This window comes from Aulonocara stuartgranti, assembly GCF_965226115.1.
Source record: "Aulonocara stuartgranti genome assembly, chromosome: 18".
Taxonomy (NCBI): domain Eukaryota; kingdom Metazoa; phylum Chordata; class Actinopteri; order Cichliformes; family Cichlidae; genus Aulonocara; species Aulonocara stuartgranti.
The window spans coordinates 2,871,755-3,015,933 of NC_138954.1; the positions used below are offsets into that span (position 1 = coordinate 2,871,755).

General features: G+C 42.9%; 2 protein-coding genes and 1 long non-coding RNA gene across 3 annotated transcripts; 2 read left to right on the forward strand and 1 right to left on the reverse strand.

The window, feature by feature from the left end:
• Positions 1 to 6,131: 6,131 nt before the first annotated feature.
• On the forward strand, positions 6,132 to 119,470 carry tmeff1a (transmembrane protein with EGF-like and two follistatin-like domains 1a). The gene is made up of 10 exons (XM_082513683.1): positions 6,132 to 9,044; positions 56,150 to 56,259; positions 66,538 to 66,667; positions 85,226 to 85,255; positions 97,535 to 97,631; positions 98,475 to 98,623; positions 111,142 to 111,201; positions 114,758 to 114,884; positions 115,100 to 115,261; positions 116,425 to 119,470. The coding sequence occupies exons 1-10, from the start codon at positions 8,897 to 8,899 to the stop codon at positions 116,507 to 116,509; spliced, it is 1,098 nt and encodes a 365-aa protein (XP_082369809.1). The 5' UTR covers positions 6,132 to 8,896; the 3' UTR covers positions 116,510 to 119,470.
• On the reverse strand, positions 106,479 to 114,792 carry LOC309693994. The gene is made up of 3 exons (XR_014272768.1): positions 114,724 to 114,792; positions 110,810 to 110,882; positions 106,479 to 106,932 (listed from the first exon to the last, which is right to left on the reverse strand). It is a non-coding gene; the product is annotated as an uncharacterized lncRNA (long non-coding RNA).
• Positions 119,471 to 124,444: 4,974 nt separating the features above from the next.
• cavin4a (caveolae associated protein 4a) lies at positions 124,445 to 136,074 on the forward strand. The gene is made up of 2 exons (XM_082512651.1): positions 124,445 to 125,171; positions 133,581 to 136,074. The coding sequence occupies exons 1-2, from the start codon at positions 124,764 to 124,766 to the stop codon at positions 134,175 to 134,177; spliced, it is 1,005 nt and encodes a 334-aa protein (XP_082368777.1). The 5' UTR covers positions 124,445 to 124,763; the 3' UTR covers positions 134,178 to 136,074.
• Positions 136,075 to 144,179: the final 8,105 nt, after the last annotated feature.

Here is a 144,179-nt window from a genome sequence, read left to right on the forward strand (position 1 = left end):
TGACGTCAACACAATCGTTGGAACAACTCAGTCATCCTTTTAATGCCTCTTTTGCAATAATTTCACAAATCAGTGCACTAATGAGATTGTCATTATACTTACAGCTGAGTGTAATTGTTTGTACTTTATTCAATTACTGGGTATGTAAGGTAAAAAAAACACTGGCATCTCTGTCTCTGCTCTTCTGATGCTCTAAAATCAGAAGTAATAAACTATTTTGTTTCCTGCTTATCTAATCCAGGAGCAGAAACAGCGCGTCAGACGGTGGCTGAGATTAAATGGCTCGTTGAGACTCCTGCACTCGAAGGGTTGTGTGGTGATTAGCAAAGGGTTAAACTCTATACCCCGACCCCACCCTCCCCTCTCCGGCCCTGCAGGATGGTTTGGATTATCTCCCCCTCCCCGTTATCGGCAGCAGAGGGGGTCGCGCCTCCCCTGTAGCCGAGCTGGAGCTACAGATGGCGGAGGAAATTAGAGTCTGCACGCTATGATCAGGATCAGAGCTAAAAACCCCAAAACAGCCGGGTTCCCCTCAGGTGCAGGTTTCTAATCATCCAGGGGGGGTCGGCTCTCTGTAAACTTTTCATTCTTCCACAGGTTGATGTTTCTCGCAGTGAAATTTTTAATTGCAGAACTTGTTGCATTGCTAATTTTCCCAGATCCGAGCGTTTTCTGCTTTAATGTTATCTTACAAGCAGGCATCGATTACAGCGAGACAACAGACTCCGAGTGTCTGCCAATCCACAACAAACGCAGTAAGCCAATTAGAGATAACTATCGTGGAACTTAATCGAATTAGCATTGCTCATTTGCCATCCTTCTCTTTCCATTCCACAATCCACATGACCCATCCCATCCGCCCCTCCCGTTTACACTCTGTTACAGCAGGCAGGCGGCAGGCAGGCGGCAGGCAGGCGGCCCACCAACCGAGCCAAGAAATTAAAGTTTAAAAATGTGCAGAAGAGACTTTTTATCAGCAGAAATACTTCAGGATATTTCAGCAAAGATTGTGCCCATATTTCAGCCGTGACGTCCTTCAAATGCATGAAAAATGTGCTTAACTTGGCATCAAATTCAGCAAAATGTCAGTTTGTTAAATGTCTGTTTGCATATGTAAGATGACACAAATCACACAAATCCACCTCTTTCTCCTCAGAGTCTTTGTTTCCCCACTTCCTGCACTTATTGGTGTTTTTTGTCTTCGTTCTGAAGCTGAAAATCTCGCAGACTGTGACTTCAGCAAACAGCACATGTTTCTGAAGGGGTGCTGTGAGGATTTTGTCTGTTACCACAGCAAGAACAGTCGAACGGGAACAGTGGGAGAGGAGCCGAGTTGGAAACGATGGCAGAGGCTGGAAAACGTCCACATGAAACTGGCAGAAACGGCTTCTTCTTCTTCTTCTCGGGATTTTGACCTTTTTGCACACAAAAGGTCAACATGATGTAAAGCTTCCACATCAGTGCGGTGACAGAGTTATTCACTGCACTGAATTCACGTCCCAAGTATGATTTTTCTCTTTTTAATGTTCTGAATTTGTTTATTGAGCATCAGGTTGGAACAGAAGAAATAAAAGCCTTTCATCACTTTGCTCACGTTTTCTCTGGAACCACTTTCAGCCGTGTTTGTGGTAACAGTTCAATTTTATATATGCACCACAGTGAACACGATTTTATGCATTTTTATTTTACAGAAGTTGTCTTTTGGCAGCAGATTCGGAGTGTTTATCCAAAGTCAGCATTTTTCAGAGTAAGTTTAATCGTTATGAAGCAGCAGAGCCCAAAGAAAGTTGTTTTAGTGCCTAAAATGTAACGTTTAAGTCCTTTAAAATGTGATTTTTGAAATCACTACTTTATTTTTTATCAGCAAATATTCTTTGAGCGCGTAATTAAGGACCAGCGTGGATACATCTTAACTACAGATGTGTTTTACTGATGCTGGAATACCCCTGACTCGTCTCCTCAGCCTGAATGTCTGTTTCAAGACTTCCTCGGTCACTGTTTATGAATGGACCTCGATTTTTTTAGCTAAATCTCTGTCGGGGGATAACAGAGTCCTCTGCCAATGCATTTTTGTTGAAGAAATCTTTTGTTTGCTTGTTGCATGAGCTTTGTTCTGGTATCAACCTGCCCAAAGTGACCGTCCACTTGTGCAAGCAGCGCTCGACCGTGTTTCCAGGTGTTTCCTTTGCTGGTTGAGTTTCTCGTGTTTTAAAGGTGAGACGGAGCTTTTTTTTAATCACTGCAGCACACGGACGCTAAACACTTCAGGAGAATCACTTTCTGCGTGGACGTTAAGCTCAGGATCAGGACGTTTTCACATCATCTAATGAATGCAGCAACATGTTAGTGACCAACCTCAGACTGAAGTTTGGTACGTTTACGGCATCGTCTTCCTCGCTGTTTGTCTCCCCATCAGCACCAGCTTCCCTGCTGGTGTGTTTAGATAAACCCAGTCACACATTATTATAAGTCAGCTAACTCGACTTCAGTAACTCTCTAAACTTGGCTGCTGTTTAGTTTTCTTTCTCCGTTAATGTGCAGGGTTAATTGTAACAGCTGGATGGACAGACACTGATCGTTTTATTAGAGCTGAAGGAGTTTGGACCATCTTTAAGTCTCAGCTGTTTGATTTCAGGGACTGGAGGAACATTTGGATCCTGAAGTGAGAAACGATGGCAGACAAAACTTCACCACAAATGGAAACCAAGATTTTGTCTCTAGATTAAGAAATTCTCTACTTACATGTAAATATCTGTTTTTAGTTATTTAAAATTGTTTCTCTTCATTTTATATTCAAAACGTTATTTCTGCTTGAGTATGTTTACTTGGCGAGTTACTGTTTTTCTCTGCAGTTTCCAAGCTGTAAAATCAGCCAAATATGTCGTCAGCACCAGGTAGGCTGTAAATCTCTGCGGTGGGATGGGAGCATATGGTGGGAGGAATAATCTGACGACGGCCAAGCTTCAGTTTAAACCCCAAACAGGCGACCAAAGCTGAAGAAGCTTAGAGAGAAATTAAGACAAAACCTTCAGAGAGCGAGTCACAAAACAGCACTTCCATTAGTTTTTCACCTACTGTCTCTAGAATACAGAGCAGAGCATCTTTCTAATTACCGAGCCACCTGTTTGTTTTACATAGTCTGTTAGCTGAAGTTTTATTTTTAACACATGGCAGATGTCTTCAAACCATCAGCCTGAATAAAGTCGAAATCCAACAATGGAAAGCAGAAGCAGGAATCTGTTTTTTAGGAACAAACGCACAAACCACACTAAGGAAGCTCACAAGCTTGTGAACGTTTCCCTCTGAAGCTGTTTGTGAAGCTCCTGTTAAACGAGCAGATTTGTGCAACGCCTCCTCTGCAGCGTGTGCAGCCGTGAGTGAAACTGTGCAGACGTTTGAACGTGTCGTCAGGGTTTTGTTCTGTTTGTCCTCTTTATTTATTTCTTATAAAGGAACAGCAGGAACAAGGATGGGCTCGTACATGTTATCATCAGGATGAAAGTCTTGATATTTTGGTTTCCATGTCAACTGGAGATAAAACACATCCTAAAAGTATCAAATAAGTTCAAGGTCAGAGGTCACATTTTCTGAAAATCTTGTAAATGCAATAACTCAAGAAGGCACCTGAGCTTTTCAAATTGATGCCACAGGTGCGTTTAGTGGGAGACTGAGGGCTTTAAAAACGTTGGGGGTCATGCATCTGTTAAAAGCGCTGTGACTCATCTAAAGCCACAAACACTTGGACCCGAGGCTGAGCATCATCACTTAATGAGCTGATACAAAACACCAGGAGACAGATGCTGCTGTGAAGTGGCCCCTGAAACATGGAAGTGTTAAGACAACAGTGTAAACCACACACACACACACACACAAACACACACACGTTAGTAATTGATATGTTGTGGGGACACCTAATCGACATAATGCTTTTAACTACAGCTGGGTATCGTCACTGATTTCTAGAATCGATTCAATTCCGATTCACAAGGTCCCGAATCGATTCGATCCACGATTCGATTTAATTCGATTCGATTTGAATCTGGGAAATTTTGACAGTCAGAAATATTATAATTCAGATCAGTACATTTACATATTTTTGTATCTATGAAAAGGAAGCTGACACACGCAAGACTTTATCAAAGGTGTGAGCGTCACAGCAGAGGCCTTTGTGTCAAAGTAGCTGAAGATAAAACACAGAAAAACATGAAGGAGATTTTCCTGTTCTGGGATTTTATAAAAATATTCTGCAGTACATCGAAAACGAAAGAAAACCATTAATCAACATATGATTGTAATCTGAAGTTACAGCGGTTTTATTAGAGACACGGCTGAGCATTTTGCATTTTGCATAATTTTAAAAAGTTTAAATTTGTTCAGTATTGAACGGCAGAAATTAGGTTTTCTTTTCAGATGTAAAACAAACAAAAACAGCGGCTGACAGCCTGTAAACAACGGTAGACTTGTGCGTAACAAGCAAGCGAATAATGCAGAAAACAGACAGACAGGGAGAGACAGAGAGAGAGCTGTGCATCGTGGTGGAAGCAAAACAGCAAAAGTCAGAGTGAGTTCATGACGATGTTGATGTGAAGCGTAGTTTGGATCTTCTTTTGCTGCTGGTTCGGTCAATGTTGTTTGGAGAGACATCAAACTAACAGCTTTAGAATCAGCGCAAAAAGGGCGTAAACACACCTGCCGACAGATCAGAATCAGCGAGCTGTCAGCTTTCAGCTGTGACATGTGAGAAAGTCACATGTCACTGATTCTGATCCGCGGTCAGAGCTTTGTGTTTACGTCTTTGTGCAGAAGCCGTGTTCCTGCTCTCATTCACTGGTTGTTGAAGTTTTGAGGTTTCACCTGAGATTCTGGCATTTCGGGCAAAATAAATTTATATAAAAAAATCGATTCAGGATTTTAAAGAATCGATTTCACGTTATCCAAGCCAGAATCGATTTTAATCGATAAATCGATTATAAAAACCCACCCCGACTAAAACCACATTTTGAGTCTGAAGAATGTCTTCAAACTTGTAGGGACCTGGATTTTGGTCCCTACAAAGAGATGCAACAACAATTTTCCTTGTTTTTCTCTAAACCTCGGAGCAGCTCTGGCAGTAAACCTTCACTGCTCTACATTCACCTGCTGGGCCACCGAGGTTAAGTGCCTTGCTCAGGAGTCATTAATATGAGTCGAGGTCTGTATGGGACTTTGAGCAGGCGGACATTAGTCCGGGTGTCAGCTTCTGCCAGCGTTGGCTCAGTGTCAGCGTGACGTGAAATAAATCAGGGAAGACTTCTTTATCTCAGCTCTGGTCTCTCCTTCCACATCTTCTGAAAAGTCTTTAACCTCGTCCGGGAAGCTAATCAGCAGAGCTGTGAGTGATTTAGAACAGGCTCGTTCCACTCTGCCATCTGGCAGGCGGTGATAGCACCCGGGAGAGCTGTTACAGCTGCTGGCGTGGAACCAACCATGTCCAACGGCGCTGCTGAAGACTCCTCTGCTGCTGCTGCTGCCTCCACGTCAGAAAAATGTGCACGTGATGGAGAGACGACAAACCGACAGCAGCAGGATGAAAGGCAGCGTGCCAAATAGGTCCACCTTGGTGGAGCGCCAGCGGAGGCCAAAATGAAGCCGTGGGCCAATATGTGCAGTGTAAATATTAATCCAGTCAGCGAGGAGGGTTTAATGACTCGTGTTTGGGCCCGTTTATACAACCAGCTCAGGTTTCGCTCACGTGGTGACACAGAGGTGATGAAATGTGTGAGCGGGGCTGGAACCTTGCTACACAACGCCATTAAGAGGAAGTATCAGTCAGATGTTGTTTAGATGCTTTAAAGATGGACACAAAAATCTGTCATTCAGTTTGGAGTGACCGCACAGCTCCGATCAGGAGGAAAGTCGGTCATCAGAACAACAGGACAGATCTGGTTCAAAATGTCACATCTGCTGTTTGCTACACTGACATTCAAGCCTAACATCAGACGCCGCATCATCATCATCATCATCACGTGTGCAGAGGACAGGGACTCGTGATGCTGGCTCACGTCTCCTGAGAGAACGTGTGGTTTCTGCTGCGCACACTTCAGGAAGCATTCAGATCCTTTCTGAAATACTGACGCCACACCGTAAAAACAAAACGCAGCTGCAGAAAACTGAAAGCACTGAACACAGTCAGACAACCTCGTGCTGATGTTTACCTTTGTTAACTGAAACAGGGAAGCCTGGATCTCCTGAGTCACAGGAAACAATCAAAACCCTTCTCTTTTCAGCTGCTTCCTTTAGGGGTCGCCACAGCAGATCCTCTGCCTCCACCTCACCCCGTCCTTTACATCCACCTCTGTCACACCAGCACCAATCCATGAATCTCCTCTGTGAGCTTCCTCCCGCCTGGCAGCTCCATTTTCAACATCCGTCATCCAGTATATCCACGATCCCTCCTCTGCTCAAACCATGTCACCTGCCTCTCTAACTCTGTCTCCAAACAGCTCCACCTGAGCTCCACCTCTGATGTTTCATTTATTCTGATCGCTCCAAATGAATCTCTCAACATGTTCCACTCTGTCACCTCCAATTTGTTGTTTCCAAACAATAAAAGCGCACATACAGTATAAAATAAAACAATAAAACCATGAAAACAGATGTGAAGATGGACAGATGTCGCCTCCATCGCTCACTGCTTTGTTTTTAAGCTCAGCGTTAATGTTTTTGCTGCGTTGGTGTTTAGAGGCTGCAGTGAGACGAGAGGTGGACGGCTAAGTTAATGACCGCTGTCCTGGTTAGCATAAACAGACTTCCTGTTAATTAGAACTGAGTGACTGATAAAATATTTGAATTTCAGCTAAAGTTGTTGAGGCTACTAAAAGCATGAAACGAAGGCAGAGATACAGACTCACTGGAGGATGCCTGGTTTAACCTGATGATGCATGTTTTTATTTTCTAATCTGCTGCTGAGTCTGTTTCACTCCACTGGAAACTAGAACACAGATCACTGCACTTTGACCTGCAGACAAACTGAAGTGATCTCCGTCTGCTTCGTCAGACTGTGGGACAGAAACCTTTCAGGTGTAAAGTTTCAGAGCTCTAATGTGAAACCTGCTCAGTGTTAAACAGTTAACTCTAATGAATCATCATCATCTGATAACATTTCTGATTGGAGTCATATGAGGCATGAAACGCCCCTTTTTAATGAGCGTGCTCAGAGTCTAAAGCGGTGAGTGCTGATAACCACGGTGGTGATTCCCGACTGGGGTTTAGGCTTTGGTGACTCAGTTCAGGTGAAGGAAACCAGGCAGTGCTGTGTTCAAGTCACAGCGAAGATAGTGACCCAGTCACTGTGGGGACCGACTGGTTTTTAGAACCAGCCTGTCTGTGGAACTAAACTGTTTTCCAGTTTCAGCACCAACGTGATGATTTTTGAGTAAAACAGTCTTTGGACTTTGTGCAGTGTGAAACTGACCCTTAGTTTGAAAGCACTTTAAAAGATCCAGGAAAAGATCCTGGAAAGCCTAAAAAGCCCAAAGTCATTTGAAGTCACTTTGATGAGTGAGGGAACCTCCAGATGAACAGAATCAACGTTTGAGGAGCGTTTAAAACAAATACTTTTCAAAAATACATCATCCTGTATGAAATGATTTCTTATTGATCAGTGGGCCAGCCAGATTTGAACCTTGCCCATATTTAAACCGTTGTAAATGACTTGTTGGCCTATAATCTGTGAAACAGGTGTCAAACATTTCTCCCATCAATGACATGAAGTCATGTCGAGCCACAGAGAACGTTTTTGTCACGAGGTAGAAGCTGTGATCAGTTTCTGGCAAAGTGACCATCCTTTATTTATCCAGCTAGAAAGTCTCAGTGACATTAAAGTGATGTTTTTAAGAGATCAGAGGGAAACAGAAAGTTCAACAGTAACTCTAAAACAGTTTCAAGTGTCCACGAAGGACTGATGATCACGCAGGTGCAATAACAGAGTCACAGAGTCTTCATTTGATGCACAAACTCTTCATCAATCGATCTAATCTGATAATCAATTCATCGTGACTCGTGCTGATTATTAATCACGTGACTTTTTATTTTCAGGAGAGTTCAGCAGCGTGTTCCCGTGAGATCGTTCCCGTGAGATCGTCCCCGCCTCTCTCCCGGGACTTCTTAATAGAAAAATGTGAAAACTGTCTGAAGCGGATTCCGAGCAGCTGCTGGTGGAACAGCAGCCTCCACCGGAACGATTTCACGTCCTGAGTGGACACGCTTCCTTCTAAAGTGTCACGTGCTCCTTCTTGCATCGTTAACGATACTGAACAAAACCGTCACGTTCGGTGTCGCACGTGCTGCCGGCCGTGGATGTGGGCTGACGGGTTCAGGTCCGCGACCTGCCGGAGCTTCTTTCACTGCAGCCTTCTGCAGCTCAAGGTGTGCGTGCGCGCGCGCGTGCGTCAGGGGCGTGGAGGTGGAGGGGAGCGTTGCGTCCTCTCACGTGACCAGCCCGCCCGTCCTCCCTGCTCTCGGTCCGGATCTCTTTGTTGTGGTTGCAGCGCGTCTGTGAGCCGGAGCGCCCCGCTGAGCTCCGTGACGGATCCACGACGCGCGGGATCGTTTCGTGTGCGGCGCGAGACAGACAGCCGGATCCAGCCGGTGCAGCTCGGTCTGCCTGAAGATAGAGGCGCGGACGCAGGGGGAGGATGCTCCCTGCCCGGACGAACTGGACCGCCTCCCAGACTTCCTGAACGCGGATCCGGCGAGCGTTACCCGCACATTCCTCCACCTTCCCCCCTCTGCGCTCTCCGTTAGTGGGAGCCAGCCTCCGCCTGCTGCACCCGGGATTAAGCTGTGCTTTCCACCTGAACCGACATCCGAGCGCTGCGTCCCGCTGGCGTCTGCAGGTCTGATCGGCTTCTTCGCGATGTTGTCAGGCCCTGCGAGGCATCGCGGGCGTCCCGGCGGGGTCGTCCGGTGCCTGGTGTCCGCCTGCCTGCTGTCTCTGCTGCTGGAGGCTCGGGGGTCTTATCCTCAGAGCGGCGAGTGCAAAGGCAAAGGAAAGGACTGCACAGGTAAGACCTCCACCTCCTCCACCCCTCCTGCTGTAAATCAGCCTCTGTGCTTTGAATAATCCTAATCTGATGCCGAGATGTGCGCGCGGGTCTGTATGTGTGATATTCCCGTGGGCACGTCTTCTGTGATTCGGGGACTTGTTGGAGCCGCTGCTGCTGTGGTGACCTTTGAATCTCACTGAATCCTCATTGTCCTGCATGTCCGTGTCTGTTGGCCTGTTTGAGCTTCGAGCTAAAATATGAAGAGTCGGGTTAATGTTCCTGCTGCTGCGAGTCAGTTTAGTCTGTGAGCTGTGAATTTAATCTGCTGGAGTATCCACGCATTTATTCCTAAAGAGCTGTTTACAATATCACAGCTGATCCGAGTTGTATATCTGGTCCATGTTGTCATGATTGGATCCGTGTGGCCTGCAGTCACTTTGTGGGTTGTTGTTGTTTTGTACTTATAATTTTATTTTTCATTTAATTTAACTCAGAGTTTAGATTTAACCTTTTTATTTTAAGGCGTCTCTGTCTCAAACTTTCCTGCTGTTCTTTTGATAAATTTGGCCAAACTGTTGGCTGAAGCTCTTTCCTCCTGTTTCACAGTCCGTCTGCTTTCTGAAGCAGGAATGTTGAGTCGCTTTTATTTGCACATGTAAAGTTTCAGAGGGCTTCACAGACACGAAAACATTAAAAATGGGGAAAAAACAAAATATTCAAACATGGACAAACTAACATACACAAACCTGTAAAACAAAGAGAAAGAAATTCTGAAAGAAACCAGACTAAAGACCGACGTTAATGAAGAAACCGAGCAGCTGATCTGTTCTCCACAGAAGCAGGTTCAGTTATTGACATAAAAACAAGAATCAAATGCAAAATAAAATGTTTTAAGAGCACCTTGAAATTTTTGGTACAGTTTGCTTCTCTAATGTCTTGAAAACAGCAAAAGCTGCATTTCTATTTTTTCTCAGGGAGAAAAGCAGTAAATTGTTTGATTTTAATGAACTTCTCCAGTTTTGGATTCATGATTTTAAAGTTGCTTATTAGGTGAAAATGCAGCTTTAAAACTGCATTTACAGGAACATCAGCAGAGGCGTGCAGGTTTCAGGGGAGCAGTTGGGTGGAGGGACACTCTGAGTGGAACCCCCCACGGTGTCACACACTTCATTTCTTATATTCAGTCTTTATGTATGGGAGGAAAACACAGCGAGGCTCTCAGACGGCCTGTGTCACATTCAAATAATTAATCTCTGCTTTTCTCATTTAATACAATCCCTGCTGACTCACACATACACATGATTTACTCTTCTGTCCTCTTCTGTTTGCCTGGGACGGCAGTCGGGTACCAGCTCTGACTGATGTGAGCCCACTCAGTTCAGTTTTAATGCATCGGACACATTTAATATACAGCTTCATATTGCAAGATAAATATCAGAGATGGCTCCAAATATCTGAGTCCCTCTGCAGTGCTCGGTGACAGTGGGAAGGAAGAAACCTCCATCAGATTCAGGCCAGGGAGACGCAGCCGAGAGGAAAGAGAAGCACGAAGAAATCACGAAACACTAACAAGACGAAACTAAACTCCTCCAAAGTGATCGAAGCTCTGAGGAAGACTTCTGCTCATCTTCCAAACGTTCTGCAAATTTCAAACACGTCACACATGCATCTGTTTTATAAGTCTCGACAGTATATCTCAAAAAAGTGAATTAGGTTGTCTGAAAGCAAGAAGGACATGCAGACTTGTTTTCATCTCTAAAGAAAATTACTGAAAGCTGACACGAACATCAGTTTGCAACAACATCTATAAACTGGAAGAACAGCATCTCACACTCATGTATCCGACTCTTCCTTCTCCTCTTTCTCTTTCATCATGGCTTCTTCATTCTTGCCGAGTTGCCAGCAGGAGCACAGGGCATGTTAGCAAACGTACCTCAGCATCACACTAAACTACTAAGATGTAGAGAATCCACGCCGGTCCCTCAGACGCTGCACAGCTTACATGACTGACAGTAAACGATTAGCAGCGTTCCTGCAGGTCCTTAAAGAGTCTTGAAATGTATTAAATTAATTCATCTGAAAATCAGAATCAGAATACTTTATTGATCCCTGGGGGAAATTATTTTTTGTTACAGTGCTCCATTTTAAACCAACATTAAGACAAGACAGACAATACGCTAACTAAGAATAGTACAATATATACATATATATACATACATACATACATAAGTCACTTATAAATAAATATTTGGAAAAGAAACATGTGTAGTTGTAGCAGTAACCAGTGTGTTAAGTGGATGCGTTGTACAGGGAGATGGCCACAGGCAGGAATGATTTCCTGTGTCGTTCAGTGGTGCTTTTCGGTAATCTCAGTCTCTCACTGAACGAGCTCCTGTGACTGACCAACATGTCATGGAGTGGGTGGGAGGTGTTATCCAACATTGTCTTTATCTTGGACAGCATCCGCCTCTCCGATATGGAAATAGAGGAAAATATGGAAATAGTTGGTATTTAAAAGTCTTCGGTCAGTGTTTCAGGCGTCAAGAGAGTCGATTTTATTCATCGTTTTTTCTGAAAACAAGCACTTACAGATTTTTTTCAATAATTTACTGATGAGCATGAATATCACACGAGCTAACAGAGGAAACAACATGCATAATTTTTAAAGCCAAGTTGTCTGACTGTCAAAGACAAGCGGACATGTGAATTCTGTGAAATTACTTTGTACTATGAGGCAGCTCCCACACGTTTCCCTTTGTGGATGCAGATGAGGAAACGTTTAACGCTTTAATACACTCGGCACAGAGCACTAGAACCAGGAGGCTGATGTCTCCTGGTTTGTTGGACTTAAAGTTCATGCAGATCTTTTGAAAAACACCTTAAAAACTCTGAACTCTCTGGTGCCTGTAGGAACCCTGGACAGTCTCATTTATGTATCGCTGTTTTGGCCGGTGGTTGTTTGCACATGGAGTGTGAGAACAAGCTGTGCAAACCAGCTAACAGCAGACTAGCAGCAGAATACTGACTCGTGACTGTGTTACTGTTGGGATCGTTTTTATCCAGGTTCAAACTGTGAGGATCGGCTTTCTGGGGTCTTCTGTTGGTGTGCGGAGTATCCGTGGATGTTTTTCAAGTAAAAAGAGTCATTTATGAAAACAATACTATTGAGAACAAGTTGACTGGAAGCTTCTGTTTTTACAAGGAGCCTGAACCAGGCGTGAAATGTTTTATAGTCGAGAAAATTTAAATATTAAAGCTTTAAATGTGCTGCTAATGACTGAGCCTCTGCCTCCAGATTGTTTTCATCATGGAAATGAATTAGCTGTTATACAACTAATTAACTGTTGATTATATATAGACTAAAACTGTTTATGTAAATCTAGTTTGAATGCACTATTGGATACTATCACATTTATGAGGAAAGTGAAAATATTGGTATTTTCCCTTTAGAAGCACCACAGCTCTTTCATATAATAAAACAATGAGCTGCCGCTCACGTCCAGCATCCCTGAAACACCCTCATCGTGACCTCTGCGGTGAGCGAGCACCGAGCTTCTATAAGCCTATCACTTACTCTTAGCGTAATGCACTCTGACAGGGATTTTAGTCGATGCTATTTGCGATCGTGTTTGCATCCTGCTGCATCAATATCTAATATTCATGCATTCATTGCACCGTTACTCTGTTCTTCTTCTTTTATGAAATATTTAAAGGAAAGGAGCAGCAGCCATGTAAATGAGTGTTAGCTGTCACTCTGGAATAACCCGCCTCGCTCATGTTTTATTAATGAACCTCTGAATTGTTTCTGCTCGGGCCACTCGCGGTGTTTGCATTAAGAAATGGAGCGTTTTCCTCGCAGACGAGCGCCGCGATCCTCATCAGAACATAATGCCACGTTCTGCAGAGGCAAATGAAAATGTTCCGAGTCACTAAACAAACCAAATACCTTGATTTTTAGCACGGACAGCCTAATTCACACAGTCAGCGCTCCATGCATAACAATAAGCGCGTGGCACAGGACTGAGTCTTGATACCAGATAATAATTGACGGCGCTTCTTTCAGAACTGGTGTTCGTCTGAAAAACAGAATAAACGACGAGCTTCTGCCGTCTCGAGAGAGACGGAACAAAATGGGTTTTGGCACTTTGTTGGAAGCAGCGTGCCGCAGGGTTTGAAGGGAAAATGCAGCCCTGGAGAAACATCGAGCATTCATAGCGAACCAATATTCTCTGGTACTGAAGTGTAAAATATAAGATGTGGAAAAGCATTTGTGGCACCAGCCATCTGCTGCTGAGGGGCGACGTGAAGCTTGGAGTTTGGTTTCCATTTGCTGCCGTCGTTTCCAGTTACTTTAAGTTAGAGCAAATTTGGGCAAAGAACGTGGACGGGATGGATGCGTGAGCTGTTTACCGGGCAGCTCTTCAGCCTGTATGAAGTGTATCAGGACCTGTATCACACATCCATGCGTTTCCTGTCTGTGAGCTGAATTGGACTGCACTTGTGGCGTGCCAACGAAGACACACTCAGGTGTTCTTCTGTTAATTAATATCATTAACAACTTGTGACATCAGAAATTCATCTTCTGTGGATGAACTCTGTCTGGCTTCTGGTGACGGTCGTCCTCATTCAGCTCGATGACCTTGGTGTAGAAGCAAACAAGCAGCTCTCCACCAGCTCCGGGTGGATGTCCAGAGCTGGAGCAGGACTTCTGTTTGTAGTCCAAGATGGCAGTTAGAGCAGGACAAGACGGCACAACCGCAACCCAACAAGCCCTCAGAGGAACACGACAAGGACCTGTTTACATCGACTGAACTATCAAAATAAAAGCAAGGACGCTGTCCACTAGTAAAAGGATCGCAACTTTTACTCAGAAGGGGGAAAAACAAACCCCAAAATCAACGATGGCGGCTATCAACATGCAAGGGCAGGCCACCCAAGTCTCATCAGGAAACTTTTGCTTGTGCAATAAAAGCACAACGATGCAGCGCAGTCCGGAAACTCGACGTTGCACAGCTCGAGTCAGAACGACGGTTGAGTTCAGACACATTATATTCTCATTAGGACCGAGAATATAATAAGATCCCAGCGGCCTCGGGGTTTGCATTAGAATAGAGCATAAATTAGTAAAATTATAAAAAAGAACAAAAGCTTAAACTGATCAGCAAAAGTTTGTAACTTGATACAGTTTATTTTCAGTTTACTGCTAATGTTCACTAATTAATGGAGGTTAAGTCGTTCGTGTATGTAAAGAAGGTTATTGGGGATTCAGTGCTTCTTTCTGCTAAAGATTACGTCACTTTCTCTTCATGCTGGATGTTGGAACTCCAGCACTGCATTATTGTGTCTGCACAGAAGAGGCAGTGAGACCTGTTAGCCTGCATGTACCGAACACGACGGCCACGATAGCTGGAACTGAAACCTGAAATCAGAAAGTTTCCTTTCCTGAAGTCCTTCAGCTGACTGATGATTGTGTCCCAGCCAAAAAATGCTCTCAAGTTTACCTTTGGTTGATTAATCCCTTAAAAAGAGCCAAACTAAGAGCGGAGCTCTCAGCTGCAAGTCGACTGATTCAAACCAAGATTCGGTAAAGAAATCTGTATCTGCTGGAGAACACCACGACTCAGTGATGCATTAATCCACTCATCCAGGTTTTTACCCAAACCCAGGGGATTTCTTTTGTTAGTTTGCATTGTTGCTGTTTTTGTTGACATCGGAAGATTTCATAAATAAAAAAGTTAAATATACAAGGTCTGCAATTCCATGAATGAAAAACACACCAACCATAAATAATTACAAAGAGCTCCACAGGAAAAAATGCCAAAAACCTTAAATAGATTTATGAACCTTCACGTGTGAAAGTGGGAGCTGCTGGGGGAGAATCATCACAAACAATAGTCAAGGCTTTGTGCTGAAGCAGGGAAATACTGGCCAGCAGTTTGTCTTCATATTTCAAATATATTTATTTTCAACGGTGCTCCCAGACTGTGGTAGAGAACGTTTGCACCCTCTCTAGAGCTGATGCGGAGAACCCTGAAGTGCCCAGTTTTTCACTTTTTAGAGATGTGATTTATGCTGATGCAGCTGTGAAGGTTTGAAAAGCAGCAGGGAGCTCGAGCTGTGCAGCGATGCCGCGACTCTGTCTGAAGACAGTAAATGTAGCGTGGCCCACGGAGACGCCGACTTTTCAGGGTTCTCGTCTTGTTTGTTTGTTCAGGTGAGGTGTTTGGACATAAAGTTGTCCGCAGGTGAAACGTTCTGCCATAATCGGCAGATTACTGCAAGAACAAGTAAGATCGGCGAGTCTGAAGCTCAGACTTTGAAGTCGGCTGCTTGCACGTCAGCTCTGTCCTCCATATGTTTGTACTGTGTAATTTTGTGGCCTACCAACCATTTCATTTGGGATGCTTATTTTTCTGGAGGATACATATGTTCAGCAGACTCCCCTCGCTGTATCCGAGGATGTGGTTTAGAGCTGTTTTTCAGCCAATTAAATGCTTAAAAGGGCCTATGCTGTTTCTCCTTATTTCTCTGTTTCCTGTCATATATCTCCTGTTCCAGTCGTGGATGTTCATATTTAACACGGTCAAACTTTGGAAAACGAGGTCAGTATGAAGGTCTCTGATCGTCCTGACACTCAGTTTGAAGCAGTTTTTTTTCTGCTCCTGGATCTGAGTGATGTCATCGAGTTAATCTGATGAAGCAGATGTTAGACTTGGTGATTATCTTTGGTGGGAACCATCATTTTTTTCATCTTTCATCATTGAAAATAGATTCACTTCCTTTTCAAATAAACAAGCATCTTTACCTGAATAACTCTGAGCTTTGTATTTGCCTTTTTGAAAATTTCACAATTTTTGCATCCAGGTTCAGTAACGTGTGGAGGGAAGTGGAACCTCTGGTCATGACCGACTCTATCAGGAAAATCCTGAAACTGAATGTTGCCCCATCGTCCAGTAAACAGCCTATGACTGGATCCAAGATCGGTGGCATGAAAATGGTTAAATGCTGAAAGTCTGGAACTGGAGTTTTAATGATTGAATTTTAAATAATTTTAAATAAATGGAATCGAAAACCTTTGTAAAAATTCAGCTCTTCTGAGTTCAGGTAGAATTTGTACCCATTAGAAATCTTTGTCATGTTGCCTATTTTATTCTCTACTTTATTAATATTTGCTCGTTCGCCTTTTCTTCATCTGCATTGGTTTAATGGAAGCAGGTGGAGATTTAGCTCCACCTATAGATTAAGATTTTGATCAAACTCAGAGGAAATGAGACGTCAGTTGTAAATCTGTCCTTCTTGTGTCGGCTGTTTGTAGTCTCGCTGTGACTGTGGTCGTTCAAGCTTTAAGTTTGAAACCCGTGGCACACAACAAGTATTTTATTTCTTGGTCAAAACAAGTTAATTCCTGTGGCTTTCTCCAGCTCCCTGCTCTACTTCTTACTTACACAGCTGCAGTATGAGTAATAAATCTCATACAGTAAAATGGCAGGACTTGGACGAGTGCCTGGACGGGCAGGTGGAGCAAAGAAGTGAAAGAAATCAAACTCTACAGTTATTTTCGCCCAAATGTCACCTGAAAACTGGGGAAATGTCAGCAGAGATGGGCTGTAATTAATAGCAGTCGGCTGTTTCCCGACAGGACGAGGAGCACTTAGTCACGATCTGCTTTTATTTTGTCGGGCGCTTCGCTCGGGCTGAGTCGGGTTATGTTCCCTGACAGCCGGGACGGAGCTCACTCACCCTCGCCAAGATAAATGAAATGATATTGTATAATTTGGCCCTGCGCGAGCCTTTTAAACGCTCGCCTCCTGGGAGATCCTTTCAAAGTCCTCCGCCTCGCCCCACGGAGCACGCTCAGAGGCTCGTACGTGTGTGCCAGGAAGCGCAAACACGACAAATTTACTTGGGGAAAGTGTAACGGGCGCGATTAAATTTTCAGCAGCGGCTCCGACATGAACAGAGCTGCGGATGAATATTGATGTTCTGTCGATGCTGTTTACTGTTTACACTCGGAGGCCGTTTAGCCGAGCAGCTGATGATGAGAAGGACATACACCCCTCAGTAATCTTCCTGCCAAGCTGGAGGGGTGGAGGAGAATAGTGACGAGCAGGTAGAGGGCCGTGGTTCAGGTGTCGCTGTGGTAATGTCATCAGCGATGAGGCAGATTAATCTTTGGTGACCTGTTTTTCAACATGATAATGAGACGACATGAATAATTTGCATTTGAAATCAAGAACTGACAGGACAGCGTTTCTCGCACACACACACTATAATGAATACATGTAAATATGTTTGGGTTGTCAGCTTTTAGTTTTTAATTCATCTGAAATAACAATGCCATCCACAGCTGATTTAAACAATCCCCTCGCTCTTATTTTGAAAGAGCAGCTGCTGGTAACATGATATCCAGCGCACTTCCTGTCGGTTTAACCACAGATAAAAATAAAAAAATGCAAAAGTGAGTCGCAGTATATGGCTGCGCAGCTCATGGAAGTAAAGTCTGTGTGCTTTGCATCTCTTTAGGTTTCTTTGCCAAACACACGTCAGTGTCTGTGTGCAGCCTCCACTCTGGCTCAATATAAATAAGGAGGGAGGCGCTATCCTGTGATCTTATTCAGAAATTTGCAAAATAAAATAAGAATTCTCCCAAAAATAGTCAGTGATGGATTTACCTGCTCTCAGCAGTTGTAACATTTTCACCTCACCGTGCAGGCAGGTCCGACTTACTGCTCCACAAAGCTGTAGTTACTTCAAATACTCGTAGGCTAATATTCTATACAACAAATCTATAACAGCTTAAATGATTAATGCACAATAAATCGATATCTGTATATACGGCACCTAAAACTATAATATAAAAGTAGTGGAGGACATGCTTTCCCCTCTTTAGACTCTGCCAGCATGCTGCAGGTGTCCCAGCTAGAAAGAGGGAGGACGGCTGCTGACAGCCTGCGGCCAAGTTTACCAGAAATCTGATTAAATTTAAAGATGGAGGCAAACAAAACAAGCCTGTCTGTCGAGTCTGCACACACAGCTCCCCTTTTAGCGTCTTCTTTATTCAGCATCCCGTCGCTGTGTGAAACGAGTCGGGGCGGACGGGAGCCACTAAAAACTTTTGTCTAAATTTAAAATCACAACGATTTTAAACTTTGAACAGTGACAGCAAGAAAAACAACGGTTTGCATCTCGGGTGAATCAGTTGGTAGAAACACCATGACTCCTTCAAATGGGCCAACAGCCAACCAATCAGCTTGCACAGCTGACTCACTGTTCCCAGGCCACCAGGCCTTTGATTATAGGCCCGCCTCTAACTGAATCCTGCCTCCCTCGAACTAACATCAGTCACATGAAGGTGGTTCTGCAGCTCGATCATCTCAGGTTTATCAATGTGAGGTATGAGTGAGTTTCCAGAAAAGAGGCAGAGCAGCACGTTTCTGAAATAAAGCTTAAACTACAAACACAAAGCAGCAGAGTGAGACTCTGAAAGCTTTACAGCGCGCGTGGTTTTATAAAGAGCTGTATGAACATGTGTGTTTTAAGTGCTTTGAGTGGTCAGAGCAGCGCTGTAGCACACTTATCAGCATCACTGTCCCGTCGTTAAGCTTCAGGAAGATCTGATGATAACTGCGTTTTCAGGGACATTGATTTGCTGCTTAAATCAGGTTATTCCTGCAGCAAGAGTTACGTCCTTTCAGCTGGAACTCCGGCAGCCTTTCAGAGTCTGAGAGGAAGTGAAGAACCCATAAACAGGATTTAATCCAGTGAGTAGTCTCAATTTAATGCAAGTTCAACAAGAAAACCGGTCTTAGGTTCCCTGTTTTAGGATCATATCACTTTTTAAAGGCTGATAGGATAATAAAATCACTGTAAACTTGCAGCCATAATAAAAAAAGCCCCTAAGAATCTGGATTTCTTAATGATGCTCGACTGGGAAAGACTTCAGTCTTTAAAAGCAAAAGACTTTCTCTTACTATCTGCAGCCTGAGCTCTGAGGGAGCTTCCAGGAATGGTGACGCTGTTTTCCAGAGAACTGATCAGTAGGTGGTGGTTTGTACATGTCGATGTCCCATCTGGAGCAGAATACTGCGGCGCCAGGGAAGACGAAGCGGTCGAGACTGAAGGCTGCCTTCTTACGTCCCGGGAATGATCAATACTTTGAGGCGGCCAGATCTGACTACGTCAAACACTGGACCTCCCCGACCATGATCTATGCATACAGGCCTGCACTGAATCCCTACTTGCAATTATTTCATTAAATTCCCACATTTGTAGGGAAGTTTGCATGGATCCAAATACTCACGGAATATGTATGAAACAGGGGAAAGTCAAATGTCGTCCACTTCCTGTTTGTGCTACACTTCTCTGAGTCTCAGCAAGTAGTTGGTGAGTGTTTGCAGACAGGTGGGTAGTCGGCAGAAACCAAACCAAAGCAATCACAGGAGGGTTTTGGTTTAACGAGTCTGCGCTGGAAGCTTTAGTCCTTTTTTATTCCCACAAATATTTTCTTGCAGAAATAAAAACCCTGGGATTAAAATCTGGAAATGCACAAACATCTAAGGATTCACTTTTGGCTTTAAGCACAGGGTGTCCACATTTTTTATTTCTCCTTAAAGTCTTTGCAGAAGTATCAGTTTGAAGCTGACGATGAGGAGCGACGCAAACACAAAGCTGCATTTTGGGTGATGGCGTGTGTGTGTTTTGGCTGTTTAACAAGCGTTTTATTCCTCGTAATGAAGCAGAAACAAACAGATGATAAATGACAAGATGTTCCTTCTGCTTCGGTCCCCTTGTGAGGAAAAAACAACCAAAATATCAATTTATTCACAGCACAGCAGATAGCAGCAGAAACAACATTAATCATATTTCTGGCACAGACACAATACCTCCTCCAGGATTGTACATATCAGGCAGTTTTAAGTGTTTCCATGCAGATGCTCCTGATTGATGACACGTCTGTTGTTTCATAAACACGAGCACAGGCAGCGCTGGGAGTTTCTGAGATGATTACACTCAGGACTTGTTGTTTCTGTGACTCCGTTTTTCATGTCAGAAGGTCTTTATCGTCTCCTGGACGATCGCATCCTGAATAAACTCCAGATATTTGAGTTAAACTTTGCTTTTTGTCTCCTAATTTGAATAATTAACGAGTTTAGGTACGACGAGCCCGAAAACTTCCCAGAGAATTTTCTCTTCTCCTGAGACACGGAGCAGAAAGGAGCAGGACCGGTCGCCGGAGTCAAATGGAGAAAATTGAAAATTGATTTTTCTACTCTTTGAGAAAATAATAGCTCAGGAGTTGGTGGGAACATTTCTGCACTTAATTTGACGGCAGTTTTGTCTTTTTGTACAAAATAAATGTCAGAACAGTCATTTTCTCAGCCTTTTCTGTATCACAGCCCAATTTTTAGGATCCCAAATTATCATGACAGCAGCAGTTGGAGAGCTGACAAGTTGTCATCTGAATTCATGTCTTTTGTCTTTTAAGAGCTCAAAGAGCTGAAAGCTCGAGTATTAAATATGAATTAGAAGTGAGATAACACTCTTTAGCAGGATGGGAACAAGTCTGAATGCGAAGCAACGCTGGAGAAATCACTTCAACGTTTTAATGAGCCCCTTAATACAGATTTAGTCATTTATTTGAAAACTCTTGAACTGAAATATCCTCTGTCAGAATTTTAGGCTTGTTTAGATTAAGATTTTTGTTTTTAATAATCTGCACGTAGCAGAAACAACCCCGACAGAAGTTTGAGCTTGATGGGCTCTGACTGCACCAGAGATGAAGAACATCTAAAAACCTGCAGCCGGTGGATGAATGGTATATATTGTAATATATCTATATCACTAAAGCACTTCTGGATGGATGCAAACTGCATTTCGTTGCCCTGTACCTGTGCATGTGCAATGACAATAAAGTTGAATTCTATTCTATTCTATTCTAATGTGAAGCTGACCTCGCCAAACTTCACCAAAGTCAGAGCAAGACAGCGACGGAGCGCGTCTGTTTTCAGAGCTTGTTTGTGAGCAGAACTAACTCGATTACCTCAGTATTTATACTGTTATTGCACCACTGATGATGTGCTGTTGAGCAGTTTTCTGTTCTGCATCACAGAAAACTGAAGAGCTTTTGGGACAAAACAAGAGATTCAAAAATCTCATTATGGGTTCTGGGACACTGTGACAAAATAATCTTCCTTGTAATGAATAAAATATTTGTGGTTTGGTGAAGCCTGCTGGCAGAGGAACGGACGTCACCCTCCCCTCTGTCCTCGTCACCGGAGCCTCTGAGGTGTGAGAACTGAATGTTCTGTTTGCTTTGACCGCCAACGTTAGACAACAACACAGCGAATGCTTTTTAAAGCCTCCAAAGACCTGCCACTTTCCAGAAGGTCTGCAGAAAAGTATGAAGTCCGGTTCACACTTTGATTCAGGGCTTTTACGTCTGTTACATAACGGAGTCCGGAGGGAGCCGTGAATCAGACCTTCATTTGTCGTAGATCTGCTGTCAGGTCGCATTAGCTGTGGCTGGCTGGATGTCGTCTTTGTGCTGAGCTTGTTTTCTAATTTCAGAAGCATTAAGATCCTCATTCTTCAGCTTTAAATGTCATTTTATACGACGTTTAAAGTATTCATGTCTTAACAGCCGTCTTTACAGGACTGAGAGACGGAGAGTAGAGAGATTGTCTTAGACTAGACGGTGTTACCTTTCACATGAAGTCTCGTGCATTTATTTTGACATGCTGTAAATTCACGAGCAGTCACCACAGCAGCTCTGCACGTCTCATTTGGTAGGTTTTTTTAGGTTGAAGGCCCGTCGTCAGGAATCTGTGTCTGCTGTTGAAGTTCCTGTCCCCACATCATCGCTGACCTGGTGGATGTTTTCAGGGAAAATGGTCCGAGTAACGTTAGAGGATTGTCTCCAGTGATGACTCGGACCTGTGAGCCCCTCGGTGGATTTGAACTCAGCAGGAAACGGCGCTCACCTCTGCTCCACCGTCTCCCTCGTCATCGTAGTCTTTCTACCTTAATGGTTCCCAGAAGGTGAATCCTGTGTCCTCGGTGGTTGGGCTGCTCCATTGTTGCAGGAACCACTAATTGCAATTGATTTAGTCAAAATTGAGATCTCGATTATTTGACACAGTTACTTGGGGCTGTTAACTTTACAAACACTGTGCATGTATTGATCTGAAGAGTCTCTGACAGTGAATTTCTTCACACCTAAAAAATAAGTCACCTAAAAATGAATTAACCCGTGAGAACCAACCAACACGACTGAAGGTGGACACAAGACCCTCTGTGGGGGAAAAGCAGGCGTCTGCAGACACCACCACGTTTTTATATCCTGTAGGTTGTTCTTGTTAAACAAAGGCTCTCTTTCAGTCATCTTAACTCGAGTCAAACTATAGAGGAAGTAAATCTGTGCGTTTGTGGACGAGTAAAAGTGCAGCGCTGTAAAGAAAAGAGCTGGATTCATAATGAAAGTCAAACTGAGCACTTTATCAGTAAAAGGATTGAAGATTTCAGGAACTTCAGGTTGAGCTGTTGGAGTTTGTGGGTCAGGGTGATCGGACCGCCTCAGAGGTCTGGGTTTGTTTTCTTAAAATGCCAAAAACAAGAGTTTGTGGGTTAAAGTGGGAGCGATGAATTTTGGATTGCATCACCTTCCTTTTCTTTTGGAGTTTATTCGAGTCTCACAAATAAAAATGGAGCCTGAAGTCATGCTGACCTTTTACTTGCAGAATCACGGAGACCACCTGCTTCACTCTGAGTCAGTGCAACCCAAAACTGAAATGCCAGCACAGAGTGTGCTCGACAGATTATATTTGTGAAGGACAGATCGGATCAACCCGCGTGGCGTTTTCACTGATGTCGATTCGCTTTCTCCCGGCGTCGCTCCTCTCCAGCTGAGGAGGAATTATCCGCCGATCAGGTTTGCGGGCTGAGTTTAGGGCAAACCAATTATCTGCAGCGCTACAGGGTGACAGACACTTTTAATTGTCTTCCACGAGGCAATAAAGGGTGTTTGTCAACTGGCTGGATGTGGACTTTCTAAATCTGTTGTGGCTCTTGGAATTTAATTAAGCCTGGAGGATAAATCGAGCCATAAAGTCACGGTGCTCTTTGGAGGAAGGCTCGGTTGTCTGTCAGGAGGTCTGCGGACGTCACACAGTGTCTGCAGTTGTTTTTATTAAACTCAAGATTCACAAGTTGACTCAGATTCAAATCATTTCTCTAAAACATGACAGTAACACTATGATATCTAATATTTCAGTCTCAGTAAATTCTTAAATGTAGAAGTTATCTAGCAGAGATTGGAAGTGTTATTCTAATTGAGTCGTGCTGTGAACAGAAAGAAACAAACCCCTCGTGCTGTCTCTGTTCGTGTTTACATGCATTGACCAATGCTACGAGGACTATTTTGTTCTGGAGACTCTTTATATTTTAAATGTTGCAGAAAAAGCAGGAGTTGACATTGATTTACAAGAAGCAGAAAAGGGAATTAGAGGAACGTCTGGAAAAATAAGGACCACTTTGTGCAGCTTCTCCCATTAACCTTAAGATTGGGAACCACTGTCATATGAGAGAGTTCTTGTGACGACAGTGACATAAATTTCACATTTATTACCGTCTAATCTTCAGCGAGTCATCTGGAGCCTTGCTTGCAGCTCTGTTGGAGTTAGAAACTCCAGACCAGTAGTCTCATTGTGGACACAGGAAGTGGGCTTGTGTTGGCCCACAACTGCAGCTTGTGATCAGCTTAATGATAAATTTCACATGTACTAGCCTAAGTGTCTGCAGCCTCTGTGAGGCTATGGGTTGACCTGAATGCTAACATTAGCGTGTTAGCATGCTCAAAGACATAATATCCTGCAGGGCAGCCAGGACAAAGCCCTAAAGCCCAGAAAACAAGAGTCCAGTAAACATGACTACCTAATGGGCCCTTACACGTTACATGGAGTATATTCTGGATAAAAATGGACACATGACTTGAATTTCAAATATAAATATTTAATAATTTTGGATTCCTTTAGTTAAAACGTGCTGGTAAAGATATTACCTGTACCTACTGACCTTGCCTGCTGTCATTTGTGCAGAATGCCTGTAAACCCCTCGATGTCAACAACGCAGCAGTCCATTTTCAGCGAGTGTCTTTCGAGCAGTTTGTCAGCACAGCTGCATTTTAAGTCATGTTTAACAAGCAAAGAGAAAAAGTGGCGCTCAAACGAGGACGAAGAGACGAGAGCAGGATGAGCACATCGCCTCGACTTTGGACTTTAGCAGCGTTATCAGTGACTTTGCAGAGCAAGAGCCCCGAAAGATGAAGTTCTGTTTGTGTTTTTGTAAATGTCTGAAACATTGCTGCCACTTATATGCCGAAAATCCGCACTCGTACTGTAATATGTTGTGTGACGTATGTAGAAGCTAGTCTACTGGGAATGAGTGTTGAATGAGGAATTCTATAAATGGGTGTGCTTGTTATTTGCTAATATTTTTGCACTTGTAGTTGTGTTTGCTGCAGTGTGATGTGGTGGTAAAGCGATATCTGCCCTGGGGCCTTTCACAGAGTTGTTACGCCTCTGAACAGGCTGGCGGTCACATGATCGTCTCCCAACAACAAGCGACAAGCTGTTATGACATCATATGTTTTGAAATTAAACGCCCTCTAGTGGTCAAGTTAAGCTTGTCATGCACACTAGCACAATAGTAGTAGCTAATTAATGCTGCAAATGTTTCACAAAGGGGTTTTATGTATATATGTTTTGGGCGAAAGCAGCACGCGTAGCGAACAGAAGAGCTTTGCTACATAAGCTAATTTTTCAGTTCGATTCAATTTTATTTCTATAGCGCCAAATCACAACAACAGTCGCCTCAAGGCGCTAATGACCACGCCAGTTAGCATCCCTTAACTGTTTATTATAAAGAAGAGTGCCTGCGCTCTGTTTTTAAATGCCGGCAGACATTTAACTATAAGTTAGCACAGTAATTATTTTTCATATAAAACAGCAGGAGTTACTCTTACATATCGTGCACGAGCGCGTCCCACAGCATGGTTTCCTTCCACCAATGGGTTTTGCTGAAATCAAGTGAAAAGGACACAAAACAGCAACAACACTGTGATCCGTTTTCAGTCTGATCAGCTGTTCAGCACATCCTACTTTGGAGTATCCGTCATCATGTTACTTGTGCACAGTAACAACCTTTTGCAACAACTTCTAAAACTGGGTGTCTCAAAAATGAATTTATGAACACAGTCAATTTCTTTGTGTTTTATTGCACTTTTTTTGCAATATATTTATTTACTGTGGACGTATTACATCGATATTGTTAAATTTTGGGATATAAAGGTTGTATTGATGTGTAAATAGGGGTAATGCTCCAAAAATGCAGCATTTAAAAATGTAAAGATGAGCTCTGGTGGATTTGTTCTGTGGTAGGTAATCAGGTTAATAGACATAAATTCTTCACAGTTCATGCAATCTCTCCTTCTCTCTTCAATCTGGGGGACAATAAATATATCTCTGCAAAATTTCATAGAAACCCATCAAACAGTTGCTGAGCTGCAGTCCACTGCTGTCCCTGCAGGTTCGGCAGTAATGCGGTTAAAAAGCACTTCAGCAGTCTGGGATTCTTTTGTCTGTTTTTCAGGATAAAACAGCTTTTTGAACCCATCATTTTGGCATGTGGTGGAGGATTTGAGAAGGATCTTGTTCCTTGGCGTCACCGTTGTTTGTCAGTGCTGCTGTTTCTGTGGAGAGATGTGCAAAAGTAAACAAATAAAATAAACAAATCTAGATATCTTCGTGTCAAGTGGAAATGCACAGCTTTTCTGTGGAAACCTGTGAGTACCACAAACCACAGCGCTCACATGTCTGAAACATTGAAAATGCAGGACATCCATCAGCCTCTACACGTGTTTCATGAGCTGCAGCAGCTCCCGGTAACGTGATCCTGCAGATCTGCAGGTGTGCTGTAGCCTGCAGGCCTTCAGGTGAGCTGACATCACGTCTCTCTGTATCGCTGCAGTGTGAAATACCGATGTTTGCACTTCAAACGAGGGCTGGCGTGACTCAGCTGAAGCCTCAGATGACGTTCACTCCCAAAATGTAAATCTTAACAGCGTCTGACTGCAGGTGTGGACGTTTGAAGGGGCCAGCGTTTGATCGATCCACCTCTTTGATCTCACACTCATTAGCTCAAGTTATTTTCAGGCTACAGGAACACGAGCCCTCGCTTCCTGTGGTTTTTCCTTCCTTATCGCCTCCTCCTTTATCAGGATGGAGGGCAAAGGTCGTGGGTTGGAGCATCACTTTGCTTTGATGACCACTTTATTTTATGTCATTGCAGGAAAATACCTTCAAATATAAACACTACAAACAGTCCTGGACATATTTTTGTAGATGATCTCTTTTAATTTTAAGACTCTGTTGACTTCATCATTGGAAGATTTGCAGTTCCATTGCTGAAAGTTGAGCTGAACTGAACCTGACTCAGTGTTTGTGTCTATAAAGTGATTGTAATTCGACTCAGTTAAATTCAGTTTTATTTTTAAAGCATCAAATCACAAAAACATTTGCCTGAAGCAGCTTTAATAGAAGAGTCACGGCGACGTCTGCTATCCACTTCAGTTATTTTGAGAGCCCAACATTAGCTGCTACGAGTAACCGTTTGTAAATTGTGCCGAAGCCTCACTCAGACCGAGGCTGTGCGACAGCGAATGGTGGTAGGCGAGATCCAGAGTTTGATGGTGTGGACGTGTGATTCAAAACGTGAGCCTGAAAGGGAAAAGGCCTCGAGGAAGGTCAACGAGGCGATGGCTGGATCAGATCAAGGAACGCCGGGAGGCGCTCTGGATCAGGCCAGATGGAGACAGGTGTGGAAGCACATAGACCAAAAGAAAAAGAGAAGAACACTCGCACAAAACAAAAGAAGTGTTGTTTCTGATATGTTTGGTTTTGTTTGTTGTTATGAATCCATCACAGCCATTGGCTTGCAGCAGTGTGGCCTATACGGATGGTTCCCATCAGAGAGCTCACCCATCAGAGAGCTAATCTCAGCAGCTAATTGGAGTCACTGAACTGGACCTCTGGGCTGTGTTTGTATTTCTATTGCTGTTATCAGAAGAATAATACAGCTGCTGTGTGCTTGTCTGTACTGCCACTGTCCAAGAAGTCTAAGCTAATGTTTCACTGAGTGAAACTTCAGGATTTTATTGTTAATAAGCTCTAATTAGCGGCTGTCCGTGTGATGCACCGTACAGTCTCCACCCTCTCGTCACTCCAACATGGTGCAGTCCACAAACTGATGCATGAGGTCATCCTGCAAACAGTTTTTCAAGGTTCCTTGCATGTTCACTGTGAAGAACATAGATTCAAGCTGCCTCAGTGTCTTCTGTCTCCTCCTGTGAGACCAAACTGACTCCATGATGTTGATATCAAGCCTTTGTGGGGGTTCGGACCATCTGTTGATCTTCTGCTCGATGAAGGTTTCTAATGACTCTGGCTGGAGCTTTTGGCTTTGTTGTTCTGCTCCGGGAGGATCAGGCGCCTCCTGGATGGAGCTGCTGATAAATGAGACTAAATATGTCAAATTCCTGGAAGAACTGCAGACTGAGGCGCCCGCAGCGTCTCTTAACTAAGCGTCTGACTCACACAACCTGCGAACACGTCTTGATCTTTTTTGATGTTTGGGCGTCAAACCAAAGGAACAATTAAGACTTGATGACAGCCTCCTCCGTCCTGGCTGAAAGAATGAAAATGATTTCTCGGTGACATTGGCTTAATGCGTGGGCTGCCAATTATGTGAGGTGATACAGCATGCGTCAATGGTTTGGTAGATTAGGCGTGAACGGCAGGTTTATGAAGCCAGTGGGACTGCAGAGGCCTCATTTGTCAGATTTAGAGCGGCTCGGCCTGCCCGCTGCTCTCTTACAGCAAACTCTGCCTCTCTCTGTCGGATTCGCTTCTGATTGTAGAAAAAAGGGCTCGCAAACATGATTCAAATACAAAGGTTGGGATTTAGCTTTGGTTGGAATATCAGGGTGTTTCCAAGCTGTGAGGAGCCACAAGCACTTTCTATCTCAGAGACGGTGCAGTCGTTTGTCTCGGCTGGCACTGAGGCCCAAACAGTCATCAAACAATACACCAGCAATGCACTGTGGGAAAAATGGCTAAAGTGTGACAAAGTGTGATAAAAGAAGAAGAGGACAAAACGAGACGGCTTAAGAGCCGCCACTGCGTCATCACACGGCCACATCCTTGCTGTTGCCGTGCAGGTTTTCCTGAATGAATATGTAGGTGTCCCCACGTAGACTGTGGTAAAAAGAGGCCTTTTCCTTCCCACTGTCGCCAAGTGTGTGCCGTCTGACTCGCTGGGGTTTGTCTGTATTATTGTAGGGGTTTACCTTGCAGTGGAAAGTGCCCTGAGGCAACTGTTGTTGTGATTCAGCACCTAGTAAATCATTATGAAGAGTTTTGCTACTTAGCTGCTGATGCTTGAATGCTCCTCGCTCTGTGGAGGAGAGCATCATGAAAGTTCTGTCAAATATCTGCAGAAACTAAAACAGGAAGTTTGATGAGCTAAACTGGACCAATTATGGATGATTCAGCAGCTCCAAATTTTACATTCAAACCTGTTGAGGCTTGTTTAAAATACACATTAGACAGATGTTGTACATCTGCATTAGCAAATGTTAGCTGGTCAGCTTGTACCCTACTGGAGGAGCACGAGGAGCCAGGAAATGTTTGATTAATGGATTCTAGAACTGTGAAGTTTTCATTCTGGGCAGATAGAAGCACGTGGAGGAGGAGATGATGTTTTATCATCCGACGAGCTGATGTGATGCTCTGTTTATTCTCAGGCCTCCAAATCCCCGGAGGAAGTTTACAGCTCTGAATATTTACTGCAGAAAGCAGCTGTGCCTGCTTTATTTACACACAGTTCTTCGTGTGTGGGAATTTCTCTTGTGTTTGCCTTTCACTGGTGGATGCAGTCGATAACCTGATAGCAGCTTCTGTAGCTTCGGGCTTTGGAAAGCAATACCAGGGATTTTTGCTTTATTTAAGCTGCCGGTGATGCGAGATTGGGCTTTTTCTGCCCATTTGGGTCAGCTACTGTAAAACTGTTGGGGCCAGATTTCTGATATTTATGCCAAAAATAAGTCTGTAAAATGTGAACGCACTGATATGTTTTGTTGTTTTTGTTTCAGTGTGACACTCATCCCAAAGAAACAGAAAATATGATGTTTTTATGGCAGAACTCGCTTGATAGTTTTCTTCTGCACATTGTGACACTTCATTGCATCCAGTGGCAGACGGCACACAGGAGACAATAAAGCTCTCCTATTCTGAATGTTACCAGCCCACTCAATGGGTGCCAGTTATTATCTGTCCCATGGTTTATGTTTTCATATCTTTAAACTATCACAATATTTTATGTGGGTGTTTGTTTGTTAAAAAATAAGGCTAACACAGAAGTTATTTTAGCTCTGAACCTTTAGCGCTCAACATCAGAAATGCTAGCTTATTAAACCAATTACTAATTTCATCTCTGACTGTATCCAGTAATGGGAGCTATGGCCGAGTCAGGTGGATTATAGGATGGATGACTTTAATAAAATCAGGCAGTGTTTTGATAAAGAAATGATCAGTTGTGTTAACCTACAGAGAAGGAAGGCTGCCAGTGCTAGCATTGCTAACATTACTGTTAGAATGGCTGGTAAGTCTAAGGTAGTTTTTGGTAGCCCCCCTTTGTTTTACAAGAAAATCTACGCACCCTCCACCCCCCTAGGGGCGTGCCCCCCACTTTGGGAACCCCTGGTCTAAGGTTTAATTTAGGTGTAATTGATTTTGAAATTAGGAATGGATAAGCGGTTATAAAAAAGTGTTTTTGTCAGTGTGATGAGCTTCATGACTGATTGGAGTCATTAGCAAATGAGCGTGTGCTACTTAATCCTCCTTTGCTGATTCTTAGGGGGACCATCCATCCATTTTCTTAAGCTTATCCAATTCAGAGCTGTGGTGCCGCTGAAGCCTATCTCAGCTGTCATAGAGCGAGGGGCGGGGTCCCGGACAGGTCGTCTGTCTGTCGCAGAGCTAACACAGAGAGACATTCAGGCTACAGCCACACCTTTTGTTTCGTTTTGGCCTCCCCTCCACACTGAGACGGCGCTTTCCTCAAGGACAAATGCAGCGTTTTGAAAATGCTCTCGAAAACGCATACATTTCAAAACGGAGCTGTCCTGTCCCAGTGTGGGTGCTCGAAAACGCAGACTTTCTAAAACGATGATGCATTTCAGTCATGTGATGCAGTCATGTGACCAATTAAACAAACATAGCGAAGTGCATAATACAGCAGTTGTTTTGTTTGCTCTCAATTTTGACAGCCCTAAAAAGATGAATATCAGTCTGTGCATGCTCCAGGTAGCTTTTCTTCAAACTCTCACTCGCTTTTGCGCAGGACTGGAACGGAAGCGTTTTGGGCCGTTTCAACGTGGATGCACAACTCTGTGAAAACGAATGAAAACGCTAGTGTGGACGCAGAAAACGCTGTTTTCAGATCTATCCGGGCTAGTGTGGACGTAGCCTCAGATCTGGATCTGAAGGGAATTTCCTCAAAGCTTCTTAATGACCAACAGGAAGACTTCCACTTCCAAAGAAGTCTACAGAAAATTTGTCCTCAGCTGATGCCTTATTGACTGAACAACATCATGTTCATTTTGTAATTGATGGTGTTTAATAGAGTCAAACAGGAGGGTTGCCTAGGTTACGCTCATTGGCTTACGACTTAACAATCACAACTTGGTAGCCAATGAGCAATCAGTGTTGCTCAGTTTCCCAGTCAGACCAGCTCCTCACTCATCCGGTCCAATTCCAAAACACCAACATGGCGACAGCAAAAATAATCATCGAAAATATGGTACATTGATCTGTAGACGTCACTTTCGGTGCTGTGAAATCACAGATGTTCCTTTTTCTGCTGAAGGTGCCAGAAATCCATAATAAAACCCAGCAATGATTGGCAGCAGGTCCTCGTCTACAACCTGCTTTGGAGGCTTTAACTGAGTTTGTAATGAAAGCAGTTTGGTTAGATTTGGTTTGGGATCTGAAACCCTGAATTTTCTACTTCCTGGTTTTGTAATGTAAAGCACAAATGTAGGCCTGCAATAGTAGCCTGGTCCTCTGCCTATGACAGTGGGCTATTTGCTGGGGAGACTTTATGTTCTTCCTCACTCTGATTACGGATTCATAGCTGATTACAATGGAGGTTAACAGCCTGCCAGAATATTGAGAAGGAAATGTTCTGCAAAACCAAAACGAGGACCTAAAAGAGGCTAAAAGTCTCAGCAGAGCTGCAGAAACACTGAAACTTTCTGTGGCTTTGTCACAACATTCAGCACCCTGCATGCTACGTATAAATTATTGATTAAGGCAGCTTTAAACGTACATACGGCGTTCTGTGGGGATTCATTTATTCAGGCACTCAGCCTCCGCTGACACCACGTCCCTCATTTCAAGCTCAGCATTGTGAGAAACACCATGGCAACAGAGGACTCCCGATGCTTCACCAGCCTCATTTCCACAGTGTTGTCTTCTTTGTTTTTCAGCCTCCCCACCTCTCAAAACCGTGGCTGCACATCCAGATAGCCACATTCTGCCTGCTTTAGCCACACCGTCTCCACTCCAGCTCTGCACATTTCCTTTTTCTTTTATGGAAAGTCTCTCCTCCCAAATCAAGCTGTGAAAAGGGCTTTCTGTCGCCTACAGACAAAGACTCGGGCTCTAAACTGTGCCTGAGAAATGGACCAGCATCTTAATGTCAGTTTACTGGGCCTGAAAGAGACGTCAAACATATGAAGAAAACAGCATTGTCAAGAAAAAACTGATAATAACAGCTTATTACACATGTCTAGTTGAATAATTAGATTATTTTGTATATGCTGACAGATTTTGGTTTGGCTTCGTGCCTTTTTTCAGGAGAAAATCCCATTAAATTCTGCCAAATAACATTAAAGCCAAACTCACCTCGATTCTAATTATGGCTCACATTCAGCAGCGGCTTTGTTTTTGGCCACTTTTAAATGGGATCCTCTCTTCTTCTGTCCTGACACAAAAACATCAGTGTGGTCGGAAAATCCATTAGGATTCCTTCAAATGTTCTAATCTGTTCATTTTTCTGTCTGCAACCTACGACGCCGAAGACGTGCCTCCAAAAAAACTTTGCTAGTTGTTAAAGTTTCACGAGTATCCAAAACCAAATCGACCCCACGACAAGCCGATTTAGGATACCCTGCTGTTATATAATCCATTAATTAATCTGTTCAACTAGTCCAAAAATCTCCAGAACAAAGCAGGTGGACCTCCGAGGAGTTTTGTTGTTTAATGAAGGTTCAGTTCAGCGGTGAGTCAAGCCCTGAATTTTCCTCCTAAAAACCCATAAAACACATTTGTATCTTCAAACCGATGATCATTAATTCAGGCTCAGAATCAGCAAAGGTTTAATTTAGGTCAGTTTTATTGTGTTTTTCTCCCTGAAATCCATTTAACCACAGGCGAAACCAATTAGATTACAGTATGTAATGAAATTAAAAACTTGCCTTGCCATTTTTACCTTGAAAGAGCCTTAATGGATTCTGTCGGCCAAACTGTGTTTTAATCCCCTGAAACTTCTTCAACAAGGCCGGAAAAACAACTTCATGCCTTGTGAAGCCTGTTCAGCATAAAACATTAATGAAGCTACACATTTGAGCAGTTGCGCTCTGAAAAAAAAAAAGTTCATTTTCCATAAAAAATAAACTTTTCCAACTTTCATTTTTTTTTATTTATTCTTCATTTTCAAGATCCTGAAGCCAAGAAGGGAGTAAAACATCCAGATCTCCAAAGGCATAAAAATTTTAGTACAGAAAGTTCAAATTATCTCCCTTAACTTAAATGAGTAAGACAAATGTTACACGTGTATGTGAAAGTTCATCGAGCAACCTCGTTTTTCGGTGCTTCTTTGTCGATGAATCAAACGTAAGTTTTCTGCACTTGTGCAGCTTCAGAGCTGCAGAACACAACAAAGGGTTTCCATCGGTCCACAGGAAAACTGGCACCACTGAGTCCCACTGGAGCTACCACTAGCATCTACAGTCCAAGAGCAGAGAGCTGTCCTGGACTGTCCATCCACAGAAGGAGAAACCTACGAAGTGTAAATGCTCAGCTTTTTCTTATTGTTGCATCCACCCTCTCTGACTCAGTATCTCCACAAACACAGTTTAAATCTGTGGGAAACGCTGCCGTTGGTAAACAGTCTGTAGGTGAGCTGCGAGCCTGGGAGACTGAACACTGTCTTCATGTCTCGTTATTAGCTGGAGGATACAGAGCAGCTTCTTGCTGATGGTGATAAATTCCACCATCCAAAAATCACCCGCGGAGGCCGTTCATACATTTATTTATTCTGAGGGAATTGATTGGACCAGTATTTCCATGCCAGAGGTGAGTAATAATTCAGTGAAGCCCTCGCTTTTAATTCTGCAGCCCTCGTACATCACTCTCACTGTGGTTTGTTGGTATGCGTGTGCACAGCTATGCGGCCCTTCCTTCATCCTCCTCGGCCTTTGTCACCACAAGCCTCAGGAGCTCATATTCTCTGCAGGATTTGTTGTGAAGCCATTAGCCGCTGCAGCGCTCGGGGTTAGCTCCCCCCACCCACACCATTGATCGAAGGAGCCTCCAGCTCCAGCCAGGCATCTCTAAACCCAGAGCAACGTCTGAAGGCTCCTGTTTTCCTCAGAGTCAGGCGCTGCAGAGGGGGGGGGGGGGGGGCGGAGGGGCAGAGATGTATTTCACAGCCCAAAACACACACAGCTCTGGAGCTCTTTGTGCTCCAATTAAAATGCATCAAGTGCAAATCACCTGCTGGTTTACTGTTTGAGCTCGGGGACAAGGGGTCTGGTGTCCTCCGCTGTGCCCGGAATTGGAATTGGGCCTGATTAGTCTCGCATCACCGACTCTTTGGGCAAATCCATTCTGCGAAGCGAGGGGGGGAGGAGGAGGAGGATAGGGGGAAGGGGCTGAAAAAGTGCTTCACATATAAATCTGTCAGGGCTCCGGCTCAGTGTTTGGGGCGCACATGATTGAGATGATCAGGCCTGATCTCGAAGGCTGCCGTTTTGTTTCTCTGGGAGAAACATTATAATCGTCGTGTTTTTGTGTTTGAGAGTTTTCAGTGTGTTTGTCGTTCCTCCTGGAGACCAGGCTTTTCTGTCAAATGTAAACGCATGTAAATTTAAAGACCGCTAAAAACGGCTGAAATTATGGGAAAAATGTGTACCTGTGTCATCGTCGGGTAGAGGTACAGCTTTTTACTTCCTGTTTGTTATAATAAGAGCCTTAAAAAACAAATATTCACTGACAAGGATGTTGTTGAATCTGTAAAGATGCAACAAAAATGTCACTTTTAGCTCCGTCGTAACTTTAAATTGAATTGGAGGGTGAAAAAAGAAGAAAATACACTTTTTAAAATGTAATTTAAAGGAAAATGTTTTAAAATCTCTTACATCTATATGTTTGTTAGCTTATGAGACGAGTTACTATCTGGATAGTTTAGCATATGATCCTGGCTCTGTGATGTTGGGTCGGTCTATGCTGCTCAGTTCTATGTTGTTCTGTTAGTAACCCAGCAGCTGGAAACACGGCGTGCATCAGTGATTCACAGACAAACCCCCGCAGTGCACTCGGCTCTGTGCTTCGCTGTCGGGTCAATAAACAGTATCTGTCAAGAAAATCACGATTATTTTATTCTTAATTATAATGACATAAATTAATCCGTGTAACATCCTGTAAATAAGCACAAACACGTGCTTCACTGACGCGTCACAGAACAACGCGCGCACAGTTTGGACTCAGCTGTGTGAGTGGATTGTTATTTATCGTCGTTGTGTTTGCATCGATTGATTTACTAATAAATAACATGCAGTAAATCTATATTCGTGTACGCACTTGTGTGATGTTTCTCTGCACATAAAACGATGATTGGACAGAAAATGTTCCTTCACTTTGACCTGAAACCACCATGTTTCCAAGAACTGTAACCAAAGCTGCTTTCCTTTGGTCTGGATCTGAGGCGCAGCGGTTGGACCTGTTTTACTCTGATGAATTACAAACATCAGAGTCGTCACATGAAAGCAAAGCCACGAATAAAGCATCTGCAGACTGATCTAACGTCCCTGTAATTTCTAACAGGGGCACTAACAGTAGAGCAACATCTCAGATCCTAATCTGAATCATTCAGACGTATGACTCACGTTTGTATGGCTGCTGCTGGATCTCATTTCATCAATTTGTCATTTAACACCTTCCATCATTCAGGTTTCAGTCCTGTGAGCAGGAGCTGCAGCTGCCATGTGCTGTTGAAATGGATGCACCTCTGTTGTGCTTCGTGTCGTTGGCGACCTGTAGCAGCTGAACTTTAAGAGCAGATTCAGAGTCATCAGTGTCGTGCAGTGAGCGGTGAATTCATCACATTCAGAGTTTGTGGTTGGTTGTGTGTGAACATTTTAGTTTGTGGTACCGACTCAACAGAAGAACATGCTGCAGCGCGGTTCAGCCTGAAGCAGAGCGACCTCCGTCAGCCGATGCTTACGGGAGGTGAGGATGACGATGCATGCATGATGAAGCCAAAGCTTCAAAATTGCAAAACCTAAAACAACAACTGATCTTCAGGTGACGGCTCAGAGACCTGGCAGACCCAAACGCAGACACCAGACAACAAGGTCCAAAGGCTTTAATTGACAGTTGAAATAATGCAGAGACTGTGTGATAAAGGAAGCGCTGGTGGAAGGTGGGCAGGCACATGTGGAGAACCTGGAGCACAAAGAGCTGCGACGATCACAGACTAACACCTGAGAGCAGGCTGAGTGTGTCCTGAAAAAACCATCTGTAAAGATTACAGATTATACAGATTATAGACTGAGAGGCGTTGTGCCAAAAACTGATTTCCAATGTTTCCGTGTGTTTTTTGTGTCTAATATATTTTTGTATGTTGGTGAACAGGGTTTACAAAGGGTTTTATATAACATTTAAATATTACCTGCTTTTGAAATATCTTCATAACTCTGTGTTATTGTAGTTACATTATAACCAATCCGGTTCTTTTTGTCCACTTAAAGTATGTTTGCAGAACTATTGATATATTTGTTGCCAGGTCTGCTGATTCCTCTTACAAAAGACATTTTTAATGTCAACAAGGTTTTTTTTTAACTGCATAAATAAAGGACACATAAGGATACAGCTTCTACCTTGTTACAGGAATGTTGTTTGTGGCTCAGGAGGACTTGATGACATTCATGAGGGATGCATTTGACATATGTTTCACATATTATAGACCAACAAGTTATTATTGCAGTTTAAATACGAGCAATCATGTTTTGGCGCAACACCGGTAAAGGATGCGACAGGAGCCGTGGAGCGCCCACACCCAGCCACGCGTCTGTGTTATCCTCTAGTTCTGACCGGAGTTATTAAAATGCTGTATTTTTTTAAAGTCTGGGAATGAAGCTAACAAGTGTGCTTGAGACTGAGAAATAATGAAATGCAGGATTATTTCTGGTGTTTTCTTTTAACTTGCCTGCGTTTGAGGAGGAACCTCCACGCTGAGCTGCATTCGGCTAAATTAAACGCTCTTCCTGTCTGACTCTGATTGATGGCGCTGAAAATGTCGGCCGAGCTTGATGAGCCCGCTCGCTCTGTGTGGGGCCGGCTGCTTTCGCCAGACTTCCACCTGTTTGCAGTTCGCGTCTCGCCGCTTGTTTATCTCAGTAGCTCTGCTTCTTCTTCTGAGGTTTTTGTCTCGCAGTACTCCGACTGCAGCCGGAGGCCGTTTCTGTCTCCAGCATCTCGCCGCTAAAATCTCTCTTTTGTCTTCCAGAGGAGACAAAGCGATGTCTCGAACTAAGGCGCTCATCACGTTGCTTCTGAATCAATACCAGGGTGAGAAATTTTCCATCTCCGCTGCGCCGTTAACACGCCAGATGTGAGATTTATGTGATTGGTTGGGTTAGGTGAGGGTGAGGTTAGACACCGCGAGGCAGAAAGGAAGACAGATCCTGACAGACGGTTAAGGAGGGGAAATAAAACAAAGGATAAAACCAACGTGAGAGCTTGAAATTGAAAATGCAAATGTGAGGCGAGGCAGAAAACCAAGACGGTCGTCTGTTTGCTTTGTGACAGCGGCTTTAAACAATCCAGTTTAATCATTAAGGTTTCTAAATGTGTCGTTGCTGCTGTTGTGAGGTTCGCCGGCTCTTTGTCCGCTCCTCGGGAAGCGGGGGAAGATTGTGACAGATTTTGGGTCGGTTGCGAGGTCGTGGCGAGCTGACAGGGGCGTCCACGAGGTTCATAAACAGTCCTAACATGCAGAGAGGCCGTAAACAGTCTGTGAGAACGGCCGCGAGGAGGACAAAGGGGCCTCTCAGGCTCTGCTTGGCGCTGCTCGCAGACGCTCTGAAGAGGTTTCCACAGTGAAAGCAGCACTTTTATAGCCGGGAAATCACACAGACGCAGCAGAACTGGACACCAGCAGCAGAGCTCAAAGGTCTCGCTCAAGGAAACACAATAATTAAGACACAAATACAGATTTTATTCAATTTGAACTCTTTGTAAGATCGTTTCTTGCACGCCTGGTTGTGATGTGGCAAACAAAGGGGAGAACATCGCTGGATCACAAGTTTAGTCTCATAAACGAGACTCTTCAGTCCAACATCGTCGTGCTGTGTGGGCTCCATGACCGAGACCAGTGCAGGTCAGCGCTCTCCACCCTCAGTAATACAGACTAAAAATAACACAACAGCACACTCATGAGAGCTGGTGAGACAGAAACACTCACGGGGAGTTTATAGCAGCGCGAGCCTCGATTTATAACGTTTGTCCTCATCGTTCTCAGGCAGTGTGTGAAATGCCTCACCTGTCTCACCTCCACTCTTTCTTACACACCTGCTGAAACAAAAAGTTAAGGAGGACATAAACGAGCCTCTGCAAACATGGAGAGAAACAAATCTCTCATTTAAAATGAAGCCAGTCTGTCTAGTTTTGACATCAGGGCTCAGTGAAGCAGATCCAAAGATGGCAGAGATGCACGAAGCTGTGGTCGAGTCACAAGTGTGTGTTTTTTATATGCAGAGATCCCAGTAAAGGTGAAGTAAATATGAATCTAATCTAATGCTAATATTGAATTTCATTGAATTTCTTCCTTCTCTCACCCCAACCGGTCGCAGCAGATGGCCCCGCCCCTCCCTGAGCCTGGTTCTGCTGGAGGTTTCTTCCTGTTAAAAGGGAGTTTTTCCTTCCCACTGTCGCCAAAGTGCTGCTCATAGGGGTCATATGATTGTTGGGCTTTTCTCTGTATGTATTATAGTAGAATCTACTGTACAATATAAAGCACCTTGATGTGACTGTTGCGATTTGGAGCTGTATAAATAAAACTGAATCGACTCATTAATAGGAAAAAAAGCCTTTGTTGAGCTTGCACCGATCACTGTGACCGCGATCGAGCCCCGACTTCATCGTTCATCTATAGAAGCTTATGAGGAGAAATCGTGTGATGTCACATGTTTTGTTTGACACAACAGTTACAAGCATTGTTGTTTCTTATCAGGCTGTTACCTCTTTCAGTGTTGTGCACATAAAAATGCTGCAGAACCCACAGAGAGGATGAAACCGCGTTAAACAACCAGGTGAACATCGAGACCTGCAGGTTTACCTGTTGACTCACATCATGCATGTAGAAGAAGGCACTGCTTCCACCCAGCTGCTCACTTATTTCCCAAAGGGGATGAAAGTGCATGTTTGTGTCTGCTCTCTGTCTTTAACCAGCGCTGTCACACGTGAGGCAGATGTTCTAACCGCTGCACCCCAGAACACATCTGCATGGACACCAATTCAGAACTGAAAAATAGAAGCGAAATAAAAATCCACTGTTCCTATCCTCCGTTGGTGCCACTGCAGAAATACCGAGTCCTGTTACAGAGAGTGGGCGGAGCTACATTTAACTGACGTGTGCTGAACCCCCGTCCCTGCAGTCATTAATGTCTTTGAAAGCGAGATAAGTGACATAAATGAGACCAAAAATCTGCCTTCTCACATTAGTCTGAATGTCAGATCCTCTGCAGGTGAGAGCAGATGGGACAGAATAGATCCGACATCGGCTGAGTCGAAAATATATAAAACACTTTGCTGCAGATTGGGAAGTGTAACATTTTTCTGAGAGCTGTGAGTAAGGCTCAGTTGGTTTGAGACAAAGTGGCTCTTTACATCCTTCCTGCCATAAAAAGCCACAGTCTAAGAAAAACCCACCAACATACAGTAAAGCTGAGCTCGCTGCAGTGTTAATTCACCGGCCGACATCGTATTGAGACAAATTACACTGTATGAAGTTATAGGGCGGTAATTATGCAAATTACACAGCGGTTCGCGGGGGTGGAGGAAGTTGAAGAGGCTGACACACAAGCTAATTCACAGCCGGTGGCGAGGTGATGAGGAGGATGATGGCGACTGTGAGGAAGCGGTTTGCTTCGAGGGTTTGGATGCAGCTGCACCACCGGGATGGAAACATCTGGTGGAGGAGGTGAGACAGCCGCAGGAAAGCAGTGAAAGAGAGACAGAGAAATCACCAAAGGACCGAAATTTAAAGGATAATGAGGAATACGTTTCGTTAACGCAACAATGCTCATGTGCAGAGAAGAAGCGGCCCTGACTAAATCCTGTCGTGGTACCAGGTTCTGGTCCTGAGTTTGTCCTCATTCGTTAGTGGTTCTTGTGTTTCCCATCATGCCCTTCTCTGTCTCCTGTCTTTCCTTTGTGTGAGCTCTTCCTCTTTACTTTAATGTTACAGTTTCATGAAACTGCAGCGGTCTGATGTGACGCAGAGGGACGAGCAGGTGATTTATCAGATAAAACTTTACAAAAATGCATTTTGGGTGAACTTTTGAGGGTCACATCACCATGTGGGGTTGGCTCTAAACTAATTTCTGCCCACATATTGATACGGAGCTCATATCACTAAGCTGTGATCTGTCCCATGACACTCACGCTCAATTTGGCTATCAACAAATCGTGCTGAATTTAAAAAGAAGAAAAACAGAATTTGGCTTCAGGCTGCAGCACAACAATCATTTGTTTGCAGTTTTTAACAGAGCTTAAAAGTGTTTTCCTGCCCTGATGGATTTATTTGGATCTTTTTTGCTGATGACGTTCTCCGAGCTCAACATTAAGAAAAGAAAAAGGACATTTTCCCTTTGTGGAGATCCTTTTCTCACAGCAGGAAGGTCAAAGGTTGTGTACAAAAATAGCTGATTGTGAGGGCTGGGACCTGCCTGATTTAAATTCTGTCTAATTTCAAATTCAAAATCATCTTCTTACCTGTGGAGCTTTGCAGCACAGCTCATTTTTGGATTATTTGCCAAAAAAGTGACACAAACTGAGATATCACAATAATGTCAGTGAAGTCTGCTGCAGGTTATTGAGACTCACTCCTGCTGAAACTCAGCAAAGCCGCACGTGCAGACTGTTCTGCACTCAAACAGCCCCCAACACAAACGCGCTCCCAGGACTTTTCAGCTTTCCGTTTTTCAAATGAATAGAAGCTATTTATTGTTTCCCATATGTCAACTTTAATTCAAAGAGTCGCCTCAACATAATAACAGCAGATAGTTTTATTTTCAAAGCTTCAAGCTGTGGAAAGCGGCTCCAGTGTTTCTGCTTTATTTAACCTGCCAGCAGTGCCAGATTGGGCTTTTTCTGCCCTGTTGGGTAAGCTGCTGTAAAACCGTCGTCGCCAGATTTCTGCTGTTTGTGCCAAAAGTCAGTCAGGTCTCAACACACAGGCACATATTCTGTTCCAGCATCACCGTCAGATGTCTTAGATCCACCATGAGCCCCAAAATCTGCTCCTGTCACTGGATAAGTCACCCGATGACTGTCATATTTTTACTAGCTTCTGCTGAAGGACGGCCTCTTTCACCCGTTAGACTGCGTCTCACACACTGACTGTACTTGAGCCTCTCAGGTGTATCTTTAGCTGTCCAGGTGCGTTTTCCATCTCATCGTAGTCATTTTTAAACACAGCATCATTTGTAATTAATGGACCGTCATCTGCGCTCTTATTTTGAAAGTTCAGTCACTGCTAACTAGCTTCAGCCCTTCTTGTGTTTCCCCTCCAGCCGGCTCACTCGACGGGGTCCCGTCGTAGCCATCAGGTGTCAGAGTCGAGTGTCGGTCTTTGATTGTTGTTTAGCCTTTAAAGCCTTCAGACATTTTGTGCTTGTGCGCCGTGAAACTAAGGTGAACAAAATCAGTGAAATAAAGATGTTATATTTATTAAGTCACGAAGGTTCCAACATTCAGTCAACGAAACCAAAATAATACATTTGAAAGTCTGGTTTCAGGAGCAGTCAGTGGATCGTATGACATCCTTCTGAGCGCAGTGATTGAATGGTAGTGGTGCTCTTTACGATTCAGACGCATGGACGGTTATTGCACATTTTTCTAGGACACCATCCTAAAACTGTTGCAGGGCATCCCGTAATGCCAGTGAGGCTATTAAATGTGATTAACGGGGCCTTTTAGCTCCTCGAGTATCTGACTGTTAGTCTTTTTGGAGCGCTGCTCTTTCCTAAATGTCCGTTTGGCTGCGGTGGTGGTGGAAGCAGCTGCAGGAGTTTCTGGCCTGTTTGGATTTCTGTCCTCGGTGAAACCACCTTTAAGCTTGACAAGAGAGAACAACATGGACAGACGGATAAAAGCTGCCAACAAACACGCAGAATGAAAGCGCCCGCGGTTCCTCCTCTCGACTGGCCTTGGCCTCGTCTCTTTTCGTGTGCGTTTTGTGTTGTCGACCTGAGTGCTTCGGTCTCCTGTGGCAGGCTGAGAGTTTGGGGGAGGGGAGGAGGTTTGTGTGGAGATCCTCTGCAGCGGCTCGAACAGTGAGGAGAGCAGCAGAGCAGAGGTTTCAGTGGACTGATGGACGAGTAGAAAACAGATTACTGTCAGGGTCGCAGCCAAAGGTGAACGGGAGGAGAATTACCTTGAGCTACTGCCTCGAGCTTGCACCAGGGTTACACTTCTGTTAATGCCTTAGCCAGGAACTGAAATATTTTCATATTTTTTTACCCAGAAATACTCTGTTATTGCAAATTAGTGAACCTAAAAACAATTAGATTCGTCCTTGTAATAATTAGAGAATCTCGTAGCGCCTGCAGGAAAGCATCATCAGAAAAGTGAAGGTGAATGTTGCTTTAATAAACTTGAATTCTTTCTTTCACACACCACCATTAAATGAATATGAGCGTTTAAACTAAAGGAATATTGACATGAATGATTTCTGTCCTCTGACCTTGTTTTTGGAGGCAAAAATGGCCATATTAGGGATATTCTGTCATCGTTTAGATAGGGTAGAAAAAAATGCCTGAAACTCGAGTCTGCAGAGCAGTCTGAAGCATTAGCTTTTAGCTTACAAAGATTACTTGGAAACTTTAGCCATCTTTAGCATCCACGACTATTACAGTGGTGGATGCTAAACATGGCTAAAGTTTATATGACAGAAGCTAAGACAGAGAAGGACAGATCCACTTTAATTTTCTCTTAGCAGTTATAGTTTTTGCTATATATAGCTATTATCTTTTTTTTAATGCTGACATGAACACAAAATAGCTCCCAATCTATCTGATTCTCATGATTAGCCAATAAAGAGACAAGGAAATCAGGCTTGATAGAAGCAGTTTTGTTAGCTAGGCTAACATTTTTACACTGTTTGCTGTAGCATAAACATTGAGAAGGAAAATAAGAACAAAGCCAGACTTTTATCATTCACTGTCCTCAAGGTTGTTACGTGGAAGTTGCAAAAAGAAAAGCAGCAAATCTTTTCTGAAAGTTGAAGATTTATTATATTTTATTGGGGTTTTTTTTTTAAAAATTGCAAATAATTGATTGGATCATCTGATTAACTGGTTTAAACCAGTTATATTTCCTAATTTGTCTTAGAGAGACATGTTTTTAGTCCAAAAACGAAGTCCTCACAGTATAAGGAATACAAGGATATGCACACACACACACACACACACACACACACACACACACACACACACACACACACACACACACACACACACACACAGGCTTTCTTTCTAATGATTCTCAAATGTCAGCCTGATTACAGTTTAGATAATAGGTGCCAAACGTCAAGTCATGATTCTCCCACTCTCTCTGTCACACACACACACACACACACACACACACACACACACACACACACACACTGCATATATCTTCCAGACTAAGAGCCTGAGGTGAGCCAGCCTCTGACTTCTTTCAGCACTTAAAGTCTTTCATCCTGTCGTCAGCTCTCTGTTCGTCTTCCTCCTCCTCCTCCTCCTCCGACTGTCTGCTGGATATTTAGGAGCTGTCTTTGCTTTCTGCCTCGCTCTCCTCTTTTCTTTCTCTGAAGCTCAGCTCTGACTCGGCCTTCAGGAACTAAAATCATTTTCTTGTTTCTTCATCTTCTCTGACTGTCCTTAATTTTAATTATGTAAGCAGACGAGGACCACATTAGAGCTCAGTGGGAGGAAATGCAATCCCCTCATTTATATAAATGAAGAAGCATATCGAAGCATTAGAGCTCCAGAAATGCAGTGAAATACTTTACCGACCTTTAAATCTTTTATTGTGATAATCCGGCCAGACTTCCTGGCCTGTACTTTCTTTTCATGCGTGCCTGCTCTCATAGAAATTAGTGAAGTGACCCAACCACTCATGTGCCGACTCCACAGAAAAGAACAAGCTCCTCCTTTGTTCTCCTGGTTGACGACATCACCGACCTTCACCGAAGGGTGGAGATTTTAAATGATTGACTCTAGTGGAAGAGCTAGCCTGGAAACATCAATCCTTTTAATCTCTCTTTAAAAAATGCAACCACTGTTTGAGTTTTTCTGCTGAGATCACTTGGGCGCCCCGAGGTGATCTCCTCATAAGCATAACAAAGTAGTTTGGGTTCAGAAATCAAACCAAACAGTGACTGAAGCTAAAGTAAAAATGAAATGCATGAAAAATAAGACGACTTCATCCAGAAATATTTATCCAAACACTTGACGTGAACCCATGTCTCGTCTCACATCAAAGTTTGAGCTACTCCACCGTGCACCACCCTCCTTATCTTCTAGTATGGACTTCATCCGTCTGTCACAGACTGGATATAATAGATGGACACATCCACCCATTGGTTTCTGGACTCTGCATTTGTTTTGGAGCCAGTCATGTTTCGATAAGCAGGTGTGTGCTCTGTGTCAAGCTAATGGTAACTAGTTTATAAAGCTGCATCTATAAGCACGTGCAACATGCATATATAATTAGTGCTTAGTTTCACACTTTGGCAGCAAACCCAGTAGATGTTTATTTATTGGATACGTCAAAGAGGCATCAGAGCTCCAGGTGATGACTTCATTAGAGGTAAGCCTAGCAGTCGAGTGTGTCACCTTCCAGCAGAGGCCACGCCCCTAACTTTTAACCATAACAAAATCCAAAAAATAGTCACTCGCCGTACGGTCGTTGTGAAGGAGGAGGAGTCTGTGGCGACTGACTCGAGGATGAGCTGCATCCAAACTGAGCGATGATACGTCACAGACTCTTACTGGCTCTGTGTGGGGTTGAAAGAGCATTTAGCTTTGAAGATTGTCCTTTTGGTAAATAATAATAAAGCTGATGCAGTACGAACAGAAAACTGGGATCAACACTTGGTAATCTGTGTTGATCCCAGAGATGAGCTTCCATTGAAAAATGCTGATATTTGTATATTTTTAATAACATTAGTAACAGCAGAGCTATGATATGCATGATATAAACATTTTAAATGTGCAAATATAACAAATAAATGTGAAATATCCAAATACAGCGACACACTTTTGAGCTGAGGAAATCACAATCTTACTTTGTTGTCGCTCTTGTGTGTTTCCAAAAATAATTTTCCACCTCAGCGTCAGCGTGCTGCTGCGGTACAATTGATGGTTGCCATCTCATGTAAAAGGAGCACATAATAGCTTTAAAACCTTCACTTTTCAGCCAAATGTTAGCCTGTAGGTCCTGCTGTCAGCTCTTTGTGGGGCGAAGTCAAATTGGCTGAAAAGTGCTCCCCGTCGCGCAGCTTTTACTGCACATAATGTGCGCCTGTATAATGGCACTGTAAGTCAGGCAAAACAGAAATAAAATACAGCCTGAATTATGGCTGAAAGTACTTTCCATCTGCAAATAGGTTTTCCATTAACTGTAACAACAAAAATATTGAGAGCAGTGAATCAGCGAGGAGCGTCAGCTGCAGCGTCGGGTAGCTTTAAGGACATCTCTCTTCATTTCTCTCTGCAGTTTTTCCAAGTGAGGTTTTTTAAATGAAGCTCTAAAAGTACTAAATGGATCTTTGGAGAATGTCTTGAATGAAAGTAAAGTGAAAAGCAGCCGTTTGATTCTCTCGGTGCCTCTGTGAGTGAAATATGTGCTGAAATGTGTAATTAAAGAACAGGACAGGAGCGGGTTGTTGTTGGTGTGATTAAATGAACCCTGATGTGTGGCTCAGCGTCAGCGGCTGTGATGACCGGCATCATTAGGTCCATGAATAAACCAGCCTCAGAGAAGCTTTTCATAAACACTACAAACACAATTAAAGCCTCGTCGGGCCGAGATGGCGGGAAGCCGCCGAGCGCTAAGGTGGCAGGTGAGCGCCGCTGCTGCCACCTGGAGGCGGGGCTCTGGCCCGCGGGATAAATAAATCGCACTTCAGTGAGTTTTATTTCACGGACGCACCGGGCTGGATAACGAGTCGGTCCGGCGGCTCGTTTAACGCCTCGGTCTGAAGCGTGTCACAGCTCAGCGGCTGTTTCACACCTCTGCAGCTCGCCGTGACGATACGCGGACAGGTCAGGGGACGACTTTAAAAACTTTAGTGATGGCGAGACACCTGAAGGATGGGCTGTAAAAGGCAGGAGTTTAGCTGCTGGTTTCACAGCTGAAATTAGTGCAGATCAGTCAGAGATCTGGCAGCGTGTTCACAACAGAACAGTTGCAGATTTATAGAAACGTGAATTCAAGCTGGTTAATTTGTGCCGTCGCTCTGACCTGAAGTTGCTGCTCTTGTACTGAAGCCTGTGGCAGGTGGGTCACACCTTAGCCTAAACACAGGACTGGGTAGCATTAGCTGTTTATAGCCAACAGCCTGTGAGGTTTGTGTTGAAGGAAACACTCATTTTCTGTAACTGTTGAGAGTGAAGACTCAAGATGTGGACGTGTGTGGGACATCTTCCAGTTTCTCATCATGTTCTTGTTGAGCGTGTGGCTAAAGCACAGCCTAAGCTGGTTCAGATATCAGATGCTAAACAATGCTCCCTCTGTGAGCTTTGCCAGCTAGCTGTGTAGACGGGTATCTGCTGAGCCATCAGCTGATCTTGGTTGGCGTTGAGATCAGCTGATCTGCCAGGATCACGGTGGAGCTTGACTCTGCGCCCTGTCTGAATTAACGCTTTGCTGAATTAATGAAATCCAAATATATCCAGAGTCCAAGGAAAGAACCCTGCTCTGACACTACTGCACAGAGAATTCCAGATTTTCCAGAATGCATGGAAAATCTGAGACGATGTCTCTGTGAAAACTCCTTCTCAGGCTTGATTGTTACTAACGAGCCAATCTGCTGACGGCAAACTGCGACCCGACTTGTTGGAGAGACTTCCCCGGAGGTCAATTACTTCCTGCTCTGTCTCTGCGTCAGACTCCAGAAAGAAGCTAAAAGGAGTTTTGGTGTCGTTCTGATCTGCTCGACATGAATAAAACATCAAAGCTGTTATCTCTGTGCTGCACTCGCTGCTTCCCAGGTGAAGATTAGTCTGCAGCAGCCGCGGCTGATGAAGCCAAACGAGCCGAGCGTCTGCCGGCCCTCCAGGCCTCCCGCGCTCAGACGCCCTGGAGGAAATAAAAACTCGAACCTGGACAAATTAGTTGCAGTTACAAAGAGGAGGAGGAGCTGTGATTGGACAGCAGGTCCTTCGGCAGCATCTGCTGAGATTCAGACGAGGTCGGGGGTTCAAATCCCTGAAATGTAATCGCCGCCTCATGTTTCTGTGCTGTGTGCTGCTGCTTTGGCCTCATTTGCACTTTTGTTTTCACACGTCGGATCGTTTCAGGAAAAAACACCGTTCAGAGCCCAGCAGAGCGAGGAAGAAAGGGCGAGCGCGCTCAGGAGGAATTTTATCGTAACCATGTTTTTAGACCAGATATGAAGTTCAGAGGATTTTGGGTCCATTTCAAATCCCATAATAAATATTCAGTTCTGACGCCAGTGGGAGAATCACTTCCTTCCAAAGTATAACCAACAGCTGGGATTAGGGATCAGTTTTATTTTCAGCCCAGTGACTTTCTCTGTTTGTAGGACACGATAAGTCACGTAGCTGCTCTCAGACAGCATCAGGGAGCTTTTCCTCCATCGCCGAGAATCCAGTTTATAAAACCGACGAGTGTTTGGGACTCAGCATCAAGTGGATTTTTTAATTTAAAGACTTTTAAATTGCACTGATATGTATTTGTATTTGCTTTGAATTTGCATTTTCCTACTCATGCCACGATTACCACCGCCATGTTGTTTCTTTGGAGCCAGAGGTCACTGTATTTGCTAACTAGCTTGGTTAACAAGCAGCGTGTCCAGTCTGTGAGACTGAGACATCACAGGGACGTTAACGTTAACGTTCCCAGAATATTTCAGTTCACTTCTGAGTTTCTGTTTTATTGCAGGAAGTTTTTTTTCTCTCTTCGACCCTGCAGATTGAAAACTCAGTGTCTGTAGATTGTCTTTGTTAAACGTGTCTTCTGAGACGCTAACTGAAGGCCAGGGAGGCAGCTGTAGTTTAAAAAAAATAACAAACACTTTATTTAAAAGTGTTAAAGTTAAAGACATCATGCTCGCATCGCTCGCAGCGATAAAGCTGAGGAGGAGGAGGAGGAGGAAGGGGCTGTCGGGCTTTCATGTTTTATTCAAGCAGCAGAAGAAGAACAGACAAAAGCTCTTCATCCAGCTGCTGCGGTCAGAAGGTTTCACCAAGATCGAGGAAGAAACAGGAGCCGAGCAGCTCGCAGCGTTTACTCTTCATCAGTCAGCAGAGCTCAGATCCATCATCAGCCCCACTCTGCGCTCTCCTTCACATCCACACGTCTTTTGTTTGATAGCGAAGACACATTTATGAACAACTCTCACAGCCTGTTTCCAAAAAGTGTGCAGTTATTTGTGGAGTATCAATAAATCAGAGAATAAATCCCAGACAGGAAACAGGTGCAGTGAAACCTGGCAGACGATCCCGCCTCATAAAGATGTAGCTGTTTTTAAAGCGCATTATTTTTACTACTAAAACTACGATAATATAAAACTTGAGCGAAACAGTTATTGTAGTAATTAATCAGAATTCATGATTTTCAGAGGAACATCTGCACAGAGGCAGCGTCACTCAACTTTACTGAGACAAGTCAAAGTCAAATCGAGGACTGAGTGAAGACTCGCTGCGACAGAAACGGCCTTTCTGGTTTCTTTCTCGTGCACTGAGTCATCAACATCATCGTGTCAGCTCAGGGTTCAAAATGAAGCTAAACACTAACAGCTGCAGTTTCTTCAAAGGCCACTAGAGGCTCCAGCAGTGAGTCCGTCACACAGACTCCAGTGTTTCTAATGTCCAAAGGAAATAAACATGTTTACAGCCTTAAAGGACAACTTTAAGCCTGTTACTCAGTTGAGCCATTTTAAGGCCTAACAGAGAAGTTACTACTTGAACTGAAGTGTCCCTGCTAGCTGTCTGCTTAGCTTCACCTCAGCTAACTGGAATCACTGAGCAGGACTAGTGGGCTGTACTGGAACTGCTGGTGTGTTAAAATTTCACCGTGATGGTCAGAACATCCGACAAGTTTCTGCTTCAGGTTTGGTGAGAAACTCTTTCACTGAGCGCTAATTAGCAGATACCTGGATGAGGTCATTGCACCTGTGCAGCTTATTCAGCCTTTAACTGTCTTTTTAAGTATCATCACTGATGGCTGCAGAAACACAAGGTGCTTTAGGCAGCTGTTGTTGTGATTTGGTGCTGTGTGTATATAACACTGAAAGGTGGTAGTAGCTTGAAAACTGGTAGATGTGGGTGTTGGTGAGGTGACCGTTTCATCCTCGGATGAAGATTCCCAGAAAGTCTGTTTTCGTGCCTCAGAGGAAGCCATACCGTTTTTTCCTAATTCACACAAAACACACGGCTGAGGGCATTTCAACATTTAAACATGGGACTCAAATGGTCGTTAGGGGAACTGCAGCTTTTGTCATCTGTGTTAGTTTATTGTATTTTACGTTGTTAAACTCTGGGATCATCTCCAGGTTTCGTAATGAAGTAATTGTGTAGCTGTAAATCACCGGGGACGTTAAGACTGAATGAGATTCTTCTGTTTCACAGCCATTTCCTTTGTGCTCTGACTTTATTGTGAAGGAGCTCTGACTTTATTTTGAAGGCGCTCTGACATGTTTCCTCGTGGCTTTGGTAAATCTGAATATACTGGATGTGCAGCTTCACACATCAGCATTCACGATGGGTTTTAGGCACAAAGTGAACGATCACAAACCGATAGTTTTGTTATGCAGTGGGTCCATTGTGCCTGTAACGGCACAAAGAAGTGGAACATTTGGGTTTTTGAGAGGGGGGGTGAAGTCCCATCATGCATCACTGATGTTTGTACTTTACATGAATGTCACGCCGCCTCCCTCTCCTGTTTCTCGTCTCTGCCGAGGATAAATTCTCTGCTTTTAGCAAACCAAATCAATACGCCACAGCAGTCCTTGAGAAGGTTCCACTTCTCTATGAAATGAACCTCACTCTGGAGATATCAGCCTGTGTGTGTGTGTGTGTGTGTGTGTGTGTGTGTGTGTGTGTGTGTGTGTGTGTGTGAATGGTTTTTATCAGAACTTTTCAGAGGATGTTGAACTTCCTGTGGCCTTTGAAAACGATCTTTTGTCTGGAGAAGAAAGGAGTGCGATGAAAGTTTCACTGATGACGCTGTTAAGGACGCTCTAATTTTCTCCGATGTCCTTTTCAAACTCTGAATCCTCGATGAGCCAGAACATTAGGAGGCGAATAACACGGCTTATCCTGATAGCATAGATGTCGAGGTCTGGATATGTTGGGCGTACGTGAATGGTGAGGGTGTTGGATGTGATGGAGATTGAAAGGTGTCGGGACTAAACCTCGTATCGTGAAGCTGTCGTTGGTGCTCCCCGTACCGAGGGCCATTTGGGAGGCAGCTGACTGTGAGCTATAGAGAATCTGCTGCTAATATCTTTGGCATCGCTCTAAAGCAGCCGGCCAAATTCCAGACTGTAGAGGCCCACTTCTAAATCTTCTGCAGCAAACCCAAACCTTTTAATGACTGCTGTGATCATCATAGAGCAGAAAATCACACAAAACTGCACAAAAAAAGTTTTGTGATATTATTTATTTGTTTTGATTTTGTGGTGATTTACTCTCCAGTTTAATTTCTCAGGATCAGAAATAGAGGATTATTAAAGATTATGTCTTTCGTCCTGTCTTCCTTCTCTCACCCCAACCGGTCGCAGCAGATGGCCCCGCCCCTCCCTGAGCCAGAGGTTTCTTCCTGTTAAAAGGGAGTTTTTCCTTCCCACTGTCGCCACAGTGCTTGCTCATAGGGGGTCATATGATTGTTTTTCTCTGTATGTATTATTGTAAGGTCTACCTTACAATGTAAAGCGCCTTGAGGTGACTGTGATTTGGTGCCGTATAAATAAAGTTGAGTTGAATTGAATTAATACATCCTACATGTTCTGAGTCAGGCGTGAGTCATATAAACGTTAAACCATCTGATTTTTAAGGTTGTGCATCTGTTTCTTTAAAAAAAGAAGAAGAAGAAAATAAGAAGATTTTCAGTTAAATAAAAGAAGTTGAATTTGCTGCTTACGTGCAGTACCGCCGTTGCCCACCAGGAGGCCGTGGTTTTCTGTTATGTAAAATTTTCAAATATGTTTCAGATGGCAGACACATTTGGGCCTAATTAGGGCTACTTTACTAATTTGATTTTACAAGGATTACATTATCGTTAAGTAAGGCGATGCTGAGTTTCGATGAGTAATCTGATCTGATGCAGTTTTGTCTGTGAGCAGCAGGGATGTAACCGTGTTTAGAAATGAGTCCGATATTTATTTATTTAAGGTGGAGCAGCTGTGCTCCAGTGACCAGCAGAAAAGGCTGCACCTCTGAAGAGTCCTAGAGCTGCACTGCAATCAAGGCTGAACACTGAAGGATTTCTCCACTGTGTGTGTAAATATCTACAATGATTGCTGTGTTTATAAAACGACAACTAAAACAACAAAAACAGAAATATTGTTTCAGTTAAAACGAAAACAGCACAAAGAAAAAAAATTACTCATTCCGCGGCTCTGGCGCTGCTGGGTCTCTGAGTCACTCCTCATGCATAAACCAGCCAATCATCTTTCCTCGTGAGATCATCAACAAACTAAACACAACGCACCGTAGGGCAGGCCGCTCCTTCATAGGCTGCCTGCAGAGCGTCACACATTTGTGCCAGTTTTTACTCTTGTTTTTTAGACAAAGTAAACTTTCAAAGGTCCGGACGTCGCTGACCTCAGCAGGCAGGCTAGCATTCATTAGCATTAGCTAAAGGAAAGACATCCCAGGGTCAGCGCTGACCTCCAAAACCAAACAAACATCCCTCCATGAAGCCCGGGACCTGCTGAACTCCAGAGCTACAAAGCTTAAACCAACACTACAGAGCCAGAGTCTGCAGTTCCTCTAATGTCCACTCGAGGCTGGCTTAAAGACTGAGTCTGTCCCCACAGAGTCACACGATATCTGATTCCAGCATAACAGCTGTAGCAGGAATATTTTATTATAGATCTGACTCATGAAACTGGGTGGAGGAATTCAAGGCGTGACGTCCCTGAACTGGGTCTCATGGCCGTGTTTGAGCTGGTAAAAGTGTTAAAAGCAACATCGTTGTGGCCAAAAAGATAACGTGAAGAAATGCAGTCCAGATGTGGAATAAACTGCAGGTAGGTCAGTCTTCATACAGCCTGGGTCTCATCTTAAATGAAGTAAAGGTGAAAGAAGAACACGATGGTAACATTTAGGGCTGAGGTAGCTCATCTGGGTCCTGTAGAGGGTTTAATAGGAGAAAAAAAAAGTAGTCTTTCCCAGATTTGCCTGTAAATCCAGAGAAAAGCAGTTCTAACCACCTTTCAGACGGGCTGTGTCTGCTCCGATGTGTTGGAGTCACATATCTGTGTCTCTGCAGGGAAAGGGTTAAAAGGATGTCGAAGGACTCGGAGCAGCAGACAGAAGATGAAGTATTGACGTCCATCTCCTGGAGTCAGGGCTGCAGGGGAGGGGGGGTAGGGGGGTGAGATAACGAGCCGGAGGAGAGGCGGGGTGGCCATGACGACCGGGCCGGGCTCGAGGGATTTGGGAGGTGGATGTGCCTCCGGGCGGCGGCTGCTGCCACGCTCCGTCAGCTTCTTTAGTTCTGCTCCGATCCAAAGGAGGGAATTATGTGCATTTCAAATCCCTGTTTCTGTTGTAAAATGTATGAGGCCGAGGAACCCGAACACAACACGGCCAGGGTCGACTACAAACAGAAAAACATCAGCAGCGGAGGCAGATAACACGGCGCGGACACACAAACAGCGCCAACACACAAACAGCGCCAACACTGGTTTGTGAACGAGGCGCCTTCATCTGCATGTGTGTCTGTCTCCAGCTGGAGGTTTAAAGACTTCAGCTTGTCGTTCAGCATAATCCCAAATTGTCTGGGTATTAAACCTGCAAACAGGAAGCAGCGCACACACACACACACACACACACACACACACACACACACACACACACACACACAGCTGATCAGCAGTCGGCCTCCAGGCGGATGGATGTGGCTGCTGCTTGGACTTAATTAGCCACGACTGCCCTGCAGACCTACACGAGGCTGCTGAACCGGCTCATTTGCTTTGATTCTCCTGGGTTTGTCCATTATTTCTCACAGAGACGTCAAAATCGAGAAGGTGACACCTGAGATTTGAGAAATGAGATCAATAAGTGGAGGAAACTGGAGCAGCCGGACGATCGGATGGCATTAGGACAAACGATGATGCGACTCTGGGATGTTTAACGATGGTTGGCTCTGCAGCTCTGAACGTTTACTGTCAGAATTTAAACTTCATATCTCACATTTTCTGTATTTTTTTTTTATGTCTCACGTGTTTCATTTGCTATTTCATTTTTTCCTGTATTTACTTTTTTGAATTTTTGAATAACTTCTCTCATATTTGAGATTCTGTTTCTAATGTTATTTTTGGCTCATTGTGTTATATTCATATTTTATATTGTTCTAGTTTTTTTGACATTTTTTCTTTTCCAGTAATTTTAATATGAGATTAATACTTTTAATCTCAGATTTAAGATTTTCTCATATTGAAATTTTTTTTTTGCACAATTTTTCTGACTTTATTTTTAAAAGATTTTGACTTGTTAAAAATCTTTGAAGCTCTCTGTGTTTGTTATTTGTATTGTTTCCTCTCATGTTTTTACTTCTCATTACTTTTACCACATTTTTGGATTTTTACTAACCTTTTTAACTTTTTTTTTTCTTCTTCTTTTTTGCCTGTCCCGTTTGGCTCTTTTTAACCTTTTTAACTTTAACCGCAGTTTATTTTTCTTTCTCTGTCACAAATTCACCCCTGAAAGTGAAATCTGATGTTTTGTTTGCTCGTCTCTGATGATGTGACGTTCACGTTCACTAATCAGCATCCTGATGATTAACTCTCAGATCAAACAGGTGAGACTCCTCAGCTGTTTGGCTCAGTGTGAGGTTCACGGTGAGGAAAACTGAAATTATTGATCAGTAACTGATCACATGTGTAAGCTTCACACGTTCAGCATCGGTGAATGTTTGTGATATTTCTTAAACAGCATCTGTTTGCGCGTGGGCCTTGGCTGAAACACGTAAGAGGATTTTCACATCAGACACCATAACATTCATTTTAAAACTCGGCTGTTGTTACCTTGAACGACTTCTTCCAAACTCGCCTGTTACTCTTTTGTTTTCTTGCTCGTTGAGTCTGAGTGTTATTTTCTCAGCTGGAGGCTCACATTGCCCGTCTCTGAGACGCTGCTGAGCTCCAGGGTTGGCTGTTACTGCGGCCAGCGGCGGCCATTTTTGGGACTCGGGGAGGTTTGCAAACAGTAATTACAGGCCATTACACGGCTCCTCAAAGCCACTCGGCAGCGCTCGTGCCAGCACCGAGGCGGGAATCTGCTGCAGGAATCTCAAAGGAAATGTGGATTATTCAAGTTCACAGCACATTTCTGAGCCGTGTAGGCCTGTTATTGTGTGTGTGTGTGTGTGTGTGTGTGTGTGTGTGTGTGTGTGTGTGTGTGTGTGTGTGTGTGTGTGTGTGTGTGTGTGTCGGCTCTAGAAGTCTCGCAGATAAAAATGCCCATAAATAAGTCGCCTTGTGACATTTCATGAACTGATCGTGAGTGAAAGTTTAAAGAGCCAAAATGATTCAGGATCAGCTGCGAGTTTGTCCCCACAGCATTCAGCCTGAGAGCGGCGCTCTGATGTTTCAACAAGTTTCAACACTCAGTATCATATAGGTGTGTTTTCTACTACTAAGAGGGGCGGGGCTTCTGATATTAAAACCTTTTGTGTGAGAGGGGAGGCAAATAACAAGTTGAATAGATGGAGGTAGAAGGGCTTGTTTCAGACGGATGAACCGAGAGGATAAAACGAGTCAGAGTCCGAGAATAAAAACCATGTCGTGCATTAACTTATAAAGATTTTTATTTTGAATTTCTTTTTAATGTAACTAAACATTCAATAAATAAAATAAAACTAACAAGCTTCCTGATGAGGATTTTATTGACTCATTATAATTTATGTATTTTTAGGCTCCTTGTTTATTTCATTGTAAACTATCGTACCTTTTTATTGGCTGTTAGGCCAAAGTTTGGTTCAGATATGTGCTGGTTACACCAGAATCCCCCAAATTAGCTGTTGCCTCACAGAAGTCCCTCCCACCTGCTAACAATCCTTCTGAGGCTTATTTTGACTGTGCACCATGCAAAGCTGGGGGCTTATTATTATTATTAGTATTATTATTATTATTATTGTTATTATTATTATTGTTGTTATTATTATTTTATCCTTTGAAGTCATACAGTAGCACCTCTTGGAGTTCTAACTCCATGAGCCAGTTTACCAGGTTCGGATTAGCCTAGCACCGAACTGAAAGGATCTTTATTAAAAACAGTTTGTGGTCTAAGACGAGACCGACTGTTGTCCATCCCTGTGAAACTGAGCCATAGTGTTTACATGTTTATCCATGTAAACACTGTCAGGATAGGTTGATCCCGGATTATTCCGTTTATCTTGGATCTACCGATAGTATCAGGCTGGTTTACTGGGATACAGCAGGGTTTTCATGGTTAGGTTACACCACCAATTCAGCTTGATTTATTTAGCACCAATCCACAGTAACCGATTCAACCAAGCGCGTTAGATTGAAGAGGAAAAATCACAGCGAAGAAGCCAGCGATTCCCCGGGAGAGAGCTTTTTTCCACCTGAACCGTCTCTGTGAGTCAGAGTACAGTCAGACTCCTGTAATTGTGAGCAGCTCCTCAGGCAGGTGAAGATGAGAAGTGACTTCTGCTTTGTGCATTAATGATGATACCACCCACCAGTTTTCTTCCCTCTGAGGAGAGCAGATTTCTCAGCTCTGCGAGTCCATCTGTTATTTCCCCGGTGTAAACACTCACCTGTAGTCCAGGTGTCTGCTCGGGCTGATAAACAATCATCTCTGTCGTGTCCGTATTTTTCCTGCAGCTCAGCTCGCCGTCTGCTCTCATTGTTCATAAACTCATAAACTTGTCTGGACGGAGCGTGTGATCAGAGCCGGGATGTCGGGATTTAGCAGCAGCACTCGTGGAGGTGCCGCAGGTGTGACTCACCTTATTGATCCGCCTGCCTGTTGTCTGTCTCCGTATTTAACGCGCTGCCTTTGTTTGTGTCTCTGCCGTTAGATCTGTCAGAGAAGAAGAGCGACCTGAGGGTCTGTGATGACTCCACCTGCCGATTCGGGGGCACCTGCAGAGAGGACGGTGCTCAGCTCAAGTGTGTCTGCCAGTTCCAGGTAGATGACATCATTTTGCTTTTTTTTTAATCTTATTGGATATAAAACGTTTACCTGTTCATCAATGACATGTTTAAGTTAGAGTTGTGTTCCATTAGTTGATATTAACAAGGTTCCAGAAACATTCGTTGATATTATCTATAAAGTGTATTACTGTATTTTCCGCACTATAAGGCGCACTTTAAATCCTTTCATTTTCTCAAGAATCGACCGTGCGCCTTATAATCCGGTGCGCCTTATGTATGAATTCTGATGTGCTTACTGACCTCAAACCCATTTTATGTGGTACACGGCGCTCAAAAATCTGTTAGAAAATGTTTTTGTACGACTTTGGTAAGCTACGAAGCCGCACCGCCTGATGGATTGTCGGAGCATTACAGCTATCGTCAGGAGCCTCGCGGAGTAATCTGGGTCGTAAACTCCGTCCTCTTCAGGTCCCAAAAACAAACGAACACTGCGGCATCACTGAGAGTTAGAAACTGTCTAAATTCTTTCATCTTTAATAAGATTATCAGCGTTGTAATAAGGTGCAACAATTAAGTTTAACATCCAGGCATCCATGAAAACAGAATTTATTAAGTTTAATGGAGTTTGAAGTTAGCATGGAGTTAGCTCGCTAGTTTCCACCTAAACATGATATAGCATGTTCTGACTGAGAGATTTCTGAAAAAATTAAAATGTGAAGACATGAAACTAAACAACAGTGACTTTTGTAGGGTTACTGAAGTTGGACTAGCTGGTATATAATGATGTGCTACGTGGTCGCTAGCGACACGGCTATGTTAGCATAAACAGTGAAGCTGGAGGATGAACGCTAACTTTTTTCCACTCCATAAAAGTTAACGTGAGGGTTCCCGATGGTTAGGGACAAATGCAATCGCATGGCAGGATGCTGTAAACAGACCAAACTTCAGTCAGGAGAACAACTGAGATAATCCATCCACAATACGAGATTAGTCATTAATATACTGCAACAACATGGGAAAGTTTGACTTATCTGACTGTTTTGTTTTGCTTAATGTGCCTTACGGTGCAAAAATACGGTATTCTAGTAAATATTTGGAAAGCTGTGTGCAAAAGTCTTGCCACCCCGCATGTCTTTATAGGTTGCCATGAAAACAGGAAGTGTTTGCAGCAGTTTACTGAAACATGCAAACATGCACAGAAATACAGCTTATGAGGCAAAAACAGAGTTTGTGCAATTCTAACAAGCCTGAACGTTGATGTTTGGTGTGACCACCTTTATTCCTTAACACAGGCTGAACATTTCTTGTCATTTAAGTAGTCTAACAGTAGGTGGATGGGATGAATGTCCAGATGCACGTCTCAGCTCCTGTGTCAGGGTTTTGTAAAATAAAGACCCTATGCAGTATAATACAGAGAGACCACAACGATCATATGACCCCCTATGAGCAAGCGCTTTGGGGACAACATTCATTGGCTTCCTGTTAAATCCAGAATTCAAAATCCTGCTCCTCACATACAAGGTCTTAAATAATCAGGCCCCATCTTATCTTAATGACCTTGTAGTACCATATCACCCTATTAGAGCACTTCGCTCTCGCTCTGCAGGCCTACTTGTTGTTCCTAGAGTATTTAAAAGTAGAATGGGAGGCAGAGCCTTCAGTTTTCAGGCCCCTCTTCTGTGGAACCAGCTTCCAGTTTGGATTCAGGAGACAGACACTATCTCTACTTTCAAGATTAGGCTTCAAACTTTCCTTTTTGCTAAAGCATATAGTTAGGGCTGGACCAGGTGACCCTGAATCCTCCCTTAGTTATGCTGCAATAGACATAGGCTGCCGGGGGATTCCCATGATGCATTGAGTTTTTCCTTTCCAGTCACCTTTCTCACTCACTATGTATTAATAGACCTCTCTGCATTGAATCATATCTGTTATTAACCTCTGTCTCTCTTCCACAGCATGTCTTTATCCTGTCTTCCTTCTCTCACCCCAACCGGTCGCAGCAGATGGCCCCGCCCCTCCCTGAGCCTGGTTCTGCCGGAGGTTTCTTCCTGTTAAAAGGGAGTTTTTCCTTCCCACTGTTGCCAAAGTGCTTGCTCATAGGGGGTCATATGATTGTTGGGTTTTTCTCTGTATCTATGAAGCGCCTTGAGGCGACTTATGTTGTGATTTGGCGCTATATAAATAAAATTGAATTGAATTGAAAACGGGGAGGAAAAACTCCCTTTTAATCCTCCACCAAATCCAGGCTCAGGGAGGGGCAGCTATTAGTTGGGGGTGAGGGGTGTAAACACTGTGTGACAGGAATGCACACTCCATGCTTTAGTAACACTTATGTGCGTCTATATTTTGCACCCCATTTATGAAATAAATTCGCTAACAAAGCTAGGTACACCAGAATAAACACCCCGAGGCTGCTTTTATTGTTGCTGGCGACTTCAACCACACCAACTTAAAGACAGTCCTCTCCAGATTCCACCAACATGTCTCCTGCCACACCAGAGGAGACAAGACTTTAGACCATGTGTATTCCAACCTGGCTGGAGCCTACAAAGCAACACCCCTCCCCCACATTGGACAATCGGACCATCTCTCCCTGTTCCTCACACCTCGGTATTCACCACTCATCCAACGTGTGAAACCTGCTGTGAGGACAATTAAAGTGTGGCCAGAGGGGACAGACGCAGTGCTCCAGGACAGATTTAAAAACACAGACTGGAATATGTTCACCCACACAGACCTGGACCAGTACGCCTCATCTGTACTGGATTACATCTCCAAAACCACAGACAGTGTCACCACCCAGAAACGGATCACCATGTACCCCAACCAGAAGCCTTGGATGAACCGGGATGTTCGTCTCCTCCTGAAGGCCCGCAACACTGCCTTTAGGTCAGGAGATGCACACGCCTACAGTACAGCCAGGGCTAATCTAAAGAAGGGCATCAAAAAAGCCAAACACCATTACAAAAAGAAGGTAGAAGAACACTTCTCCAACTCCAACCCCCGACGCATGTGGCAAGGACTCCAGACCATCACAGACTACAGGACCACCAAACCCTCCCCCGCATCCTCTGATGTCTCCTTCCTCAACGAGCTCAACAACTTTTATGCTCGTTTTGAGCGAGGGAACCCCACAACCACAACCAAAGCAGACATGACGCCAGACCACCAACCTATGACTCTCTCCCCCACCGATGTAGGAGCGGTGCTGAGCAGGATCAATGTCCACAAGGCTGCAGGCCCTGATGGCATCCCCGGGCGTGTTCTCAGAGCGTGTTCTGGGGAGCTTGCAGGAGTGCTCACAGACATATTCAACCTGTCCTTGGCCCACGCTGTGGTACCGGCCTGCTTCAAATCCACCTCCATCGTCCCGATACCCAAAAACTCCAACCCATCTTGCCTCAATGATTACCGCCCAGTAGCACTCACCCCCATCATCACTAAGTGCTTAGAGCAGCTGGTCCTAGCACACTTCAAATCCTGTCTCCCCCCCACCCTGGACCCCCACCAATTCGCATACCGCCAGAACAGGAGCACAAAGGATGCAGTCTCCATCGCAATGCACTCTGTCCTCTCACACCTGGACAACAACAACACCTACGCCAGAATGCTGTTTATAGACTTCAGTTCAGCATTCAATACAATCCACCCCTCACAACTCATCAGGAAACTGACAGACCTGGGTATCAGTTCCCTCATCTGCAAATGGTTACTGGACTTCCTGACCAACCGCCCCCAACATGTCCGGCTGGATAACCGCTGCTCATCTACCATCACAATGAACACCGGTGTACCACAAGGCTGTGTGATGAGCCCTTTCCTCTACTCCCTCTTCACCCACGACTGCAGACCTGCTGATGGTTCCAACACCATCATTAAGTTTGCAGATGACACCACGGTGATTGGCCTCATCAGTGACAACGATGAGGCCGCCTACAGGGAGGAGGTGGATCGTCTGGCTGAGTGGTGCGACAGAAACAACCTGCTGCTTAACACTGAGAAGACCAAGGAGCTCATTGTGGACTACAGGAGGAATGCTGACCCACATCCACCCATCCACATTAAGGGGACGGCTGTGGAGCGTGTGAGCAGCTTCAAGTTCCTGGGAGTCCACATCTCCGGGGATCTCACCTGGACGACCAACTGCTCCAAGCTGGTCAAGAAGGCTCACCAGCGCCTCTTCTTCTTGAGGACTCTGAGGAAGAACCACCTGTCCTCAGACATCCTGGTGAACTTCTATCGCTGCACCATCGAGAGCATCCTGACCAACTGTATAACAGTCTGGTACGGGAACTGCTCTGCCTCGGACCGGAAGGCGTTGCAGAGGGTCGTGAAAACTGCCCAGCGCATCGCCGGAGCACCACTTCCTGCCATAAAAGACATCTACAGGAAGCGGTGTCTGAAAAGGGCTGGGAAAATCATCAAAGACCCCAGTCACCCATCACATGGACTCTTCACCCTCCTGCCCTCTGGGAGGCGCCACAGGAGCCTCCGGACTAAGACCACCAGGTACCGGAACAGCTTCTTCCCCACAGCTGTCAGACTCCTGAACTCTGCCTCCTGACATCTGACCCACGTTAAAACATGGACTGAACATACACACACCCACAATGGACAACTGTACCCTCAAACACAATAATAACATGGACTGAACCACCACTCACAACCACTAGCACTTTATATAGCCTCTGTAGAAACTATCTACACCCTCACTTATCTTAACTGCACTACTGTATAGCTCTGTGTAAATAATCATTCTGTACATTCGATAATTTTTAATCCTACAACTGTTTACAACTTGCATAGTTCCCATTTCTGTATAGCTGTATATCCCAGATTCTGTAAAGTTATTTATTTCATATTCTGTATAGTTTTTCATATTTATATTCATATCCTGTACATAGCTTGTACTCACTACAGCCTGTACATACTTATAGTTATAGAATATTTACAACATACTTCATACCGTGTACATTATAACATACCATAATAGACCCATTTCTGTAATATACTCACATATCTATATTATTGCTAATATATATTGTAATATATCTATATCACTAAAGCACTTCTGGATGGATGCAAACTGCATTTCGTTGCCCTGTACCTGTGCATGTGCAATGACAATAAAGTTGAATTCTATTCTATTCTATTCTATTCTATTCTAGGTAGCATTAGCTGATAATTCCACCCTCTTGTCCACACGCCGGTCACTTCTAGCTCTGAAAAAGCTAACATGGTGGTAGCCAGAATGCTAACTTTGATCAGTGCACAAGGAAGCACTATCTCTCATTGGCAGCTCAGGCGCCCTACCTCTGAAAATGAGACAGGCATGTCATGTTCACCTCCCTCTTTAATATGAAAATGGAGCAGTCACAGCAGCAGTGTGTGAATAATAAAATCCTGCGAGCAGCCGGCCTGTCTGCGGTCTCTTCTCAGTTAATTCTTGTTAGTTTTAGGAGCTAAAATGAGGAAAAACACCGTGAAGTTCTTTCTGACACATAAAGAAGCATGACCCGCCTGCAGCGTGTTCAGTAAGTCACCCCAGTCAAGTCTGTCCCGTATTCAGTAAGTGAAAATAAAATAAACAATAAAAGGTGAATCAAATGGACCATTACGGCAAGGCTGGGATGGTCAGTTTGGTAAAGTAAATCCGTTGGGCATCTTTCTTTGCCTTTAGACAACAATTCTGATGCAAAAGAGCCAAACGGGACAGGCAAAAAAAAAAAAAAAGTTTTAGGAGCTAAAATGAGGAAAAACACCGTGAAGTTCTTTCTGACACATAAAGAAGCATGACCCGCCTGCAGCGTGTTCCTCTGATATGAAACAAAATATAATTACTCTCCCGTCAGCCTGTTGTATTCGCTGCATATTTAGTCGAACGGCTGCAAAATAAAAGCAGCGGCAGCGTGAAGGGCAGCTCCTGGAAGCAGAATTCACCACAGAGCCGCAGCTTCACCGCAATAACAAGACACACGGCGGCTGTTTGAAGCTGGCCGTCACGCTCCGTGAGCTGAAAGCAGAACCCACATTCATGTGCACACAAAGAGGACAGAGCGAAGCGAGCGCAGCCGTTCGACGTGATCAGAGGAGTTTCACAGCTGTCCGAGCGAGACGGTGGCTCTGAGGAGTCTTCAGCTGCACACAGAAGCACCGACAGCCTGAATTATAACTCTGATTGTAACAGGAGGAAGAGCCTGAAAGCCTTCCAGTCCACACTGACTGCATGATGAAAAGCCCGGCCCTTTGTAAACCCACCGCCCACCCTGACCACCTGCAAAGTATGATGCAGTTCATGCCCTGAAGCGCGCAATACAGTCAAGTACAACTTGCAGAATGAGACTCGTGTAAGTCCACACCGCAGCCCCGACATCACCCAGAACGCTTCTTCAGGACCTGAAGTTATTTGATCAGTGTGATGCTGTGTGAGACCACCAGTGCCGTTTCTCCATCTCACCGCCATTCGTCATGTTCACAAGTGTTAAAATATGATTATATTATAAAACTAGGAGATGAGCCTGGTGTGCAAACACAGGTACAATAAGATCCTGCATGTGCTGTAGCAGCAACTGATCCCACACGACGTTCCGATCCTTTAAAGTTTATCCAAAACGCACTTTTTGAAGTTTTTCTCTGGCGAATGATGAGAAAAAAAGATCAAACATCCGAGTACCGAAGCTTGTTTCTGTTGCTGCACATCACAGACGTGTATCCATGATAGTGACGCTCAAAGTAGAGGTATAAATAAGGCTGAACAGAGATTTGATTTTGTCTTCAGATCAGGACACAGATGGAGTCGCAGTAACATTTATTTGGTGTCTTTCAGCCCTGCGAACTTCACGTGGAAATCTCCTGCATGGATGAAGTTCCAAGGGCTCAAAACAACAGAGTTAAACAAGTTATGGTACAAGCAGGGTGATTTTTCATGGAATGACCCTTTAATTTGTTGTAAATAGTTATCATCATGTCAAGCCTTCCTTTATAAATGCAGTCATTTAAAAGGTGACTGCCCCCTAGTGTCCAAATGTGTATCGTGGCAAAACAAAAGAAGAATAAAGAGCCGTTACAGGTAGTTCAAACATGCAGAAGTCTACTACTTCCTGCTGCAGCTTTGGATCTACATTTAATATTAAACAGTGCAAGCTTATTAATAAATAAACACTAAAATCGCTTATTAGCAGAAGCAGAGCCTTTCTGGCTGCTCCACAAACCTCACACAGCTAAATCGTTCTGTTTTCATTTTTCTGCCACTAGACTTGCTAACAAGATGAACAGTAATTGTAATTGGAAGGCTTTGAAAGGTCAAGCACGCTGGATCCTTTTGAGAACGACCTGACTGTCATCTTCTGTTTTGTCTCCACAAAAGGCCTCAAGGACAGCCTGAAGGTTGCTTATTGATGGTGCAAAAAAACATCACACTGTGTTCTCGTGTCTGCAGGGAAGAGCAGATGTAGTGTAGGGGAAGAGGCGCTTCTGGGGGTTTTATAATGGGATCAAACAGCGGGGATCGAGGCCCAGTTGATTCAGATTTCTATATCTGAAAATTTATATGAAAACAAAGCACCGAAGCAAACCATGTGAAAAGTGGTTCAAGCTTCAGTGAGTTTTATTTGTGGGCAGGCGGAGGTGCCCGTCTCTGTGTTCAGTTCTCTACGTCTGCATCTTCACAAAGAATATTCATGGACGAGAACTTCCCCAAAGTCAACTGGGAGCAGGATCCAGATGTTTGCAAAGTGAGTTTTATTTGGAGGCAAGTCATTTCCTGTCATACATATCCTCTTCCAGCAGTGGATGTTCATATTAAACTTCCTCGTGTGCCTAAAGCTCAGGCTGCAGACTGCTCAAAACACTTTTGCGTCTACTTTTGGATCTTGGTGATGTCATAGATTGGAAACCCCACCCACCTGCTCTTCAAACCTTCTGTTTGTGACAGTCAGCCAGTCAGTACAAAGCTGGCCTAAAGGGGAGGGGCTTGTTTCAGACAGAGGGGGAACTGAGGCTCTGCACCGAGGACCATTGTGAGATAAAGAAAGATTATTTTTAGCTGTTAGTCATGCAAAGCTACTCTAAAAGAGTAAAAATATGGAGCTGGAGATGAGCAGAACTGGCACTATTTAAATTTTCCCTTTTCAAATATAGTTTCTGACAATGGCTGTGCTTCACCTCGCAGCATTATCGGCTCTGTGAAAGTAAAAAGTGTCTGAGAGCTGAAGTGGCCCTTTAATGCAGATAAATAAATCTAACTCTGCACTGCGAGTCAGCAGTTTTCAGCGGATTTATCTCCCGTGGAGCCTTGAAATAGCTCGAAACCATTAAAACTTTATGGTTTCTGTGCAGGTTTGCGTATGTGTGAATGTAAATCAGTCCAAGACACACATTTTTACGTGTGTTACGCTTTAGTGAGATGACAGAGATCCTCATTAAAGCTATTTCACTGTCTGATAGGAGCTGCTCCACCTGCCTGCCTGCAGGCAGGGCCATGCAGTCAAAAAAATCAAACATTCACCTCCAATGAAACTCATCACACCTGCCTTCATTTAAAGGACTAATCTGTTCTATTTTCACCGAAATAAGCCTTCTGTTCTCCTCTAACCAGCAGGGATCCGACTAATTCCCGATCATTAAAACTTCTGAGTTTGCTTCTCTGAACAGAAAAAGAGCTTCAGTCACTAAAACTGAACAAAGAAAGCCAAACATGCTGATGAGTGCTGATAATGAGCTCTAGCTGAAAGTCTGATGGAAAGAAAAAAACACGTTACAACAAATTTACTTCAGCAGAACAAAACCACAAAATGCTGACGGAGCAAACCAGGAAGACTCCTGACAGGACAGAAAAATGTTCTCCTCTCAGCTGGAGGTTGGATGCTGCTCATCGGTTGTTTTGTCTTTCATGGATTTCAGCTGCCGACTCCATCGGACTCTCTTCCTGTTGGATATGAACCTGGACTGCTTCTGCAGTGTGTTGGAGGTCACGGAGGTCAAACCTGCAGGGGATTCCTGCTAAATGATTGATGTGTGAGAGTTAATAGAATATGGATTGCTGAACACTGATATGTGTCCTTGGCAGCTGTAGCTTATAGCTGACAGTGTGAGCAGAGTGGGTTTATATAACCTCCATGGAGAGCGAATGAAACTCTGTAAGTGCCTGACAGCTTGCATCATATTTGACCCATATTGATCACACATGTACAGCACAGGCTTGATAACACCATCTTTCTCCTCTCTACCTTTAAACGTGCACTGCATGGACTCATTTCAAGTCGTGAACTCATTTCTGTGCAAACATCCAAAGGAGGTGATGCTCAGGCTCAGGACCTTCAAAGAAAACATGCTGAGAGCCGCTCAGTTAAGAAGAAAACTAGAACCACATTGCAACAGTGTTGCAGAATAATATAGCGAATTACATTTGATAACATAGTAACGTTTCTCTGACTCTGATGTAACACAAATAAATAAAATACTCTGTATCTGAAGGGTTTTATTCAGGACTGTGTGTGTTTCTGTGAAAAACTGCTTGTAGGATCTCATTTTCTTTTCTGTTTCAGCCCTCGTGTTGTAGATTTGTTGCTGTGCTTTGGGTCATTTCATGGTGCATGACCCAGTTTGGTCCAAGCTTTAGCTGTGGGACAGATGGCCTCACATTTGAGTCAAAAATCTTTCGATATGCAGAGGAGTTCAAGGTCAACTGTACGGTGCCCAAATCATCACTTCTCCACCTCCGTGCTTTGTAACATGCTGTCACAAAACTCTCGGGGGTTTTGCAGTTTCTCTGAGCATTGGACGGTGTGAGATTGGGGTGAATTCTCTGGGAAAATTGTGGTAACACACCTGAATGTTCCACACCAGCAAACTTCCACAGCTTCTGCTCTTATAATGTGCTCACACACGTGACTCCTATGAAACTCATGTGTTAAGTGTTTTTATTGTATTTCTGTTCTAAACTTTGTGACTTACAATCTGAGAAATGTCGTCCATATGACAACGAGTAAAATCTAAAGCTAACATTCAAACTGATAAACGCTGATGAAACTTAAAGCATCTAAACATGTTTTAACAATAAAAGCTTGACTCAAACGAGCAAAATAAAACCAAAATGTAAAACTAGACCTTATTGATCATCATTATTATTGTAACCAACAATAATTCCTGTAATGTATATAGCTGATGTAATCAATAGTTTTGCATAGTTGTGATAGAGTCAATCTACATGTTTTTGACTCCTCCCCCTGAGTGAAGCGACCCCCTCTCTCCATGGTTCGTCTCCGTTGTCACACTGAAGCTTAATTAACATCTGATTGTGTTTGATTTCCAGTGTCACAAAAACTACGTCCCTGTGTGCGGCTCAAACGGAGACACCTACCAGAACGAGTGCTACAGGCGACAGGCGTCCTGCAAGCAGCAGAGACTCATCTCCCGGGTGTCCGACGGGCCCTGCTCCACCGGTGAGTGTGTGCCAGGAAGTACACAGTGTTGACGCAATGGAAACGGGAATTAACGCTGTCCGGGTGACTGACCGATTGAGAGTGAGGGTTCGTCAGAAAAGTGAATTATAACGGCTCATTTACTGATATCGAGCTGCGAGGACATCAGTCAGGCTATGAGGGCTTCCGCCGTTTAAGGCGTCATCTGAGGGAATCATTCAGCTGCCGCCTCATATTAAGAGTCGTGGCGTCTTCATTTGAACATCGCCTTCATTCGTCTTCATTCTGTTCCATCACTCATGATGTAATGGCTTTTTTAAAACAGCACAGAGGGAATTACGAAGAGAAACTGTCGAGAAACAACCTCATATACAACCTCATGATATACACACCGTCTTAAAGCATCCAACTTTTAAATATATATATACTCAGCGCCTGATATAATCAATCAATGCTGCGAGTGATGCAGGTGAGTGCAAAAAGCAGTTCAAGTAACAAGTCTTCTGCTGCTCTGACACTAAAACCTAATTTCACATTTCAGTTTGCACAGATTCTTTTTCAAGAAAAAATATGAGAAATTTGCTAAGTTTCCATTTGTTGTGGGCCTGTTCTATTCTTGGACTCTACTAAAGGAGCTTTGTGTGATTTACAGTTCACAATAATCCTTATTTATCTTATCTTGGGCCTTAATGCTGTCCACCAGTAGATGCTCTCTGTTTTAGCTCCTCCCACTCCCATTATGCTAACAATCTTCTGATTGGCTGCCTCGCTCAAAAGATTTTAAACAGCAGGAGGGGCTTCTGTGCCTGTAATGACCATATTAGGGATATCCCCTCTCTGTGACATCATATAAATCCAAGAGTAGAAAAAAACTGCAGCAGTGAAGCTGAGAGGAGCCGACATAATGAAGGTAGAGAGTTTAAACATTTGGACACCAAAGCAACGGACAGTCAGGGTGGAGTGGGTGGAGGCAGGTGTCAGCGGTGATTTGTGATAGAAGCACAGCAGCAGAGTGGACGGGAAGGTTTAAAGCTGGTAGTGTGCATCATTCTGCTGTGATGTGTGATTTGGAGACAGTAGCACTGACAAAGACAGGCGGCCGAGCTAAGAGTAAGACTTTCACTGGGAGTGAGCAGGAAGGACTGGATTCACTCAAGAGACAGAGGTGGAGATGATGTGGATGTGTGCAGAGGAGGAAAGGTGGATATATTAGACGAAAGATGATGAAGATGGAGCTGCCAGGCTGGAGGAAAAGAGGAAGATCTTAGCAGCTGAAAGAAGAAGAAGCAGAAAACTGCCCGATTTTAGATTCCAGAGCAGTTTGAAACTAAACTTTGAGGCTTAAATAGAGAGAGATGTCGCTGCAGTCACGTACTCGTGACATCCTCTCCAACAGAATATTTTCATTCAAGTTTGTAGAAAAACTACTTTTAAGCTGTAATTAGTCTGCTGTGACCGTCATTACGAGAGGAAGTTTTTAAAAAGCCGACATTTTCTAACACAAAGGGATTTTTTAAAAAGTATCGAATAACTTTCAAATTTTTTATAGACCTTTTTATTAGATACAAGCTAAAACCATTAAAGGTACATTTTACTGCTTTTTACGAGAGACAAAGACACTGGTAGTGCCGCTTTGTTTATTTAGAATATTTTTGACAGCCACAGTTAGCAGCAGATAATTATACGTTTTTTTTTTATATATATACACACAATTCTCGTTTCCCGACCAGAGCGTCAGTATCCAGTAAAGGTCCTAAGCTGCCCCCCCCCCCCTGCTAACCAAGCCTACCTCAGACACGTGCGCTGCCCAGATTAACAAGGACCGCATCAGGTGTTGAGCAACCAGGACACCCTGATGAGAGCTGGGCTACTGGAACTAGACGGTGGGTGAAAACAGGGCGCTGTTGGAATGCTACTACACAAGTAACCCCAGCGGAAAAATCACCTTTGTTGCTGACAGATTTGATAGATCACATTTGAGCCTCTGCTGAGTGTAACTGCTCGGTCTCTGACCCTGGACTTTCATAACCCTCCAGGTTTGGGAGGATTTTACTGACTCGTTCAGCGACTCGTAATTAAAATTGATCTGCGGCTGATTAACTGGCTCGTTCTCTGAAATCAATGTGACTGATGATGTTGTGCAGAGTTCAGAGGAAAAGCCGAGGACGAGCTCTCAGCGTTTGATGTTCAGTCAATTAAAAACATAATGACAGTGAACTCGGAAGGCATGAAAACGCGGCAGCAAGGCCGACTGCTGGAGCGTAATTAAAAGTATAAGTGAGGCACTTATTCACATTATAAAAGCCAGAGTTTGAAATATGATGAGTTCTATGTTTGTGCAGAGAAACACCTGAAATACTTCATATTATACAGTTTCTAGTTAAAAGCTTGTCTTTTCTAACAGCTCAGGTCTGCTGTGTTATCTTATTTTCAGGGAAATGAAACGTCTCTTCATGTTGTTGACATTGAAAGGATCTATATGTGTGGTTAAAATCAGTTCATGCTGAATAAATCAAATAAAATAGCTGCAGCTCTGATGACCTTTGACGAGCTCTGTAAACCTCAGGGATGTGTTGGAGTCCGACTCACCGTCACATCCATTGATCAGTTATTAAAGTGGACCTCCTGCATCAGAACCAACACCCACACAGACGAACAGCAACAACACAACCTGGAACAGAAGATTGAATCTTGATTTTCAACGCCCAACGCGCATGTTCAAAACAAAGGGCAGCCGGTTTAATCGCTCACAGCGAGCGGGAAGAATGCAGGCGGTGAGAGCTTCTGACGTTATATCGATTTAAATCAACAGAGCCTCCGCTTTCTTTGTTTTTCTGACCGTTGGGTCGTTAAGATGCTGACATCACTTATAGTCTTCAAAGTTATTTCCGAGCACATCACAACAGTAACTACTGGAGAATAGTTCAGTCTGGACTATTGTTCCTGTTCTCGCATCGTTTTTAGGAATGTCTGAAGTTCAGTGCAAATAATCTTCCTGAGTCATGAAATAAAATCTTTCCAGTTGTTCGTCGTGTCTTTGATCTGAGCTCTGTTCGCCCCTTATTTGTGTTTAGCCATTTAAAAACGGAGGTTGGTTATTTGTTTGTTGAATTTCTCTTGTTCTCTGATGACGTATCGACTGACTTTCTAGTCCGAGGGTTTCCTGCTATGCCCGAGCCTCTCGTCTTTTTAATGTGCTGCAGTTCTGGCTCTTATTTTTGAGAAATGAAACAAGCCTCCAAAAACTATAGTCCTCGCTCTCCTCTGCCTTTTTATTGGCGTTATTCATGTGCAGCACATCTTTAACTGCTTAAAACCTCACAGTGAAACTGCAGCCCAGGGGCGCCGCCACTCCAGATATTTTAACCCTTCATTAAAGAGTCACTCTTGGTCCAAATAAGACTTCAGTGTGGACGTCCAGCTCAGCGCCGGGTGTTTTTATTGAGTAATCGTCTGAGATGTTCTCTTGGCTGAAGTTTGCCCCTCACACATTTAACCCTCATCCTCCATCGTCCCTATGCTAACGTCTTTATTTTAATATTAAATTAGATTAGCTACAGCTCCAAACACTGCTGCTGTTTAGTATTCACTTATTCCCACGCTTGTGATAATGCCGTGCAGTTTAGTTTTTTAGAATTACTTCAATCAGAACACAGTTTATCATCTTTAGAAGGAAACTAGCGAGCTAACTTCCTGCTAACGTCTAACTGCTCTAAACCTCGGTGGTCCTTGTTTTCAGTCTGATTTCTGTGTTCGTGGTCGTCTAGTAAGTCAATTATATTAATTTCTGTTTACAAACCTGAAAACCTCTCAGCTTTGGATCATTTAAAAAAAGAAGATGCCCGAAGTTTAGCCGTAGCATCTGATTTAGCGTGGGTCATTTAATGGTCGCTCCATGTTGGGCTCTGTTCTGACAGACACTTTGGTTCTGTTATATATTTTGTGGCATCTTGTCCCCTCCCAGGCCTGTTTTACTCTGAAAGCCTGTGTAGATCATTAAAACCACTCATTATCTTTAAGAAGTCAGATTACAGCACAAGGCCGACAGTATCCTGATTACTTACGAAGATCCTGACCACTTAAAGCTTAAGATCTAACAGATGGAGTTTTACTGCATCAGGACAATTAATACCACATTAGCACGTCACACCACAGCCATCCTGAAGCCATGATCATTACTGTGCTGCTGTAACCTTTAGTCAGCCTTTCCTCCAGATGCTGAACCCACTGCTCCCATTAGTGAGCTGCTGCTGGTGCTAACAGTTGGTGATCTGGCTTTCCAACGCCTCACTGGAAAAACCATTGCTTTGAGGTTCTGCCTATGTGAGCAGATGTACTGTTACACTTAAATGTGCAAAAATATTTGACTTTAATTACATAATTAAAAGTAGCAAACCATAAAAACAGGATGAGACTGTATTTACACAAACCTTTGGCCATATGCTGCGTATCTACAGAGCCGTGTGTGAGGAATGAATCAGGTTTCATTTCCCAAAGGCTGCTGGTCTTCCACAGCTGGATGCTCACCAGCCATCCATCAGAGCTACGCTAAAGCACTAACAGGTTAGCATTTTCCCCATCAAACACCCCGCAGATTCCCTGGACTCGGATGTCTCTGCAGGCCAGACAGATTTTATGTCTCCTCTCCTGAGAAATGAGTTGTGGAAACTTATAGCAACGCCACAGCGGCTACGTTGGTGGTGGTGGTCAACTCCATCTGCAGGGGCAGTGGCCTGATTTCCCAGGAGGCATCGGCTGGTGCTCTGCTCTTATTACCCACTACACCGGAGAGCTTGTGCCCTCCACTTTCCTTGCCTCCCTCCTGGCCTTCTGCAATTTCCTCTCCCTGAGATTTATGCTTCCTGTAATTGGAGCGTTCGACGGCTTTGAGCCGAGGCAACCGCACGAAAGCTCGGCTGATTTTATTTCCCCGAGCAGGACAGGAGATGGAGGAAATGCAGCGATTTGGGTCCCTTTTTTTCTTAGAGAGCAGTGTGGGAGGTTACAGGAGCTGGGACGGCTGAGACTCCTCGCTGGGATCTGATCACAGGTCAGTGGTGGGTGTAGCTGCCCAGCTGAGAGGCTGAGACTCCACATTAGCCTCAGGTCAGACTTATTACTCTTTAAAACGCTCGTTGTTGGCTTTCTGGCTCCATTGGCTGAGGAGAGCAGAGAGCAGAGCAGATTTCACAGCTGGAAGAAGATGATGTGACATTACAGACCTTTGAAGTTCAGACAGCAAACTTTTCAAGGGAACTTCTTCTGCTTTCTGCCATATATATACTGTTCCAGTGGGTGTTCATATTAAATTATACCAAAAGTATCAAATAATGATGCCAGCAAATGTGGATATTCTCTCAGGCTTCAGCCTGCTCTAAACACTCACACAGTCTTTACCCCACAGCCATAAACGGCTGATGCGGTAACGTCGTCACCGGGCGGGCGGTGTGGACAACTAAGCTTGTGATTGAGGCAATATAGGAGCCTCAAAGTTTTACCATGAGTGGATTTACTAAAAGTTTAAATCTCAGTGACCTCGACCTCAACGTTAGGTCACTGTCAACTATGGCAGCACAGGTGTGTCTGCTAGGAGGCTGACGGATGGCTGCCTGAGGTTTTTTTCTAGTCTTGGATCTGCATGATGTCATAGAGAGGGGATAGCCCTCATAAGTCATCTGAGGCACACAGCTGTAGCAGTGAACCCTTTTTTGTGCTGTGCAGCCAATCAGAGGGAAGGCTCAAAGGGGGAGGGGCTAAATCGTGTAGTTTCAGACAGAGAACAAACTGAGGGGATGGACCAAGGCCCAGGCGCTTTATATTGTAAGATAAAGACCAGTAAAGATGTTCATTAATTACAAACGACTAAATTATTGATGCACTCCTGCAGCTAAAGCAGAGTACTCTGAATAATCAGCGAGCTCATGATCCATCACAGTTCAGGTCGTTGCCAGTGAAACAACATATCTGACCTTTACCTTGATTGCAGTTTGGGTAAAAACTCATTAGTTTGTGCTAGTTTGATTAAATTTGGACCACTACTGTAGGAGTAGCAATTCTGGAATGAGCTTATTGATCCTTTAATTCAATTCAGTTTTATTTATATGGCTCTAAATCGCAACAAAGCACTTTATATTGTAAGATAAAATGCTAAAATAATACAGAGAAAACTCCAAAAATCAGACCAACCCTATGAGCGAGCACGTGGTGACAGTGGCAAAGAAAAACTCCCTTAAACAGGAAGAAACCTCCTGCAGAGCCAGGCTCAGGGAGGGGCCAGTTGGGGTGTGGGGAGGGCAAAAGTTTATAAGTTTCTAAGATAAATGAAGATAAATTGTAACCGAATCAAGCAGAGCTGCTCTAGTTTAAAGAAGTGAAAGCCTGAACACTTTTTTATTACTTGACTGTGTGTAAAATAGTAGAATTAAATTGAAAAAAATGTAAATAACTAATCAAAAACAACAATACCCATGAGCCTCCAGCACCAGTCAGGTGTGGAGGGGTATAAACATTAAGACTGTAATTTAAAGACGGCACCACTGTAGCCAAATATGTCAAAATGTGACCAAATAAGAAAAATTCTATGAAATATTAAAATTGTAATAAAATCAAGACAGTTCTCACTGTCTGCGCTCTTTTGGTTTCATGGGGGCCACTCATGAGATTGTCCTCACGAATAAGTCAGAATCTGAAAAAAAATATCAGTTATTGTCTTTATTTATTATTATTTTACAAGGACGCTGTCCATAAAAGACTGTTACACAAATACATGCAGACTGGTCTGTTCAGAGTTTACAGCAGGACCCTCGATGTTGCTGTTTCCAACCAGTAACTCCAACAGATCATGTGTAGCAGAAGCAGCTGGTTATGGGTGTTGAATCATTTCCCTGCCTGGATGGAACCTGATGTCTTTATAGTCTGATTAAGTGGAAGCAGAATGACTTTCTTAGATCGGCTCTGATTGGCCTAAAGGGAGGTTGGCCTCAAAGAAAATGAGCTAAAGCAGCTTGGTTCAGTTGAATCGAATGGCTCTACCGAGGTTCGTAAGATAAATAAGGATTATTTTGAACTGTGAGTCATGCAAAGCTGTTCTAGTGGAGTCCAATAGTAAAAACTACAGAGGTGGAAATGAGCACAAGAGGTCCACTTTAAAAGCAAAACTGGACCTGGCTATCGATAGCATGTGCTGTTTAGTATGCAGATGCAGTGAGCAGCTCTGGGACAAACATCAATGTCATCGATTTTCCTTCATGTTTATGTGAACCTGAGATACAAACAGGGCCCCGCTGGAGCCGGAATGAGCTTATCGATGGCCAGGCCAGCGTCCCCAGGAATTACGCCCAGTCCCACACCAGTCTATATCTGAAGCCAACATTTAGTGCTAATGCAGGGAGACTTGTGTCCTTTAGGCAGCGAGCGTTTCGAGGTGTGGAGGCGCTCTGGATGAGGTGGGAATCTTTATTAATCTCAGATCCTGTTCTTGGCCCAATTAGTTTGTAAATCAGTTGTTTGATCAATACAAAGACGAGCTCTTTGTGCACTTCATTATGTGTCAGAGCACTCGCCCTGCAGATGAAACATACTTCCCCTTTAATTAGGAGCTGGAGTGTGCAGGATGTTCTAACGTAAAACCCTTTTTCTGGGTGATTATTAAAACTCACTGAGGTCTGAGTTACAACATCAGATATTTCTGACCTGTCACAGTACCAGATCATTTGTAGAAATTGTCCAGTGTTCAGCTGGTTGTAGTTTTACGGACTTCATAGTTAATAAAAAGAAATCAACCTGCTTTTGGTCCTTTTTCTGTCTTTAAGTGGTTCATCTTAACATATTTGCCGGGATTGTTAGTCTCCAGAGGATGGATCCTCTTGATTTTGTAGGTTCTTCTCTTCACACCTACTGAACAGATTACAGGTGTATTTAACACTCAGCAGGTCACCGGGGAGCCAGGCTGTCGAGAAGGGTTTGGTTAACTTCCTGCTCTTTTACATGACATTTTTAAATGTAATAATATTTAAGAAGGTCCAGTTACACAACACATCCTCAAACAAAGACCCAAAATATTCCACATGCATTATAAATCAATGCACTAGCCTAATGGTTGTAGCGGTGATATTAAAATTTCTTGTTTAAAGTAAAAAATTCAAGCGAAAAAAAAAATGCATTTGAAAAAGCGCTTAATTTAAAATAACACAAAGGTTTATTAGTTTGACACCAGCAAACTGCATTTTTCTCCTTTTTCATAAACTTGTAAATCGTCTCAGATTTCTGTCTCTGACTTATTTCATTACACTACAAACATCGACAACTGTAAGGACAAAGGAAAAGACTTTGCAGACACCAATATTGAAGCGAAGTCCAGTAACAGGTCCGGCGTGACGTGACCGAGGCTCTAAATGTGTAGACCAGACCTGGGTTTGGTGACATAATCCTCTGTCATCAGATACCTTCTGCATCTCTTGTGACATTCAAGGAGTATTTTTGGCATCATGGCTCTGATGGGTGAAGCAATTGTGGCCACTGAAAGGCCAAAGACGGGTTTTTAACTTGCAATAATAACCACCTTCAGGTAACTGCTGTTGTGATTTGGTGCTATATAAATTGAATTGAACTGAACTGAATTGAGAGATAACTGCACTGTCTGAGGCAAAGAAAGTCCTTATTAGTAGGATGGAATGATGGTAGCGTCTTAAGGTTGCAGGTGTTGGTGTATCAGCTCTTTTTTAAATGATATTTTTACTGGTTTAAAGTGTAAATAAGCACTCAGTCACGATTAGACACTAGAAACTACTCGGTAAGGTTTCAGCACTGAAAAGAAGCTTAGATTAGGCAGCAGAGTCCTCTCGGTTTGGTTTTAGCTTTAAAACCTTACTGGTTTGGTTAGAAAAAGAATTTTGGGTTATAAGACGCTCATCAACGACAGTAACCCTGCTCATTAATAAACAATGCATTTGCAGCGTCATAACCGAATGCATCAGGGCGCCACAGGACAGCAGACTTACTGTCAGGATGACAGCAGGCTGGTCATGACGTGAACAGTAAAGTTCGTGTAGCTTTGGGTTAAAAACAGCAGCTTGTGTTTAAATTTAATGTGAATTAAATTATCGCACCTACATCTCTCCACATCTGTCAGGATGTTTGAGGAGGTGGGTTTCAGCTCATCATTCGTCCTGTCAGGCCTCATTTGCTTTTCATTATTTTGCACATTAGGAACACCTTTTAATGATATTTAGCGTTCGGAAGCAGATTGATTTACAGATGTGGACGGCAGCAGAGGAAGCAGCGAGCTGCGGTAAAAGCCTCGGCCTGCTTCATTAACCACAGGGTCAGCCATGTTTCATTTTATTGACTTGGTGCGGCTGCAGCGTCCGATTCTTCTGTAGGAGTTTAACTCTGTAGGAGTGAACGTGTCCACGCGGTTAATGAACAGTTACGTATCCTTATAATTATAATGATCCTCCACCGTCTGTAGGTGGCTGACAAAGGTGTTAGAAAAGCAGCGACGCAGCTGAAGGTGTTTTCACAGATTAAATGAAAGATGCTCTTTTTTCTCTTCTCAGGATGAAAGTTGTTTTTTTTTAAATCCGAGGTTCTTTGAAGTTTATTGATCAGAAAGAGTTGGTGTCTGCGATCCAGTGTCCAACGCAGTTACAGATTCTTTTTATCAGCTGGATCTAAAACCTAAAGCTTCTCAGTCTGATTCAATCTCGCATTCTTTCATCTTCTTCCGTCTTCCTGTCTGCCTGCATCCCTGCTTTTTCAGGTTTGATCAAATCACAACTGTAAACTTCAAATTTGAGCTTTTCTTCAGTTTTTGATAAAGAAACAACTTGTTTCAAAGGTTTTTTGCAGAAAACTGCCTCCATCCTGCCCTGTGTGTTCTCATCATGCAGGGTAAACAGTCATTTTCAGATGTTGGTGACATCTCACGTCTCAAACACATCACTGCTCAGACAGACATTTAATCCTGTTTTAAACTGCTGCAAGCTGGAGGGAGGGTGCTGGAGCAAGGATACCGTGGTTCTGGTCCAGTATGACCATTTTGTGCTTTACTGTTTGTTTTACTGCACTTTAGTTCAGTTTTCTGAATATCTCGAAGGAGGAAGATCCAAACTCAGGACTCTGAAGAAAAAACTGTTCAAAATCCCAGACCTCTGTCCGAGGCTGTGGTCGGACCAAGCAGGAATTTCCTGGGCTGAGAAATAAGCCAAGGATGGGACAGAGCCAAATTAAAACTATGTATACTGTCCACATGCCAGCTTATCTAAATAAGTGCTTTCTATAAATACTGTGAGTCGGTATACTGACGGCAGTCATCTTTAACAGCTGGATATCTGCATTTCATCAGAACAGTAAATTGTAAGTGGATTGATTTTTATTTAGCAGTTTTCTAGTCTTATTGACACAAAAATATCACATTCACACATTTATAAACATTCTCTTCAGTCTACGCCAACCGAGCAGTGAAACACCATAAACTGCAGTCCCTCCAATGGCCACTTGAGGTTTGTTCAAAGCTGAGAGTCCAATGTTTAAATATTCAAGTTTACAGAGAAACTACGTTTACTGTAGTTTTATGTCTCTTAAGTTAATAACAGTGCATGGCGAATCTTAATATGACCCGACCATTTCAATTTAATTGAGGAATAAAATTTACCCAAAGTCAGAAAAGGCAACAAAATCGTTTCAGGAACACCACGTGTCTGCGTCTGTGAAAATCAATGACTTTGACAAACTCAGTCAAGTATTAGATGTCCTGCACAGCAAATCCAGCATGTCCAAATTAACACTGTCAGATTTGATTTCAACAAAAAAAAAAAAGATTTCAACACTATTAAAGTGTCTATATGGGTCCACACCAGAGAGTGTTAATTTAACTCTTTTTGGAGAGTTGGTACGTTAACTCTGATTTAGTGTTAAACACCAAATCTGTCTGGAGTTGATAATTTAACACTTACTAATGCTAACTAGGTGTTAAGAGTTTATATATTAACTCTCAAAGAGTATTTTAGTTTAACTACGTAAGAGTTATCTTCTAATTCATTCTAAAAAGCAGGAATTTTACTGTTCTGAACTTCTAGAAATTTCTTTTGGAAATAAACATTTACTAAAAAGATGCAATGGTTTTTGAAAAACATTTATTCTGAACTGTGCACCACAATTTCAAAACATTTTCTGAAAGATGTAACAGTATACATGCTCTCACTTTCATTAGAATTTTGTTTATCAAAAGGTCTGACATAGGTGAGCTGGTAAATGCAAATAACAGCATTCTCATCACTTATTTCAATAAATACAAAATACAATATGCATGTCCTTCATTCATCACTTTGTGGAACTGCAACGCACTTCTGCTCTCCCCCATATTCCATCTTCACAAGCATATCCTATGTGGAGATTGAATAAAAATTAGTTGACACTAATTAATGACACAAATAATCCAGTAATCAATTGCAGCACAGTTAAAAAAAAAAAAGGAATCCTTTTTGAGCCATTACTTGTATAAAGTATTTTCCCAAAAGACAAGGACACAGGCAACAGGTAATACTGAACTAAATGTAAAACCTCAACCTTTTTCATTTTTACCTAAACCATGTGCACAAAACTCTGGAGGGATCTATGCTAACGTAGAATCCAGTCAGGACGTCTGCTACTGCTGTTTGCTCGTTTTTGTTTTTTTTTATGGGAGATCATTTTCAGGCTTCAAGTAGGCAAGGCAAGGCAAGGCAAGGCAAATTTATTTGTATAGCACAATTCAACAACAAGGTGATTCAAAGTGCTTTACAGAGACATTAGAAACAAAAACAAATAAAAAGCATGATTTAAAATTGATTAAAACAAGCAAACAAACTAACTAACTAAACACACACATTTCACACCTGTTTGCGCGATCTGAACCCTTATCGTAAGGGGAGCTACCAGTCCTTCTGTGGACGAGCTACTTTCTATTTTAAATTCCCTGAATTTAAAATACTCTCTAGACCCAGTCTAGACCCAGCTGGGGAGCTACCCAGAGCTCTAAACCCACTTAACAAACAAACAAACAAACAAACAAACAAACAAACAAACAAACAAACAAACAAACAAAACAGTATATAAAATCAAAACAGATAAAATCAGAACAGTAGATAAAATCAGTAGTTAATGTAAGTTTTGAAATTTAAGCTTAACAAACAAACAAAACAGTATATAAAATCAAAACAGATAAAATCAGAAATAGATAAGATCAGTAGTTAGTGTAAGTTTTGAAATTTAAGCTTAAAAGTGTGGATTTGGTGCTTTATTCAAATGCAGCTGAGAACAGGTGAGTCTTCAACCTGGATTTAAATAAACTGAGTGTTTCAGCTGATCTGAGGCTTTCTGGGAGTTTGTTCCAGATATAAGGAGCATAAAAGCTGAATGCAGCTTCTCCGTGTCTGGTTCTGACTCTGGGAACTGATAAAAGACCGGATCCAGATGACCTGAGGGATCTGGAAGGTTCATACTGGGTCAGGAGGTCACTGATGTATTTTGGTCCTAAACCATTCAGAGCTTTATAGACCAGCATCAGAACTTTAAAGTCTATCCTCTGACGGACAGGCAGCCAGTGTAAAGACCTCAGAGCTGGACTGATGTGGTCCACTTTTTTGGTCTTAGTGAGGACTCGAGCAGCAGAGTTCTGAATGAGCTGTAGTTGTGTGACTGATTTTTTAGGTAGACCTGTAAAGATGCTGTTACAGTAATCAAGCCTACTAAAAATGAATGCATGGACTAGTTTTTCCAGGTCCTGTTGAGACATCAGATCTTTTATCCTTGAAATATTCTTGAGGTGATAGTAAGCTGATTTTGTTATTGTCTTAATGTGTTTTTCTAAGTTTAGGTCTGCATCCATCACTACACCCAAATTTCTCGCCTGGTTTGTGGTTTTTAGATGTATAGATTGAAGTTCTCTGGTGACCTGTAATCGTTTTTCTTTGGCGCCAAAGACTATTACTTCAGTTTTGTTTTTGTTTAGCTGGAGAAAATTGTGGCACAACCGGTCATTGATTTCCTCAATGCATTTACCAAGAGCCTGTACAGGGCCTCGGTCTCCTGGTGACATTGTGATATATATTTGTGTGTCATCTGCATAGCTGTGGTGGTTTATTTTGTTGTTCTTTATAATCTGTGCCAGTGGGAGCATGTAAATGTTAAACAGAGGGGGTCCCAAGATGGAACCTTGGGGAACTCCACATGTGATACTTGTCTGCTCAGATGTGAAGTTACCTATTGATACAAAGTATTTCCTGTTTTCTAAGTATGTTTTGAACCAGTTTAGTACAGTTCCTGAAAGACCTGCCCAGTTCTCCAGTCGTTTGAGTAATATGTTGTGGTCAACTGTATCAAATGCTGCACTGAGATCCAGTAAAACTAGGACTGACATTTTTCCACTGTCTGTGTTCAGACATATGTCATTGAACACTTTGGTCAGAGCGGTTTCAGTGCTGTGGTTCTGTCTAAAACCTGACTGGAAGGCATCGTAGCAGTTATTCTGTTTTAAGAAGTAATTGAGCTGTTGAGAAACTGCTTTTTCAATGATCTTACTTAAAAATGGGAGATTTGAGATCGGCCTGTAGTTTTTCATTTGTGTCTTGTCAAGATTGTCCTTTTTCAGTATAGGTTTGATTACAGCAGTTTTTAGTGGTTCTGGAAACACACCTGACATTAAGGAAAAGTTGACGATCTGTAACAGGTCTGACTCCAAAGTCTTTGAGACCTTTTTGAAAAAACTTGTTGGCAGGACATCTAAACAGCAAGAGGAGGAGTTCAGTTGACCTAAGATGTCCTCCAGGTCTTTGCTGTTAATAGGGTGAAACTGTTTGATGGTGTTTAAACAGTTTTTCGGTGGACACAGTACATATCCTGGATCTGCTGTTGATGTACCAACTGCTTGTCTAATCTTTTTGATTTTTTCTGTGAAGAATTTGGCAAAGTCATTGCAGGCCATGGTTGAATGAAGTTCAGCTGCCACTGGCACAGGAGGGTTTGTTAGCCTGTCAACTGTAGAAAATAAGACCCGAGCATTATGGCTGTTTTTAGTGATGATGTCAGAGAAGTAGGACCTCCTTGCACTCCTCAGTTGTAAATTATAATTGTGAAGTTTCTCTTTATAGATGTCATAATGAACCTGGAGGTTTGTTTTTCTCCATCTGCGCTCAGCTTTCCTACACTCTCTTTTTTCATTTTTCACTAGTGTGGAGTTTCTCCATGGAGACTTTTTCCTTCCAGAGATAACCTTCACCTTAATGGGGGCAATAGTATCCATTACATTTAACATTTTTGCATTAAAGCTATTGACGAGCTCATTGACTTAACCTTTGGACAGGTCAGGTGTTAATGGGAAGACCTGGTTAAAGATCTCACTACTGTCTTCAGTTATACACCGTTTTGTGATCACTGCTGTTGATATATTTGTGTGGGCTGAGATTTTACTTTCAAAGAAAACACAGTAATGATCAGATAAGCCCACATCAGACACAGTAATGTTTGATGTGGGCACCATTATACCAACATTTCACTATCTAGACATTGTTTTAGGTGTATTTGACCAAAAGTTTGACTGAAAATTCACATGCAAGCTGTTTTTCAAGGCTGTGGTATTTGCCCGCAAACAATACCTTTCAGCTAGCTAAAACAGAATATTATGCTATCACCGAGCAACATGGCTAATGCCTTTCACACAGCTTTGTCTCAACTCCAAAGAGCCACAGAAGTAAAAGATAATAATAATAATTGAAACAATCTTTGAAAAAATGATTTACCAAGCATGGCAAACAACTCAAATATGTAGAGCAAAATGTTCTGAAACGGCTTCACTCCAGCTTCGTTTGGAGCCTATGGTGCTGGGGGCGGAGTCTGTGAATTTACTCTATTGGTGTCATAGCCCCTGTTGGAGTTCAAGAGTTCAAGAGTTAATGTTTCCATTGTAACACCTCCAGATTTGAAATAGAAACACTCATTTTTAACACTCGATTTTAACTACTATCATTTTACACCTCAGAGTTACATTAAAAGAATGTGACTCTACTTAGAGTAAAATAAACTCTACTTTTGCAAGAAGACTACTAACACCAAAACATTTAACACTTTTGAATTTGCTGTGTGGGAATGACAGTGGACTATGGATTATTTGTTCTTTTGTCACATCATGTATGAATTAAACAGTAAAAACAGGTTTAGAGTTCAGTATATTTCTCCCACCTGTAATTACTTTCATTCCTTGTTAGTTTGTTACCCATCGCTCTTTCATATATAGGCTAAATATGGCGGCAGGTCAGTGAGCGCAGTGGGGTCTGACTGACAGCTGATTTCCTTGCATTTCCCAGCAGGGATCATTAGCTTCTGTTTTATATTCTTATTTCAAGTTAGGCCAAATTGATTTTAGAAAAAAAAGTATGACTTTCACTCGTGTTCCTTATTATTTTCCAATCTGTACCAACTGACTCCTCTCGTTACCCACGGTGCATATATTTCCGTGATTTATCTTTCTTTGTCTCATCTAGTGCAATTCTAATCATTACTTGTTATCAGTTTCTAAAGTGTGCTCTGCGCTCATGTATAACTAAATCTCCCCCCCAGCAAATCAATACAGCGTTGTAATGTTTCGTTTATCTAATTAAATCCCTGATAGACCCGTTTCCAACAAACGTCTGTTTCAAGCTCTTGTTTTATAGGTTTTGATTAGATTGTAGGAAATCAAACTAAACCATGAAGGACACAGAAGTGTGGTTATAAATGCATTATTTCATAAAATGTATGTTGGGTAACTTGTTTTCACAAGTTCTTTTTTTTTTTCAGTGTTAGAACAGATTGTAACTGTAACATTTTGACTTCTCTGACAGGCTGTGGACTGATTTTAAGAACTCAGTTCAGTTTTGATGCTAAAATATATGATATTAGCTTACAGATGATTAAATGTCAAACAAATGTCAATAAAAGGCTGTCTCTCAGCTCACAAACCCCACATAACTACAAAAAAAACCCACTGCTGTAGCTTCAGATAGCATTTTGCTAATAACAATGTTAGCAAGTTTAGCTAAAGTTAGCTAGCTAGGTGCTACGTAAGGGATCAAGCACCTTCTGATCCTAAGATGATTTTCTGAGTCCTGTACAAGGAAGCAACTTCACCACACCCGGGATCTTTTCATTATCTGGATTCTCTCCTTGTAATATCAGCAAGTGGACACATGAAGGTGGCTATCAGCTGACACAAACATGCTTTAAGATTTCTTATTTAGCAAACTATGTTAATATAGATGTGGTTGGCTAATTCAACTCCTGGAATAGAGTATACTTTACTGTGAGTTACTTTATCAATTTAATTCTAGCTAGCTGACTAACTGTGTTTTGCTACCTATGGTTATTATTATGAAAATATATTATGTGATTAGAGATGTTATTTGGCTAGCTAGCCAAAAACTATTAGCTGACCTGAAAAACTTGGACACCAAACAGAAACTGGGAACGTTCCCTTTTTGGCCTGTGGTTGCAGATCGGTCTACAACGTCTCTTTATGCTCTCTTTACACTTAATGTCATGTCATTAGCAGTCACATGACTACAAACACTGAATACTGGTCATAAAATAGTGCATCAAAGAACAAGCCCCACTGCTCACTGATTTTGGAAAAAGATTTAAACCCTTCACCTTGAACATTAAATAATTTTCTCTTTACTAAATTAACATCTCCCTCACCCACTGATGTTTTGTTTTTTTTGTTTTTTTGCTTTTAAGAGGTTGAAGCAGAGTCCCACCTACAGTTTGCAACCAAACTCTTAACGTTTAATCAATACCATACTGACAGAACCATTAATATCTGTACCCACTCTTGGACCATTTCTTCCTGCTTTCCCATGAAAAACAATCTCATCATGACTTTGTAAAGAAGTGAAGCAGCTAAAGGTGAAATTTAATTGAACAAAGCAGCCGGTGTCCATTTCTTAATGCAGCAGCAGCTGCGTGCCAGAAACTCCAAACGCGGCGTCCATTTCTTAATTCGAGGCAGACGTGCCAAGTTTTATGCTGTCAGTCAATTTCCTGATGGAGCCGCAGGTCTGAGCCAACGAGGCGCCGCAAACATAATCCTGTTTATTTAAACCTGCTGCCAGAGAGGAATACACCCTTACATCCACATACCTGTACCTGCTGTACCATGATTGACATGTATTTGCTCTGTTAATGGATGAATGAATGAAAGTTGATCAATGAGTACAAGATCAATAGCCCTGATTTTGGGGTTCAGTACAAATGTTTGCAGCTTCATGTGTCAGCCTTTATATGTTTGTGCCGGTTTAAACATTTGAATTATGCTTGAAGTATATTTTGGTTCATTTCTGTTCAAATTTGGAAATTATAAGCTCTTGGTTTGTAGCTCTTTTTAACCCGATGGCTCACCTGATGCCTTTAGGCACAACCCATTGATAAATCTCATAGATGGAACAATATTTAAGTTTGTAGTCCCCCTGAGTGAAATAGCGTTATTTTTACTAACTATGGGGTTTGATTTAGTACTTGGTTTGAGTAAATCAAAGCAGAACCATTGAGGCTATTCACACAAAACAATAGATCATGATTTGCATGATTATCACTGAAAATATAAAAAAAAATGCTAAAATTAGTCACTTGGGTGGTCTATCCAAGTAGAGTCTATGAGCTCGGTTCTGCTGGAGGTCACTTCCTGTTGAACGGGAGTTCTTCCTTTCGACCATCTCCAGGTTTTTGCTCGTAGGTGACTGTGTACTGATGCTATATAAATGGGTCTGGTTCTTGTTTATACCAGTACCAATTAGTCCAATCCACTGAAACTGGATTGGACTAATTGGCTTTGCAGTTTTAAGACCCAGGGAAACCAGCCCGCCAGTGCTTTGTAACAGCCGCGACCTCTGGCGATAAGGAAAGGCTGCTCTTCATAGAGGACTCACGCTCGGGGAGACATTTTTTGGTTGACTCAGGCTCCCAGAAGAGCTTCGGAAACTTTTGTGTCGTCTTTGCATACCTCCACAATGGTATATTATTTAATCTTTAAAAACATTGGAGATTTCCCGCCTACCACCAGAGAGAGCCCAAGTACCACAAGTGGTACGCGTACTCCCTGGAACATCTCCAAGGTTTATTTTCACTTACTGTATGGTAGTGACAATTTTTACATGCACACCTCTTTCAATAATGTTCAAAGTCCCTGATAATCGCAGTAACAGTGGCTTTAATGCTGCAAACCTGCTCAAGCCCACACCGAAAATTCATCATCAGTCAGTAATGGAATTGATTTCTTTTTAAAAAGCCCAAAAGTCATACAGTCTTATGAATCCGTAACATGGAGGGCATTTGCATATATCTGAAATCTTCCCTTGGATGTTCAGGGCTGCAAATTCTAGTCGGGTTTACAATAAATAACAACTTTATACATGAAGTTTGTAAAAGCACATATCTTAAATAAAAGATCTTTATATAATAAACCACTAAAGGAACTAAAAAGCTGCATGGCTTCCCGTCCAGGAGACGGTTGGTTTAAGGGTTTAATAACAAGCAGAAATCTGATGGTTTGTGTCTCTTGTGTCTTCGCAGATCCCGGTTCTGGTTCAGGAGACGGAGACGGTGAGTGTCTGTCTTTCACTGGGCTATTTAAAGATTTCATTTCCTGCTTCACTTCTGCTGCGGGTGAAAGTCAAACACAAATCAATTACAGCAGAGTCGTTATCTGCCCTGCACAAACATTAACTGCTTGTATTGTGAGCCGTCTGTGATATGAAGAAACTAATCACTGAGGTCAAAACGTGGCTGAACAACCCCTCCACGCAGAACCGTTTATTCTGCCTCTGTGAGTCCTTCTGTGCCTCTGCAGCCCTGAATGTTAACTCCTCTAATAAAGGTTTCATTAAGTCCTCCCTGAAGAACACAATGGTGTTGTCTGTCCTGTGGGAGTCGAGCTTAAAGCCTCGCTGTTGCCAAATTTGGCAACAGAGACATTTTGCAACCATCTGTGAGCACGGACCACAGTGTTTGTTGTTTAATTTGGCTGCTGGAGGGGTTTTAATTGGAGGCGGCTGCTCGAGAGGCAGTACCTCCACCATCCGCTGCCATCTGCATGTGGGCGGGGCCTCTGAGCAGCAGGAGATGGAAGAGCTGATCCATGGAGGATTAGAAAAGGTTAGGAAAACTAACGGCAGCTCTTTAAACATGTTCACACCTGTTAACTTGTTTCCTAACAGTAAATCATGGCTGCATGTGACATGCAGAATAAAATTGACTAAAACACACATTTAGTTCTTTATTTCACTTTGTTAACTGTACATGTGCACAAATCTGTGTGCATTTATGATGAGAATACCTCGTTTATATTCAAACATACAATTTTATACATTACAAACTAAGCCTTTATGTAAGTCATCGACTGAGGAACCTCAACTTCATCATTTCAATCAAACGTCTGTTGTATTGATCTGGTCAGGTAAGTATCACAGGGGGTTGTTAATCACTTCCAGCTGCTTTAGTGTTAATGAAATTTATAACGGGTGCACAAGAAAGGCAACAATGAGACAACCCCAAAAACAGGAGCAGTTTTTAGACGTAGAGAGCGCTGACACGTTTTCCCTCCTCATCGTTTTTCGCTGTTTTTTCACTAGTTTGGCCGTCAGTGTCACTAATGGTATCATGAAGTGATACCTGGGCCCTACAGAGTTTGCTCCTCCAGGATGGTACATCAATATCTGTCTCTCCAGGAGACAGGCAGTTACTCTAGGAGAGCTGGGCAGGACCGTAGAAGGCCCTCAACCCATCAGCAGGACCGCTGTCTGTCCAAACTACTCCGCTTTATTAAGACTGTCATTTAATTGAAAAAAGTTAGCGTTCATCCTCCAGCTTCACTGTGTTTATGCTAGCCATAGCTGTGTAGCTAGCCACCACGCAGCACCTCATTGTATACCAGCTAGCCCGACTTCAGTAACCCTACAAGCGTCGCTGCTGTTTATTTTTCTGTCTTCATTTATGTTGGAAGTGATAGCAGAGCTGCACGTTTTAATTTTTGCTGTGGCAGCCTTCCAGGCCTTCCTGGTTTGTGCATGTCGAAGCTCAGTTTGGTCTTCGTGGCGTTTCAGCCGATGACACGAAATACCATCCTGCGGTGGCCTTGCTGGATCCGCTGTCCACCCGCCGTGTGATGATACACCGCTCTCAAGGCTCTGCTGGTGCTGCGCTATTCCCTCTCCGATGCAGAACGGCTGAGAAACTCCTCTCTCTCTCGGGCTTGGGTGATGGTACCGCTCTCGAGCCCACGGAGAGTACGCTGTCCTTGCTAGGATGACGGCGGATTCCTCTTCACTCACGTCTTCCTCTGACAGGTGCCGGTGCGAGCTGGCCTTGCCAACTCCCCGCTGCTGGCCGCGAAGGATTACCGCTCACTCGCAGAAGCGGATCAGATTCTCCTGGCAACCAGGTGCTTCGGCATCCAGGCGATAGTTCCCGACTCACCGACAGCATCTACTGCACCACCACCGATTCTCCCGGGGGCCTTCAACTCATCGATGGTGGCTGGGATCGCAGCGCGGTGGCACCGCGGAAAAGGGCAGTGTTTTAAGCATCAGCGTGACAACGCTGTGCCGCCTTTGCAGTTTTAAGACCCAGGGAAACTTTAAGACCCAGCGCTTTGTAACAGCCGCAACCTTTGGCGATAAGGAAAGGCTGCTCTTCATAGAGGACTCACGCTCGGGGAGACATTTTTGGTCGACTCAGGCTGCCAGAAGAGCTTCGGAAACTCTTGTGTCATCTTTGCATACCTCCACAATGGTACATTATTTAATCTTTAAAAACATTGGAGATTTCCCGCCTACCACCAGAGAGAGCCCAAGTACCACAAGTGGTACGCGTACCACAGTTTGAGAATCACTCCTCTAGTTGTGCCATAGAATACCAGAACTGGCACATCCACCACTGGCGCCCTGTGCTGTGAATGAGTGAGAGCAGATTCACCCTGAGCACATATGACAGATGTGAAACAGTCTGGAGAACTTTTTAATGAAATCCAAAGCAGATTCTATTCTGTTGTTTATCTTAGTCAGTGCCTAAAGCTCGTGGGCACAGAGGAGGATAGGATCATAGATCAACCAATAAACCAGCAACTCTGCCTTCACAGCTCTCTTTACCACAGTAGACAATCTGTCCACCAATATCCTGCTCCACTCCTCCCCTACGTATGAACCCTGAGATACTTGAACTCCTTAACTTGAGGCAGCAGCTCCTCTCCATCCTGAGATGGCAGTCCACCTTTTTCCATGATGGAAAACTGCTCCGGTGTGAGCTGGAGACTGATGCTTGCTGAATTCAGAAGGATGCAGTCTCTACTAAATAAATCAGAGAAAGTAGGTAAGAAAATATGCCCTTAAAGTAGGTCAACCAACTGGCAGAGTTTTCTAATGAGATCTGTTAGGTAAAAGATTTTACCCTATTCATGTGTAATGTCTGTCCTTTAAAATCTGAAAGGTTCCCTTCAGGGCTGATAAGTTCTTTATGAAGAGTGATTTGAATGATTACGTGGAGATGTGGTGATTTTCCTTCCTCACAGATCATCCGTGTGAATAATTTCGACTTGATTGGGAGACATGATGATGCCAAGTCCTTCTTCTCCACTGTAATTTGTAATTTTCTTTGGGCTTTGCTGCTTTCATGTTCATTTTTTGAGGGTCAAATTGTTACAGCTCAAGTTTAAAGGCTTGGTTTTCTCTTTGGTAAAGGCTGACTGACAAATGTGTCTGCACAAAGCTTTGGATTCAAACACAAAGAAGCAGACTTGCGTTCGAATTTAACCATTCAACATATTTTTTACTTGCACTCAGCTGTTTAAATATTTTGTTCATTGGCCGTTAAAATGTATTTTCACTGCTGTGCTGCCCTACTGACAATAGTGCAGCACAGAGTGACTCAACGAGAACAAACCCATCTGTAGATGTTAGAAAAAGCAGCAATTGTTGCTCTTGTAAACCAGCTTGAAAAGCTTTGTCCTTATAAACGATGGGCAGTTTGTAAAAATTCATCCAGAGTGGGTCAGATTGTTTAAGCAGAGACATTATTACTGTGTGTCTGACCAAGCCAGAGCGGTTTTCTCGTGGTGCGATTATTTGCAAAATCTCTGCACAAATGTAAATCAATTCCAGTCCATGCTGGGTGAATGTGGATCGTCCAGCCGCCACTGACTGTCAGGAGACGACAGCAAGTTTACCGGCAGTGTTTGAGGGCCATTGGAAACGTCATCACCCCGTATCGATGGGCCGTGGAACAAACATTCGTCTTAAAGTCGAAGAACTTGAGAAACCACACAGCTGTGATCCTGACAGTGACATGCTCCGTAGGTGAGAAACTCTAATTGTAAACAGTGACAGTAGCTGTGAAGTTGTGGCAGGAGCGTTAGTACTGCGGTGATACGACACCGTGTGTTTGACCTGCTGGCTGAAGTTGTCTGTGAGAAATCCAGGGCAGATTTACTGAGTGAGAAAGATTCAAATTACCAAAGTGGATACAGGATTACATACATTTACATTAGTGCATGAGCAAGCTCCTCTTTAGAAACGCAATCAACTAAAAATTCTGAGATTGTAAAAACAGGCATGTAGAGCTCTGCTTTAGATTGGTGTCAGGGACTAATCAAACACAACTCCAAGATTACTGGTGATGACAGCAGAGGACACGGCCTTCAGACGACTCCCAATCAAGAGGGTCATGATTTGGGGTACAGCAGTGGCACCACACAGTTTTAAATGGAGCGATGGCCGTGGTGAGACAAAATGAAAGCTGCTGATGAAAGATCACACTCGCCAAAAGACTCACTAGAACGGTGTCCAACTGCAGCCTCGATGGCCGGTGTCCTGCAGGTTTTAGATTTCACTGTGGGTCAACACACCTGAATCAAGTGATTAGTTCATTAGCAGGCCTCTGGAGAACTTCAAGACATGTTGAGGAGGTCATTTAACCATTTAAATCAGCTGTGATGAATGAAGGACACATCTAAAACCTGCAGGACTCCGGCCCTCGAGGCCTGGAGTTGGACACTCCTGCACTAGAAGATCCAAAACGTCCATAAAATTGGGCTCCAGCATTCTTCATTCTGGGAATGACTGTCCAGATGGTAAATGGCCTGTATTTATATAGCGCTTTACTAGTCCCTAAGGACCCCAAAGCGCTTTGCATATCCAGTCATCCACCCATTCACACACTGGTGATGGCAGCTACATTGTAGCCACAGCTGCCCTGGGGCGCACTGACAGAGGCAAGGCTGCCGGACACTGGCGCCACCGGGCCCTCTGACCACCACCAGTAGGCAACGGGTGAAGTGTCTTGCCCAAGGACACAACGACCGAGACTGTCCAAGCCGGGGCTCGAACCGGCAACCTTCCGATTACAAGACGAACTCCCAACTCTTGAGCCACGATCGCCCCAATAACTTAGAAACCTTAAACTGTCCACTAACCAGTCTTAACACGACGCTTCTGCATCTGCAAAGCCAGATTTAACCCTGTGTCAGGCCGTGGGTTCGTTCATATATGAGCATACGCGATGAGATTTATTTTCCCCTCCATTTTATTTCAGTATTTTCCAGGTAATCTGCAAAGGAAAGGAAAAATCTATCATTTCAGTGCATGACCTTTTTTAGCAGTAAATTGCAGCTGTAATAGCAACTAAATAGCAGCTGTGATTTAGCTCTAAATTGCAGCTAAATGGGTTTCCAAAGAAGTTTCTGCTTCTTGGTTAAGTCATTAAATATACATTTATTATATATGAGCTTTTGAGAAAATAGCTTTAACATTTAATGTTAGATAAGGAAAGAAATATAAGGTTCGTGCATTACAAACATAAACCATAAACAGCTGAGAATCACCTAATAAAGTCACATTATTTACAGGTCAGTGAGACAAATCTTTAACTAAAACAAAGCCAACTCGATCTATAGTGACTGGAAGGAAATCCATACTAACTTCATGTTTATTTAAGCTTTTAAACAGCTTAAATGCAACAAGCAAGAATATACCTGTATCCTGTAATCTACATCTAATTTGCAGCCTTAAAAAAACGTTTTAATGAAAGTTTTTAGTTAATAAGCTGGAAAATACAGAACCTGTGAGTCACCTCAGCTCACAAATACACGGCTGAATGAAAAGGCTCCGTAACAGCAGGTCACTGCAGTTTTTCACACCATTTCACAGGAGGAGCGAGTGCATCTGCTCGGGACTGATAAAACGAAGCCTGACATTCACAAACAACAACAAACAAATCAGCTGTACAAGGCGTGAATAATTCATCCAATAAATAACGTCTGCGTTAGAACAGAAATACCTCCGCCGCTCGAGTCACGCACACGGTTTCATTTCAACAAACCCATTAACTTCTCAGAGGCATTTTTGGCACTAAGCGTCAGCGCTGATCGCACAGTAGCTGGAATATAATTTATAGTTTTTAATTCTGTGTCACATTAATCATTTAAAGCTTATTGTTTCCTTCCTTTGTCTTTGACTGTCACATCTGTCCTGATCTGCAGTCATGCTAAACGTATTAGTTTCATGATAACAGACGCTGGATTAAACACATGATGCTGTGGATGATTCACGGGTGGCGACCTGCTGCTTTCGGCCTCCACCCTGAGCTGTCAGTTTGATACTTTAACCTTTTCTGTCGACGTCTAATTAGCCTTCTCCTGCCTCTGTAGTGTGTGTGTGTGTGTGTGTGTGTGTGTGTGTGTGTGTGTGTGTGTGTGTGTGTGTGTTGAACCTCGATGCCTCCTGGTCTGAAACTGAACAGATGTCAGCGATGTGATGATGAGGGGGAGGATGAAGACCTGATCTCTGTCCACTTCTGGACACAAAACCGGTTTAAGGTTTGGATGATCAGAAAATCAGATTCAGTGGATCTTTTACTATTTCATATTTTTCGTGTGTTAAATTATTTTTATTAATGCTAAAGTGTGAATCGATTGTAGCGCAGCTTAAAGAAATGGCGCCTTCCTTGACTCTCAGTTGCCTTGGAAAGCTTGAGGACTGATTTCTAAATGAAAGACTCCACAAAGATGGGTTTTCCACAGAAATCCAAACCAATGGGATGTTTAAAGCTGCTCCCATGTGTTTTACCTCAAAACCTCTTGTCAACAGCGAGCAGCATCCACACATAACTTCTCATGAGGGCAAAAAAAACCAGCTGATAACATCCTGATGATGTTAGCAACAAAGTTATGGTTAGCTATGTTGGATAGCTAGCTTTTTCTTTCTGTGTTACGGGTGTGTTTGGCTACTGTTAGCTAACATTAGCCAGAGGATAGGATGAAGCACGTGGACTGATTTCTACATGAGGATGGATCCAAAAGATGTGAGATTTAGCTGTGACGTAATTCAACCGTGGCTAACCTCGCTAACATCTATGAAATCCTCTATGAAAGGAGACATGACACATAGAGTATCCTGAACTTTATAATATCTGAATGACAAAATTCTAAAAAAAAAAAAAGCGAGACGCCCACTATGTCATAATTATGAGCTGTAACCATCTAAACTAGACTTATTTACAGTCACAACAGTGAAACGGCTGTAGATGCTCCTGTAGAAAACACAAGTCTCGAAGATATCAACGTTTTATTTGTGATGTCAGGGAAAAGAACTACTCTACCCACAATTCTAAGTTGAAACACTGACTTGTCTGATTAATGGAGGTGGCTGTTACCATGGCAATGTTTAAACCCAGTGGCAAGCATGAAATTTGAGAAACAATTAGAGCGGTGATTGAACTCGGGAACAAAACACGGTTTACACATCGGAGCATGTGTACTTTACTTCAGTATACACACACACATTCTCGTTTTGATATCTTAGTGAGGACATGTAATTTACATGATGTTTTCCCTAGCCGCTTACCCTAAATATCAAAAGTAAATCCCTAACCCTCAGCCTAAACCTAACAATAACCTAATTGTAACCTTGACACTAAAACCACATTTTGAGTCTCAAGAATGCCTTCAAACTCGTGAGGACAGACACTTTGGGCTGTGACTGTTGGTCCCCACAACTATAGTAACATTCCAACTTTTGGTCCCCACAAAGATATATAAACAGGTACAGACACACACCAGACTAAAACTATACTAAACACTATGATACTGAATCACTTTGCATAAGAATACTGGAAGTCATTTGCGTTAGAATCTTGCATTTGCAGTGCATTATGGGATGTGTAGTTCCTTCACTGTTAAGAGTGGTTCTGTACACAGCCTGGTACCTGCGCCGTGTATGAATTTGTCTTTACATAAACTATGTGCATGCATGCAGACACAAAGTCTCATACACAGAGAGAGCACCACTTCTACACCCGTTCAATGATGAAACACGAAAGCCCAGATGTGACACTGTGTGGCTATGAGGAGGCTTTAGCTGTTGGTGCAGTCGCTGTGTTTCTGGCTGTGGGTGGAGACGGCTTGGAGCAGCAGCGTCCTGCTGTCAGCAGAGTTGAACAGAAACAAAGGAGCCTCTCTGCTGCAGATCCCCGTCAATCGATCGGCAGCCTCCGAGCCCCAGCTGAGCTCTCCGTGTTCAATACATCCACACACAGCAGGCCAATCTGTCAGCCAGCAGGCCCACACACACACACACACACACACACACACACACACACACTGCAGCGTCTGTCTTCACCAGTCATTTTAATCATGCTTTTGCTGTCGAAATCTTGCAATAAGTGAGAAATAATAAGAGCGCGACCTCTCCATCCTTACTCATAATGCAGCTCTGTGTGTCTCGAGGTGGACATAATAATGTGAACATGCTACAGGCTGTCAGAGAGGCATCACCTTTTTTTAATGAGTGGCCAGCTGTTATCTGGCTGCCACACATTAATAATAAAACAGCAGCGTCTGGCTGTGTTAAAATAAACCACAGAGGATAATACTTTAAATAACACTGTAATTGTTTGTTTTTTAAACAAACAGGAATTTTAATTATACTTTTTTATTTAAAGCTTCTATAAATGTGTCTGTAACGAGCGATACGAACACTGGAACGCCCTGTTTAGAGAAATCGTGTTTCCAGCGTCGCAGCCAGACTACCGACTACTGAGTGAGTTCAAGAGAGATTTTAGGACGGACTGGTTCTTATATCATGCTCTGTACAGCATACCTTACGTCTGCATGCTTTCTATCTAACATCACTCTCAGATGGTTCAGTATCTTGCCTAAAGATACTTTGGCAGACTAGAGCAGCCTGGGATTGAACCACCAACTTTTCCTGCGCTGCCTCCTGAGCCACAATCTTTTAATCCCAGCCTCTCTTAAACACACTGCAGCTCGCAGTCTTCAATCGCAGGCTCAGAATTTGTTCATCTCTTCAGAGACTGAAGAACACGGAGGACGAAACCTTTCAGTCTGTGAATATTTCTATTCTTTTGGTTTTGATTTTATAGTTTTTACAGTTTTTTTGTACTTTGTTGTGCATGTCTGTGAAAAACACTTCATAAATAAACTAGACTTGCTTACTAAAACTCAGATATTGCCACGGTCCTCCTTCATAATAATGCCAAGATGGTGGACGTGTCAGCTGACCAGCTCCCGTTAAGTGAAACCAACATTTCACAGTAACGGTTGCAGATGTGCAACATGTGCGGACAGATGCTCGCTTCCTTGAAAGTGAACAGTGGAGCTGTTTTGTGTAACGTTTCACAGACAGACAAAGCAGATGTCTTTGCATCGTTGAACTGAACGATGATGATCTGGACTGATTCACTCACAACCTCTCATCTGCTTAGATTTAAGGGTTAAGGATAAATTTAGTCTTGTATCATCAGCGAACAGTCATTTAAAGGAAAGCAGTATGACAATATGAGCGCTGTACCGTATATGTCTCCACTGCAGTGTTTGCTGTGGTTTTAAAGTCTGTTGAGACAATAAAAGTGTTGGTGAGTGCTCGAGACACTGCTGTGTTTATGCTCCTGTTACAGTCGTGTTTTTGTTCAAAGCTGTGTTTGATTGAGACTGACTAGTTAGCGTTTTGCACCAAACTGAATGCAGTTATTTAGCATGTGGTTGGACCCACCCACCATCCATCAGGTGTGGCTCTGCGGGGCAGCATTCTAAGCAGCCGCGACCACTAAAGCACAGCTTGGCCTTTCACATCATTCAGGAACCATCAGAGTAGAAAATTGCTCAGAGGCTTTGTATGCATACGGAGATCTTCCCGCATCCTAAAAAGGCGACTTCATCATTCACCTTTCAGCCAAACCTAAAAGTCTGTGATAAGTCGAAGTCACTTTTTCAGCATCTTTTTAAACAAGTAATAAAACGTCGAGCTACATTTGGACCAAATCAAATTAACAAAATCAGTGATTCCCAAAGTGTGGCCCGCAGCCCCGCAGCGGGCCATGAAGGTACTGCAAATGGGCTGCATGAAGTCATTACAATAAACACTGACAACAATAGAAAAATCTAGTAATTCTCATAAGATTTTAAAATTAGAAGGAGAAAGGAACATGTGATCTTTCAAACTTGGATACGAGGTAATCAGTGAGGATGAATCTGATGCAGGTGCAGAATTAGATTAAACGGATTATCATCTGATGTCATCCTACATGAAAACCCTTCAAAATAAAATCCTCTGGGGTCAGTTTCAAAAGCAACTTCTAGTGCTGAAGGACTTTTTTCACTTACAATTTAAAGCTTCCTTGAAATCTTTACATGATTCTTCCTTTTCTGATTTTTTTATTTTAAATCCTGATTTTGGATCATAGTAAATTTAAATCTCCTGCTTGTGTATTAATCAGAGTAGACTGAAGGTTTAAAGACGAGTGTTGGTGATTTTGTCCAACACTGTGATTTTGGAGTAAAGGCTCTCTTGCTTATACGTGTACTCGTGTTTTATTTCCAGTGTTTTTGAGGGTGCTGCTTGTTTGCAGTGGAGCTGCAGCTCTGATCTCACCTTTCTTTGGATTTTAAGGTTGAATAGATGTTTTAATGGCTCCGGGCGCAGCTTTGAGGATGCTCATTACATTTCCTGCGGATTATTCTCCGTCCCCTTGATGGCTCTGAGCTTTTCCTCTATTACATGACAAAATTACACTTGATGAATCATGAAAACTGCTCCCTTGATGAAAGGCGGGTTGGGATAATCCCCGCGGCTCTTTGATATTTGATGCTGTGGGTTGTTACCGCCTCATCTGCTCTGAACTCGCTCCCTGCTGGAAAATAGACGCCGTCATGCGAGATGGTATTAAACGCATCCCCCTGTAATGGTAATAATAATAATATCATAAGATGATAACGCGTTGTCTCTGTTTCCATTTGGCCAATAAGCTTCGGGAGCCTCTTCACACGTTCAGCTGTGTCTGATAGAAAAGCGCGTGAGCCGTGTCGCGTGTTGATGGTGGAAAACGGCGCCTGCGGCGTTAAGGGCACGGCGGCGCTCACCGGAACAGAAGCTGATGTGAGCTGGAGGTTGTTTTTGAAATGAAATCAGGTTTCTGTTCTGGAAAGATGTGCACAAATAATAATAATAAAAGCTAAGTATGAGGGGAAAGTGATGAATAAAGAGTTTCACAGCCAGCAGAGCAAAACAGACGGCGCGCTGAAATTAAAACGAGTTTTTTGGAGAAACAACAAGCAGAGTGTCACAGGTGAATAACGGCACACTTTTCACAGTACAAGCTCTCATCTCTGCTCCTCAGTAACAGTGTACAACAACAACACCATGGCTCCTCCTTTACAACCCGTCTTTACTTTTAAGTGAAGCTGAATTTATTCAGACGTTATAACTGTGTTTAAACAGTCACAGGTTCTGGGTTCATGTGTTGGAAGAGCAAACAGGTCAAGGTCTGGTTCACCAGTACTCAGTGTGGCACAGAGGGCCTATTCTGCTTCACCTGCAGCATGAAACAAGCTGTTTTAGCTCTCTTTAAGGCACCAGATAAACAGAAGGTGGTGGGACTTCCTGTGCCTGACATGACCATATTAGGGAAATCTCCCCTCTTTGACCTCATACAGAGTTAAGAGTAGAAACAAACCCTGCATGTATCGTAGTTCAGGCCTTGAACTTTTGGATCAGAGTGAATCACTGTGACCTGAGCTTTTGTTTTACTGAAAACTTTCACCACCAGGTGTTGGATCAAGGATACACCTAAAACCTGCAGGACTCCGGCCCTCGAGGCCTGGAGTTGGACACTGCTGGCCTAAGGTTTGGTCCCACATAAAAACACTGGTCAGCAACCATCTGGTAATCACTAGTTGCAAGGGAAAATTGTGTCTTCCCCCACTAGTTGATGATTGGTTTCTATTGAGAGTGCGATTGCTTTTTTGCTGGCAGATTCCTGCAGTTGCTCATTTCCTTTCTGAGCTGCAGCGACGCTCGAGAAATGTGACCAGAAATGGGGAGTGCTCACCTTCAAAGTAAAAGCCGCATTTCTTGAAATGTGCTTTCAGTGGTAACACACACTTCCGTCAAAGGAGAAGTTGCAATCACAACAAAGTTTTTGGTGCAACAGTTGGCTTCCCATTAGCGACTGCCAGCAACCCGTAGGTTCCACCCAGTGGTTTCCAGATAGTCACCTACTGGTTGGGAAACAACATTTTCCCGTAGCGACTGTTTATTGAAAGGGGGTCCTGTCTCAAAATGACCCCTAAGGAATCTAATGTGTGCGTTCCTTTAAAAAAATGCTCCATATAGCTACATGATACCAGTGTGTGATTTTTGTAGAAAATTGAGCTAATGCCTCCGTGAATAATACTGGTACATTTTGGTATATCTCACTGCTCACTGCACCGTCTTTTGGTCCAAAGCGATTTACAAAAAGTGAAAAGACACTGATTAATAATCATTATTGTTTAAAGGCACACTCATACTTAAAGTTTTTCTTCTTTGTGTCTTTCAGACGACGAGGGCTCGGGCTCAGACGTCGGGAAGAAGTTCACCAAGTGCAGCACATGCAAATACGGAGCAGAGTGTGACGAAGACTCGGAGGACGTCTGGTGAGTGTTCGACTCGTAACATTCATACGAAGCTCACCCCCGAGGTTTGTGTAAATACAAACTGACACCAACAACACCAAAGCTTCACTTTTTGTCTCCTGTTCTGTTTGTGTGCGGCAGCCAATCATATAGAGTTAGCTTACAGCTTGTTTCAGACAGGATAAACTGAGGCCCGGTATGAGATAAAGAAGGATTATTTGGGGCTGTCAATCATGCAAAGCTGCTCTAGGAATAAAATATATGACACTGGAAAAATCCACTTAAATAAACTGAAGTGAGGCTTTTACAGACTTACACAGAGAGAGATTTACAAATAAGATCCGTCTCCAAGGCCGTTTGACTTTTGTAGTTGAGGTAAATAAAGGTCCTGATTTCTATGTGAGCAATATATTTGCTTCTCTCTGTGAGCGTTCCTCCATATTTTTACCTATAAGTTGTTTTTTAAGGGAGATATTCTGATCTGATTAAGGACAACAGGCTTTTTATACTGTATCGATTGCAATCCCCTTCCAGGCATATTGGGCTACATAAATGAACTCGACTTGACTTATTAAGCGTAGCGAAACAAGACTATAAATCGACTGAAATAAGAGTCAAAAAGTTCTTTTTTTAGGTCCCACCATTGAACTCTGGAAGTAAATTTGAAACCATTAATCACGAGTGAAGGAGTTCTTGAAAGGGATTGAAATTAGTTCTTTGTATCTGCAGCCGGTCTGTGGAGGACTAATGAGCAGCGTCTTCGTTCCTCTAAACGCACTTCAGTTAATGATTGTGTGGCAGAGACGCGTTCAGACTGAAGACACAACATTTATTCTCCTAACTCGACTCCTCTCCTCCCTTCAGGTGCATATGTAACATCGACTGCAGCGGTCACAATGAAAACCCGGTGTGCGCCACTGACGGAAACTCCTACAACAACCCCTGCCTGGTCAGAGAGGCCTCGTGCATGAAGCAGGAGCAGATCGATGTCAAACACCTGGGCAGGTGCCCCGGTAAGAAGAAAGTGTACTTTATTGGTCCTGCATTTAACCCATTCACTCAGTGAAGCAGTGGGCAGCCATTGGGCGCCCAGGGAGCAGTGTGTAGGGACGGTACCTTGCTCAGGGGTACCTCAGGGTAGCTGTTCAGGGGAATCGAACCCCCGACCTTCCGATCATGGGGCCACCACTCTACCTACTGAGCTATCCCTCCCCATAAGACCTAACGAGATTACACGATTGCATTACACGAGCTCTGTGGGCAGTTTAAAGCTGCTCAGGTTGACGCGTTGAAGCTAATCTCATCTTAAATCACAGAATGAGGCTGTAACTGTAACTCGTTTATAAATGACTGCATGCTGAAGCAGAGGTGGTGATACAGTAACACGATGCAGTTTTATCAGGCTTGTTGCAGCTTAGAGTTCAGCCCCTCTAAGGCCTGTTTAAGACTGCAGAGAACCCCGTCGTCCAACCCAGACTGTCTGCAGTCCTGTGAAGAACTACACCCGCGATGCAGTGCTTTGTAGATCCTCCTTCAGCAGCAGTAACTTCTGCATGATGTTATCAGTCTTTCACGCTCTTCTTTACGGCGTCACTTCACTTCACTGGTTTTTGCAGCATTTGTTTATGCACAGCTCTCCTGAGGTGTCACATTACAATCAGGCTGAGGTCAGGACTTTGGTGCATTTTCTTTTTCAGCCATTTTCTTGGAGATTTGCAGCTCAGCTTGGGATCATTGGACCGTTGCATGACTTACTTTTAGCCAGCGTTTAGCTGTCAGCCACACGGCCTCCTGACTCTACAATACTTTGGTGTACAGAGGGGTTCACTGCTCAAATCATCACCCCTCCCCAACCATGCTGGCAGTCTCAATAGGTATGTCCCAATTCCTTGGCCGCATCTTTCGGAGACCGCATTTGTCAGCCAATTACGTCACAGCCAGGCGACGAAGGCTGCTCCAAACGTGGCAGACAAATGCCTCCTTCATTTCCCCAGATTTAAAGGATGGGTCGGGTGTATCCTTCATGGCCCAAACTATCCCAGAATTCATAGGACAGCCAGTTCCAGTTTCCAACAATGGCGGCAGCTAATTAGTTTAAATATTACTCTTATTAATCTTTCTGGGTCACAAAATAAACTTTTAGAATGTAGCTGTGTAAACTCCAAATATCTGCTCAGTTTGTCAGGACATCACGTATTTGCAAAAGTGCTCCGACGTTTTCGTGTGTTACCCACCAGCTCGAGAGCTAGCCGGGGATTCAAGCCTCACTAGAGCCGGCGAGAACAGCGGACTCCTGGCACATCATTTTTAGACCCCTGCAGTCTTTCTCTACTCAGGTTAAGCATGATATATAAGTCACTTAGATAACTTAAAAATGTTCTTGTTTGGCTGTGTTAGTGTTTTATTTCCTCCGTCCAAAGAACATCGCTCCAGATGTTTTTGTTCCATGTTTTTTAGACGCACCTTCCTCCTGGAAACGCTTCCAAACAACTGATTCTTGTTCAATCTTCTAATTGTCTTGTCATGAACTTTGCCTTTAACATGCTGAGACCTGTAGAGGGTAAAATGAAGCTCTTTGGATTTTGTGCGCGTTCTTTGAGAACAGCATGGCGTGATCTTGAACTCCTGAGAAGATTGTGTTTTGTTAACACACACCTGAATCTCCAGACCAGCAAATCTGTCACTTTTATAGAGGCGCTCAAACCTGCTCGTGATCAGTTAATCAGGTGCATTGATTAGGAGCACCTGGCTGCTACTTACCTTCTGGCACATGTGGAGCTGACAGAGAAAGACGAAATAAAAGCTGCTCTCAGTTTCTGTCACGCTACGTTAGCTCTCCCACCAGCAAACAGAGCACTGAACTGAACCGAGCGGCTTGTTACTGATATACGATCCACTTATTTGAGCCGTGATTACACCAGTGTCCATACTGAGAATTGGGCCTCAGTTTATTGTTCAGTGTTTCGATGCTACACTGACAATAAAGATTCTGGTATTAGAGCGATATTCTCAGTGTGCTAGCTGAAGATTTTGTTTAAAAAATGTGGGTGGGTGACGTCACTTTGGCTGTGTTCCTGTTTTGCATGCAAATTTGAATCCAGTGAGGTGTTTGAACTTTTAAATGGCGCATCATACTTTGGTCATTCCACTGGTGCAGGTGCACGGTGAGTTAGAAGCTGCAGCAGAGCTGTTTTGTTCTGACTAAAAGCAAAATGGTTGCTGACTCCTAAGATGAGGAAGAAATATTGAGTTTCTTGGGTTTTTTCAGTTGCATAAACAATCCTGAATAATTGGTGTGATTATCTGCATGAGGAGAGAGTTATTTAAGTGTGTGTGTGTTTCCATGATAAGACTGCGTCAATGCCTCGTGTTTTCAGCTGTTTCTGACAGTGGTGGTGCCCTGTGACACAGAGCGATGAGATACCAAGCTGTGATTTTGGTTTTGTTTGCACGTGAAAATGTAAAACATCTCCGAGCGTCTGTTTTTTAAGCTTTTGATTTACCTCCATCATGATGGCGTACGCCTCCACCCACAGTCTGTTCAGCTCTATGAGCTCTCTGTCATCACGCTGTTTCCTGACGTGCATGAGCGACTGGATTCAAAGCTCCACGTGCAGCTTTGTGGCGGCCGGCAGGAAGCGCTGTGTGAATAAGTGACGCCAACACCTTTTTCAGCCAGTGAGGAGAGCGGATCTCTGGAGACGATCGTGACAGAAAATGGAGGGTTTTGATAAACAGACGTCCCTCCTGTGTGACAGAAATGAGGCATTCAGTGTCACACAAAGCAGTAATTATGGTTCAGTTTCCTTTTTTTTCCTAATAACCTGACCTGCAGCAAACACAGCGCTGGTTTGTGCTCCACGTGTCCACAGAGCTGATCAATGTTCAGAAAACAAACACCGACTGACCTTTTAAAGACACTCAAGTTGAATGTGAAGGCGTTTCGACGATACCCAGAGGCTTGTTTAAGCATCGAATAAGAAACAGGAGGAAGTTGAATCCATTTTTCATAATAAACCTGAGGAGGCTTAAATAGTCAGAGAAACAGATTTGCAGTTTACCGAGTCTGAAGTCACAAATTCACAGGAAACGAATCGTTCACTTTGCAAAGCTGGATTAACCTCATCAGGCACCATCACCGACTTTACAGACTGATTGATTCCTCATGTTTCGGTTTCTTTGAAGAGACATTTTAATGCTGTGTTGGTTTTTCCTGTTACTCAGAACCATTTGATGAACATAAAGTTAGCTTGTTGACGCCAATTTTCATTTCTGAGTCTGAATTCTCTCAGCTGAGTTCTGAGATCAACTGATCTGCTTACAATAATTAAGTCTGACAGTATAAATGTGCATTAAATGCAGCTGTCAGAAGGATAACTATCACAGGTTACTGTGAAGAAAAGCTAAAACCTGATAAAGTGATCTTATTCATGGTGCACACATGAGACAATCACATCATTTAAAGCATGTTTAAATAACTTCTAGTCAACAGCTGGCCTCTCGTCCTCGTGACTCCGTGGACCAAACATTTGTGGCTTTGGTACAAAAGACGTTGTGAGATGAAGTCTCGATGAGGAGCTGAAGCCTGTAGTAAACCCTCGCTGCTCGTCCCCCGTGGCTCAGCGAAGCTTCTGCTGATGCTTCCATGATGATCTGTAAACAGTCTGAGCCGCTCCGACGACCTTTGACCTCGACTGCAGCAAGTCGAGAGCAGCTCTCGGCTTCGCCGCTCTGTGTTCAGACAGAAATCCGCCCACTGACGCCTCCGCGGCTGTTTGATCCGATCCAGATTGGAAAATCTCACCGAATCTCAGAAAACGGTCGCCATCAGCTGTGTGGATTATGAAATAAGCTCGTTCTTCAACAATAACCCGCCCTGAAAGGAAAAACACTCTAAATGGATGAAACGAAGAAGTTTAGTACTCATTTCACTTCTTTGTATTTGACTCTTTATTTTCCTCACTGAACTTTTCTTTTCTTCCCAGATTCGTTTTTTCGTCCTTCCATTAATCACACTTTCATGTTCTTCTTTTGTCTTCGGCCCTTTCTCTCCTTCTTTCCTGATGTCTTTGATCTTTCTCTCAGAAATGTAAGCTTTCCTCTTTTTATTTCTCTTCCTCAGTTTTAACTCCTTTCTTTTTCCATCTTTTTTTACTTTCTTTACTTTTTCCTTCTACGTTCTTATATGAGTCCACTTCTGTTTCTGTTTAGTCCTTATTGCTTCATTTGACTGAAACCTTGTTCTTCGTTCCTTTGTTTTTCCAGCTCACTTTCAAAAACTTGTTTAAGTTGAAGACCGTCACTGCTGCTGTTTAAATCTTCCAGCTTGAGCGTTATTCCTCTGGCTGCAGACGTGGGTCATTACTTCACATTGACTTGCTGATATAGTAAAATGCAGGACTGATGGCGTTCAGGGCTCGCTGAGTACTGCTGACTGCACGACTGTGACCGTTTCATAAATCAGCCTCGTTATTGAAACCGTGTCAGACAAATTAATGCATCTAATCACCGGTGTTTTCAATTAAGAAACAAATCAAGTGAGCAGGAGCCGCAGTTTTAATCCGCAAGAAATTAATCCACACCTTGTTAACATCCTGAAATAATCTGACACGCAGGGCCTGCTTGGCACCAACAGCAGGTTTAAATAACATCAGTCAGAAATACAGAGTTAGTTTGTTGTACTGCAACTTTAAGTACAGTGAACAGACGCAGAGACTTCAAGTTCAGATCAGTTTCACCTACAGAGTAATATGAGCCATAACTTATGAATTTAAATCCAGTGCAGTATTTTCATTTTATCAATCGCTAAAAGAACAACTCTCAAATTTCAAAAGGCCATAGTTTGTTATAGCCTAGCTTAACCAACAGAATTCATTCTGCCTTGAAGTACTCGGGTAAAACTATCAGGTAAAGCTATAAGACAATCAAAACAACAGAAATGCAGGGAGACTTCAAAGCTACCAGAAAACTCGGAAAACTATGAGAAAGAGTTCCCAGCTGCCTGCAGCTTCTTCCAGCAAAATCAAACAGGAAGTCTGCAACAACACCACCAAAATAATAGACTTTATATGAATCGCATAACCCGTAGGGATGTTCATGCCAAATATTTTAAAAGTCGTTTAAATGAGAGGGAAATAAATCACATTAGAAAGAAGAGGTACATGGTGCTGCAACCAAAACCCTCCTTACAACTGCCTCGGTCACTAGCAGGTTGCTGTGGTCGCCTGTAGTTTGCATGGAAGCCACCAACTCGTCTGCAAACACAAACTACTGAGAGGTAGTGAAACCTGAAAATGTAGGACGTTGCCTTCCAAACAAAAATTCTGCCTTAATTAAACAACAACTTGCAAACTTGTACTTGATTCAGACTTTTCAACTACTTAGTGAGTAGTTTGTGTTTGCAGATACGTTGGCATCTTCCATACAAACTGAAGGCAACTGCGGCAGCCTACCAGAGACCCAAAAAAATCCCAATTTTCCAGTGCAACACCTCTTTGTGACCAATTTCATAAGCAAGCGTCAGCCATACAGGAAGTGGTCGGGGATACTCACTTTTCTTCCAAACCGTGGTTCCATGTGGCCTCTAGCTAATCTGTAGGCCTGCCTTAATTATCATCAACTCCTGATTTGAATTCATTTTGAAAACAGTGAAAACTCGACCGTTTCTTCTTTGTTCTTTTCATACTGCTGTTTTAATCTTTTATTATTAATTTTTCATTTGTATTTAGCTGATGCCTAGCATCATCATACTGCTCTTTTAGAGGACTGTGCACAAGCATGTCTGGGTAAGCTGCATACCCATAGTCCAGACAGACAGTATAAAAGATGGATGTGACTTGTGGGTCTGAAAAGTGAAACCTGAATTATTTCTGGTAGCTACCAGTGAAACTACCTCCGGTTGCCAAAAGGCTTCACGTCCTGTAGAAGAACCTCTGTAAATACTTTCCTGTTGATGAGTTTTGGGTCTCAGTCTCTACTTTCAGGTCAATAAAACCCTGAGTTCTTTTGATAAATTATGGTAATTGTACTTGTCAAAAAAGCTTATTATCCAGATATGCTCGCTGGGTAATGACTCACTCATTACATCTGGTTTCAGACACCAGGGTGGGAAAAATTTAATCTCAAGGGAGTCACAGCAGGGCTTTACAAACTGGTGGGTGCTGACATGGTATGTCAAACATGCTATGATGAATTCTGCCCCTGTGACATCACCGTTTGGTTAGTAAAGTTTCGATGATGCTTCAGTCAAAGTGTTTCCACGAATCTCTGCAGATAAAGAGCGCAAATGCAGCATGACTCATTGTAACAGAAGATTAACATGAACAGCAGTTCTCTTAAGAACTGGAATGATCAGCATTATAGGAAATATGAGTCATCAAAATGACCCATCCGCTGACCCCAAACTCCTCCCTAACATTACCATATATGGACATTGTTATTGTAATCTTGCTTATTAGTAACCCTAACCTTAAGAGTTCATAGAACAAACTGAGGGACCATCCTGTTATATTCAGTCAGATTAGTGACTGACAGCATAAACTCACCAAGAACATGTGCGCTGACGTCACCTTCGTCTGTCAGATTTCTGTGCATTTAAAGAAGAGGAGTCGCCCCCTACTGAGCATAAGGAGGTTCATGTCCACATGCACAGTCATGGATTCATGGTTTTCCTTTCTTCTTGAATAAAATGGAGGAAAACTTGAATAAAATGACATTACTTTAAGTACATTAAAGGGGAACACTGTGGTGCATCATAATAGTAATACTGTTGGTGAAAGTGAGACTACTTTGAACCTTTTTAAGCTGCTGGTCATTTTGTGACTGCAAAACTCTGACTTGGACTTCAAGCTTAAAGTTGATTAGCTTCTGTTAAGGTTCAAAATTGAGGAAGGAGAATACAAACCACCCATGGTCCAGAAGGTCTTGGTCAAACAATGATTTTAATGAACACACGTGTGGGAAGAACACTCTGTACGCCGACAGCAAGTGATCTCCGACTTAATCAAAGCATAAACAGATATTTTATAGCATCAGGGTTTGATTTACTGACGCCCCTTCATGCGTCACAGATACATTTTATACATAGATCAGATCAACACCACAATGGCTTTTAACCCAGAAGATCATCTTCTATTTTCATGGCTGGTACTTTCCGTTCTTGTCTTAAAGTAAATTGTTCCTCTTTCTTGCCGAGACAACAAGGACGGTTCCTCTTTTACCGAGACACTTTTGTAGTTACAACCAGACATGACTAATCTCTCCTCTAAATAAATTTAACTCATGTGTGTGTGTCACGACCTCACATGCTCTTTCTCAATTCACCTGTTGCACTTCTGACCTTTCACCAGACCAGAGGCTCACTGAGACTATGTGTATGTCTTCTACTAAATAAATGTTTTAACCAAGAACTTGTACTTAAAAGCTTAATATAAAAAAATGATCTGATATATAAGTGTTTTGTAAGCATGTATTGCAATTCCTTCTATGGCTCCAAATCACTTGCACAATAGATTGTCCGAACATCGCGCCGAACAAAGCTTCCGACCCCCAATTAATTGACCGAGCTCCAACTCTTTAATAAGCACAGATATGCATTGTGTATAAAATAGTCATAACTGCTTAAGGCCTTCTTAAAGCTATCTGTTACATTGTTAAAGCCTCGTCTTAGCCTGCTGCTCAAAATAACTTCCACTTCTGCAAAACTCTCCAAGCCTGTTTCCTGTCCTGTTACTTTTAGCCTTTCTGAAAGACACACACTGTTCAACCCCTGAATGCAATATAAACTCCAGATTATATTATTAATGCAATGGTAATGATGACAATTATTTAACAATAGCAGTAAAATAATTTCCCTGCTCCACACTTCTAAATGACATTTGTAACTAAAGGTTTTCTTCTTTAAAGTGTTGTAGGTTTCTTGTCTCAGAAGCTTTAAAAGAGAGTAAATTACAGCCAAAAAACATGAAAAAGGAGTCCAAAGGTTCATCAGCATCCTCCAGCTTTGGGCTGCCTGTTAGTTCTTTTTCTGAGTGATTTCTCGCAGTTTTATAAATTTAATCCCATGTTTGATTCTCAAATATGCAGAGCATCTTTTTATGGCAGAGATGAAAACACCGTTGCGATGAGTCACAGCTCCTCTGAACCATCACTGAAGGTTTCTTCCTCTCAGAGGAGCCGAGGGTGAGGTGCAAGTGTTAGATGCAAACCTCATTTGCAGTCACAGTTTGCTGCGTGATGTTTTTCAGTCTGTGCCAACACCCAGAGCTCCTCCAGCCTCGGCACAGCTCTGAGCCTCAGGTCTGATTTATGTTGATGGACTCACCTTGAATCACAATGTAAGATAAGATAAGATAGAACTTTAAGGAGACCCTAACCTGGGAAGAGTTATGGATTTCTTGTCAGTGGTTATTGCTTTTAGGTGGCCAGTGATCTGATTGGCTCAGTGAGGTGGCAGGTGAGGGTGAGTGGGTGGTGAGGGTGGTATTGCACCCTGAGGTGAAGAGCACCTGCCACCTTCTCTGATCTGTTATTTCCTCAGGGCAGCAGGCCAGTGACTCAGTGCACCACAGCCAAGAAACCAAATTCAAAGGATTTGAACACATTGATCCTGTTATTCCACAGCGGCGGAGCCAAATATTGGTCGAATGTGGACCTGTGGTTCACGTAAGCTTGTTAACTGATTACAAAAGCTGTAATTCTCTACAGCTCCAGCTTTTTATTAACACCAGTCATGATTTGTTAGAATCGAGTTTTTCATAGTGAGAGATGCAAACCACACATTAACATGTTAATAACTAACCTGACGATGTGGATGGATCCTTTCAGCCATTCGATGATATTTACACTCAATTACACAAGAAAGCTCACAGAGTCGAGACCAGGAGATTCTACAAGCTAGCTACAAGCTACAAGCTTGCAGCATGAAATCACCCTGACATAATAATCTGTGACTCATTTGGACCCAGAAATAACTAAAGACTCTGAACAAGTGAAGAAGACAAAAGCTGTTGTTCTTGACTTTACCAGGCAGTCAGATAAGACCTAATGGCTCATGTGATACCGCTCTGCACACCTACACACATTATTTAGCCCATTAGCTTCCTAAAGCCACTTTGCAACCCACCACCAACCCAGGTGGTCCTTTTCCAGCTTAGTCAGTGTATTTGTTCTCATTACCTTCAACTGTAAATTAGTCCACCAGAAACATATTTTGTATATTGATGTTTTTATAAATCCCAAATCTTTCAGTTAATTTCTGGAAAACTTTCCATTTACATAATGAAATATTAGTTGATATCTAGATATAAATATGTGGATATTTAAAGAAGACCAAACCCACAGTTGTACCACTTATTGATTTATGTGGATAGTAATGAATTTGGGGACGTCACATGCCCCTTTATGTGGGAATAATGGTAACTTGACTATTTATTCGTCAGCCTCAAACTACAACTTGTGTTTGTATTCACAATATACAGTGAAGTGTAAAAGAGTTTAAAAGTGCTTAATTAGCTTTACTAACAAATGACTAATTTGTTCCGACACACCTGAATCAAATGAATGACTTGTTAACAGGCCTTTGCCAAACTTGATGGCTGCTGAAGAGGTAATCAGACCATTTGATTCAGCTGTGTTGGAGTAGGGATGCATCTGCAGGACAGCAGCTCTCGAGGACTGGAGTTGGACACCCCTGGTCTAGGGTGTCCATATATTAATGCTTATACCACATAAAATTATTATAACAGTTTGTCATTCATATTTTTCTTGCATCAGCAGACTGTTTTATGATTTTTATTTTTTGGTTGCAAATACAGAAAAAGCGGAGCAAGAGCAAAGATGGGAAACAATGAGGCTTTGGGGAGATGCTGATGGAGGGAGGGAGGGGGAGGGTAAGATGGAGACAAAGAGATTTCTGTCAATATTTCCTCAGGAATGATGGAGCATTAAAAATGGATGAGTGTGCGTGTGTGTGCGTGTACACATGTCTATGTGGAGACCAAGTGCATTTTGGTGCATTATGAGGACAACTTTGTAGAATGTGGGTTTTTTACATCCTCACTTTGGGTGTGATTTCAAATATCAACAGACAAAATAAGGACCTGACCTTAAAAGTCAGGCTGATGTCTTAGTGAACTGTATTGACCTTATAAAACAGAAAATTCAAAGTGTCTCCCATCTTAACTGGCTAAATCACCATGGTTACGGTGTAAATGTTTTTATACTTGATTCTAATCTGCTGCTGAGTTTATTCACACTGCTGAACCGTGCATCGAGAACACCTGATTTCATTTTGATCTGCTGACAAACTAAAGCATCGTCTGTATTAAACCGTGGAACAGTAACTGTTCATGGTTAAATGTATCCAGTTCTCATGCTACTGGCACAGTGTTGCATTTCACTGTTATACTTTTTGTGTCCACTCTATGTTCCTGAGTGGAGGAGGTGACACTCATAGGGATCATTTTGTGTGGAAGAGTCATATATCCCAGGAAACACTGCCACATGTGAGCACGCACAGAGCCTGAAGCACAAAGCCCAACTTAGAAGAGATCACTGATAATCGCTGTTATCACTTACACAGAGATTTTAAGTTTCATCAGTCGGTAAAGGCAAACGAAAGCTGTGCTGTTATAATTTATTCCCTGTGAAATAAAATCTTTCTTGGATTTTTTTTTTCATTTATATGTGTACACTGTTCCACTTGTGGAGAATCATATCAAACATGGCCAAAGTATCAAATAATGAATTGACAGTATGAAAAAATAAGCCCTGTGAGAACAGCCCTGGGTTAACTTGTTCTCTGACCTCAGTAAAGACTTTGAAATGAGTTACATAGTTCATAATTAAGCTAATGAGTAGACGGTGTTCTTGGTTTCTCACTAAACTATACCTCTGATCCTGACATCTGGATTCGAAAGGTTAATAGTTTTAAATTGTTTATGTTCATAGCAGTCTTTTACTTTTCCGACAACCCCCAGTGGTTTCCCAAGCCAGTCAGATTTTATTTGTTTTGCGTAGTAGTCCCTAACTTGCAAATATCTAAAGAAATCTCTATTTTCCAATTTGTATTTGTTTTTTAGTTGTTGGAAACTCATTAGTCCTCCGTTTTTCATAAGGGTACAAACTGCTGTAATCCCTTTTAGTTCCCACTGTTTGAATGTTTGGTCCAATTGTCCTGCCTTGAAATTTTTATCATGTCTAAACCATCTGAGTATAAATAATTGTTCTTTTAACTGACATTTTTCTATTACTGTGTGCCATATGTCTAATGTAAATTTCACAATTTGATTCATTCCACTTTTATTCTTTGTCATTAAATGTTTGTCAGAGATAAAAATCTGAATGTTGTTTCCCTCGATTTCTTTCTCAATTTCCTTCCATCTTGCCTCATATTCTGGTCTACACCAACCAGCAAGTGGTCTGAGTTGGGCTGCATAGAAGTATTCCCTTAGGTTCGGCAAGGCCATCCCTCCCTTGCGCTTCGGGAGTTGCAGTGTTGTTAGTCTTATTCTGGGCTTCTTCCCACCCCAAATAAACCTTGATATCATCTTGTCCCATATTTTGAATTTTTTTTGAGATATAGGAAGTGGGAGGGATTCGAAAGGTTATGATTAAACATTGTCCTGGGAGTCCACCACAGCCTCGCTTCCACCAGTATCTACTCGACTCTACTCAGTTTGGTTTGTTTGTACCTCCTGTGCGCATGGGGTTGTTGTAGCAATGCGGCCAAAAGTCTCGTAACATCATTTGTATGCGACACATTTCCTTCGTTGCCAGGTTTCAAAAATGGCATTTTAATTTTTGTTAAGGAGTCAGTCTCATGACTCGTCGAGTGACGCCATTGGCTGGCCACTGGTGACACCACATTTTTGGATCCATTTTTAACGCGGGCTGAGCAAACGGGTTCTACCACCTTATAGGAAAAGTCTACAAACCGAGTCAAGCCGAGCTAAGTAGGTACCAGTGGATAAGGGCTATATGTATACCAGGGTCCCCACAATGATAGACGTACAAACCGGAGTGTATGCCCTGTTTAACATTCGCAGCAGATCCTCCTGCAGACGGCACGAAGACATGAAGCCTGTCAACAGGAAAATAACCACAACAACACAAGAACCCAAACCCTGCTGCTTCTTTGTTTATTGGCACCCACCACTGTTGGCCACACAAAGCACACACAGACCATCAGACTGACCCACCTCGACTCTAACAGAGCGAAACTCAGATGGCGAGTAAACATCCCCCGACATCTTTCACTTCCTTTAGTCTGTCCTGAAGAGTAAACACACAGACACACACACAGAGTCAATAAACAGATCACAAAAGACACGATGCAAGACAGCGAAGAGGAAGTCAAGCGGTCAGGCAGTGTCTGTTTCACCCGAGGAAATAGAAATGATCTCAAGCCGTCGCCTGGATGGAAACGCTGAAATCTTTGTTTTCCATCACGTTGGGAAAAAATAAACTGTTGGAGCTTATTTAGAGAGGATTTCTGAATGTAACCGACTCCATCCTTCTGTTTCTTCTGCAGCTGACAAAGAAAAACAGGGCAAGAAAGACGACGGCAGCCCTTTCAAAGGAAACGTCCTGGGTAAGGAAGCTCAACACGCCTCATGTTCCTTTTTTGCCAGGTTGCTGCACTCTGCAAGTTAACGGAAAATGTAGATTATTTCCACCTGATTTTTTCCCTATTATTTTGCCCCTGTGAGTCATACGAACACTGCCCTCTCCAGCTGTGTTGTAGAGGTTCAGACACAAAATAGCACAACACCCTCAAAGCTCCATGCAGCTTTCCAAACACTTGATTTTGTATTTATAGTCAATAAAAATGAAAAAGAAAAATAATGTACTGTAAACTGCTCTGACTGTGTGTGACTTCCAGCGTGGATCACAAAGCAAAAAATGATTTAGAGGAGAGGATAGTGTAGCAAGTTATCAGCTAACACTGCAAGATACGTCTGTAAACTGCACCTGATAATTAGCACTGATTCACATAAAAATGTAGCGTTTAATTTGACTCCTCAAAAGTGGAGCAGACTCCTTCCAACACCACAAACATGCATGAGAGGTCCAGTTCAGCTAGCAGAGCGCTAACAGCTACAGCCAGCTGTTAGAAAAGCCTTAAAAGATGAACTCTTTATGGACATTTTAACATGAGGCTCCATCCCCACATCCCCCGAGAGTCTGTGGGGATGGAGCCTCCAGTGGCCAAGAATGACCCCATTAGGAAGATGTTGTGCAGTGTGTCAGCACAGCTTTTACCTGTACGTCAGTGTCTTTGTTCCCTATGTTCAAACCTGAGCATCATTAGCATCATGCATATATGAGAACACAGAGACAAGTCAAACTGAATCTTGAAAAGATACTTTCAGGAATCAGATTACTGTTGGCAGCGACAGAGTTTCCTGTCAGTGCAGATTTGCAGCTCAGGTGCATTCATACCACAGGTGTGTTGACCTAACGATGGCATTAAATGAAGAATTACAGGACGCCGTCCATCCAGACACGAGCTTCTACTTGTTATTCAGTCTGTGTCACTATGTGATGGATATGCACAGAGCTGAGCCGCTAGCATGGCTAGCAGTCTGCGCATTAACAACCTCTGGGACTCTGTTTGTATTTGCTCATATTATATAACCACACTGTAAATCCACTTTTCCTGCCTCTAATGCGGTAAAACTTCCTGCGGCCTTTCGGCAGCCTGTTAACCTGCGTCTGAACCTGCTGAGGAGCAACAGCAGCAGGATAAAACCTAATGAAAATCTCCTTAATACACAATAAGGTCCTCAGAGGGGGGCAAGAAAAAAAGTGCAGGAAATCAAAAGGCACAGCTCTGAAAGAAAGAAAGTACACAGTTTTTTAAGCCTGATCCCGGTGCGACTGTGTGATTTCTCATAAGTCAACATGCAGATTAGAGGAGCAGAATGAGGGCATTTCAGCACCTTAACCATCAGCTGCACGACGCAAGTGTTGAGTCTGGAGATCAAAGAGGAGATGAAACAAAATCGAAAGCGTTTTATTATCTGCAGAGCTCGCCGTGCATTTACAACGTCTCAGGGGGAGCGATTCCTCCGCAGCTCCTTCGCTCCGAGTTTTAACTCGGACAAAAGAAGCGCGGGATTAAACTGCAGCATTGTCTACATCGCAAACAGGGAACGACACAGCAACACATTTCTGCCTCCGATAAAGAGCTGAGAAAGGCTGAGCTTCTCCTTCTGTGCCGCGTTCAGGTGACCTTCACCACATCGGCGCCTGTCCTTCAAATAAGTAAATCATTCAGTGACGAATGAATCAAACCGCGGCGTGTCCCTACTTGCCCTTCACTACAAGCTTTCATCACTCACGGCTCCCAAAGACAGTGAAAGGTTAAAAAGGCTCAACTCAAAAAGGGAGTGAAGAAGTTCACTCACAAAAAAACCTTTTAAAACAACGTTTTACCACAGGCGGCTTAAAAGATCGATTTTTCTGACTCTGAGAGGGAATAAAATTTATAAGATGGGTTTGATGTTTTTTCCAAAATGAGCCAAAGCAGAGAAGTTCATTATCTCATCGGGAAAGTGTTCACTAGGATCAGAGCAGAGGATCCTTTTCCAACAGGAACAGAAGGGTTCGCTGCCACACAGAGCGCCCCCTGCTTGCCACTAAAAAGAATGCACATTTGTTCTACTTTATGTGATTTTACTTCAGTCTGGATGTAAAACGCGGATTTAAGTCACGCGTCCTTTCTCATAGCCAGCAGGGGGCGCTGCTCTCACTGTCAGTCAGGTTGTCCTATAATCTCGTTCAAACATTTCATCCAGCAGCACTCAGACAGTCTTAAGCTCGCGAATCTCTGAGATGTCATCGCGGCCATCGTAAACATGGCGAACAGCAGAATTTAAAATTGGTGACACGCACACACAGGCGGCTTCTTGTTAACAGCTTCCTTCATGTTAATGTGGATTTGGTATATAACGTTTCAGTCACTTTAATGAGCAGCACAGTTTGCTTTGTCAGCTTTTCCTCTAAGACTGCAGTGAATCATAGCACGGAGAGACAGATCTGTGTGACTTATTAGGATTTATGCCCTCGCACAGCGCTGCAGCGCACAGCAGATGACTCCGTTTGTGGCACAGCACTTCATTTATTATTATTATTAGGAGCATAAAATGTAGATCTGCTTTTACCAAATTTAGCTTTAACATTAAAAAACAACAGTATATTGTTATTATATTAATAATGTTCGTTAATTGAATGTAAGATGAGCGACGTCACAGTCAAACTCAATGAAACGTGTCTGTGTGTTCAAATTACCAAATATATCTTTACAAAATTATGATATAAGATCAAATAAAGTAAGATGTGCTTTATTTATCCCAAAGATGGGAAATCACTGTTACAGCCCAGTCTCAGGTCTTTAAATCATCATGTAGTGAATCTATTGTCTCCTCTTTATTTCACACAAATGGACTTATTTCCTATTGAAACACTTTATCACAAATTTGTCCTCGCTGGCATGAAATATGTTTTATGTCAGACGCACAAATCTGGGGTTGAGACCGTGGGGAGGCTCAAACGAAGCTTTAAAATAAACGTGACTTTTTCAAACCCCAAACAATTACCGTTTAACACTTGAGCCAAACCAGGTGACAGGCTGCTGGTTATGAGCCTCTTTATGTTGTGTTTAAATGATGTGTGAAAATCTGATCGTGGGTCTCTACCACCATCCCTCCGAGCTCCTACTACAAACTGCTTTTACCTTTTAAAATGGGAAATCATTCACACTTGTAGACCTGTAAGATTAAACGCCGTGTTCAAGGTCGCTGTCCAGAAACACACATCAACAGATTACAGGTTGTGACTGTTTCACAAACTGCTGTGAGATCAGATTAGGCCAAATATGAAAAACAGCCTAGTTCAATCAAATAAACATCACAAAACAAACTATGGAAGAAGATTTGTTCCGTTAAATATAGAAAAAAGGGAAGAAACTAACGAAAATGAAAAGCTTACAAAGGAAAATCTAACAAATCATCATCAGCATTGTGGTAAAGATTTGTGTTTGATACAGAAACTATAAATCAATATGTAATAAAATGTAAATCAATAATAAAAATCCCTTTATTGTTCTCACCTTGTGTCTCTGATTTCTCGTTTCGTCCTTTCAGACACCAGGATTGTGGATCACGGAGAAGGTTTCTACCCGGGAATGTCCATCCCGTGTGCCGACAGCTTCTCCGGCTTCTGCGTTCACGGGAAATGTGAGATCAACAAGTACAACATGGCCACCTGCAGGTTTGTAACGGCCTCCGCTGTAAATGTTTCAAATAAATACATAAAAATGAAGCGTTTGTTTTTACTAGAGTCCAAGTTAATGGATCTCATCAGAAGTGTGGTGGTAAAAGTGTGAAATGTCAAAGTTTAAATCATGAAACAAACACAAAACTATTACACCATCCTAAAGTATGTAACATGTGACATCACACAGTCTTGTTGTGTGTCCGACTCAGATGTGACGCAGGATACAAAGGTCCTCAGTGTGACGAGCCTCAGGACTTCAACATCCTCTACGTGGTCCCCAGTGGACAGAAGCTGCACTACGTCCTGATCGCCGCCATCATCGGAGCCGTGCAGATCGCCATCATTGTTGCCGTAGTGATGTGCATCACAAGGTACTCAAGTGCAAAGAAAAAAATAGTGTTTAAAGTTTTAGTTGTCAAATATTTATGTCTTTACGTCTCATTAAAATACTTACAAAGTGTTAACTGATTTTAGTCTTTAGCATTTCTGCTTGATACAAAGCTTTTGTGTCCTTACAGTATTTATCAAAAGAGCGACATTTCTTTCACAGGAGCCTCAACACTGTAATAGCAGTAGTATTGTGCTAATTATTTTATACTTTACTAGAAAAATAGATGCAGCGAGTTGACTGAAACATGAAGTCACAGTAAATAAGGCAAAAACAGAGTTTGTACAATGTTGAGCTGGTTGGTTTTCCTGCAGTGGCAGTGTGGATCATTGGGATCATTACATGCTAATGAAAAGCCTGGTGGTAACTTTCTGCATTAATACACCATCAGTTGTGACGATCTCCAACACGACTGCATGAAGTACAGCTCCAAACACAACAGAGCCTCCGCCATGTTTTACAGATGGCTCCCCTCACCGAACCTGAACTGAACATTCGTCCCGTCATGAGACCTGTGGTCACTGATTTTCAGTCCAGGTCTTGAATAATAATAATAATAATAATAATTCCTTTTCACTGGTCACTTTTTATTCCTCCACTTAAGAACACACCACGCCAAGATATGTGTTCAGCAAATAGCTCTCTGGGAATCACATTGTTGGTGTAAAAATACTCTTTTATATCTGTCAAAATGTGTTGCCAGTGACATTTTTGTGGACTGAACTAAATAAACTGGAACACATTATGAGGTTTTGTGACACGCTGCCTCGAAGATACAATTTAAAAATGTTTTTTTGTAAAATTGCCCATTATTTGTAGACACAACGCTGGTTCAGTGCTTGAGATCTGTGCCCTTTTTATGCTCGACAAACAAAAAGAAAGAAAAACACGTCCTCTGTCTGAAAATGGTCAGGCAGAGAAAACCTGGAGAAGTTTTGGCCAAGACCACTTTAACTAACGAGTCTGACTCCTTGGAAAGAAAATATAAAGAAAAAGACTTTTGCACAATACTGTACAATGGCCGATCTAAAATCTAAAAAAGAAAAGGCACCAAATTGGGAGATTGACTCAATCACAGCATATAAATCTGATTTTAGTAACGGACACAAATTGTAACACCGACTTTCTCGCTCTCTTTGTCTTCAGGAAATGCCCGAAGAACAACAGGGGTCGCCGGCAAAAACAAAATCTCGGACACTTTTCCTCGGACACTAACAACAGGATGGTATAGCCGTGTCTGCCGGAGGTCTTTTTTGATAATTGTTTTCTTACGACGCGGGAATATACCATTTTTTAACAGTAGGTGTAGTGAGTTTTCTTTTTCTCCTAGGAAACTGTTAAAAGAAGAATATTTATTTCAGGGGCCTTATTTTCCCTCCTTTTAATTTTGGATGGCATCTTTGCGCATTTATTTTTTAGTTTTTTCCTCCAATGCCGCAAATAGTTCAAGGAGCCGATTCAACACAACCCGCTGTCACTTTGCATCGCCGCCATGTCCGCCGTCTCAGTTTTCCTGCTACGAGGTTTTGTTGAATGCTTTGCGGTATCTTTGTCGAGCTGGCTAACAGAGTCACATCTGCCCCTCTGGAATGTGCTATTTATTGAAAAGTTGATTTCTTTGCCCCTTTCTTTTCTGCTTTTTACTAATAACGTGCAGCTGATTACCAAATGCAGTGTTTTTTGTTTCCGTCCTTTTTTGTAGAGGTGAGAGGGGCCAGCTGGTACCATAGATATGTTTACACTCATCCTTTGGTCGATGTAAAGACTTCACTGTGTTCAAACAAGCTAATAATTTATTCTTACCATGAAGAATTCTTTTCTTGAAAGTAGCTTTTACTGGAAGTTTTTATGTTAACTTTTCTTCGAAATTGTAGTTTATGTATATTAGCATGACTTGTGATAACTGTGTACTGTGGTGTAGTTTTAACTTTTTAAAAGGAAAACTTGTCGGCCTCGATGCCTCCTCCGTCCCTCCTTCGATGGTACGGTTAAAAGTTGGACTGACGAATGGAGGACGAAGGCGTTAGTCGGGGGGTGGTTTGGGGGTTTTTCCCTGAAAAGGAATGTGCTTTGTCTGGAAATCAAATGTTGGCTTTATCAAGACAAGGAAACACACAACGAGCATTTCTGCCCGTCGTTGATGAAAGGAAAGTAAAACCAGTAAAGCCATGAACACAAAGGCAGGAATGCTGTATGCAAGATTGTAAAGGAAGAGCTGGACTTCAAATCGACGTCAACGTCCTGACGGTAATTTTCACAGAAGTCTTGGTTGCTTCGATCAAGGATTTTCTCTGAATGTGAGGGAATAATTTTGTTTTCTGTTTTGTGTTTTCCCCTCAGCAAAACATTCCAAGCACAGACGATCCCACGAGAAAAAATAACACAGTAATAATACAGAATATAGCAGCGTTCTGTTCTCTGGTATGAACATGTGTGTCTCATGGTTTTAGATGAAATCATAGCGTCATTTGGCCTTACGTTATTCACACAAACACAGTCAAGTACTTTCGGCGAGGAGGAGGAAAAATCTGATCAGTATCCTGAGTAATTTAGTAATCCTAATAAATAATCCAAGCCTCCTCTTTTTGTTCTGTTTCGATGTAAAGTTTTGATTATTTTTGTAATGGACGTTTCACCTGTTTGACTTCCATGCGGCAGCATCGTCTAGATTCTGAGAGTGTGCTCGTGGCTAAAACCACAGCCCCGAGCAGGTCGCCAGCACGCCGGCTAATGTTAAAGCTTTGCCCGTCTGCTAGAGTCTGAGTGACGTAAACGTCATCTCGTGGACGTGCCTGCAAGTTTCTGTGAGAGTTTCCGATGCACCAACTACGTTTGCACCCCAGTTGGTGGAAATGCAGAAAACTGACTGGACTGACGAGTCGGCCGTGCCGTCTCCGGCTGTCCGAGTCCACAACAGACTGTAATCAAGGCTTAAGAGGTGATACCATGACAAGAGCAGTTGGAGCTAATTTGGTGTTATTTTTTGTGTGAATGCAACGTACGACAAGAAAACACATTTGAGGTTTGCTCCGACAGCAATCATGCCGACGTTTCCGTGGGATCTTTGTGTCATCTGGTGAATGAGTTCTGTGTCGTTCCTCGTGTCCCTGACCGTCACGAGCCTGTGCGACTCTGAGTCCAGCTTTGTGTTTTTGTTTGTCACAACATCCAAATTTCATTTCAAATTGTGTTAAATTTGAAGGATGTCATTCTTCAGTGAAAGTGAACTTTAACACATTTCTGAAGGTGCAACATTTCATTTTAAGTAGTGCTGTCAGTGTTAATCTCGTTAAAATGACGTTAACGCCATAAGGTGGCAAATCTCCATTAGAGAGTTAACGCGGATCGCCCCATTCGAGGGGCTGCACGGCGCTAACGCATTAACAAGCTAACTTGTGCATCGACGCTGTGCAGCCGCTCGCACGGGGCGATCCGCTCGCACGGGGCGACCCGCGTTAACTCGCTAATGGAGATTTGCCACCTTATGGCGTTAGCGTCATTTTAACGAGATTAACGCCGACAGCACTCATTTTAAGTCGTGTTGTAATAATTCAAGAGGTCAGAAAATCCTTAAATCTGTTTTTCACCAAGTTGCCAACTTTCTTAAGGTCTGACTCATTTACGCTGTATTTAAAGTTGAAGTTGGTCAGAGAGTTTGTCTGTGGGAATACAACACAAGAAAAATATCCTCATGTATTTAATGCAAACACAAGTGTCAGCTGATTTACTTCTAAAATTTAATTCAAAAGCCATCCACCAGCAGCGAACTCACATCATCCACTGAGACCAAACAGTCCTTTGGTTCAGCTAATACACAAAAACGACTGAATAACTGTAAATAATTTACTGTATTTGCTGGTAAAGGTGAGACATGAGCAGGTGATGCCGCCAGATTTCACGACCACGCCCCCGAGGCTGTGCCCAGGTCCAGGGAGGTTTGTTTTCTTCTCTGTATGTTTCTGATTTGACGTTTTCTGTACCGTCTTAGTCTACATTTACAGGTTGTAGGTCAGCCCCTCCCCCCACCCCTCTGCTGAGCAACGTGTTTCTACTTGTTGTCGACCATCGCAGCCGTGACTTCTCTAAATGTGACTAGAATGTGTTTGACATGTTATATTCTGCATGTAGACTCGGCGAGGCTATTTTTGGTCTCTGACGAAATAAAAAAAAGAAAAAATGTTTTTTTAATGTACACCGGAGTGCTGTGGCGTCATTTGATTGAGTGTCCTGTGAGCTTTCTCTTCGATTTCTGCGTCTTCTCGTGACTGATGCTCTCGTGTTACGGCACACTCGACGCCCTGTGATGAATTAATGATGTTTTTTAAACTGAGTGTTGAGATGACCTTCATCATCAGTCGCTGGAGACCAGAGACAGTTTTGTTTTTCCTGTACAGACACGATGTCCTCATTTCATACTGAACACTAAAATTACACATCATACACCATCTCTGCCCCTTCATCAGCACGATTTACAACCTGAAGAGGTGATAAAGCGATAAATCTTTCAGCCCAATTCTACTTTTTCTACATAATCATCATACAAAATGTAATCAAATGGAAAAGTCTCTTTTTAAAACTTGTCTTATTAGTTTTAATCTTTTAACTTTATGCATCAAGCAAACATTAAATTCTATGCAACATTCTCTGACTGGAAGAAATTAGTTTAATATTTAAACCTATTTTCTGCACATTCCAGCACATAAAATAAAATATTTTTTGTTTTTACACTCAGTCTTTCAAATAGATGCAAGTAAAACACAGCAGAAAATAAATAAAATCAAAGACTCAGCGGTCCTGTTGCTCTATTTTCACCTGTAAAGCAGGACTGCGGTAGGCGGAGGTTTACCCTGGTGCAGGTGTGCGCAGCTGTCAGTTGAAGAATCCGCGAGTTTCTCTGTGAATTTTACATTACTTCGTAGCGCACTCTGTGCTTGCTTGGAAGTTTAGGGGTTTTTTTCGCTGTAAAAAGAAGTTTTCTTCCCACGCACAGCGGACGCTAATGTTTTTGTCACTTTTTATGGAATCAAACTCAAAGTAAGGTCAGTACTTCCACGCTTTAAACGCAGCACGCGTTTAAAACAAACTCGAAGTCCGTCTTAATTTTTTTTCTCCCATGTCCCCTGCGGGGTTCCGTACCTACAGCCTTGTGTTCAACCACCTGTTTTTAGGGATGAAAAGAGTCGCCCCCTGCTGGCACATAAAAAGAATGCAGGTTTAAGGCACTTAACTTTAAGACCTGGAAACACCATCCATCTATTATACAGCGCCAAGTCACAGCAACAGTCGCCTCAAGGTACTATATATTGTACTGTATATTGAACCAGGCTCAGGGAGGGGTGGGGCCATCTGCCGTAACAGGCTGATGTTATTTTCACTAATAATTAGACTCTCTGGCCCTATCCACACACACACACACACACACACATGGGTATTTTAATACTTTGAAAAAATAGGTAACTCTGCCCTTAGAATAAATTCATAATTTGATAAATGTCAAAATGATTAGGGTCAGGAGACAGATGAAGGCATGAGCCAGGTGTGAAGAAGCTGAGTCTACAAAAAAAGTTTTTCAGGATCTTCCTCATATTCTCCTGATACAAAGACAGTAATGGCGGTAAAAGCTGGACTGTGGGATGACTTTACTTTCTAATATCTGTGCAGCATCATCTGGCACAACCACCAGGCTGCAGCACATGAAAATGAACTTGGCTCACGGTATTTTGTACTCACCTATCAGATTTAATTAGTCATTAAGTGGAGCTGCCAGAGTCGTGCGTATCTCAGTATAATAGTGTTCAGATGACAGAGCGTGGTTACAGTGTTTACGTGCATCAGCCCTGATGTGGGAGTTTGTGGTTTGAAAACAAACACAGATGTTGGATATGAAAGTCGTACTTTCAGCTCCCACTATCGCTGCACCCCCCCTCACAGGAGCGTCGACTGTCCAACCGAATTCTCCTGGTGTGCAGATGTCAGAGGTCACTGCTCGCCATATGAAAATAAACCCGCCACATTATAGGTGTCATACATTTCTGTCAGTGGCGGGGCCTCAGGCACGCCACCCCGGGTAAATATAGAGATGCAGACTGGAGGTGGTGGGTGCAGAAGCAGAGCTGGGTGGGTTGGGGGGTATTCAGGGACAGCAGCAGCTGCTGATTTCAGTCGACCAGACTCAGCAGTCAGTCAGCTCCAAACTATCAGCCAGTGAAAAGAAAACCTACCAGGATCAAACCTTCACTCATTCAACAGCCTCCAGAGGTAGTTTATTCTCCATAAACAAGGATGGACTGTAGTTATGTAACATAGGAAATGCTTAAATAAAGGCAGAGCGAGCAACTGCTGATTTAATATGTTTGGTCTTTATTGAACTGGACTTACAGCGAATTAGAAGAAAGAAAACAGTAACTTTATAAATGTTTGTTGTTGTGTAATTAAACTGATTTATATGAGAGCTGTTTCTAAACAAACCAAAATCCATATAAATATTAAATGAACCTACTTTACCCTGTGTACAGTATAACAGTGAGTTCAGGACAAATGCAGCACTGAAGTCATTCGCCAGCTATGACAGGGCTTCAGATAAATGATCAGATTAGATTTGCTGCAAAATTTGTCAAACACTGCTGGTTAACACTGTGTACCAATCAGACACAAGGATGACAACAAAGGTAATAATATGGTATTCTGTGCTGATCAAATTCTACTGGTTTCATTTGATGTATACATCACTTAAAGCAGTGACTGAATGGAAATAACACAAAGTTTTGATTTGAAGCTAAAGTATACTTCACATCTGGGACAGATGTGGCAGGCTACAGGGCAGAGATCTCAGCAAATATCCAGATAACTATATAGATGTTGATATTCCAGGACTTGGCCATAGTCATCGCTGCAGCAATTAATTTAATAGAGGTAAAAACCAAGGAGACACAGTCCATCTGCTCTCTTTACCACTTAAGCAGCGAGTGATTCCTCATTATTGTCTAGCTGCACAAAAGTGATAGCTAGCCACAATGCTAGGGTTTGTAGGAGCACTTTAGGTTAGACTGTCTGTGCAGTTAGCCTCGTTTAACCACAGGGTCAAACAAGCCATAAATAAGTCAAGGCTAGTTTTTGTAGAACATCTATAATTTTATGCTTTTTGTGCCATATCTCAGCCATACCTCAGAACTACTGCTAGTTAGCAAACTAGCAGGTCAAAGAACGTTTTATTAACCAAACAGTGATAGTGTATGTGGCAACTCAGAATTAGTGACATACTTAAATTATAAAGTTTCATGTTTCAGACATCATTTTGTCACATTTTAGATGCTAACAAGCTATCATTAGTTATTGTTAGCGTACCTGCTGCTGATGCATGTCCATTTCCAACATCAGCAGCAGAACATCTGGTAAATGTCGGTCATGGGGAAACAAGCATGTGATCCACACCAGTACCCTGACAGCTGATCGGCATTTCCGTGCACTGTCCACACCTGCACCAGGTGATGCTGCCCAACCCCTCTGAATACCCAGTTCCTCCGAGCTAACTCTTTCTCTCCTCCTGCTCGACTGGAAAGTATATATAAGGAGTCTCGGTATGTTGTTGAAATGCCTGCCAGCCTCGTCTTCTTCTGGTAATGCTGTACAACTAACCAAGCCTGTGATGTGGTCACTGAGCCAGAAAGTTTCTATTACACGAAAATCAATTATAATTTAACAAGTAATCAATTTAAATCCCAGTTTTTCACAGAATAAATCCAACAATAGTAATTATTTATAAAATCCTTTTATGTCCTCTTTAAATTTGTGCTAATGACTGAGAAAAGCTATTCATAATTAACAGCGACTCATAAGACGTCCAGTCTTTACTCATGCTGGTTTTTTCCTTCCCACAGACAGGCTGCATTTAGCTAATGTCTGTGTACGTCTGTAGTAAGTAGTTTTGGTTCATAAAAGGAGTCAAGTGCAAGCTTGACATGAAAGCATGAGTTCATAAATTCTCTTTCGTTCCATTTAAAAAACTAACAGCAAAATAAGAGATAGCAGGAAATGCACAGGGGGTTAATACTGTTAGTACTGAAGGGGCCAATCGTGGTCTTTGTGGGCTGCATCGGTCACATTTCTAGGGAGGTGCCCGTCAACTTACAGTATAGAGTTTCAGAGCGGGGACATGCCTACTACTTTATGCAGAAGCATGAGTGTCACATCACGCTCCTACATACAGATTTTTTTAATGTTAAGCCCTCATTTGTCCAAATTTTGACAATCTGGGAATGAGGATAACATTAATTCTACCTGATATAAAAATTTCATTTCCGAAAGGTCAGTTTTGCTTTTGTCCAAAGTATAGTATTAGGTGAGGGTTATTACCTACAATGAGTTAGACCTCAGAGGTTACGTCTGGAAAAATTCCACTTCCTGTTCTGACATGTGAATCAATAGAAAGTCTGGACTGTAAAAAAAACAAACAAACAAACATGTTTTTTTTCTACAAAATGTAAAATTGGTGTTCAGGAACACAAATCAATAGATTACATTTTGTGAGTGTTTCACAGACTGCTGTGAGACTGTTTTCAGTTTGCTGGTACATGATGAAGGAGCTTTAAGCGAAGGTGTATTAATTTATAACACCCATTTTTCAGCACGTCATTGAAGGATGAAGTGTAGCCTGCGCGTTTGGTTTCATGGTGTCAGACTGTGAAGCAACGAGCACTAAATACAACATATTAACACACGTGTGCTGCACACTGAACAGTGCAGACTAAATAAACCCCTCTGTGCGGTGCCGCTTCAGAGGACCAGGTATTAAAATAGTGTCGCTCTGATACTCCTCCTCACGCTCTGGAACTGTCAGTCATCTCTATAAAGAGCCTCAGATCTGAATCTCAGTCAATGTTTGGACTCTGTCGTCCTGGGAAAGCAAAAAGGGCAGAGCTGCAGTGTTTAATCCCCTAAACATTCCCGCGCTGTGTAATCACACCAGACAACTGGGACTTCGCTGCATCTGCCCCTGCAGGCCTGCAGAGTGACTCCTAAGCTGCTGCTGATGTACATGTTTCACAGCTGCTGGCGTGTAACGTGTGAAACTGACGGAAAATTATGAATCAGTCTTGTGTGGGGCTGGCATCGAAAAGTGGGACTTGAATGGGAATTTCCATCATCTCCTGCTTTGCATTTCCCAAAATGTCAGCGTGTCGCCTTACAAAGAGTTTTTATTTTTAGCTGCAGGGGGGTTTCGTGTGAGCACTGCTGCTCCCCTCTAAGTTTATCACCTGGCCCACATCCCGATGAGGACTGAATCAGGCTCCCTTTGGATCCGAAGCCTTTTTTAAAAGGAGTAGGTGGAGTTTGCTCCTCTCTCCCGTCCCCAGACCGGAGTTTGGGTCAAAGTGCTCGGTGCTGCTGCCCTGGTCTCCCTGACGGTAACCCCAACGATCCTGGTTCTGTTCTGCACAACCACAACTTTTCTTACAACTTAAGTTTGAATCTCAGGAGTCCTGATAATGGATCAGCTCAAGTACCACAGCGCAGGCATCCAGGAGAAGCTGGAGATCGCCGGGATGGAGGATGAGGCCGGGAACCCCATCAGCGCCCTGACCATCCTGTCTTTGCTGGAGCGCGTGGCCAGCATCATCGATAACGTCCAGTCCTCCCAGCAGCGCATGGAGGAGCGTCAGCAGGATCTGGAGAACAACATCAAGACCATCCAGGGGGACGTCCTGAAGCTGGCAAAGGACCACACCGACACCAGCGGCACTGTGGAGAAGCTCCTGCAGAAAACCCGCAAAGTCAGCGCCAACGTCAAGGAGGTCCGGACACGCGTGGAGAAGCAAAACGTCCGAGTCAAGAAGGTGGAGTCCACGCAGGATGAGCTGCTCACCCGCAACAAGTTCAGAGTCGTCATCTACCAGGTCAGCAGAGTTTCTCAGAGTCGGATGTTTAAACGTTGACTTTATGAATTCTTCCCATTGAACACACCACAGTGAGCCTGTGGGTTAATGGCTTAACTGCAGGGTTTAGATAGATTCTCTCTTAGAAAGACTTATTATTGTGCCACACTGACATCTTTGAAGACTTAAATGGACACAATTAATCAATGAAAACCAAAAGAAACCAAAAATATATTAAAGGGAAGCTGAACAACTGCAGCTAAATAACAGCAAAGTCAACAGTCTTCACTCAGTAATCCAATAAACTAATTTATAGAAGAGGATTCATGACCCAGCCAATCAGAATATTTTTAAATTTTCACATTAGAAGCTGAATAGAAAAGTAGAAACAATCATGTTTGGAGTTTTAAGTGTCACATTTCAGCCTGACAACGTCTGATTGGAAGATGTTGGTACTAAAACTATCTAACTGGTACCAGTACCAGTTAGATAGTTGTGCAGAAGCACAAAGTCTCTCTGACGATGACCTCATCAGGACTTAAACAGATTTAGTTAATCAAGGAAAATAAATAAATTTTCAGCGCGGGAAATCAGAAGAGTCTATTTTCTAGAATTTCTCACAAAAGTTGTTGAATTTTCTGAATGATGTCACGTCTTGAGAGGCAATAAGCAGAGAAATCTTGAACGTTTGGGAGCCACTAACTCTCTTCTTATTAGAGCAAGCTTAATCAAATGACCAGCAAATAACTGGCACGGGCTGGCTAATTGCTGAATTGAGTAATTTCAGGGTTTATCAGACTTTAAGAGGATAGTTAAGCAACAAAAAGCAAAAGAGACCAGAATAACCACCACAGCAACAACTCTGGAACTGGGAATTCCCCTTTTCTTTTCCAGTGTCCAGTGATTGACAGTGGACTCGCTGACGGTCTCTAGACCTGCATGACTGAGACCTAATGTGCTTTATTAGGACGGCATCTCATTATTCCACGTGGAAAAAAGAGGCCAAAGCTCAACCCTTAAATTTGGTGTAAAATGACTCTTTTGTCCTTCGGTGCTGCGGAGCTGCTAAAGAACATTAGTTAAACGGTGGAATGAGTTAAAAAAGCAGATAAAATCTGAATTTAGTCCCCAGAGAAGATCTCTGAGCTACATCCAAATTTTTGTTTACGAGCAACTGGAGAATGATTAAGCATCAGAAATGAAGTAGACCAAGTCTGTGCCAAGCAGCGAGATCTTAACTGGATGAACTCTGACTCGGTTCATTAAGCGGTGGACGCAGTGAGAGGCGCAAGCGTCGATGTGAGGAAATGAAGGGCGGATTAAGTTCAAACTCATAAGAACCCTCGACTCCAAAACATTGGCAATTAATAGAAAAGCATCCTCGTTATGTTGAGAGGGCGCACTTTCAGCCAAAGTGTGGGCGACCTTAATCAGATCAGGTGGATTCACTTCAAAGTTTTAATAAGAAACACTCAACTGAACTCTTTAATTTAGAAAGCACAGCAACATTTACAAGAATAAAAGCTCCTGTCGAGTCTTCCCTGAACGGCTGGAAAAATAAAGCTAAACTATGAGCGTCACTTCCAAGGAGACATGATATTCTAAGGGCACAGAGTGAGTCCGAATGCTGTGAAACAGTCGTGAAGAGACGGCAGCTGGGAGCCGCAGTGCGGTGGGATTTTCTGCTGAAGGAGCTGGTCGGATGATGGACAGAAAATAAAAAAACATTTCTGCGAACTGAAAGATTTATAACGGTGATCAAAGACTCGGTGTTCGTAGCTGCGGGCCTTATAAGTTCAGCTTTTGTCAGATGACAGCTGTGTCGGATTTTAAATCTCAATCAGGAACATTTAGACTGGAGTGCTCGACTGTTTGTTTAGTGATGGTGCTAACAATCAGCAGCATGAACTTACAGTCTTGTGTTTAGTCCTCGTTAAAAGGATCACAGATGTAGATCACAGACTCGTACACGTCACCTACTGATGATTCAGCTTTATTTATACAGTCGCCTCAAGGTGCTTTATATTGTGAGCTAGACCCTACAATAATACATACAGAGAAAAACCCAACAATCATATGACCCCCTATGAGCAAGCACTTTGGCGACAGTGGGAAGGAAAAACTCCCTTTTAACAGGAAGAAACCTCCAACAGAACCAGGCTCAGGGAGGGGCGGGGCCATCTGCTGTGACTGGTTGGGGTGAGAGAAGGAAGACAGGATAAAGACATGCTGTGGAAGAGAGACAGAGGTTAATAACAGATATGATTCAATGCAGAGGTTTGTTAACTCATAGTGGGTGAAGAAGAAACACCCAGTGCATCATGGGAATCCCCCAGCAGCCTACACCTGTTGCAGCATAACTAAGGGAGGATTCAGGGTCACCTGATCCAGCCCTAACTATATGCTTTAGCAAAAAGGAAAGTTTGAAGCCTAAAACTGAGGCCTCAGCAGGCCTTAAAATAGAGATAGTGTCTGTCTCCTGAAGAGGGGCCTGAAAACTTGAGATGTATAACATTAGACTACAGTACTTTTAATCTTACAATATTGTGTTTCTGTGTCATGATGCTTTCTTCTTCTACTCCATTATATTTGGGATGCAAATGTACGTGTCGTGTATTTTAAAGCTTTAGTTTGTGCTATTTACTCTCATCTGTCCATTTAACAGGATCATAAGCTATAAGATTTAAAGTGCCAAACACAGATAGTGTCAAACATGGATGTAGCCACTGACTGTGTTCACGTTGGCCTAGCTATAGCTCCAGGTAGCACATCACTGTGTGTCAACTAACCGGCTCACTGATCCTCCAAACGCTGCTGGTATTTCTATGTTCTAGTTTGTTTTAAGAGTACTTCAGTCAGAGCGCGGCGCGTCATCGATCATTCAGAGTTGGACCTATTTATTCGGCCTGTAGTGACGGCGTGTTTATCCTGGGTTAGCACAGAGACTTGAAACCTTTAGCCTGGTTATTTCTGTACAAAGACAACTAAAAGCCAAAGTCTGCATTTAACTGTTGAAGACAGTTAAAGTCTTAAACTGGGTTGACTTCAAAGACAGTTGGCTGCAGAGCTCGTTCTCACTGGTTGAAACTGGAGTGTTTGTGCTTTTTTAGTGTTTTATGCCAGTGCTACAGATTTTTATTAGATTAATTTTCTTGTCAGATTCACTGTATGAGTTTTGCAGAGTTATAGACGTGACTGACATCAGATCACAGTGAAATGAGTCCATTACAGCGCTGATAAAGAAAATATTTTGGGCCTGTAATCAAAAAGCAGCCTTCACACATTTCCAGTGGGAAGCTGTGGGAGCTGCCCTGCTCTCTTTTCCATGCAGCTCTGCAGAGATAAGTTGAGCAGTGAGTTGCAGGTCCTGCTGTCCTCAATAATGTCTTCAGACTTCAGAATAGTAACCGGAGCTCTGTGTGTGCTGCTAACAGCTGCTGTGGATCCGTGACAGAGGGGCCTATTCTGGGATCACAGCGTTCTCCCTGTTTGCCGGCAGGGACAGGCCATAAACTGCTGTCAGCCAGAGTCAGGCTCTGATATGTCAGCTTATCACAGCGGTCAGGATGTGGCGAGAAACGAGACGTCAATCAACCTGACCGGCTGCTAAAAAGCAGCCAAAGAGATGAAGGATAACAGAAGATAAAAAATCCTGTGAGATGAGTCTGCATTAAAAAAGAGACGGGAGGGCGGAGGGTTATGGGCTCCACTCAACTTTGTTTGGTGGGTTTTGTTCTTCTCGCCTGTGCCGTCACATTTCACAGTTCGAACCGCTGAACGCGTCTTCGGCCTGCTTGTGTTTGACGGGAGTTTGTGAGCAGACACAGTTTACGGTCTTGCAGAGCGAGAAAGTCAGAGTCCTCCAGGTGTCCAGGTCACATCTCTGCGCTGCTGCAAATCTGAGCAGCATTGGGTTGCCATGGTTACAGTATTTAAGAAAATGCTGTGCACGATTAATCTGTGGAAACATTTGGACCTTTTTATCTCTTTGAGGTCGTTTCAGAAGAACTTTTACTCTGGAAATAACAAAAAAAAACAGTTTGTGTCTGTAGTTGTTCGTTTAACCTCTGCTTGAAGTCGTTTTCATGTAGTTTTTTGTATCTTTGTTAACATTTTTGTGCAGTTTTGTGGTCTTTTTGTGACATAGGTGGACATTTTGCATGTTTCTGTGATCATTTAAACTCTTTCTTTTTAGATACTTTTATGTTTTTTTAATGTTTTCAAGCAGCTTTGCATGACTTTGGTGTGTTTTGTGGGTTTTTTAAAAGTAGTTTGTCTTGTATGTTTTGCATGTATAACTGTTTTGCGTGTCTTTGCGGTCATGTGCTTTAATTTTGTAATTTTTTCCGTAATTTTTAAAAATTAATTTTGTATCCTTTTGCATATATTTCTTTTGCTTTTTTCCTCTGTTATAAAAACTACAGAGGGGCTGATTTTAGTTTTTAGTTTTTTAGTTTGTACCACACCTATTTAAGTTGTATTGAGACTTAACATTTGCATTATTTGGGGTCGACCCTGAAAAAGGATAAGCAGAAGTGAATGGATGGATTATTTTGGGTGGTGTCTTTTTGACTGACCTTTTCCCACCGACTGTGTCAGTAGACGCAGTTACAGGTTGCTGTAGCTGCTAGCTGTCTGCTTGTTTTCACTTTCTATTCAATCTCTGGTTTGCTGTTGGAGCATTTTTAATGCAGTGTTCTGACCAGACCCATATGGAAAAGATATATATAAATCTTATAAAGTTTGTATCTGTCTTGTGTGAAACTTGTATGAAAAGCATACAAGAGTGAAAACACATATAAGATCCCTTGAAAAGTTGTATAAATTAAACTTGTATGTTTTGGACACTTCCTAAAAACAATATATGAAAGTAATGAGAAAGTGGCCACTTTCATGAGTAAATCATGTAAGCCTGATATGATTCACTATATGAAGCAAGCTAAAGCTCATACAAGTCTTTTATAAGTTTTTCTATTTCTTTTCCATATGGGGTAATGCGGGCGCTTTGCAGTAAAAACTGTGTTGATGTTGTTACTTTGCGTTAATTAGCAGTTATCTGTGTCTGTGTGATGAACTTATACAGTCTATGAATGTAGACTGAACCAAGCTGGCTAACATTAGCGGCTAACTTAGCACTTAACTACATTTCTGGCTCCAAAAAACAACATGACATCATACAGCAGTTCTCCACTCGATGACCGCGCCCCAGGCCGTGTGCGCATATGGACGATGATTCATATCTGCTGTGTTGTGCGTGTTCCCAGCTACAGTACATGAGATACTGCTGTCCTTCTTCACAGCGAGCCCAGCTGTAGCTCAGCCTGGTCCCGGGCGGTGCCTCTGCAGACAGTTGCAGTGTTGAGTTTCCACATGACCGATGTGCTGTCATTATTCTGAGGCCTCCCTTCGTCTCCTAATATAGAGCTTCGGCTGCGGCCGTTTAACCAGGAAGCAGCGAGCGCTTTGTTAGAGACGCTCGTCGCCTGCCGGCGGCTGAATGATGACGGGCGGACGGTGGGCAGTAATAAGAAAAAGATAAATGGCCGCCGGTTTACTCTCAGGGCCGCTGTGGTGCGCGCGGCGGACATCAGAGGACAATGTGTAATTTTAGAGGAGCTGATGGCTTTTAGTTTGTGATGTTTCTGCAGGGAGACGATGAGGAGTGAACAAACACGATTAAAGGAGGTCACCCTGCTAACAGGAGGCGCCGCAGCAGGAAGCTCTTCAAACGCCACAAATACGGCTGAGATTTGAACACGTACTCACAGCTTCACTGTGCAGCTTTGTTAACCACGACGGGCCTCATAGTGATCATCAATACTTTGTTTATTTTATTTATGTGTTTCTTTGTGTTTATTTTCCATCCAGTCGTCATGTTGAAGTAATTTAATTTGACTTTTAAGACGTTTTTGTGTAATTTTGTGCTTTTACTTTGTTTGTGTTGGTGTCATTGTGTTCTTTTATTATGTGTCTATAGTTGTTTTGTGCTTCTCCTTGAGGGTTTTTTGTGTCTTTTTGGTTGTTTTGTGTTTCTTTGTGGTCACTTGTAATCACCTTGTGCCTCTCTGCAGACACTTTTGGACTCTTCGTGCTTCTCCGTGTTTCTTTTTACCTGTTTTGCGTGTTTCTGTTGTCCTTTGCGTCTCTCTGCTGTGATTTTCTTGTCGTTCTTTAATTTGTTCGCGTGATTCTTGGAAGTGGCTTTGTGTTTCTTTTTAACGCTCACTAGAGGCTGACCCCTGGCCCCTGCTGCTGCACGCGGTAGACCCCGTTCATGATTTAAACGCATAAAGGTTGGGATTCGAGTGTGGCTGAGTGTGTTAACATAATTAAAAGCTCTGATGGTTTCTCTCCGTTTCTTCTTCCTCCTTTACTGGCGAGGTTATTAATACATACTTCGACCCACATTCCCTGCCGGTGTAATTATTGTGTCATTCACAGCGTGTGGATACGCTCTGACGACTCCGCCCTGATTAATGAGTGTCATCGTCTCAGGTGGCCACGGCTTAATTAGGATTAATTGGCTTTCACATCCAAAGTCACCTGTAGGGCGCAGCAGGTGGAGCAGGCCTGCGACGAGCTTCCTCCAGCGGCTGCTCCGTTGTGTCGGCCATTCGAAAGAGTAAAGACGCGAAAACAATTAAAACTCTTGGTCGCTGTAAAACCCGAGCACATGGACACAGGTTTCCATCATGCACTAAGGAGGGCACTAAACTTTGAATGTGAGACATTTAATTCCTCCTTTTCTCATTTATTTTACTCACCAAATTCTCCTTCTACTGTCCGAAAATACAATAAGTTAGTTAGCATTAGCAAACTAGTAACAAATCAAGCCTCTTTACGGTTTTTAGCACCTGAATTTAAACAATCTGTTTTTGTGCCCAGAGCTAGCCAAGCAGTTTTTGGCACCTAAAACTAGCTGAGATATTTTTAGCGCCTGAATTGAGGCGAGAAGTTTTTAGCAAATCTTTCAGTGAGTGAAAGCTAAAGTAACAGATCAGCCTGATATGATGGCAAAGCGTGACACGGACACGTCGGTGCATCATGCAGACGCTGCAGTAACAGCAGAGGGACATTTTATTTCAAGCCACCATGAAAATAATCACAGGAAAGTGTTTAAACACATATTATTAACATATTAACTTATATGTACATGTTAGCCACTTAGCTTAATCTTTGGCGATTAAGGACCCTGCAGTGTACTTCATATGAGTTTTTTTTGCTACCAACTTCTGGGCTTTAAATACACTATCGCCCCCTGCTGGTAGTGCATCTTCTGCGTGCATGTCCACATGTCTGCTACACATTTTGCCGTGATCATCAAGTTGAACAGAGAGCGTAATACTCAAAGGTCCAGACTGGGATCGGTGTCTCGTGGGCGTATGCCACCACCGCCCCTTGTCTCCTGACGTGGACGAGCTGTAAAACACGACTGTCTCTTGGTGGACGGTATACTGCGGCCACTGTTTCACATGCGAGATGCTAATCTGACAGAATGAGATGAGAAGTTGTTCGAATCAGCTGTGATAACAGTTCAGTCCAACAGGGACCAGAATTCCGACTTCACCGGGTGGTGCAGTTAGTATTTCTGTGTTCCAGGTGTCGTTCCTGCCAGCCGCTTCCTTGGTTACTCGCCATGTGCAAAAATAGAAAAACTGGATCTTATGACGCTGCCGGTGTTTTCAGAGCTTGTAGGTTGAGTCTCACAGAGTATCTCAGAGGAATATCGAGTTTTCTGTGCGAGCTCCCTTCAGCTTTACGAGCAGCAGAGTAATTTATCCTCAGTGGATAGAAGAGACAGATGGATATCAGTTTCAACTGCATGTGTTTATCCCGAGATAGACGAGGCGCTTTGCTAATGAATGATGACTTCTGCTGCAAAAGTGTAAGGAGTCAAGCATATTTAAGATTAATGAGCACTTTAGACGGATAAAAATCAAACTCCAGATCTTTAAAGCACATTTGAGATGGATGTCTGTCCTCCACAGACTCAGATGCTTTAACTGGATATGTGTTTCACCTCTATTCATCCAGGACAGAAATAAGAAGTGTTTTAGCCTGACTTCAACTAAACTGGAAACAAAAGCAGAAAATCAACATTACGGGTCCTGTTGGGTTGTTTCTCATAAAATCAGTCTCAAGAAAATAAGTTATTTCCATGTGATGTTTTCAGGGCTGAACAAACACATTTAAGCTCTGTTAAAAACTGTAACCACCAACGTGTCTCAATCTGAAGCCAAAATCTAAGTTTTCTGTCTGTAACATGGAAGCGGAAACAAAAGAAATGAACTCTGTGCATCTCTAATTGAGATTAAAATCTCTTTTACACTCAGCAGATGGGACAGTAACACAGAATCATTAAAAACAGGAATAATAAAAACATTCGATAATAAATCTCTAATATTTAATTAACTTTCATTTAATCTGCAGGGTGAGACAGAGGTCCCGTCAGTGGCCGTCACCAAGTCCCCTAAAGGACCCGGCCTGGAGGGGCTGGATATGGAGCCGGACTCTTACGACGTCCCCGCCGACCTCTCCTCTGACGAGGAGTACCTGAGTCTGGAAGAAGCCGACCCCTCGCGAGCTGCTCGACTCAAGAAGTCGGTCATGAAGAGCACGGAAACACTGAAGGCCGCCTTCTCAAAGGAGAACATGAGCAAAACCAAAGATAACCTGGGCACCAAGTTCCACCACCTGGGCGAGAAGGTGATGCCACCCGAGCGGAGGGAGAAGATGCACCAGGCTGGCGAGCGGCTGAAGCAGTCTGGCGAGCGGCTCAAAGAGAACATCGCCAAGAAAGCTCCAAGCAAGGAGGCCTTCCGCATCAAGCTGAAGAAGGAGAGAGTTGTCGCCGAGGGCCAGGAGGGCGCCGAGGGCCAGGAGGGCGCCGAGGCCGAGCTCCAAGGGAAGGAGAGCAAGCCGGAAGAGGGGGTCACCTACACCAAGGTCGCACTGGAGAGCAAGAGGGAGGGGCCTGTGGAGGAAGCTGGTGCCACCCGGATAGCAGAGGAAGATCACAGGAAGTAGAAGGCCCAAAGTAGGACACATCAAAGAGAAGGTCTGTGATTGGTCGACATCATTGGAGGACATTTTATTTGTCTGACTGTTTAAAGGAAGAAGTTGGTACTGACACCAGAAAATTCATCAGAATATCAACTGGTTATTTAAAAGGTTCGCTAGATATTTAAATCAGCTGATGCACGGAGACAAATTCAGGTTTCTTTAAATCAAAGGTCCATAAAGTGTGAAAGGTGCAGATGAGGTCGAGGTTTGATTGCACAACGGAAACGAAAGACGTCAGATGTTGATGAGAACTTAGAGAAATACAACAAAAGTTTGAGATTTTTTTATCAGGATGCTCATATACAGTATACATATATATATATTTACACAGGAGAGGTAAAACTGGCCTCAGCTGGTCTCTGAGAAGCCTGGTGGGAAAAGACACCAACACAGAGTCGATGTCAGGCTGGTTTCAGTGTGCAAAGGAAACCCTGCAGTGTTAGAGGCGACATCAGCCAGCGCTTTAACTTTAAATAAACCAATGACCTCACAGAAGCCACTGAGAAGGTTTTTGAAAGTGTTTATGAGACGTGGTGCCAAGCAGGAAGTGACATATCCAATTTTAGGAACTATTTGTCTAGAGACTGTACATAAAGGATGGACAACGCTGTCCTGAAGCCAATGCAGAATAAACCTGGATTCTCTGACCAGCAGGGGGCGCCTCCTCTATAAGTAAGCCCTCAGTTTCAGGGGTTTGTGACCTCACTAAACTTCCAGATTACTTTATGGGCTCCGTTTGAAGTCATATTTAATAAAACATTTTTCAGAAAGGAGCTTAAATCATTTAAAGATGGTTTAAAACCGTTTAAAATTTAGTAAAAGTGTCAACTTAACATGCAGAAGAACACAGGAAGTGTTAAGAATGTCAAACATGGAGAGAAACTGTAACATCGGCGCAGTATTTAGAGCTGGAACACTGCCACCTTGTGGTTAAAGTTTTCATTAAATTTTTTACAGAAAATACCTTTAAATCTGCGCCAGGCTGCTCAGCGTGAACCGGTTAAAGATACATGTTGTTTTACATCTTTGTTTACAGCAGGTTAAATATTTAAACCGAGTAACCCGTGTTTTCTTTGGCTGCATCATTCCACGAAACCCCCCCCAAACTCCCCAAACGGACATCTTTATGGTTGTTTTTCTCCTGAAACAACATCAGAAACTTTGGGATGTCCAAGAGAATTTAAATAAAGTTTGATTAAAGCCGTCAAACGCGTTTCATTAAATATTTTCTAGGTGCAGCTTTAGGTTTAATAGAGGAGCAGATGCAGGATCTGGTGCTAAAACTAATAAAAAGTTTGCATGGAGTCGAGAGCGGCGCAGCCCCTTCTAGCAGTGACATTAGCCAGACTGTAATTACTGTCTGAAATTGAATGTGGTGGATTTGAGGCGGTCTGAGCTCTGGTGTTGGTGGCTTCAAAGGTTTGTGAGAGATTTTGGCGTATGAATGTTTTATTTTTTGCTGCTTGATATTCATAGGTTCTTTTGAAGTTCAGTGAGCACGCTGAGTTTATTCTCCTGCAGTGATTACTGAGGTCGCCGCCTCCATCAGGATCACAGGATTTAAAGTTTTCCACGTTTCAGTCATCAGATACTCTTTAGAGGCTTTGCTTTCATAGGGCTGCCGTGATACATTAGTGCTGTGCCTTATTTTGAAAATACACTTCCTGTGTATCTTACTACTTATGCTTGCTGAGAGAGTTTAATGCAGTAGATTATATTTGGATTCACTTCTTGCTTTTCTTTTTTCACGTTTGATTACAGCTCAGCTTCCATTTTTACAATAATCAGCCACACGATGAAAAACAGCTGCCTTTGTTCACTTTATTTCATTTTTCTATAAATAAAGTTCTTGTGAAACCTTGTTGCTTTTTCTTTCCTTTGTTATTAAACCTTTATTCATACAGCGTCCACACACAGTTTGATCAAGTCAGAGCTCTAATTATGACCGAGAGACCAACATCCAGGGCTGAATAATGAAACCTGACTACAGCTGCAGTTCCTCTAATGTCCACTAGAAGCTGTCTCCAGCGATGACTCGGGCCCATTGACTCCCAACCTGATACAGAAAACGTTTGTTTACACCTGCACAGGTCTAACTCACCCAATTAGCTTTTATTTTGGCTTAAAGTCAGGACTGATACTTTGCACTTTTTTTATTTACAGGGTTTCTACAATGTCTCTGTACCCTATTCAGCCAGCTGTACGGTAAAACACTACATTTAAATATGTGACACTGTAACAGAATGATTGAACAGAGTGATTTGTTCTGTCTCCACTTTGGGTCCCTTCCTTCTCAACAATCTATTAATCAGGTCATCTCGTTGAGACTGAAGACATCTTTTCAAGAGCGCCCTGAGAAGCATAAAGCATTTATAATCAGGCAAACAGTTTGTAATTAACTCAACAAGGACACATCAGTGAGTGAAAAAAGAAAAAAGTGTCAGGAAACAATAATAAAGTTTTATGAACTCCACTGGGGGGGGGCATAAAGGACTCTAGTCTGCCCGAGTCTTCTAAGCAGATTAAATACAGTCATATAAAACAGATGCAGGCCAGCAGGAGAACAGGTCGTCCTCTACGGTGTTAAAATCCATAAACTGGGAATGCTGTGTGACTTTGGGCTGTCACAGACAAAAGACGACCAGTGTCAACAATCATTACGACATTTTTGGCTTCAGAATGATGGTGCTAGACCTCACAGCTCAAGTTTAGTTAGTTTAGCCATCAGGTTTCTCCTGGCTTCCATACTAGTGCTGCCAGGGTTTTATCAAAGTTTTCATTTCTACAGTTAGAACTGCGCGCATTTTAGACACAAAACCTTACATAAACATTAATCATTTCCCAGCAGTATGAGCCAGCGAGACAATAGATTGTTCCGTGGACCCCGGGAAGACCAGCTGCTGCACCGCTATAGCTAATGGAGATCCTGATAAACTGAACTTTCACTTTTATCAGCTGCCACACAGACGTATTCAGGGTTCACTGTTCAGCAATGAACATCAAGAGATAAAGTTCTGTTGCACCTCCAGCACAGACATGGCGCACACGTCCACTTCAGCCACTCTGTTTAGCCGAGATGCTACACCTCCGCTAGCTTAAAAGGTAGGTGAGTTGTAAACAAATACGGCCTCTGTACTGTTGATATGAGGAGAGAAGACCAAAAATATTGTTTGCATCGGGTTGAATGTTAATTTTGTTCATTGTTAATTTCTGCTGTAAAGTTGCTCATTTTTAAATAGAAGTCTATGGGCAGTGACTCACCTTTAAAAGCAGCCTCTAGTGGACGTTAGAGGAACTGCAGTGTTGATTCATTTTTCAGCCCGATGTGGTGGGTCCACTTCTATGGGCTCAAAATGTGGTCATAAATATTTTGTACTTGTAAAAAAGATTTGTATGTGTAAAAAAGATTTGTATATGTAAAAAAGATTTGTATGCGTAAAAAAGATTTGTGTGTGCGTAAAAAAGATTTGTGTGTGCGTAAAAAAGATTTGTATGTGTAAAAAAGATTTGTGTGTGTGTAAAAAAGATTTGTGTGTGCGTAAAAAAGATTTGTATGTGTAAAAAAGATTTGTGTGTGCGTAAAAAAGATTTGTGTGTGCGTAAAAAAGATTTGTGTGTGCGTAAAAAAGATTTGTGTGTGCGTAAAAAAGATTTGTGTGTGTAAAAAAGATTTGTATGTGTAAAAAAGATTTGTGTGTGCGTAAAAAAGATTTGTATGTGTAAAAAAGATTTGTGTGTGCGTAAAAAAGATTTGTGTGTGCGTAAAAAAGATTTGTGTGTGTAAAAAAGATTTGTGTGTGCGTAAAAAAGATTTGTGTGTGCGTAAAAAAGATTTGTGTGTGCGTAAAAAAGATTTGTATGTGTAAAAAAGATTTGTGTGTGTGTAAAAAAGATTTGTGTGTGCGTAAAAAAGATTTGTGTGTGGACTTAGAAAAAAAAACCCTGCAAGTTACACTTACGGATTTTGACCCTATTTTTCTTCCTTTCATCTGATTGGTCAATGTCATGTCAATCACAAATGTAACAATCCAATCAGAGAACAGATGGGTTTGGCTGTCGAGGGGCGCTTTTTTTGAACTGCAGGTCTTTGAAGGGAATAAATGCCCTTTTACATGCCAACCCAGCATTTTCCTTCATCACCACGAAGGAAAACAGTCTGTGGTCGTCCGAGTTTGGTGATTTTTGTGTCACAGGTCTACATGTTTAATACAGGGACTTCCACAGCCTTTTCAACAGCGCTGCGGACCGCGGGGTGGGGGCGGGCAGTGTTTTGGAAATGACAATCTTAATTACAAAGCTTTCTTCGTCATGAATTAGCATACATGTTTTTATTGAACATTTGAAGAACCAGCAAAAAAACCTCTTGTAGAGGACATAAAGTCAGAGATAGAAACGACAAGGAGCAGGTGCATCTAGTACAGGTAGAGCTGCTGCAAAAACCCACAGAGCCCAGCAGCCAGCGTAACAAATTCTGGATCCTTTGCTTTTAGTTAGCAGTTAGCATTAGCAGCACATCCTGCGTCCGATGTGAAAGGACTTTTATGCTGCGCACTGTGACTCACAGCAATGGTCCCGGGTCAGCCCTGACTTTGTGTTAAACTAATCCTAAAGTAATAATGGTATTTCTAACCACTGATATACCACAACTTTTTCCTTTCAACAGCTACTGAAAGTTAGGGGACCTAGCTGCTATCGGATATTTATATAGCGATCCTCCAGCTTCAAACTGTATCACCCTTCAAGGACCTGCAGTTCAAAAAAGCGCCCCTCCGACAGCTAAACCCATCTGTTCTCTGATTGGATTGTTACATTTGTGATTGACATGACATTGACCAATCAGATGAAAGGAAAAAAAATAGGGTCAAAATCCGTACTTGTAACTTGGGGTTTTTTTTTTCTAAGTCCACACACAAATCTTTTTTACGCACACACAAATTCTTTTTACACATACAAATCTTTTTTACGCACACACAAATTCTTTTTACACATACAAATCTTTTTTACACATACAAATCTTTTTTACAAGTACAAAATATTTATGACCACATTTTGAGCCCATACACTTCTCCGGCTCTTCCTTGTTTGTATTCATGTGAAAGCTTGAGATATTTTTCTTTAATTAAAAACTTAAACTCAATTCAGAACTCCATTAACTCATCAGGTTAATGCAGGACAGCTCAGATGGATAAAATCACTGCTGAGCTCCATCGGTCCCTGTGGGCAGATTACAATTCATATTGCTGTAATTAGATTTCTGACTTTCATCAGGTTTCACTCTTTGACGCTCATATTTTTACAGATGTATGATTTTGTCAGTAACATCTGTTTAACAGAAGCTCTGATCATCCCTCCTCTCTGATCGCAACTGTCTGTGGCTCAAATTAAATTACTGCCGGGACGTCAGCACCGGTAAAACAAGATTGCTCAACCGAGTCAGCAGAGTCCCGCCGAGTCACCCCTCGGCTGCCGCCGCCGGCCTCCAAATGAAACGCCAATCACCACGCTTCGCTCCAGAGGGGATTTACAGTGCGACTCGTCTCTGCATGGCCAGAGACCGCTGCAGTTTGTCAAGTATGAATTTATTACATTTATTACAAACCCCGGGGCTCTTATTTCCTAAAAGAGTCCAATCAAACTGACCGGCTGCAACACAAACCCTGTAAAGATGAAGGACGATCAAAGAGGCTCTGGATAATACAATTATCTGTAGAGTGCATCCCGGTCAGAGCTTTATTTTGAAAGGAAAACATTGTTATTTCATCTGTCACACGCCGACTGAAATATGTTTTGTTCAGCTGAGGAACTTCGAGGCTCTTGGAACAAACCAATTTGTGAACAAAGACAAAATTAGAGGCCGAGGCAAACGGTGAGCCTGCAGGCAGCAGCTGATACCTGAAAACTCCAGGATCAGGGAGAACGTTTGCAAAGCCGGTCAGTCCCCACAGTCCGACAGCACGAAGAAAAACGTTTACAACCTGATACAAAAAAGTTTTGCTGATTTAAATCTTCATAACAAAAAAGTCTGATATAAGTGGTGAAGTTTTAGAAGTTACACAGAGACCCTCGCCGGCAGTCACAAATGCAAACAGACGAAAGGAGTCTTCTCCTCAGCTCCGCCTCAGAGAGAGCGATGAGCTCGGACATCCGGAGGGAGCACGGAGGCAAATCCCCGAGTCAGCTGAGGCAGTTCGGGCACATTATTGGGATTTCTCCTGTGCGCCTCCTACCTACGTCCAACTACCTGCTGGAGAGATTATCCGGTCGTTAAGTGATGACGTGAGTGAATCCTACTTCAGGGGCCTGTTCTTCGTACCGCGCTAAGTGAGTTAGCTGGATGAGATTGTTGACGATTTCACGTGATCCTGGATCGTTCGGTTCCCCGAAGCCCATCCGGGACTTGCTGTCATAGCAACAGAGCCGTAAGCGTAAACCTGCTGGGGAGCAGGTTTACTTTATGTAAACAGGATTAGATCGCGGCCACGCAGGTATGCCCGCTTCATTTATACGAAAGCAACAGCGATATTTTACCACTGTTTCACCATAAATAAATAACATCAATGTAACTAAAGACAATGCAGCACCTGATCCATTTATTGATGTCACACAGATACATACAGGTCATTTCCTAAAAAAGGGAAATGTACTATTAACATTCTATTACATGTATGTGATTATTACAGATGTAATTCATATTTCAGAGTAGTAATTGTAAATTACTTCGTGTAATCAAGATGAGAGACCACGGCTATAAAAGCGAAGGTGGATTTGGGAAGTCTGTCGCAGCCATGTCCTGTCCGTATACGCGAGCCACCCATTGCGGAAGGTGCAAGATTGATAAGGAGAGTTTTCAGAATTCAGCGTATATTGCGGGACAGACAGGATCCTTTAGCTCAGCGCGACAGTGTGCTCATAGAGAGATATCGATTTTCCCGTGAGGGTATTATTTACTTAACCAACTTGTTGACGAGGGGGTGCAGGACCACCACCTGTCTTTTGTTGCTCTGCCCTTTTCTTGGTTGCTGTTATAAACAAACAGATTATTCCAGGGTCTCTTTCCAAGAGACTAAAAGCAATATAAGTGATAAATATTACCATTCTGTAGAATATTCTTATATTTCACTTTTACCTGTTCCCATGTTCTAGTGGGTCCTGTTGTGGCTCTAATGTGAAAGAGGATAAAATATAACATATTATAATATAATGTAATATAATATTGGATAATATAGTGTAATATAATAAATCTACCCTACCGCCTACTGGTGTTGGCCAGAGGGGCCGATGGCGCGATATGGCAGCCTGGCTTCTGTCAGTCTGCCCCAGGGCAGCTGTGGCTACAACCGTAGCTGCCTCCACCAGTGTGTGAATGTGAGAGTGACTGAATAGTGGCATTGTAAAGCGCTTTGGGTGCCTTGAAAAGCGCTATATCAATCCACTCCATTATTATTGTTATTATTAAATTACTTACGAGTTTAATTTGTCAGCAACTTCCTGCCAGCCCTCTCTCCTTGCTTTTGCAGCCTTTGCAGTGTTCCCTTGCGTTCTGATTAAACTCTGAAACTCCTGAAATCCCTCACTCAAGAGTTCTTGCTCTGCTGCCGAAAAATACCGAGCCGAGCGCGCTCCGTCGACATTTTCGCCAACCAATCAGAGGGTTGCCGATCAATGTTTCTACTATCGATGCGTAGCCCCTTTTACGACACCCAGTGATGTCACATTACTGCGTCCAGCTGTACTAATCGTCAACAGCAGGTGTGTTCGGGGAACCGGATTAGCGCGCTCACGGTTAGCGCATGGTTTGGTCTTGGATGTTTCATTTGATCTTGGATGTAGTAAGTGACGTACGAAGCACAGGGCCCCGGGCCTAAAGTAGTCTGCGTTTAATATGGCTTTTGTGTTGTTAACATGTTTAATGTTTTGTATTTTCTTCTATTTAATCTCAAAAAGCTCCTAAAACAGTCAGCGATCACTGTTGACCTCCCTCGGCTTTTATTACCACTAATCATTTATTTAAGCTCAGTTTTTAAAACCTTAGGATGTAACTACAGCCCAGCCCATGCAGCAGTATATGAATGACTAACCTCGTATTGTGGATGGATTATCTCAGTTGTTCTCCTGGCTGAAGTTTGGTCCTTTTACAGCATCCTGCCATGCGATTACATTTGTTCCTGACCACCGACAACACTCACGTTAACTTTTATCGAGTGGAAAAAAAGTTAGCTTGTTTATATTATGCTAACATAGCTGTGTCGCTAGCGGTCACGTAGCACATCATTATATACCAGCTAGCCCAACTTCAGTAGCCCTACAAACGTCACTGCTGTTTAGTTTTCTGTCTTCATTTATGCTGGAAGTGATAGCAGAGCTGTACGTTTTAATTTGTTTCCAAAACCCCGCAGTCAGGACATGCTATATTGTATTTAGATAGAAGCTAGCGAGCTAACTCCCTGCTAACTTCTAACTCCGTTAAATGTCATAAATTCCGTTTTCATGGATGCCTGGATGCTAAACTCAATTGTTACACCTGGTAGAGCAGAACGCTGATCATTTTATTAAAGATGAAAGACTTTAGACAGTTTTTCAACTCTCAGTAATGCCAGAGTGATCGTTTGATATATGGACCTGCAGCGGAGTTTAGGCCCAGACACGGCTAGTGACGTCAGACTTAACGACCGGATACTGAGGTTTCTCACGTGACATCATGCACACATGCTCGCAAGTTGAAACAACCGCTGGTTGCTATGGAAACACATGTATTCTCCCGCTGGTTGGCAGTAGTTCCTGGAGGCTTCTCTCATTGGGTGAAATCAGATTTTAAGATTAACTGCTTTGGTTGTCACGGTTACTTTTGGTTTCTCATGTTTGTCTGCTAATACTTGCTAACTATTAGCCGACCAGTCTGCAGGCCTAAGTTCAGCAGTGACTCACAGCTGGTTGGGGAATCCTGGTTTCCATCATCACCAGTGGCTGCTGAGTGGTCTGTGTGGGGCCTTTTTCACCATATCCTGCACCAGTATTGTCACACGTCCAAGTTAATGTAACACAGTTAGTGGTTACGTTTCTGCAAAGCCTCAGCCTCTCGTCTGAACTGGGAGCTCCTATAAATGCCCGAGGAAGAACTGGAAGAATGCATCTGGGAAGAAGGACATCAGGAACACCCCGTATATCCTGCATCCATCAAAAAGCTGGCTCGATGAAATTTCACTCATCATAAATGCTCTGTTACTGTCATTAACCACAATTAAGTCCCATTGTTTATCATCACTTTGTTAGCCAAGTCACCCTTTCACAACCTTTCCGTTTATATTTGTTGCGTTTGTTCCTTTTCTATGATCACATCTGTCGTCAAGGAAACGACACAGAGGTCACCAAAACACTGTAAATCTAACCTGTGATGGTTTGGAGTTGTAACAGCTGGTGGAGCTTTGATTAGCTGCCAGTGCTGCGTTACAGTGTTGAGTGGGTGAGTCTCAGTGTAAATGAGCTGCAGCGGCTCTGTCTAATTTCAGCGCTGCTGCTTTTCATAACCTTGGCAAACTTGGCAAGCGATGACTCCTCCACGTAGAAATCAGCCCACACCTGCGGAAACCCGCGCTTCGGCCACGCTTCACCTGCTACCAGGTTGTCACAGCAACCGTACCCATCAAAGTTTTGAGAGAAGTGGAGCAAAAACGGCGGTAATTAAAACACTCGTCATCCGAGTGATGTGTGACTGTGTGTTTCTCTGCACCGTCTCTCCTCCCGCGCAGCTTCACCGATGCCAAAAACCATAATTTTGATTTATTTCAGCGCTTCGGAGAGAAAGAGACGGAGACGCCACTCTGGAGCGATTGCGCTCGGCTCCATCTGTTTGTTATGCATTAGCTGAGCACAATTGAGCTCTTCAAGCAATCTGTTGAAGAGAAAACGGCCTCGGGTGGAGTGCGGGGAAGGAAAAGAGGAGTTCCATTAACATGTTTTCATTTTCTC

Bases quoted from the DNA above. Each gene is read 5' to 3' on its own strand.
- tmeff1a (XM_082513683.1), top strand. From the start codon at position 8,897: ATGTTGTCAGGCCCTGCGAGGCATCGCGGGCGTCCCGGCGGGGTCGTC. The intron at 114,885-115,099 runs GTTTGTAACGGC...TGTCCGACTCAG, and splicing joins TACAACATGGCCACCTGCAG to ATGTGACGCAGGATACAAAG. The intron at 115,262-116,424 runs GTACTCAAGTGC...CTTTGTCTTCAG, and splicing joins GTAGTGATGTGCATCACAAG to GAAATGCCCGAAGAACAACA.
- cavin4a (XM_082512651.1), top strand. From the start codon at position 124,764: ATGGATCAGCTCAAGTACCACAGCGCAGGCATCCAGGAGAAGCTGGAG. The intron at 125,172-133,580 runs GTCAGCAGAGTT...TTTAATCTGCAG, and splicing joins TCAGAGTCGTCATCTACCAG to GGTGAGACAGAGGTCCCGTC.